Consider the following 144,179-nt stretch of genomic DNA (forward strand, 5'->3'; position numbering starts at 1 on the left):
TTGTGAACAAAATAAATGTAAACAGATTCTGTATAGACTCAAAACAAGCTTAAAACTATAATTTTGATATAATGGTCAGTACTTACATCCATAGCTCTGTCTATGAATTTGAGTGGTTGCATTACTCCAGCCTCATCCCTCAGCTTTTTACCGAAACAGTGGTGGGGGCAACGCTTTGTTATTGTTTCAACAGTGGTTTTGCCCCTTTAAAGGCAAAAGCTTGGGAGACTTGGCTTGATCCTGCCTTGAAAAACATATTCCACAACCCTTTCACCTTAAAAATGACATCCCATTTATTGTGACAATGTAACCAACTCCCCTACTTGACACATGATTTCTTTGTTGGCCATTGCTCAACAACTAATGCTTGTTGGGCATGTTGGCATAAGATGATGCATTAGCATCACCCAGGAGAGGAGCGAGCGTAAGGTTAGCCTTAAAAAAATAACTCCATTCATTTCCATAATAGCAATATTTTGTTATATTTAGTGTAGTTTTCCTAGTCAGACTTTGAACATCAACATCATGCACGTTGTTCAGTACAGAGCACCCTAACCTCACCCATTGATACCAAAGCCAACACACAATCGATGGTCTCTGTTATGACAATAAACATATAACAACTCTTATGCAAAATACTCTGAATGGTCAAAGCCACAGTGTTAATGAGTTTCAATTAGGTTTGCTTTCAGTCCCTCCGAGAGCGGCAATTACGCAAGGCAAATATGATACACACTCAAAATGCATCAACTCGTTGCATCTGAATTAATTAGACTGGTTACATCCTAAACAGAGAGCAATAGGGATGTTTCCCCCCTTTACACATCAACCGTAGGGAGAATGTTTATGTCGAGTCAACCAAGCAGATATAAACACAATTGAACTCCAAATAGGCACACATACACCATACACACTTACTGTGTGTGTGTGTGTGTTTGTTCATTCCTGCGTTTGTGCATACACGTATGCTTAACAGGTTGAGGGAGGTCCGGAAGCAACAGGGGTGGTTTCTCCCAGTAAACTCTGTCTGAGCTGGTTTGTGAATGCACTCGAAGACTCCCTCAATTAATGTCAGCCCATATTTTAATAGGCTGTGGCAGCTCTCACAACAGCTCCCTGACTAAAGTGGACACTGTACTCACCCCTTGCTCGGTTACCCCTCAGTCCCCCCAACCTCCCATAGAGTTTCTCTCTAGGGTACAGGACTTGTTTATGCCACTCGCTCTGCGTGGCATTCTCTGGAGGCGTTGTGTGGGCTCTAGTCAAAATGATTTCATTTTCCCTATTACGCCCACAGCATCTTAATGTCAGCAGGGATGTGCCAGTTACGTAACATGTAGCACACTCACGATGGGATGTTTAAAACATGCAGATGGGCGCCAAATTGGGGATTAGCAAGCAAGAGAACATCAGCCAGAGAAAGGGAGACTGAGTGAGATGGACTATATGCTGTGCTACAGCCCCCTGGCTTTGGGGCACAGGGGCTTATGTTAATTTGATACGGCTCTCGTGAATTTAACATTGATTGGTCCTGCCCCTTCCTCTCCTCAAATTCAGTTCTAACTCAAACCACTCACCAGATAGACGCTGCTAAAATATCAAAGGCGGATAACTGTCTGGACAGAACATCACAGCTTCTCCCTGTGTTGCCTTTCAACTGACCCTGTCTTTCGTTGGGCCTTCGCTTGACTGAACTCCCCTCTCCCAACAGCCCCTACAGGGGCATTTGATAGGGCTAATAAGCAACATAAACAATCGCACGCGCACACATTGTTTTCACCTGATCCCATACTGTGAATAGTTGAAGGGAAAATAAATATTTCTGCCTTAATTAAACATCAAACATTCACCTGACTTAAATCTCTATACTGTACATAGGAAAAAGGCAAATCTGCTTTCATAGATCAAATTTATCATTCAACTATGAAATATAGCTGATGATTTTTATGGTGTGTATGCAAAGGACTGGAGCTTCAAGGAAATTGAAGGCCCACCTAATCACTGTGCCAAAACATTTAATTAGCATTGACTGGGTTACTATGGTGAAAATGGTAATTATTCCACATATGACCACGATTTATAAGATCACATCAATGTTAGGGTGTGGTAGGTTAAGACTAGAGCAAAATGCTGCATTCATTGTGCTCTCATGTAAGTGAATATCTCAAACCTGAAGTATTTGCTGTTCCTGATCAGTCCATATTTCTAACATTATCAATGCTGCTTTCATGAATTCGAAAAGAGTGTTTCTTCCTAATAAACTTAGCAAAAGAAGAAAAATCCCTTTTTCAGGACCCTGTCTTTCAAAGATCATTTGTAAAAATCCAAATAACTTCAGATATTCATTGTAAAGGGTTTGAGCACTGTTTCCCATGCTTGTTCAATGAACCATAAACAATTAATGAACATGCACCTGTGACGGTCGTTAAGACACTAACAGCTTACAGACGGTAGGCAATTAAGGTCACAGTTATGAAAACTTAGGACACGAAAGAGGCCTTTCTACTGACTGAAAAACACCAAAAGAAAGATGCCCAGGGTCCCTGCTCATCTGCGTGGACGTGCCTTAGGCATGCTGCAAGGAGGCATGCGGACTGCAGATGTAGCCAGTGCAATAAATTGCAATGTCTGTTCTGTGAGACGCCTAAGACAGTGCTACAGGGAGACAGGACGGACAGCTGATCATCCTCGCAGTGGCAGACCACGTGTAACAACACCTGCACAGGATCGGTACATCTGAAAATCACTATGATCACTTGGCTACATAGCTGATGCCTGCTGGGCTGTTCATTTAATCACGGTACTCCATTTTGTTTATTTTATATATCTGTCGGCCCCAGCCTCGAACTCGGGCCCTGTGTGTAGTTAACTGACCCTCTCTGCCCATTCAATGCCATTTTACCTGTTGTTGTTGTCTTAGCTGATTAGCTGTTGTTGTCTTACCCGTTGTCTTAGTTAGCTCTCCCAATCAACACCTGTGATTGCTTTATGCCTCGCTTTATGTCTCTCTAATGTCAATATGCCTTGAATACTGTTATTTAGGGTAGTTATCATTGTTTCATTTTACTGCGGAGCCCCAAGTCCCACGCAACATGCCTCGGATACCTCTTTTGTCCTATCTCCCACACATACGGTGACCTCATTTAGCATAACTAGTGCCTCCAGAGATGCAACCTCTCATTGTCACTCAATGCCTAGGTTTACCTCCACTGTACCCGCACCCTACCATACCCCTGTCTGTACATTATGCTTTGAATCTATCCTACCACGCTCAGAAATCTGCTCCTTTTATTCTCTATCCATATCGCACTAGACAACCAGTTTTAATAGCCTTTAGCTGTACCCTCATCCTACTCCTCCTCTGTTCCTCGGGTGATGTAATGGCTAACCCAGGCCCTGTGTCCCCAGGCGCTCTCATTTGTTGACTTCTGTAACCATAAACGCCTTGGTTTCATGCATGTTAACATCAGAAGCCTCCTGCCTAAGTTTGTTTTTCTCACTGCTTTAGCACACTCCGCCAACCCTGATGTCCTTGCCGTGTCTGAATCCTGGCTTAGGAAGGCCACCAAAAATTCTGAGATTTCCATCCCCAACTACAACATTTTCCGTCAAGATAGAACTGCCAAAGGAGGAGGAGTTAGCCTGAAAAGTTCTGTCATACTTTCCAGGTCTATGCCCAAACAGTTCGAGCTTCTAATTTAAAAAATGAATCTCTCCAGAAATAAGTCTCTCACTGTTGCCGCCTGTTATAGACCCCCCTCAGCTCCCAGCTGTGCCCTGGACACCATATGTTAATTGATTTCCCCCATCTTTCTTCAGAGATCATTCTCTTAGGTGACCTAAACTGGGATATGCTTAACACTCCGGCCATCCTACAATCTAAGCTAGATGCCCTCAATTTCACACAAATTATCAAGGAACCCACCAGGTACAACCCTAAATCCGTAAACATGGGCACCCTCATAGATATTATTCTGACCAACTTACCCTCCAAATACATCTCTGCTGTCTTCAATCAGGATCTCAGCGATCACTGCCTCATTGTCTGCATCCGTTATGGGTCCGCGGTCAAACGACCACCCCTCATCACTGTCAAACGCTCCCTAAAACACTTTTGCGAGCAGGCCCAGGTATCCTGGAAGGATATTGACCTCATCCCGTCAGTAGAGGACGCCTGGTTGTTCTATAAAAGTAATTTCCTCACCATCTTAAATAAGCATGCCCCATTCAAAAAATGTAGAACTAACAACAGATATAGCCCTTGGTTCACGCCAGACCTGACTGCCCTCGACCAGCACAAAACCATCCTGTGGCGTACTGCACTAGCATCCAATAGTCCCCGCGATATGCAACTTTTCAGGGAAGTCAGGAACCAATACACACAGTCAGTTAGGAAAGCTAAGGCTAGCTTTTTCAAACAGAAATTGGCATCCTGTAGCACTAATTCCAAAGTCCATGGAGAATAAGAGCACCTCCTCCCAGCTGGCCACTGCACTGAGGCTAGGAAACTGTGTCGCCACCGATAAATCCACGATAATCGAGAATTTCAATTTCTCTATCCTGTTTTAGGTCAGGATCAGCACTTTTATTTTAAGAATGTGAAATCTCAGAATAATAGTAGAGCTAATGATTTATTTCAGCTTTAATGTCTTTCATCACATTCCCAGTGGGTCAGAGGTTTACATACACTCATTTAGTACTTGGTAGCATTGCCTCTAAATTGTTTAACTTGAGTCAAACATTTTGGGTAGCCTTCCACAAGCTTCCCACAATAAGTTGGGTGAATTTTGGCCCATTCCTCCTGACAGAGCTGGTGTAACTGAGTCAGGTTTGTAGGCCTCCTTGCTCGCACATGCCTTTTCAGTTCTGCCCACACATTTTCTATAGGATTGAGGTCAGGGCTTTGTGATGGCCTCTCTAATACCTTGACTTTGTTGTCCTTAAGCCATTTTGCTTTGGAAGCATGTTGGGGTCATTGTCCGTTTGGAAGACCCATTTGCGAAGCAAGCTTTAACTTCCTGACTGATGTCTTGAGATGTTGCTTCAATATATCCACGTAATTTTCCTACCTCATGAAGCCATCTATTTTGTGAAGTGCACCAGTCCCTCATACAGAAAAGCACCACCACAACATGATGCTGCCACCACAACATGATGCTGCCACCACAACATGATGCTGCCACCCCGGTGCTTCACGATTGGGATGGTGTTCTTCGGCTTGCAAGCGTCCCTCCATTTCCTCCAAACGTAACAATGGTCATTATGGCCAAACAGTTCTATTTCTCCAAAAAGTATGATCTTTGTCCCCATGTGCAGTTGCAAACCGTAGTCTGGCTTTTTTATGACAGTTTTGGAGCAGTGGCTTCTTCCTTGCTGAGCGGGCTCTCAGGTTATGTTGATATAGGACTCATTTACTGTGGATATAGATACTTTTGTACCTGTTTCCTCCAGCATCCTCACAAGGTCCTTTGCTGTTGTTCTGGGATTGATTTGCACTTTTCGCACCAAAGTACTTTCATCTCTAGGAGACAGAACACGTCTCCTTCCTGAGCGGTATGTTGGCTGCTTGGTCTCATGGTGTTTATACTTGCGTACTATTGTTTGTACAGATGAACGTGGTACCTTCAATTTGGAAATTGCTCCCAAGGATTAGCCAGGCCTGTGGAGGTATACAATTTAATTTTTCAGAGGTCTTGGTTGATTTCTTTTGATTTTCCCATGATGTCAAGCAAAGAGGCACTGAGTTTGAAGGTAGACCTTGAAATACATCCACAGGTACTCCTCCAATTGACTGAAATTATGTCAATTAGCCTATCAGAATCGTCTAACGCATGACATCATTTTCTGGAATTTTCCAAGCTGTTTAAAGGCACAGTCAACTTAGTGTATGTGTAAGGGTTTTCCTGTGGTGAAGGATAGGCGGACCAAAATGCAACGTGGTGGTTATTCATGTTTTTAATAAAGACATGAACAGACTAAACAAAATAAGAAAAGTGAAAGGACTGTTTAGGTTATCTGGTGCAAACACAGAGACAGGAACAATCACCCACAAACACACAGTGAAACCCAGGCTACCTAAGTATGATTCTCAATCAGAGACAACTAATGACACCTGCCTCTGATTGAGAACCATACTAGGCTGAAACATAGAAATACCCAAATCATAGAAAAACAAACATAGACTGCCCACCCAGCTCACGCCCTGACCATACTAAATAAATACAAAACAACGGAAGGTCTGAACGTGACAGTATGTAAACTTCTGATCCACTGGAATTGTGATACGGTGATTTATAAGTGAAATAATCTGTCTGTGAACAATTGTTGGAAAAATTACTTGTGTCATGCACAAAGTAGATGTCCTAACCAACTTGCCAAAACTATAGTTTGTTAACAAGAAATTTGTGGAGTGGTTGAAAAACGAGTTTTACTGACTCCAGCCTGTGTATATACACTTCCGACTTCAACTGTATATCCATCCTGACCTGCCTTTCTAAAGTCTTCAAAAGCCAATTTAACAAACAGATCACTGACCATTTCGAATCCCACCTTATCCGCTGTGCAATCCGGTTTCCGAGCTGGTCATGGGTTCACCTCAGCCACGCTCAAGGTACTAAACGATATCATCACCGCCATCGATAAAAGACAGTACTGTGCAGCCGTCTTCATCGACCTAGCCAAGGCTTTCAACTCTGTCAATCACAGTATTCTTATCGGCAGACTCAACAGCCTTGGTTTCTCAAGTGACTGCCTCGCCTGGTTCACCAACTACTTCTCAGAGTTCAGTGTGCCAAATTGGAGGGTCTGTTGTCCGGACCTCTGGCAGTCTCTATGGGGGTACCACAAGGTTCAATTCTCGGGCAGACTCTTTGCTCTGTATATATCAATGATGTCGCTCTTGCTGCGGGTGATTCCTTGATCCACCTCTACGCAGACAACACCATTCTGTATACATCTGGCCCTTCTTTGGACACTGTGTTAACAAACCTCCAAACGAGCTTAAATGCAATACAACACTCCCTCCGTGGCCTCCAACTGCTCTTAAACGCTAGTAAAACTAAATGCATGCTCTTCAACTGATCGCTGCCAGCACACGCCTGCACGACTTACAATATGTGGACAACTACAAATACCTAGGTGTCTGGCTAGATTGCAAACTCTCCTTCCAGACTCATATTAAGCATCTCCAATCCAAAAATAAATATAGAATCGGCTTCCTATTTCGCAACATTGCCTCCTTCACTCACGCTGCCAAACGTACTCTCGTAAAACTGACTATCCTACCGATCCTCGACTTCAGCGATGTCATTTACAGAATAGCCTCCAACACTCTACTCATCAATTTGGATGCAGTCTATCACAGTGTCATCCGTTTTGTCACCAAAGCACCCACCACTGCGACATGTATGCTCTCATTAGCTGGCCCTCACTACATATTCGTCACCAGACCCACTGGCTCCAGGTCATCTACAAGTCTTTGCTAGATAAAGCTCTGCCTTATCTCAGCTCACTGGTCACTATAACAACACCCACCCGTAGCACGCGCTCCAGCAGGTATATCTCACTGGTCATCCCCAAAGCCAACACCCCCTTTGGCCGCCTTTCCGTCCAATTCTCTGCTGCCAATGACTGGAACGAATTGCAAAAATCACTGAAGCTGGAAACTTATATCTCCCTCACTAACTTTAAGTATCAGCTATCTGAGCAGCTTATACCGATCGCTTCAGCTGTACAAAGGACAACCGGTAAATAGCCCATCCAACTACCTACCTTATCCCCATATTGTTTTGTTGTTGCTCTTTTGCACACCAGTATTTCTACTTGCCCATCATCATCTGCACATCTATCACTGCAGTGTTAATTTGCTGAATTGTAATTACTTTGCACTATGGCCTATTTATTACCTTACCTCCTTACTCCATTTGCACACATTGTATATAGATTTTTCTATTGTGTTATTGACTGTACGCTTGTTTATCCCACTTGCGTTGTTTATTGTTGCACTGCTTTGCTTTATCTTGGCCAGGTCGCAGTTGTAAATGAGAACTTGTTCTCAACTGGCCTACCTGGTTAAATAAATGTGAAATAAAATAAAAAAAACCTGCGGAACAGGTACAGGATGGCAACAACTGCCTGAGTTACACCAGGAACGCACAATCCCTCCATCAGTGCTGACTGTCCACAATAGGTTGAGAGAGGCTGGACTGAGGGCTTGTTGGCCTGTTGTAAGGAAGGTCCTCACCAGACATCACCAGCAACAACGCCGTCTATGGGCACAAACCCACAGTCGCTGGACCAGACAGTCTTGGCAGAAAGAGCTCTTTACTGACGAGTCACGGTTTTGTCTCACCAGGGGAGATGGTCAGATTCTCTTTTATCATCGAAGGACTGACCGTTACACCGAGGCCTGTACTCTGGAGCGGGATTGATTTGGAGGTGGAGGGTCCGTCATCGTCTGGGGCGGTGTGTCACAGCATCGTCGGCCTGAGCTTGTTGTCATTGCAGGCAATCTCAATGCTGTGCATTACAGGGAAGACATCCTCCTCCCTCAAGTGCTACCCTTCCTGCAGGCTCATCTTGGCATGACCCTCCAGCATGACAATGCCATACTGCTCGTTCTGTGCATGATTTCCTGCAAGACCGGAATCTCACTGTTCTGCCATGGCCAGCGACGAGTCCGGATCTCAATCCCATTGAGCACCTCTGGGACCTGTTGGCTCGGAGGGTGAGGGCTAGGGTCATTCCCCCCAGAAATGTTAGGGAACTTACCCTTGGTGGAAGAGTGGTGTAACAGTAACAGTAAAAACTGGCAAATCTGGTGCAGTCCATGAGGAGATGCACTGCAGTACTTAATGCAGCTGGTGGCCACACCAGATACTGACTATTACTTTTGATTTTGACATGTCTGTGGAACTTGTTCAATTTATGTCTTAGTTGTTGAATCCTGTTATGTTCATACAAATATTTACACGTTAAGTCTGCTGAAAATAAACGCAGTTGACAGTGAGAGGACGTTTCTTTTTTTGCTGAGTTTAGATGAAATTGGCAGGGACAAAAAACAGTGGGTGAAAGTGATTTTTTTAAATGTTATTATTTTTCCCCCGTTTTCTCCACTAATGGTAGTTACAGTCTTGTCCCATCGCTACAACTCCTGTACAGACTTGGGAGAGGCAAATGTTGCGTCCCGCCAAGCCGCAGTGCTTCTTGACACACTGCTCTTTTAACACAGAAGCTAGCCACACCATTGTGTCAGAGGAAACACTGTACAGCTGCCAACCGATGTCAGCGTGCATGCGCCCGGCTGCCACAAGGAGTTGCTAGAGCTCGATGGTACAAGGACATCTTAGCCGGCCAAACCCTCCCCTAACCCGGACAATGCTGGCCCAATTGAGCGCCGATTCTCCCGGTCGTGACCCATCCTGGGATTGCACACGGATCTGTAGTGACGTCCCTAGCACTGCGATGCAATGCCTTAGACCGCTGTGCCACTCGGGAGACCCAGCGCATGGGTACTTCTAAAATAAAACTCCTTGCCCAAAGACATAGAGCTAAAGGTTAGAAATGAGCTATTGACAGAGGGCAATTTTGTCAGATAAACCACCAGTGACAAATGCTGTTGTTGACATAAAATGTTGCTGAAGAGCGCAGGAAACATTCCTTTTTTTGACAAGGCCTGTGGTTCTACTACCCATTGTCAAGCCTTGCCCACTCTGTCCAGCCACTGTGTTGCCCCTGGGGCCTGTTAGAGAGAGCACAGGAGGCTGATGAGACTCCAGATGACCCATGGGGGGATGAGTCAACCGAGAGATGGCCAGGCTTTCTGCGTGTCGCCTGCAGGGAATACAAGTAAGGCCAACGTCTTTAATTTACGATATACTGTAGGCTTAGCATTGTGTGTATTTCTACTTTGTGTTAAGATTTTATCATGTTGAATGATGTAGGCCAAGCTTAAATAATGAGATCAATGAATTCATAGTAAGTGATGTAAGTATTGTAACGAATCATTGTTGTCTCTCATTTAGTTTGCTTCACCACACACAGCGCTGACTCTGTTTTTTTCTCCTCACGCAATCAGGTCACTGGCAGTTCAGTGTCCAGACATCCATACAAGTAGACATTTACCTACTGAGACGCCATGATCTTATTCGGAGCGGCCTGCCCCACTCATATTTTCATACGCCACACGCATTCATACTGAGACATTGCAGTGAAATACACAACAGGCAGAAAGGAGAAATTGACTTGACTTGAGTGTTATATAGTGCTCATTTTCAATGGAATACACACGGATACATTTTGACATACACTGGGCATTTTGTAGGCTTTTCATGTCAATAGTATTGTTTTTGGCTAGTGAATAACCACCACATTCAATTTGATGTACTGTAATTCACATTCCCATCCATTTTCAGGAAAGATGCATGAGTATTCAGTTACCTTGGAGGGAAGAGAAAGATACTATACTGGACAAAATGCTAAAAGCTTTAGTTGTGATCCTGAAACAAAATGGAAACCCCACATTGATATGTACACCATTCCCTTTCACAAAGACTTTCTGTGATAGCTTCTGTTTATTATCATTAGGCCTAATATCTGGGTTAGAATTCAAATCCACACTGTCACAAGTGTTAAAACACGAGTAACTTCAGTACTCCCAACATGAGCTGAAAGGCCTGGTAAACAATTAATGTGGACTAAATAAAGTCCTCTAATTCTAGGCCCTTAAGTCACTTATGAGCTCTGTACAATCTTATTGCCATAATAACATATTGAGGACATAGGGGAAGACTTGTTCGTGACCACAGTGAAGCCATGGTGGTTTCGCTCTGGCTTGCCCTGGCAGGCTTCTCCTATGAGAGGGCACAAGATCTGAGCTATAATGTTCACCCTCACCTTGGAGCCTTAAGCAATAAGGCCAGATGGGGTGTGGTATATGGCCAATATACCACGGCTAAGGGCTGTATCCAGGCACTCAGCGTTGTGTTGTGAATAAGAACAGCCCTTAGCCGTGGTATATTGGCCATACACCACACCCCATCTGGCCTTATTGCTTAATTATCCTATTTTCCCCAAAGTGCACAGTATATGCTGGACTGGTAGTAAGGAAATAAATAGTTTCATATTAAATCATAACAGTATGTGCTGTCTAATATCAGCCTGCAGAAGGTTGGCTTTCTCACTGAGATAAAATGTACATGCTCTCCTACTCAGTTGGGAGGAGAGCATGGTGCTTACAACACCAGGGTTGTGCGTTCAATTCCCATGGAAAAAAGTACAAAAAAATGTCTGTACACACTCTGGATAAAAACATTTGCTAAATTACTAAAATGTAAATGCAGTTTCTCATTTATCAGAATAAATAAACAGCCTTTGTTGCTGGTCATTTCAAATAGTAAATAATTTGCCGATGTGAATGCTTCAACACTGTTTGTGAAATAACACAAGAGTTTGGTGCTCTTCAATGTTTATTTGTGACGGTAATCAACTTCGGCTGAGAATCTTGGTGACCTTTCAGAAAATGTAGCCCTATTTGGGAGCCGGGCCAAAGATAACAATGACTGTGTTTCCCCATATCTACTCTTATTAATACTAACAAATCCATGTGACAACATCATTTTTTGAAGACCATCTGCACTAAATGTGCATTTGAAAAGGGAAGCTGCATAAACACTGCCACATATCGTGTTCTTGGTTAATCTTTGTGTTGCAATTTCAGAAAGATGGCTTGGAAATGGTTCCAAAGATGCATAAATATGACTATTGCTTGGATCGAACTATAAAACAAGTAACAACAAGGATTTAGGTTAATAATAAAAACCATGATTTGGACTTTATTGATCATCAGCAAAATGACACCAGGCCATTTCATAGAAGCCTTGCAATTCTCAGTCGGATGGATGGACAATGGGGTCCTTTATGACAAGCTGGAGACACTAGTCCATTTGTGACACTTCCTTATAGCTGTGCTTTACAACCCTGTGACGCCCTGGAAGTGTAACATTCAAATAAAAATGAAAACCATGCCCTGTTTCTCCTTCATTTACTCCCTTGCTTTCAACTAAACTTATTCCGTGCTTTATGGCTTCTGGTTATATCCCATTTTAGGTATGTTTACGTTTTGTGTCATGGATGGCGAACATATGTTTCAGATCAATTCCACAAAAGCTTCAAAAGCCATCTTTGCGTGCATGAGTCTGGTAGCCACTGTTTGGTTCCATGTCTAGAGACCTCTAGGGCCCATGCCTCAGTTATCGGTATGGAGGCTCAGGCTGGTGAGGGGCGGGCCTATAGAGCTGCTGTAACCGCATCGGTCTGGTTGACCAGCCTCCGGGTAACTGTCCAATGACCCGTAGGTTCACAGGATGCCCATGTCCAGAGAGCGGGGCACTGGGGCTCAGGATTTGGGTCTGGCCCGGCTGGGAGTCCAGTGGAGGTAGACTGGTGTGGGTCAGGGCAGATGGAGAGGTGGTGGAGGAGGATGGCAGGGGGAAGTGGGGAAGCAGGATGGCGGGGGTGAGGCCGTAGCGGAGCTGGAAGACCCGGGGCGGGCCCTGGGCCATGAAGCCGTTGTTCCGCTGGGGTTCCGGCTTCTCATCCCGCATCTTGTCCTCTCGCTCCTCTGGCTTTTTGGGTTTGCTGGAATTCCGTTTGGCTCGGTTGAGCTCCTGGATTTTCTCGGCCTGAGCACGGCGGATGTGGTAGCTCTTCCTGGAGCTTTGGAAGGAGTCCAGAAACCCCTCCAGGGGCACGTTCCCCTCCATGAACTTCTCCAGGAGGTCCTGCAAAGCAGAGGCCCACAAATAAATGGGTATCAGGAGACAGGAATTCAAAACAAAAGGATTCCCAACCCCTGGGAACAGTTCAAACACAGCCCCACATGTAAAAGTAGATTTCACATTAACTTATGTTTTTCCATTAATACAGTGTCCACCACACTTGCACTGGCACAGCCCTAGAATGATTGTAATCAGTCTGTAATCAGTCTGACTGGCAACTGTGCCCCCAGTCATGGGGAGCAGATGGAAGACCCGTCTAGCCCAGTATGGGGGGAGTGAATAATTCATGACAGTCTAGTCTGCACAGCCCACCTCCCCAAACACTCTAACCTCTGTCTGAGCACAGCCAATGGAAATGACTAAATTAACAGGCTACTGGCTACTCACACAAAAAAGGCTTGGGTCATTACTGTGTCTCTTCCATATCGGAGCAGCGCAAATGGTCCCCACAGTACCCCCAATTGCCCTGGACACTGTTTCTTTCTTCACAGTTGCCAGCTGTAGAGGGCTTGACATAATCAACACTATGATATTACCTTCAGCCTCTGGGGCTGAAATCTGGCGTCTTCAACAGGGAGCCGCTAAAGATAGTGTAGCGATACATAAAACCAAATGGTGTTAGTAGGCTGGAACACACAAAAGGACCCACCCTTAATGCCATACGTTAGAGAAATAGATTGTGTGAAATCCATCTAATAAACAAATGGCCTGAGGGTCGTCTATTTTTGAGAGACCCATGTTTTTTCAGTGCTGGCTAAGAGCCATCACTCAACACAGTCCTATTATGATGAGGGTCACCCAATCAATCAGGCTGACTGCTGCCCTAACAACTTTGAGTCATGGAGCCATCAATCGGGGTTGTGTGAGGTGGAGGAAGCACAGTTTATTTAAGTCTTTGTGCTGGACGGCCTTGCATGGATAAATCAAAACCTGAAGGAAGGATTGTGTGTGGGGGGGTAGTCTCTGGAAGCAAGCCTTTCTCTTGATGGGAACGTGCTGTATAGGACTGTAGTCTGTTCACAGTTATGCATTCGGTCACCTACTTAAAGGGTTTGTGAAATTAAGGATTATAAGGACCACTTGCTAATGGATCAAGCTCAATAAATGTGTTGCGCCATGTGTTCCTCGCCAAATAAAAATGTTTTATCACCTAGGACAGTGTCAAGGTTGCACAAATTTTCTGGTAAAAAATAACCTCACTCACAAGGGTAAAAACATACCGATATGTCTCTCTCAAATGTCAATATGCCTTGTATACTGTTGTTCAGGTTAGTTATCATTGTTTTAGTTCACAATGGAGCCCCTAGTTCCACTCTTCATACCCCTGATACCTCCTTTGACCCACCTCCCACACATGCGGTGACCTCACCCATTACAACCAGCATGTCCAGAGATACAACCTCTCTCATCATCACCCAGTGCCTGGGCTTACCTCCGCTGTACCCGCACCCCACCATACCCCTGTCTGCGCATTATGCCCTGAATATATTCTACCATGCCCAGAAACCTGCTCCTCTTATTCTCTGTCCCCAACGCTCTAGGCAACCAGTTTTGATAGCCTTTAGCCGCACCCTCATACTACTCCTTCTCTGTTCCGCGGGTGATGTGGAGGTAAACCCAGGCCCTGCATGTCCCCAGGCACCCTCATTTGTTGACTTCTGTGATCGAAAAAGCCTTGGTTTCATGCATGTCAACATCAGAAGCCTCCTCCCTAAGTTTGTTTTACTCACTGCTTTAGCACACTCTGCTAACCCTGATGTCCTTGCCGTGTCTGAATCCTGGCTCAGGAAGGCCACCAAAAATTCAGAGATTTCCATACCCAACTATAACATCTTCCGTCAAGATAGAACTGCCAAAGGGGGAGGAGTTGCAGTCTACTGCAGAGATAGCCTGCAAAGTAATGTCATACTCTCCAGGTCCATACCCAAACAGTTCGAACTACTAATTTTGAAAATTACTCTCTCCAGAAATAAGTCTCTCACTGTTGCCGCCTGCTACCGACCCCCCTCAGCTCCCAGCTGTGCCCTGGACACCATTTGTGAATTGATCGCCCCCCATCTAGCTTCAGAGTTTGTTCTGTTAGGTGGTAACATCAATAACGCAGCCACACCCCGAGTCCCCGCAGCTGTCACATTCAGAAATCAAAAGATGGTTTATTATTTAGTTTTAAAGCTCTGACAAAGGCCAAGCTAACAAGAAACACTTTTCAATGAGAAAACAAAAAACATACGATGCAATTATCTTGTTAATTTGAAGGAGAACAAAAACTACTTGGCCTGCTATTGAACACCACGCAGAAACATCGCTATTCGGCACCATTTAAGTAGCCCAGTTGTATTGTTTGGCTACTTGAAGAGAACTAGGGACTATTACTCGCAGCCCACCTCTTCCAATGCCGATATGCCAGATGAAGAGCCGAAATTAGCATAACATCCTGGCATTTAAGCATACTCGTTTTTAGAAAATTCACATACTATGCAACATTTTTATTTTCGCATACTGAAAATACGTCATGCGCGATGGCGTTGTTTCCTGCTATTCGTTCATTTCGGTACCGCATCCCCATATCTAATTGATCAGCTGTTGTGAAAGCCAAAAGTATTATGACATCCGTGCATTTTAAAGTATACTAGATTTTCGAAATGTCACATTCTATTAAACTTTATTTTCCCACATACTCAAACGGCCTCCTATTTAGGATGCAAATATGGGTATTCAGACATTGCCATCGTTTTTCCCCTTGGACATCATTGCAATACACGCGCATTGGAGCCAATGTGGAGCCGATAAGCAAATTTGCCTCAGCCAAATGTAGCCAGCCTATACATTTCAGACCGCATTGGGCCCACGTCGTGCCAATGTGGGCATGTTTGCTGGGTAGTGTATAGGTTGTAGTATCGAGCTGAAAGTACACTGAACAAAAATATAAACGCAACATGCAACAATTTAAAAGATTTTACTCAGTTACAGTCATAAGGAAATCAGTCAATTGAAATCAATTCAATCATCTATGGCCTGGGCAGGGTCGCAGCCATGGGTGGGCATAGGCCCCTACACTTGAGAGACAGATCCACCCATTCATTAGTCCCTAATCTATGGATTTCACATGAATGGGAATACAGATATGCATCTATTGATCACAGCTACCTTCTTTTTTTTTTAAAGGTAGGGGCGTGGATCAGAAAACCAGTTAGTATCTGGTGTGACCACCATTTGCCTCATGCAGCGTGACACATCTCCTTCACATAGACTTGATCAGGCTGTTGATTGTGTCCTATGGAATGTTGTCTGACTCCTCTTTCAATGGCTGTGCGAAGTTGCTGAATATTGTTGGAAACTGGAACATGGTGTCATACACGTTGATCCAGAGCATCCCAAACATGTGACATGTCTGGTGAATATGCAGGCCATGGAAGAACAGGGACATTTTTAGCTTCCAGGAATTGTGTACAGATCCTTCCGACATGGGGCCATGCATTATCATGCTGAAACACGAGGTGATGGCGGCAGATGAATGGTATGACAATGGGCCTCAGGATCTCATAACGGTATTTCTGTGCATTCAAATTGCCATCTATAAATTGTGTTCCTTGTCCGTAGCTTATGCCTGCCCATACCATAACCCCACCTCCACCATGGGGCATTCTGTTCACAACCTTGACATCAGCAAACCGCTCACCCACATGATGCCATACACGCTATGCTGTCTGCCATCTGCCCGGTACAGTTGAATCCGGGTTTAATCTGGGAAGAGCACCTTTCTCAAGTGTGCCAGTGGCCATCGAAGGTGGGCATTTGCCCACTGAAGTTGGTTACGACGCCGAACTGCAGTCAGGTCAAGGCCCTGGTGAGGACGACAAGCACGCAGATGAGCTTCCCTAAGACGGTTTATGGACTTGGTCTGCGGTTGTGAGGCCGGTTGGACGTACTGCCAAATTCTCTAAAACGACGTTGGAGGTGGTTTATGGTAGAGAAATTAACATTCAATTCTCTGGCAAGTTCTGGGGAATGTTCCAGCAGTCAGCATGCCAATTGCACGCGCCCTTAAAACTTGAGACATCTGTGGCACTGTGTTGTGTGACAAAACCGCCCATGTTAGAATAGTGCTTTATTGTCCCCAGCACAAGGTGCATCTATGTAATGATCATGCTGTTTAATCAGATTCTTGATATGCCACACCTGTCAAGTGAATAGATTATCTTGGCAAAGGAGAAAAGCTCTCTAACAGGGATGTAAACAACTTAGTGCACAAAATTTGAGAGAAATAAGCTTTTAGTGAATATTTCTGGGATCTGTTATTTTAGCTTGTGAAACATGGGACCAACACTTTACATATTGCATTTATATTTGTCTTAAGTGTAGTTATATTAAATTGAAGCTTTAGGTTACTGAGGTATTTACATTTTTCAGTAAACCGTGACGGTTAACCTGCAGTACGTATTAAAAAGTAGCTGAATATACATATACACATCTATGTAAATGTAGGCACATGCTATAATTCATCAAAGGTAGGCCTATATCTGTAAATCCACTCAACCATGTCAGTGTTTGAGTGTTACATTTCCCAGCACTGTAAACATTATCAATATTCCCTGTCTTCCTTCACGCACAGGTATTTGCGGAATATCACACGTACTAAGATGAAGTGTTAGGGGGGGTTCTGTGCTATGGCTCATGGTAAAGACCCTTGAGCAGGCTGTGTGGAATACAGAGTGCTATTAATGAAATGTGATGTGGACATACAGTATAGGCTAGGCTATGGGGGTTGGGGGAGGCCTTTCATTCTGGAGAGAGACAACTGAGGGCTGTCACATGACTCCTGCTCCATTGTGGCTACCCAGTTTCTCTTGGGATGCATGGGCTGTCGATTGATTTGAACAGTGATTACACTATTGCGCAGTCTAGGTGGACATTTTTGGAAATGGAGCGGATCATCCCCATGTATGGATTTCTGTTAACTGTCTGGTTGTCAATAACATTGTGTGTTTAATGCGCAAATTAACATTTGAAAGAACCTGTTCTTTTGAAATATAAAGGTCTAGGCAAATGCTCTCTTTCAGACTGTAGACATTTCTATTGAAATCGTGACCAGATAGATGTAGTATAGTGCACAGATTTTTTTTTTTTTTTTAATCTCACTTGAAAAAGGCAACCAGTACAGTGTGGATCATAACTCCTGCATTCTTGAATACTCAAGTGTGCATGAGTTTCATGGACTATTCCTAGAACAAGCTTAATCTGTCCGTCTTTACCGGAGTGCAGAATGAACAAAAGTGGCCTGGCTGTTGACTGGCATGGGAGCTTTTCAATTATACTACACTAGTGCTGATAATGCAAAGAACACACTCAGTGGTTTATGCTAAGACTAAACATTAGAGTTCAGGCTTTGGATTTACCTCGGACTGTTCCTCAGCACGCGCCACATCTTCCTGGAGAAGATTCTGTGCTGTCTGGAGGCTGTGCTTCTGTATGTCGGCCTCTGCAAGGACAAAGAAACATAATTTATTCACAGGGAATGACAGTGACAGAGGGAACAGTTAAGAAAAAGAGCCTACCAAAAGAGTGACTTATGACTAGCTCAAGACTGAGGGTGGTTTAGTCACTGAGAAACCAGGAGAGATTAAATCATTTAAAAACAAATAAGCTTTCAGGGAATGAACATTATTTCAAAATCGGACCTCTGAAATGAAAATGGTTGGCCCTGCCTTCAGCAAAATATATTTGACCTAAACCCTCTCTGAATGCTTGAAAAAAAACCAAGTGACCCTCCTTTATACCCCAAAATAATAATTAAAACAAAATGGATTGCAAAGAACATGTCTACCGTTTACCCTCACTTGTTGGACAGACCAGTGCCTTAAATATGCAGTTTTAGAAACTGTACTTCGTACTGTAAGCATTATATGGCAACGCAGGAATTCTGATACACAGGGCTGCAGGCCAGAAGGTTGTGGCTCATGGTAAAGATCCTTGAGCAGGCTGTGTGGAATATAGAGCGTTATTAATGGAATGTGATGTGGACATACAGTATAGGCTAGGCTATGGGGGGTTGGGGGAGGCCTTTCATTCTGGAGAGAGACAACTGAGGGCTGTCACATGACTCCTGCTCCATTGTGGCTCCCCGGTTTTTTATGAGATGCATGGGCTGTCGATTGATTAAATCTGAGACATCATTAGGAATCTGGGAATGGTACTTTGAAAAGTTAGGCCTACCTTAACCCAATGAGAGAAGGTCAAAAGTGATTCCCTAAAAGCTATCTGTGTTTAAACCTCTTCTATTGTACAGAAAGTCAATCAATCACATTTACAGTGGGGCAAAAACGTATTTAGTCAGCCACCAATTGTGCAAGTTCTCCCACTTAAAAAGATGAGAGAGGCCTGTAATTTTCATCATAGGTACACTTCAACTATGACAGACAAAATGAGAAAAAAAATCCAGAAAATCACATTGTAGGATTTTTAATGTGACCGGCGCAACCGGTTTTGGTTCCGTGTAAGGTGTATGTAAACTTCCAACTTCAACTGTATATACTGTACTCTATACCATCTATTGCGTATTGCCTATGCTGTACGGCCACCGCTCATCCATATATTTATATGTACATATTCTTATTAATTCCTTTACACCCGTGTGTATAAGGTAGTTGTTGTGAAATTGTTAGATTACTTGTTAGATTTTACTGCACGGTTGGAACTAGAAGCACAAGCATTACGCTACACTCACATTAACATCTGCTAACCATGTGTATGTGACCAATAAAATTGATCTGGATTTGATTTCATGTACAAAGCAGTACACGTTTTCTGTACTGCACAAAAATCCCCAGTAAATTACCCACCACCCTAATGTATGTATGAATGAGAAAGAAACCGTTTTTGCGGTGAGACAAACAGGAGACGTTGATCAGGAATAGATGACATCCATTGTAACATGACATCGTAGATGGCCTTTGCTGGACTCTGTTGTTGTTTCTGTAACTCCTGGTGCAGTTTCTTTAAGTCATCCACCCACTGCATAATGTCAGTGTCCAAAGGATCCTCAGCTGTCTTTCTCGGGGAGATGGGTCGGGGAGATGGGGTGGAGGTTGATGGAGTTGCATGGCAGAGGGCACAGATGCACCTGGACAGTGGGTTGGGTGTTGGTGAGAAGGGCCTAGGTGTTGGAGAGAGGTGCCGGACAGGTGATGAACCACGCTTGGGGGGATGATGAATCAAGGGGCGATGAACCACCTGTAGATGGGCCCCCATCTCCATCTCTGGACTGTCCAAAACATCACCGCCATCCAACAAGTACAAGCACATGGTGAATACATTAAAATACAATGCAAACAATCTTAAAATATCTCCATGGGCTCCATGGAGTTAAAATTGATTTCTCCTGACCCCTCCTGTCTCAGCCTCCAGTATTTATGCTGCAGTAGTTTATGTGTCGGGGTGCTAGGGTCAGTTTGTTATATCTGGAGTACTTCTCCTGTCCTATCCGGTGTCCTGTGTGAATTTAAGTATGCTCTCTCTAATTCTCTCTTTCTTTCTCTCTCTCGGAGGACCTGAGCCCTAGGACCATGCCTCAGGACTACCTAGCATGATGACTCCTTGCTGTCCCCAGTCCACCTGGCCGTGCTGCTGCTCCAGTTTCAACTGTTCTGCCTGTGATTATTATTATTTGACCATGCTGGTCATTTATTAACATTTGAACATCTTGTTATAATCTCCACCCAGCACTGCCAGAAGAGGACTGGCCACCCCACATAGTCTGGTTCCTCTCTAGGTTTCTTCCTAGGTTTTGGCCTTTCTAGGAAGTTTTTCCTAGCCACCGTGCTTCTACACCTGCATTGCTTGTTGTTTGGGGTTTTAGGCTGAGTTTCTGTACAGCACTTTGAGATATCAGCTGAAGGGCTATATAAATAAATTTGATTTGATAAACATCTCAATCTAATTAACACACACAACACACCGTCTGTTTTCTGATGTTTGAACTTGCCATCATTATTATAACACAAGCATTGAATATTTCCCACTCACAGTTTCCCCCATCCAGAAAAGAGCTGATGTCATATGTTCTAACTAGATCTGCTAAACATAAGATCACAAACACCCACACACATAATGTACAAAAGGACTCGGCTGCATAACGACTATACTGTATCTGGCATATCGGTGTCTGTCTGACGATGTTTCACATGAACACAATCTAGTTGTCTGAGAATCGGTGGGACATACACCACCAGCAGCCCCACTCCTCTTACCAAATTCACTTTTCAGATTGTGAACATACCAGTTCCGAATCTTTCTACATGTTTCTTTGATATCAGTATCGGTGTTCAAATTCTGTGATATCTCCCCCCAGCTGTTGACTTTTGCTGGCTTGTCCGAATATAACCGCATCTAAGGGTTGTAAAGGTTCTCGTATTGCCTCATCAACTCGCACAGACGCTCCTCCAAACTGGACATAGACAAAATTGCACTTAGCAAATCTCAAATTAAAAAGCATAAAAAAGGAAGCTTGCAAGTAGTAGAAGTGAGGTAGCAGACCATCTCTTCTGTGTTTACACCAGAAGGGATACCGGAAAATATATGACGTAGACACAGGGACGGGACTTACATTGCAAAACTAACTTAATACTGCCCCTCAGTATTCGCAAGGAATGATACGTCGGGTCTCAATTTCCAGGTATTACAAGGAACTGCCTCTTTTGTGGTGAAAAACGACACTGCAACACTGCGCTACGTCCCGTTGTCCCGTTTTTAAACATTTAAAAACATTGAGGTTTTCTCAAATGAAGAAAAACCTCTAGCTCTTCTCTCTCAGCCTGTCAACACAAGAAAGAGGCATCCTCATACAGCAAGGCTCCACTACCATTGAATAATGTTTGCAGTGTCATCGGTAGGCCCCGGGGCAGGGGAATAAGGCAAACACAATCTATTAGCTCAACCCAGCTGATGAAAAATGGGGGCTTGTCCCTTGAAGTGTAGCTTTGCTGTTACTATGGAAACGTGTCATCATATTAACGTGCCCTCATTTGTTTACGGCCGCAGGGTAGTAAGTCGCCCAGGCAAGTTGGCCAGCGTAACCGTGGAGCAAAGAAAGGTCACGGTGATGACACTATCTTTCTGCACCACGGAGAGAAGCCCCCACCCTTGTATCTGGACAGATGGAGCTAAAAATGCAGGATATGCAAAGACCAGCCCAACAGCTGTGGCAAACAGGCCTACTATTATTCAACAAATGCATAATAGCTAATTGTACACAGATCTCCTTGTTTGTCCAGCCAATTAGTGGTGTTTTCAGCATAGTTTTAGTTGAACATGTCTCCACAAGATGTTCCCTTTAACATGTCACTTCAGTTGACCTATGATAATGGATTTAGCATGCTAATGATTTATACAGAGCACCACAGGCAGTGTTCACACAAAAACAACAAACCATAGTAAACATTCCAATAACAAGCCCATGACAACTCTACACCTACGCCTCCGTTCATGTCTCCATTGCCTGAACATGAATAATCCAAACCAACATTAAAGCCTCTTCTGGCAAGAGCTGTGTGAACATGTACCTTCAAATACGAACCAGAGAACCATGCATGTGGGAAATGGTGAGGCGTGTCACGTGCATGACCTGTGCTACAGATGTTGGGGTGTAATGGGAGGAGACAGACATCCAAACACTACAGGAGCAGCTGCATGTGACCTACATTGAGGGCAGAAATAATTCAGCAGGCCTGAAGGCTAACTGGCTAACACAATAGCACTAGCGGTAGCGGGTCCACCTCTGGGGAAAATGGGGGGGGGGGACAACACCACCCCATCCTCTGGGAGTGGCGGTTGGCGTGCTGACACCCACAGCAGAGGATTTAGGATTTTGCACATTTGAAAAATAGTATGTAGTACATTCCAAACACTTCCTTGGACTCCTTCAGTAAAACATACAGTATAAAGGTCTGTTCTCCAAGCAAGCCAACAGAAAGAAGACCGATTTTATGATTGAACTGCAGCTGACATTGTCTCTTGTCAATGGCTATTAGATAGCATTACTGCTGACTGGTATGCCTGCAGCACTGCATATAGACACCAATGCAAGGACCAGGCTGTATCACATTTGACTGTAATTGGGGGGCCCATAGTGCGGTGCACAATTTGCCCAGCATCGTCCTGGTTTGACCGGGGTAGGCCGTCATTGTAAATAAGAATGTGTTCTTGCCTAGTTAAATAAAAATAAAAGGACATGTGTCCACAGCAATTAACTTTTTCCAATGGTAGTGTCCTATCAAATTAATATGGGAATTCATATTAAGACGTCTAACGTGGAAGTTCATACTGTTGTATACTGATGCTACGCAAATAGGTCATAGTATCACAGATGGGGTGTCGCAGGGCTTGGTGTATTAGAGCCCTCAAATTAGCCAGTGGGTCAGCAGTAAATTATAACTCTGCAGGACCCTGGCCTGGTTTAGATGCCTACATAGCACAACATGTCTTCTCTCTCAAATTAGGTCAGGATGAAAAAGACAAAGCACGCAAGCTCCTAGACCATTTTATTCAGCGAAATGAAAGCCCTCTCCCCCAGACACACGCACACACTCTTCCTGTCATAACAGTGGGTGTTCTCTTTGGTATGTGGAGATACTGTAAATACTGCGGTCTGATGCTGCTCCTCTTGAATGGGGATGATAAAATGAGCTTGATGGGCTTCACACAAAGAGACACACAGTGATGTTTCCTGAATGTGTCACCCTGTCTCTTTGCAATGTTTCAAGCTTTTTATAACATAAAGGCACTGTGCTGACATCTGCTATGCCTCCCTCTGACAAGTTTGGTAGAGTTCCCAGAAATCTTTTAGGATGTAGATGAGGCGGATAAAATGCATACCTGGGGCCTCATTTATAAACTGTACGTACAGTTGAAGTCAGAAGTTTACATACACCTTAGCCAAATACAAGTGAACTCAGTTTTTCACAATTCCTGACATTTAATCCTAGTAAAAATTCCCTGTCTTAGGTCAGTTAGGATCACCACTTAATTTTAAGAATGAAAAAAAAAAAATAATAATAGAGAGAATGATTTATTTCAGCTTTTATTTCTTTCATCACATTCCCAGTGTGACGATCGTCTGAAGAAGTAGACCAAGGTGCAGCGTGGTAAGTGTTCATGATCTTTAATACTCAGAACACCAAACAAAAACAACAAAAGGAATAACGAACGTCACGTTCTGCCGGCTTCACAGAGCTAACAAAAAACAAGATCCCACCAACAGGCTACCTCAGTATGATTCCCAATCAGAGACAACGATAGACAGCTGCCTCTGATTGGGAACCACACTCTGCCAAAACCAAAGAAATACAAAACATAGAATGCCCACCCCACATCACACCCTGACCTCATCAAATAGAGAAATGAAACGGCTCTCTAAGGTCAGGGCGTGACAGTATCCCCCCTCCCCGCCAAAGGTGCGGACTCCCGGCCGCAAACCTGAATCTATAGGGGAGGCTCCGGTAGGGCATCTATCCTTGGTGGGGGCTCCGGTTCGGGGCGAGGGTCCCCAGTTCCGGTTCCCCCCAACTTGGTGGCACCTCTGATGCGGGGACCCTCGTCGCCGGCCCCGGACTGGGGACCCTTGCCGCAGGCCCCGGACTGGGGACCCTTGCCGCAGGCCCCGGACTGGGGACCATCGCCGCAGGCTCCGGACTGGAGACCGTCGCCGCAGGCTCCGGACTAGTGACCGTCGCCGCAGGCTCCGGACTGGAGACCGTCGCTGCAGGCTCCGGACTAGTGACCGTCGCTGCAGGCTCCGGACTGGAGACCGTCGCTGCAGGCGTCGGACTAGTGACTGTTGCTGCAGGCTCCGGACTGGGGACCATCGCTGGAGGCTCCGGACTAGGGACCGTCGCTGGCGGCTCCGGACTGGAGACCGTCGCTGGAGGCTCCGTGCCATGGATCCTTACTGCAGGCTCTGGGCCATGGATCATCACTGGAGGCTTCGTGCCATGGATCATCACTGGAGGATTCCGTACTGGAGTTCTGGAGCGTAGAGCTGGTTCCAAAGAGTACAATCTTTGTACCCATGTGCAGTTGCAAACCGTAGTCTAGCTTTTTTATGCCGATTTTGGAGCTGTGGCTTCTTCCTTGCCTTTCAGGTTATGTCGATATAGGACTTGTTTTACTGTGGATATAGATACTTTTGGGCCTGTTTCCTCCAGCATCTTCACAAGGTCCTTTGCTTATGTTCTGGAATTTATTTGCACTTTTCGCACCAAAGTACGTTCATCTCTAGGGGACAGAACGCGTCTCCTTCCTGAGCGGTATGGCGGCTCTGTGGTCCCATGGTGTTTATTCTTGCGTACTATTGTTTGTACAGATGAACGTGGTACCTTCAGGTGTTTGGAAAATGCTCCCAAGGATGAACCATACTTGTGGAGGTCTACAATTATTTTCTGAGGTCTTGGCTGATTTCTTTTGATTTTCCCATGATGTCAAGCAAAGAGGCACGATGTTTGAAGGTAGGCCTTGAAATACATCCACAGGTACACCTCCACTTGACTCAAATTATGTCAATTAGCCTATCAGAAGCTTCTAAAGCCATGACATCATTTTCTGGAATTGTACAAGTTGTTTACAGGCACAGTCAACTTAGTGTATGTAAACTTCTGACCCACTAGAATTGTGATACAGTGAATTATAAGTGAAATAATTTGTCTGTAAACAATTGTTGGAAAAATTACTTGTGTCATGCAGAAAGTAGATGTCCTAACCGACTTGCCAAAACTATAGTTTGTTAACAAGAAATTTGTGGAGTGGTTGAAAAACGAGTTTTAATGACTCCAACCTAAGTGTATGTAATCTTCCAACTTCAACTGTATATATATATAATTATCCCAAAAATATATGGGGGATTGGAAATGATGCAGACAATTACATTGATGGAAGCAACAATCTATCCGCTATTGTCACGTTCGTCGTAACGATGAGACCAAGGCGCAGCGTGATTTGAATACATTCTTCTTTATATACGAAGACCACTAAACAAACTAACAAAATGAACGTGATGCTAATAATAACGAGTGCTGACATGCAACTACACAGACAATAACCCACAAAACCAAAATGGAAAATGGCAACCTAAATAGGATACCCAATCAGAGACAACGATAAACTGCTGTCCCTGATTGGGAACCAATTCAGGCCACCATAGACCTACATTTACCTAGACAATATCAGCCGACGCTTGGCATTGCGCATGGTGGAGTGGTGTAAAGCTCACCACCACATCTGCTAACCATGTGTATGTGATCAATAACATTTTATTTTATTTAACCTTTGGACTCAGTGGAAACACGTTCTCTGGAGTGATGATTCACGCAGTCTTTACTGTTTACTGTTTCAGCATCACAATGCCCTGTGCACAAGTGAGGTCCATACAGAAATGGTTTGTCGAGATCATTGTGGAAGAACTTGACTGGCCTTCACAGAGCCCTGACCTCAACGAAACACCTTTAGGATGAATTGGAACACAGACTGCGAGCCAGGCCTAATCACCCAACATCAGTGCCTGACCTCACTAATGCTCTTGTGGTTGAATAGAAGCAAGTCCCCATAGCAATGTTATAACATCTAGTGGAAAGCCTTCCCAGAAGAGTTGAGGCTGTTATAGCAGCAATGGTGGGACCAACTCCATATTAATGCCTATGATTTTGGAATGAGTTGTTTGATGAGCAGGTGTCCACATACATACTTTTGGTAATGTAGTGTGTTACTACTGTAGCTTACTGTAATTGAAATTTGTTTTGACTAGCCTAGACAATGTTTCATAATTCGCAGGGGGAAAAGGTTGGGGGGAAAGTCAAAGCAAAACATTGTTGAATTCAAACGTTCTCTTTCATTAACTGTCACATACCTTTGCCAAATACAGCATCAATTACTGCAAAAAAAAGACAATTCTGACAACACAGTGAATAGACCAGTAGCTTATGCAATATAGTTGACAGTATGTGTAACGGTTTTCTTTAGGTGAAGGAGAGTCGGACCAAAATGCAGCGTTGTGATGATTCATGTTTGTTTAATAAAGGAAAAACTATACATGAATAAACTGCAAAATAATGAAAGGCGAAAACCTAAACAGTCCTTTCTGGTGCAAACACAGAGACAGGAACAATCACCCACAAAAACCCAACACCAAACAGGCTACCTAAATATGGTTCCCAATCAGAGACAATGACTAACACCTGCCTCTGATTGAGAACCATATCAGGCCAGACATAGAAATAGACAAACAAGACATCCAACATAGAATGCCCACCCAGCTCACGTCCTGACCAACACTAAAACAAGGAAAACACACACGAACGATGGTCAGAACGTGACAGTATGCCTATGGGTGGGTTACAGTATTGTTGTGTAATAGGAGCGCAACATCATCAACTTTATCTCAGAGCCTATACCAAAGCAGGATATAGAAACACAACAATCTATTGATGAACAAAATATTGAACAACAATTCGTCCTCTTGCATAGAAGTGTGGGCTGTAGCCTACTTTTAAATTGTTTCCAATATGCAATCAATCTTTCAGAATGCATGGACAGGCACTCACTATAGGCAGCATGCATGTTTAGTTGGAAAAGTTCACAGTAAAATATCTAAATGTTCACCCAAACCTCTGCAGAAATGTGATCAAATATGCCATTGCTCTTTCTTTTACAAACTGCAGTGGTCCAATTCCAATAGTGCCAAATTATACAGAAAATAGACGGTGTTATTGTCACCATAAAAGGTGAATGGAGGGTGTTTTCCAGGCAAAGTTTTAATGCTTGTTCACATGTAACAGATGTCCAGCAAAGACAAGAAGACTGGTCTCGGCACCAGTGTAACTCTTGCGTTATGTTTTTAAAGAAAGGATTGTCCAGCCAGCGATCCCAGTTGATTGGTGTTTATTCTGACGATGGACACAAGGAAGCACATTAGATGTGCAGGAGAACAGTATGTTGATGGCTGTAGATTCTTGATTTGGCAGGTAGCCTAGCGGTTAAGGTGTTGGGCCAAAAACCAAAAGTTTGTTGGTTCAAATCCCAGAGCAGACTCAATGAAAAATGTGCCCTTGAGCAAGGCACTTAACTCTAATTGCACCTGTAAGTCGCTGTGGATAAGAGCGTCTGTTAAATGACTATATATGAAATGTAGTGTGAAAATCATTGTGAATTAGCAGGGAGTTATTGCGGCCATTACAATTAGAGCATGCAAGCTAAATATTCAGTCATGTCAAAGTGGAAGAAAAATTCTAACATTTATTTAAATGTTTTATTTATTTATTATATCTTGATTAGATTAACCCCGAGTGAATACATGTTAGAATCAACATTGGCAGAGATTACAGCTGTGAGTCTTTCTGGGTAACTCTCTAAGAGCTTTCCACACCTGGATTGCGCAACATTTGCCCATTTTATACTTTTTCATGCTCTGTCAATTTGCTTGTTGATCATTGCTAAACTATTTTCAGGTCTTGCCATAGATTTTCAATCAGATTTAAGTCAAAACGTTAACTTAGTCACTCAGTTGGTAACCAACTCCAGTGTAGATTTGGCCTTGTGTTTTAGGTTATTGTCCCGCTGAAAGGTGAATTTATCTCCCAGTGGAAAGCAAACTGAACCAGGTTTTCCAGCCATTAAACTCTGTATCTGTTTTAGTCACCATTGGCCTCATGGTGAAATCCCTGAGCGGTTTCCTTCCTCTCTGATAACTGAGTTAGGAGGGACGCCTGTATCTTTGCAGTGACTGGGTGTATTGATACACCATCCAAAGTGTAATTTCACCATGCTCAAAGGGATATTCAATGTCTGCTTTTTTTTATTTTACCCATCTATCAATAGGTGCCCTTCTTTGCAAGGGATTGGAAAACCTCCCTGGTCTTTGTGGTTGAATCTGTGTTTGAAATTCACTGCTCGACTGAGGGACCTTACAGAAAATTGTATGTGTGGGGTACAGAGATAAGGTAGTCATTCAAAAAGCATGTTAAAAACTATTATTTAACACATAGTCCATGCAACTTATTATGTGAATTGTTAAGCAAATGTTTTACTCCTGAACGTGTTTAGGTTTACCATAACAAATCAGTGGAGACTCCTGTCACGACTACCGCCGAAGTCGGTCCCTCTCCTTGTTCGGGTGGCATTCTGATTTACACCTGATTTACATCCCCTCATTACTCTATGTGTATATTATCCTCTGTTCCCCCATGTCTGTGTGTGGTTTTGTTTGTTCGTTACGTGTGTGACGCTACAGGCTGGTTTTGCACCGGGTTTTTGTTAACCCGTGGTTTTGTTATTTTGTACCATGTTGTGGGCCAGAGTGTTGACGCAGTTGCGTCCGGCTGTTTTCCTCTGCCTGATTAGAGTGTGCCTGTTCACTCATCTCTGCTCTCCTGCACCTGACTTCCTTTGACCAGTTGCGCACACTCTGACAGCTCCTCAGAGGAGGAAGGGGAGGACCATCCTCCTCAGTAAATTTCATATATTTTTTAATAGTGAAACATTTCAAAAGTTATCCTTTATAGATAAAACTATACTAAATATATTCACGTCACCAAATAATTTATTAAAACACATTGTTTTGCAATGAAGGTCTCCAGTAGCCTCAACAGCACTCTGTAGGGTAGCAGCATGGTGTAGCCAGAGGACAGCTAGTTTCCATCCCCCTCTGGGTACACTGACTACAAAACCTAGGAGACTCATGGTTCTCACCCCCTTCCTTAGACTTACACAGTAATTATGACAACTTCTGGAGGATGTCCTCTAACCTATCAGAGTTCTTGCAGCATGAACTGAAATGTTGTCCACCCAATCAAAGAATCAGAGAATGAATCTAGTACTAAAGTACATTTACATTTAATCTAGTACATTTATGCAGTGCATAAAAAGTGGGGAGTAGTTAATAGTTGAACAGTTTTGAACAAATGTATTCGTTTAAAAATGAAAAAGCCAGAGAGAGAGAGCTAGCTATATTTAGTTGTTTTTTTTACTTTCACTTAGCTATGCAGCTAACTAGTTCACCCTACTCAAACACCCAGCTCAAACAGAAAGTGATGCTATGTTTGCTAGGTGGTTATTGTCACACCCTGGTCAAAGTATTTTGTGTTTATCTTTATTTATTTGGTCAGGCCAGGGTGTGGCATGGGTTTTTGTATGTGGTGTGTATGTATGGGGATTGTAGCTAGTGGGGTGTTCTAGCTAAGTCTATGGCTGTCTGAAGTGGTTCTCAATCAGAGGCAGGTGTTTATCGTTGTCTCTGATTGGGAACCATATTTAGGCAGCCATATTCTTTGAATTTGTCGTGGGTGATTGTCCTTAGTGTCATTGTTCTGTGTTAGGTTACACAAGTATAGGCTGTTTCGGTTTTTGTTAAGTTTATTGTTTTGGTAGTGTTTGTGTTTAGTGTGTTACTTCATTAAACATGGATTGCAATAGACACGCCGCATTTTGGTCCGACTCTCCTTCTCATCAAGAATACCGTTACAGAATCACCCACCACAAAGGGACCAAGCAGCGTGTCAACAGGCAGGAACAGCCCAAAGTGGAGTACAGTATGGACTATACTTCTTGGGAGGAGATAGACAGGTGGGCGGTCGACCCAGGGAGAGTGCCGGAGCCCGCCTGGGATTCGATGGAGCAGTGCGCGGAAGGATATAGGAGAATGGAGTTTGCGAAGCAAGCAAGGCGGCGCGGACGGAGGCCCCATAGTCAGCCCCAAAAATTTATTGGGGGGGGGGCTCAGGGAGAGTGTGGCAGAGTCAGGAGCCAGACCTGAGCCAACTCTCCCTGTTTATCGTGAGGAGCCAAGGAGGAGACCAGAGCCGGTGTTGGAGGTGAGCGAAACAGAGACTGTAGGAGTTAATGGGGAAATTGGAGGAGAGAGAAATGAGGGAGTTGCTGTGTTGGTGTTTTAAACATGGAATTCGCCCGACGGAGCGTGTTGGGGATTTGATGGCACCTGGGTCAGCGCTCCATACTCGTCCTGAGGTGCGTGTTAGTCGGCTGGTGAAGATGGTGCCAGTCTCACGTACCAGGCCTCCTGTGCACCTCCCTAGCCTTGCACGTCCTGTGCCAGCACCGCTCTCAAGATCTCCAGTACGCCTTCACGGTCTAACCCATCCTGTGCCACCTCCACACCCCAGCCCTCCGGTAGCAGCTCCCCGCACCAGGCTTCCTGTGCGTGTCCTCGGCCCAGTACCACCAGTGCCAGCACCACGCATCAGGCCTACAGTGCGCCTCGCCTGTCCAGCGCTGTCGGAGCCCTCCTCCTCTCCAGCGCTGTCGGAGTCTCCCGCCTGTTTAGCGCTGTTAGAGCCTTCCTTCTCTACAGCGCTGCCGGAGTCTCCCGCCTGTTCAGAACTGCCAGTTAGCATAGAGCTGCCAGTTAGCATAGAGCTGCCAGTTTGCATGGAGCTGCCAGTCTGCAAGGAGCTGCCAGTCTGCAAGGAGCTGCCAGTCTGCATAGAGCTGCCAGTCTGCAAGGAGCTGCCAGTCTGCAAGGAGCCGCCAGAGCTGCCTGTCTGCAGGATGCCGCCAAAGCTGCCAGTCTGCAAGGAGCCGCCAGAGCTGCCAGTCTGCAAGGAGCCGCCAGAGCTGCCAGTCTGCATGGAGCAGCCAGGGCCGCCAGTCAGCATGGAGCAGCCAGGGCCGCCAGTCAGCATGGAGCAGCCAGGGCCGCCAGTCAGCATGGAGCAGCCAGGGCCGCCAGTCAGCATGGAGCAGCCAGTCAGCATGGAGCAGCCAGTCAGCATGGAGCAGCCAGAGCAGCCAGTCAGCATGGAGCAGCCAGAGCTGCCAGTCAGCATGGAGCAGCCAGTCAGCATGGAGCAGCCAGAGCTGCCAGTCAGCATGGAGCAGCCAGTCAGCATGGAGCAGCCAGAGCTGCCAGTCATCATGGAGCAGCCAGTCAGCATGGAGCAGCCAGAGCTGCCAGTCGACCAGACTCTTCCAGATCTGCCAGTCGACCAGACTCTTCCAGATCTGCCAGTCGACCAGACTCTTCCAGATCTGCCAGTCGACCAGACTCTTCCAGATCTGCCAGTCGACCAGACTCTTCCAGATCTGCCAGTCGACCAGACTCTTCCAGATCTGCCAGTCGACCAGACTCTTCCAGATCTGCCAGTCGACCAGACTCTTCCAGATCTGCCATTCAGCCAGGATCTGCCAGTCAGCCAGGATCTGGTAGATTCATCAACCTGCCTGAGCTTCCTCTCAGTCCCGAGCTGCCCCTCAGTCCCGATCTGCTCCTCAGTCCAGTGGGGTTCTGGGTGAGGACTACTAGGCCATGGTCGGCGGCGAGGGTGGACTATCCAGGGACGCGAGGAGAAGGGACTAAGACATTGATTGAGTGGGGTCCACGTCCCGCGCCGGAGCCGCCACCATGGACAGACGCCCACCCGGACCCTCCCTATTGTTTTGAGGTGCGTTCGGGAGTCCGCACCTTAGGGGGGGGGTTCTGTCACACCCTGGTCAAAGTATTTTGTGTTTATCTTTATTTATTTGGTCAGGCCAGGGTGTGGCATGGGTTTTTGTATGTGGTGTGTATGTATGGGGATTGTAGCTAGTGGGGTGTTCTAGCTAAGTCTATGGCTGTCTGAAGTGGTTCTCAATCAGAGGCAGGTGTTTATCGTTGTCTCTGATTGGGAACCATATTTAGGCAGCCATATTCTTTGAGTTTGTCGTGGGTGATTGTCCTTAGTGTCCTGATGTCATTGTTCTGTGTTAGGTTACACAAGTATAGGCTGTTTCGGTTTTCGTTAAGTTTATTGTTTTGGTAGTGTTTGTGTTTAGTGTGTTACTTAAACATGGATTGCAATAGACACGCCGCATTTTGGTCCGACTCTCCTTCTCATCAAGAATACCGTTACAGTTATGGCCATTCAACACTAGAACTCTTCCAAGTAAAGGTAACATTTTGGTTTTATTAACCTTTCTAGGGCAGGCTAGCGGAACCCCTCGACAACATTCAGGTGAAAAGGCAGCACACAGAATTCAAAAATATTTTTTTGAAATATGTAACTTTAACACACATCACACATTAACAAGTCCAATACAGCAAATGAAAGATAAACATCTTGTTAATCTACCCATCATGTCCAATTTCAAAAATGCTTTACAGCGAAAGCACAACATATGATTTATGTTAGGTCATAGCCAAGTCAAAAAAACACACAGCCATTTTTCCAGCCAAAGATAGGAGTCACAAAAAGCAGAAATATAGATGACTTACAGAAAACGTCTGACCTCTGTCATTGCCAACAAAGGGTATATAACAAAGTATTGAGATAAACTTTTGTTATTGACCAAATACTTATTTTCCACCATAATTTGCAAATAAATTCATAAAAAATCCTACAGTGTGATTTTCTGGATTTTTTTTCTCATTTTGTCTGTCATAGTTGAAGTGTACCTATGATGAAAATTACAGGCCTCTGTCATCTTTTAAAGTGGGAGAACTTGCACAATTGGTGGCTGACTAAATACTATTTTGCCCCACTGTAAATACATATTTCTGAGGTGTCAAGTGGACACATAACCCACCATGTTACACACACGCACAGCAGTTTTACAACAGGTCTGTAACGGAAAACATGCGTAGCCTATGTATGGCATGCGCCAAGTTTATACATCTCAATATACAGTGCTAGCACTCCGGATTGGAGCCGAGTGGCTTCATCTTTACTTTACCACAGTCTGACAATAGCAACACCGTTAGCATCTTCTAGTGCCTTCAGCAGCTAACGATAACTGTTTCCCTACATCAGCAAAAAATAACATGAGAATTCAAAACACAAATCTAGCAAGATTGATTACAACTTCAGGCGAGTTGAAAGGTGAAGGATATTTTCTCTAGATATCTTCCAACAATGTGTGCTTTCACAGCTCACCACTCTATCACATTTGTTGGGCATTTTTATTTTCTCCTTACAGCTCCCCAAATAATTAGACATCGAGCAAATTATTTCACAATCTCTTTATGACAACAATACAGCAGGCTTACACTGTGAGGTAATGGAGGTAAAGCTCCTTACATAGGCCAATGCTAACATGTTTAATTAGGCCAATGCTAACATGTTTAATTAGGCTAATGCTAACATGTTTAATTAGCCCCCCCCCCCCTATGGGAAGAATTTAGTTAAATATGGTTGCGGGCAAAAAAAAATCCTTGTTCAGACCACTGAAGGTCTCCTCATGCTGCAGAGATTACTCTCTCTCTTGTACAATGCTGTGTGTGTGTGTGTGTGTGAAACTATGGGTACACAATTCCCATTGGAATGTGCAATGTTGAGAAACTGTTTTCCATTTGTTACATAACTACTTTATGTATCATTTGTTACACATAAGCGAGGGCTGTCTTTGTCTATCTGGCAGTTGTGGTTTGATTCCCAGGGGGATTGAGTACAAAAGCCTGCAAAGGGCCCCATTCTCCCCCCATGTGGTAAGGTCTGTGTAAGGGGAGTTCAGTAGTCTTAATCCAGCTTTGATAACTACCCCCACCAACACACATACCGAAATGAAACTGACTTAATTACTGACTCCCACCAGTCACAGTGCAATCTCACACCCTAGCACTAAAGTGGCTGGCTTCCAATCAGTCTGAAGCCGTGGGAGTGTAAGCGGCCAATAAAATCCTTGCGCTTCATGGTCACTCAGAGAAGTGGGCTTTGTTTGTCTTGGTGCTTCTTTTCACGTTTGCATGTATAATGACCTGATTTATTGTAATAGTTCCAGATGTATCTCAAGTCACACTGAAAGATATCTGTGGGTGGGAAGAGCCCACGTTGTAGATAGATCAGGGGGGCATACTTTTCTGCAGCAGTCCCATTCTGTGTACATTCAATGTGGGCGGAAGCATCGACCACAGGTTTCTTTCTGTGTGTTCTGAAGAGAGGAGGTGACGTCGGAAACACATGAAAAATAAGATACTCTAAATACATAGATCAGATTTGTTGCCTACTTTCTGTCAGAAGTTAGAGCCCAAACGTGTGCAAACAAAATTCACAACTCAAAGGAAAACAGCTCTGAATTCACCTTCTGGGTATTTTGAATCCCACAAATAAGCATAAGCCTCAGTGCTGACAGTAATTTGAAACGAGGGGGAGAAATATATCTAAACTTGGAAGTCAATACTACTGTTACCCTCTCACCAAGCTCGAATTTGACTCTCACGGCATTACTTAGAATATCTAAACAGCATGGGACATTAGGTGAGAAGGACATCTCCAATAAGAATCCCGATTGTAAACTCGCCAGGGTTGTAAAGGGAGTGACATATATATACAGTGCCTTGCGAAAGTATTCGGCCCCCTTGAACTTTGCGACCTTTTGCCACATTTCAGGCTTCAAACATAAAGATATAAAACTGTATTTTTTTGTGAAGAATCAACAACAAGTGGGACACAATCATGAAGTGGAACGACATTTATTGGATATTTCAAACTTTTTTAACAAATCAAAAACTGAAAAATTGGGCGTGCAAAATTATTCAGCCCCCTTAAGTTAATACTTTGTAGCGCCACCTTTTGCTGCGATTACAGCTGTAAGTCGCTTGGGGTATGTCTCTATCAGTTTTGCACATTGAGAGACTGACATTTTTTCCCATTCCTCCTTGCAAAACAGCTCGAGCTCAGTGAGGTTGGATGGAGAGCATTTGTGAACAGCAGTTTTCAGTTCTTTCCACAGATTCTCGATTGGATTCAGGTCTGGACTTTGACTTGGCCATTCTAACACCTGGATATGTTTATTTTTTAACCATTCCATTGTAGATTTTGCTTTATGTTTTGGATCATTGTCTTGTTGGAAGACAAATCTCCGTCCCAGTCTCAGGTCTTTTGCAGACTCCATCAGGTTTTCTTCCAGAATGGTCCTGTATTTGGCTCCATCCATCTTCCCATCAATTTTAACCATCTTCCCTGTCCCTGCTGAAGAAAAGCAGGCCCAAACCATGATGCTGCCACCACCATGTTTGACAGTGGGGATGGTGTGTTCAGCTGTGTTGCTTTTACGCCAAACATAACGTTTTGCATTGTTGCCAAAAAGTTCAATTTTGGTTTCATCTGACCAGAGCACCTTCTTCCACATGTTTGGTGTGTCTCCCAGGTGGCTTGTGGCAAACTTTAAACGACACTTTTTATGGATATCTTTAAGAAATGGCTTTCTTCTTGCCACTCTTCCATAAAGGCCAGATTTGTGCAATATACAACTGATTGTTGTCCTATGGACAGAGTCTCCCACCTCAGCTGTAGATCTCTGCAGTTCATCCAGAGTGATCATGGGCCTCTTGGCTGCATCTCTGATCAGTCTTCTCCTTGTATGAGCTGAAAGTTTAGAGGGACGGCCAGGTCTTGGTAGATTTGCAGTGGTCTGATACTCCTTCCATTTCAATATTATCGCTTGCACAGTGCTCCTTGGGATGTTTAAAGCTTGGGAAATCTTTTTGTATCCAAATCCGGCTTTAAACTTCTTCACAACAGTATCTCGGACCTGCCTGGTGTGTTCCTTGTTCTTCATGATGCTCTCTGCGCTTTTAACGGACCTCTGAGACTATCACAGTGCAGGTGCATTTATACGGAGACTTGATTACACACAGGTGGATTGTATTTATCATCATTAGTCATTTAGGTCAACATTGGATCATTCAGAGATCCTCACTGAACTTCTGGAGAGAGTTTGCTGCACTGGAAGTAAAGGGGCTGAATAATTTTGCACGCCCAATTTTTCAGTTTTTGATTTGTTAAAAAAGTTTGAAATATCCAATAAATGTTGTTCCACTTCATGATTGTGTCCCACTTGTTGTTGATTCTTCATATATATAAGGACGGTAATCAGGAAGGTGGTGGAGTCTAGGTAAGTCTGATGTCGCGCAGGTGCGAGTAACGATGGTGACTGGTGTGTGCCATAACGAGCAGCCTGGTGACCTAGAGGCCGGAGAGGGAGCTCACGTGACAAGGGTGATGACAATTAGGGTATTAACTTCAGATAGACTGATTATAGATTTATGTTATTATATAAGGATATGATTTCCCATGCATTAAATGACACTGAAACAGTAAATTACTCCACCAATGCAACAGATATAAGGTTCAAGATGTATATTACCACATTTTCAATGTACCACATCAAAAGAAATACAAATAATGAACCACAATGAGTCGTGCACAACCCATGTCCAAATTACTTGTGTAATGTTGGAGCTATAAAAAAAATGACTACACACAAAGTCCCGAAGCACCCCACCGTTGTGGTTACTCACTACTTGTAGACATTTCCTCAGTGAAGTAACTTATAGCAGTTCCGTGCAGGTTTCACAAGATCCACAGCAAGCACAGCTATCAATGCAGACAGTACTCCTTAGCAGCAACAGATATCCCATAGAAACATGAACTCGTTAATCTTCCACAAGCAATTCTCTCCAAGTCTCGCACGTTGCTAGGCTAACCTCGAGCTGTCAAATACCTCCGCGATGAGACGGCACGTCGGTAGCTTCAGTCTCTACTAAGTCTTTCTTAACAAAATAATAACTCTATTATAAAATCAAATCAGTATTTCCCTTCAAAACTCAGTAGATATGCGTTTTGTTATACTTTTATCATCATCTTTTATCGTTTTTCTTCACCAACACTGATAATGTCTCTTTCCCCCAGGCCTCCTGTTAACGAGGTCAACTCTCCCGTTGGCCACAGCTTAACAATCTACCTTATTGGTCCAAATTTTAACTTAAAAGTAAACCAATCTATTCACTTGTACATTAAATAAATATTTATTCCGAAGAAATGCATTAACAACATTACAATTCAGGAGCAATTCGATCACTTTTTAAATCTAATACCAATTAATTAGAACAAATAAACTCTATACCTGGTTTTAACAAGATTATTACATTACTAATTATCAATTGTGGGAACAAGCTGAAAAGAATAGAATGTGAGCTGGTGGTGGGAAGTTGATGTGACAAGTGACAGACAAACAGACAAAGGCTGCAGGTCCACCTGTGACCACAGCAACCTTGACCACATTCCGCACTTGATGTCTTCCATCTCTAAGCAAGCTGCATTACGCAATACACACAATACGTTGAGCCAGAACACAGTGTAACTCTTCTGCGATTTCTTGCCTCAGGAATTCTTCCTTTTTTAAAACCTTTTTCCCTCTCCTCTGGCTAAATGAGAATCAGATGTTTTGTGGAGGAAGGACGGACTCCCAACCATCCTGCTTTGTTGGTGCAGCTGGAGTGTTGGTACAGTATATGTGTGTGGTGACAAGAAGGTGAACATTCCACCCTCCTTCCATCATTGGACAGCTGCTAAGGCTGTAGATGGGGGTAAAAGGGGAGGGACGATTGGCTTCAAAACATGCCTGTTGTACATGAGGGTTCATTTAAATCGGGTGCTTTTGAGATTTCCTCTGTAAATAATATGGATAAATTCGTCAAAACAACAAAATAGGTGTTCGGCAATTTAACTGATTTAAACATCTGTGGATCTGAGCAACACCTGCTTTATCCCCAATTGAGGAAAAAGTAACATATTTCTGAGTTTCACCCATTAGGCTCGAGAAGAGGGGTTTTACGGCTTCCTCTACCAAGCGGCTGCTGCTCTGCTAAAGCATTTAAGAGCTCTAACATACCCCACTGGTGCAGCTCTACTGTCGTCCTGTCAACATCATGCCTCTGCTAAGCAAAGAGAAGGCCCCTTTCCACCCCCAAATCCCCTGACAACTGCTCAGTTTCCTGCTGGCATTGATGTGCCCAATCTTTCCCATGACCATTAGCTGGTGAGTTTGCAAACAGTTACAGCAGCAGAAACCCAGCCTGAGGGGTGGGCCGTCTGTCTTAAGAGGCTTTTCGAAGTAACTATCTACACAGTCATGTGCCATTGTCTTTGAACTACCAGCTAGTGGGAGAGCAGCAGACAAAAGCCTTTCATATACACTACCGGTCAAAAGTTTTTGTTGTTGTTTTTTTAAACTATTTTCTACATTGTAGACTAATAGTGAAGACGTCAAAACTATGAAATGACACATGGAATCATGTAGTAACCCAAAAAGTGTTAAAAAAATCAAAATATATTTTAGATTTGAGATTTGAGATTCTTCAAATAGCCAAGTAGTATTCTAAAACGGACCTGTAGTGTAGATTTGCAGCACCAGCAGCACCACTTGGACTGTACAACAGTTGGGGGGGGGGGGGGGGGTGTTAAAGTCAACAAATAATTCATATCTCCTTGTTTGATTTGAATGCTAGAACACTGGCTGAGGCTGTAGGGAAATGCAGGTTGGGAGTGGGATTGAATGGACGTAGTGTTAGAAGGTGTTGCAATCTCATTTCTATGCTTGTCCTCATATCTACTGCATGACTTGGAGCACCTGGGAGACTTATAGCTAATCTAGACTTTGTTTTGTGATCCCCTAAATTTCCATAATCTAAATAATTCATTCGCAATGCGCTGAGCCCGGGTTGTTGAAGAGCCGAGTGGAGTTCAAACAAAGATTACCATTTAACCCTTTACACTCGTGGGAATTGGTCTATATAGGTGCAACATAAGACAAAAACATTACAAGGGTTTGAATGAGAGGACGAACTGGTGTCTCCAAATGCGCACAGTTCCTAAGCAATGTCAATTCACTTTTATGACTCAAAGAAGAATCTTTTTTTTTGCTTTCCTAGCTGTGCCGTTGAGGAACTAGAGCAAGCACACTTGTAGTCATTTCATTTGGAACACAACCCACCATCACACATTTACTGTTTACATAATCCCAAAAATGGTCCATTATAAATGGCAATCTGGGACAGGTAGGCATGATTTGAAAGCTTGTTCTATTGCCAACATAACTAGCTATGTTATACAATATGATCTTACAGTGTTAGGTTTCACAAGGCAAATCAGAGAAACAGATCGTAATTTTGGTGTGCATAGAATGGAGACATGAGAAGTGTTCCCTCTAAACTGTGTGTGGGCACGCAGCTCCCCGGGACTGCTATGCAGAATAAATATAAGCACAGAGAAACACGAGATTGAACTTCACTCAACTTTCTAGAGTTTTCCCGTCGGTTAACACTATCAACTTTTCCCTTTACTGTGGGAATTGTGATCAAATTAACACAATATTAGCCGCTTTCAATGCAACATACCGAAACAAAATGAACTATGCAAGACTTAGTATACAAAACTAACTATGCAAGAGATTTTGTTGTAGGGAGAAACGCATCCGAGTAGGATTGTATTGCATTGACAGGCATGACTCAGGCCCATACTCTACACAGACCGGTACGCCATAACCAATCAGAGCTACAGCAGGCCTATATACAAATAGACGATTGCCATATATGGATCTGTGCCATTCACGTTGAGCTGGACTGTGTTTACAGCATGAGCGGTCCTGAGTGGATGGGCTTGTTTTGAGATCAAAGTCAGAGCTACATGTAGTGAAGTATGCACAGTTGTGCATTTGTTCATATCCTTTGCTAGTTACTGAGTTATTAACCCAGTTACAGATAAGTTGTAGTCAGCAATGGGTGAGTGATTGCTTCCTACAAAACGTGTGCATTTCATCTTTCAAAAGCAAGTCAGGTAAAGAGCTTTTTTGTCTTAAAGGTGCAGTGTTGTATTTTGAGACTTGAATAAGCTAAGTAGCCAATTGGCAGAGGGTAGCATGATTTGCCTTATTCTCTGTAATAACGGCATGGGAATAATGATGCATTTTATTTTGCAAAGTGGTTTCTTGCATCAAACAACACACCATTTTCAGTCACCTCCTTGTCTGAAGGACAAGTGGTTATAAACAAGTTAACGTCAAGCGCTGCATGGTTTTTTTCAAAGGTCTCATAGAATGTAGAGCTACAATGAACACACATTGGCTGCTACTGTAGGCTGAAGATTGAACAGCTATTTCCATGTTAAAATGATATGGGATGCATTTTCTCCATTGTTTTTGATTGTGGCCCACTCTGATAGTCCTACATTATGATCAAATAGCCATAGTAGCCTACTTAAAACTGTTACTTAAAGCGGGTACAGCCTGTGTCCACAGTAAATGTGTCCCGGAAGTTTTCAGAGCGTTCATGTTTGCGCTCAGCAGACCTGAAATTTGCTCAGTGAAAAACATTTTTGAGGGAACATAGTTCATGAATGCATTCAGGTGAAGTGTGACACGGCAAATTTTCTTCACAATAAACAAACATAGGCTCATTCTGTTCAGAACAACCCAGGGTATGACGCTATGTCATCTTGTAGCTGTACATCAAACATAGTGATCATAAACTTTGACACTGTATATGACATGAGTTTTATGATTTGGAAATGTGAAGTGTACATTTGGACTCACGGGTGTTTGGCTTCCTTTTATGACATCCAAGTGGTATTTTTATTATAATCTTAAATGTCTTGTCTTTCCAAAACTTAATTTACAGCATTTCCCTCACTCAGCCAACCCAAAACATTTCTAAATTTCTCCAATTACTGGGAGGGATGGGGCCAACTTCTTGTCGGGCGCAGTTCTGTCAGTCAAAACCCATACAGTGCTGTGAAGTGCAGAGCCAGAACTCTGGCGTCATGTATAGCATGTTACTGTACAGCCACTATGTTTCAATTTAAGCACTTACAGTATTAGTGCCCAAATCTGCCATTTTCAACTGAGTGTAAAGGGCTACGATAAGACAGCGAGACTGAAGTTCTCTCTCAAGTCTCGGAAGGACTGCCCCAAAAAGGGGCCCCTTTGTCTCTTAGAAAACACGAGGTAAGGCAATGAGGGCCACCGCAGACTAAACCATGCAATTACTCAGCCCGAGGAGGTTAGCGTGATGGCGCTCCTTTGGGTACTGAGGTTTCTGCCTAGTTTACTTTGGCCTTATGGGTAGCTCAGCAAGTTGCATGAACAGTACCATAAGAAAAATTATGTTATTCTGTATTCTGTTTATTTGTTTGTCTGTTTAAATAACATGTTCTTTGATTCAGCGAGTCAAAGATGACCCTGAGATGTGCGAGTCTGTCTGACCGTGAGAATACATTCAGCTTCTTACACTGCCAAGAAGGAAACCAGGAGAAACACAATATTCAGTCATTTTGGCCAAATAGAATAAACATTTTAAAAAACAGCTCCCTTAGCAGAGGAGCGCCCCTGTTAACTGTTTGGGAAACGAAACAGGCTCATGTGGAGCAGGAGTCCTATTTCATACATGCTCCAGTGGTTACTCTTGGCTAGTGTTGAAAGAGAGGTGGAACAGCCAGGTGGGAACCCCTTTGCCTGAGCTCACCCATGGGGACACGATAGTTCTGCAAGACCCCACCTCCACCCCTCACACCCATGAGCGGGACTGGAGGGGAGGGGCATGGACCAGGTCCAGAGTTTGGATCCCAACAGTGCCAGCAGATTTCACCCACCAACCTGTCAAATGTAATAACAATCCACACAAGAGGTCGCAACACTGATCAGCGCGGGCCTCATAAATTAAACAGCCGACATTAGGGCGTTGTTATGGAACAGTGTTTCTCTGTGATGTGTTTCCACAGACACAAAGGCACACACCCTGGGGTTGTTTAGATGTTATTAATAAACCATTGTAGATTTTGCAGCTTACCTCAAAAATAGTCAGCTACAACAGCTCATCAAAATCTCGTTCCCTGGTCTATGATCACTCCGCACACAGACATTATATTTCCATAAATTCTTATCCAGCTGTATTTTTATATTCTTAATCCTGACTCATGGCTGACAGCAATATTCCATGTACAGTGCCTTGCGAAAATATTCGGCCCCCTTGAACTTTGCGACCTTTTGCCACATTTCAGGCTTCAAACATAAAGATTTTTTTTGATTTTTTTTGTGAAGAATCAACAACAAGTGGGACACAATCATGAAGTGGAACGACATTTATTGGATATTTCAAACTTTTTTAACAAATCAAAAACTGAAAAATTGGGCATGCAAAATTATTCAGCCCCCTTAAGTTAATACTTTGTAGCGCCACCTTTTGCTGCGATTACAGCTGTAAGTCGCTTGGGGTATGTCTCTATCAGTTTTGCACATCGAGAGACTGAATTTCTTTCCCATTCCTCCTTGCAAAACAGCTCGAGCTCAGTGAGGTTGGATGGAGAGCATTTGTGAACAGCAGTTTTCAGTTCTTTCCACAGATTCTCGATTGGATTCAGGTCTGGACTTTGACTTGGCCATTCTAACACCTGGATATGTTTATTTTTTAACCATTCCATTGTAGATTTTGCTTTATGTTTTGGATCATTGTCTTGTTGGAAGACAAATCTCCATCCCAGTCTCAGGTCTTTTGCAGACTCCATCAGGTTTTCTTCCAGAATGGTCCTGTATTTGGCTCCATCCATCTTCCCATCAATTTTAACCATCTTCCCTGTCCCTGCTGAAGAAAAGCAGGCCCAAACCATGATGCTGCCACCACCATGTTTGACAGTGGGGATGGTGTGTTCAGCTGTGTTGCTTTTACGCCAAACATGACGTTTTGCATTGTTGCCAAAAAATTACATTTTGGTTTCATCTGACCAGAGCACCTTCTTCCACATGTTTGGTGTGTCTCCCAGGTGGCTTGTGGCAAACTTTAAACGACACTTTTTATGGATATCTTTAAGAAATGGCTTTCTTCTTGCCACTCTTCCATAAAGGCCAGATTTGTGCAATATACAACTGATTGTTGTCCTATGGACAGAGTCTCCCACCTCAGCTGTAGATCTCTGCAGTTCATCCAGAGTGATCATGGGCCTCTTGGCTGCATCTCTGATCAGTCTTCTCTTTGTATGAGCTGAAAGTTTAGAGGGACGGCCAGGTCTTGGTAGATTTGCAGTGGTCTGATACTCCTTCCATTTCAATATTATCGCTTGCACAGTGCTCCTTGGGATGTTTAAAGCTTGGGAAATCTTTTTGTATCCAAATCCGGCTTTAAACTTCTTCACAACAGTATCTCGGACCTGCCTGGTGTGTTCCTTGTTCTTCATGATGCTCTCTGCGCTTTTAACGGACCTCTGAGACTATCACAGTGCAGGTGCATTTATACGGAGACTTGATTACACACAGGTGGATTGTATTTATCATCATTAGTCATTTAGGTCAACATTGGATCATTCAGAGATCCTCACTGAACTTCTGGAGAGAGTTTGCTGCACTGAAAGTAAAGGGGCTGAATAATTTTGCACGCCCAATTTTTCAGAGTTTGATTTGTTAAAAAAGTTTGAAATATCCAATAAATGTTGTTCCACTTCATGATTGTGTTCCACTTGTTGTTGATTCTTCACAAAAAAATACAGTTTTATATCTTTATGTTTGTAGCCTGAAATGTGGCAAAAGGTCGCAAAGTTCAAGGGGGCCTAATACTTTCGCAAGGCACTGTATACCCAGAAACAGAGACAATCTTCCTTTCTCCTCTGCCTCTCTTGGTCACATGTAGACTCACCGAGCCGACTCTGTTTTTCCCAGCAGGCGGTTGCCAGATTGGTCAGATCCCTATATTTCTCAGCCAGCTGGAGTTTGCCGTTGTTGAGGCGGGGTCGCCTGGCGAGGCTCTCCTCGGCCAAGCTCCGGTTGGAGGTCAGCAGAATCTCTCTGTCCACCTGCAGCTCCTGAAACTGGAGACAGGCATGGAGTCAGAACCCTGAGAATGTACAGCTCAGCACACACAAAGAAAAGGTAAATGGATTAACTGAATCAATAGCAGACTGTGATGGTAGGGTGCCATGTTTAAAATATTATTCCAGTAATAGAGGTGTATGTGTATCAACCTACTTATAGCATCTTGATAAATAGGAGTTTAAAGTTGGCATAACAGTTGGAAATGTACATATTTATTTAGCTATTTAAAGATTGATGTTTACAAATCTGCTCAACTGAGCCTTCACAGAATTCATAGTTAAAAAAAAATGTGTCAAGCTACAATAGATATTCAAGGTTAACCTCACTCTGCAGGAAATGCTCTACACACTGAGTTTGAAATGTATTGAGCTGGAAAATGTTTTCTCATAGGGTTTGAGCAGAGAAAACAACAGCAAAGGGGTTAGTCAATGTGGAAAGTATGAAACTGTGAGAAACAGCAGGGTCATTGAGGGCCAAAAACACAGGAAGGAGCAAGGGTGTACTGTATATACATGAATGTTTGATGGTGAGTTACTTAAGAACAAAAACCTGTTCCAAGGTGTGAACTTCAACCAGTAGGTCTATACTAAATATTGAATATATCAAAGGACTTTCCCAGTCAGGGAAATTAATTAATAAAACTGAGGGCATTTGATACTTAATTTCATGTGAAGGTTAAGTCAAGGTGTGTTAAACAAGATCAATAAAAATGTATGTTAAAAAAACAACTTACAGGCCACATTCCCAAACCAATGTGACTTTCCACCTCTGGCAAATAGCGGACTTTGAATTCCTAGTCAAGAGCCTCACTCATGTTACACATGGACCGCATGATACGCTTGTGGCTTTGGCATACACACTGGGAGGATTCAGTTGATGACTTGGCACTAGCGAAGTAACATTTTACTTACTTCACATATCAGCCCTTTAAAGTTGTTCAAAAACCAAACTCAAGACTAAAGTCAGGCTATTGCTCACACTTTCAAGAATCTTCATACCACAGCAAGAAAATGTATACATGTAGAGTCATTAATAGTGACAGTTCCACAGACTAACGCCTCGATCAGACCGACAGCATCATTGCATCAGTACTGCGTAATAAATTCTTCAGTCAAACTTTTCCATGATCTAATCCAACATTTTTGTGGATATATTGTACCAGTCAAAAGTTTTGACACATCTACTCATTCAAGGGTTTTTCTTAATTTTCACTATTTTCTACACTGTAGAATAGTAGTGAAGACATCAAAACTATGAAATAACACATATGGAAGGAATCATGTTGTAATCAAAAAAGTGTTCAACAAATTAAAATATATTCTATATTTGAGATTCTTCAAAGTAGCCACCCTTTGCCTTGATGACAGCTTTGCACACTATTGGCATTCTCTCAACCAGCTTCATGAGGTAGTCACCTGGAATGTATTTCATGCTTTTCCAACAGTCTTGAAGGAGTTCCCACATATGCTGAGCACTTGTTGGCTGCTTTTCCTTCACTCTGCAGTCCAACTCAACCCAAACCATCTCATTTAGGTTGAGGTCGGGTGATTGTGGAGCTCAGGTCATTTGATGCTTGGCAAAATAGCCCTTACACAGCCTGGAGGTGTCATTGTCCTGTTGAAAAACAAATGATAATTCCACTAAGTGCAAACCAGATGGGATGGCGTATCGCTGCAGAATGCTGTGGTAGCGATGCTGGTTAAGTGTACCTTGAATTCTAAATACATCACAGACAGTGCCACCAGCAAAGCACCATCACGCCTCCTCATCCATGCTTCACGGTGGGAACCACACATGCAGAGATCCTCCGTTCCCCTACTGTCTCACCAGGACAAGCCAGTTGGAACCAAAAAACTCAAATTTGGACTCATCAGACCAAAGGACAGATTTCCACCGGTCTAACGTCCATTGCTTGTGGCTCAAGCAAGTCTCTTCTTATTATTGGTGTCTTTAGTAGTGGTTTCTTTGCAGAAATTCGACCATGAAGGCCTGATTCCCGCTGTCTCCTCTGAACAGTTGATGTTGAGATGTGTCTGTGACTTGAACTCTGTGAAGCATTTATTTGGGCTGCAATCTGAGGTGCAGTTAACTCTAATTAACTTATCCTCTGCAGCAGAGGTAACTCTGGGTCTTCCTTTTCTGTGGTGGTCCTCATGAGAGCCAGTTTCATCATAGTGCTGGATGGTTTTTGCGACTGCAAAAATAAATGTTCACAAATTTTCCATATTGACTGACCTACATGACTTAACATAATGATAGACAGTCGTTTCTCTTTGTCACGACTTCCGCCGAAGTCGCTCCTCTCCTTGTTCGGGTGGCGTTCGGTGGTCGACGTCACCGGCTTTCTAGCCATCGCCGCTCCATTTTTCATGTATTCATTTGTATTGTCTTGTTCCCTGCACACCTGGTTTTCCTTCCCCAATCAACCTACATGTATTTATTCCTCTGTTCCCCATCATGTCTTTGTGTAAGATTGTTTGTGTTACGTGTGTATTGTTGACGCGCCAGACTGGCTTGTTTTTTCCATGTTATTTTTTCACGAAGATGTTTATTGTGAAACATAATTCTTGTGACTGTTTTGCGCGTTTTGCACTTTTGCTTAAATAAAGTGTGCGCCTGTTCACAAATCTCTGCTCTCCTGCACCTGACTTCGCTACCAGTATGCACACATCTGACACTCTTTGCTTATTTGAGTTGTTCTTGCCACAATATGGACTTGGTAGTTTACCAAATAGGGCTATCTTCTGTATACCCACCCTACCTTGTCACAACACAACTGATTGTCTCAAACACATGAATTAACTTTTAACAAGGCACAACTGTTAATTGAAATACATTCCACCTCATGAAGCTGGTTGAGAGAATGCCAATAATGTGAAAAACTGTCATCAAGGCAAAGGGTGGCTACTTTGAAGAATATAAAATATATTTTGATTTGTTTAACACTTTTTTTGGTTACTATATGTTTCCATATGTGCTATTTCATAGTTTTGATGTCTTCATTATTATTCTACAATGTAGAAAATAGTAAAAAGAAAGAAAAACCCTGGAATGAGTAGGTGAGTCCAAACATTTGACTAGTAATGTATGTACAACAAAAGTTCAACATTTACCTTTTGCTTCTATTTCTGTCAAGTCTACGCATACAATTTGATGCATAAGTTGGATAAATAGTGCTTGTGTTTGCCTGCAATGCAATGGTGCAAGGCAAACGCAACATTCCATTGGAAATGTATGTACTTCTGGTGAACCAAAACACAATGGCGCTGTCGGTTTGATCGAGGTGAAAGGTTTCAATTAAACAAAAATGTATTTTGCATTTAAGTAAGTGTCAATATATGGGAATAATCCCCAAACTAAAGGACAATTAGAAAATGTATTGCAAAGTATTCCAGCGGTCAGGACTAATGGTGAGTCCAGTGGCATTTTTGCTATGCATCGCTTTAGACCCAATGAGAAAAACACAGTTGCATGATGAAGGGATTCTGTGGCTTGTCATCTGTAGCTCCGTCCATCTTGTTCCTAAAACGACATTGGCATAGCACAGACAGCATGGCAAACCACAAACCCCACTGTTAACTCAAATTATCTGAAGTCAAAAGAGCGTGGAGGCTTTTATTGAGATTTGCTATTCTGCCTGAAGTAAAATTATGATTTTTTTAGCTGCCAATTGCACTGTTTAAAACCTCAGGGATATTGTTAACTCTGGCTGAGCTCACCAAAGTATACCGAGGATAAATGGTTTACTTTGTTAAATGATAATGAGATTTTTGCCTCACTTAATACTCTGCTCATGACCAAAAACAGTTTGGCTCTCCTCATGGGGCATGCCTCCACTTGAAATTAATTTGCTTACAGGAATGTGAGAATGTATGTTCATTGCATCATGAACAAACACACAACAAAGTGGGTCAGTTGAAAGTGCTTTAGACTGAAAAAGAGCCAAGGAGGAAGAGCTTCTCAGTGACATCAGAAAGTGGAGTTAAGTGAGGTAAAATTAATGAGACTGAGAGGGCGTACTGTTGCAGAATGGCCAAAGGGAATTAGGTGGGAGGATTATTATCTACAGCTTGTATTGGCATGTTTCCCAAGTTACTGAGTCACAATCACTGATAGTAATCTTTGTTATTGATGCAGCTGGGTAGCACTGACTTTCCTTGCAGCAGTTTTGAAATGCTCAGTCAATGGCTCCTCAACAGTGGTTTCTTTCGACTTCAGAGTTTACGTATAACCCTCACTTCTCGACTGAAACCACATGAGTTTCTTGCAACAGGAAACCAAAGTGAATGCCACCCCCCTGCCAGAGAAAGTCAGAAACCACTGATCCAATCATAGTGGTCTCCAAGCAAAGGCACATTGTATGCCTCACACCTCCCAAAATGGAGGGAATATAGTCTTCTTCTGATTAAATATTTCCATTCCTGCAAGCTGAAACTGCAGAGCAAGATGCTAGATAAGACTTCTTCTTTAATTGGAGCAAGTTCTATGTACAGGGAATGAGAGAACATTTCAAATTGCCCACCTTATCTGAGAAGAGGGTTGAGTTCAAGACTTCTGGCTCAGGGTGATAATCAATTGCTAATTAAAAGCTTCACTTGGCAGTCAGCCTGAAGAAGGCTGTTTCTAACTTTGGCCAACTACAAAACTATGTCATCACTCCCGGGAATCCAGTTCAGTGGAATGTGTCTGGCTGGACATATCAGGCTTTTTACAAACCTTGCACTGTAATAATCAAAGAAGCTTTGCGGGTCCAAAATACATTTATTTCCCCTTCGATACTTAAACCCCTAATCGTCTCAGACTTCGAGGTTGAAGAATCACTTTGAAAAAAGTATTTCATTTAGCTATGATAGGCTGAAAGGAGAGGGGAGTGTGCAATGTATAAGCAAGGCTTTAATCTGTGTTTTTTAAAATGATTAATCAAATCGAGGAAAAGAACAAAAAGTCATAGGGACTTTTTTATCAAGGGCTATCATTCACAAATGAATGAAGGGGCCTTCTCAGAACTGCGTAGGGCCCAGCCTTCTCCCTCAGCATCATCAGGAGGATTGGGTATGTAAGGACATACAAATGTTTCAGACCACTAACTGACTGACTGTATACACAAATGAGAAGTATGTCTGTGTGTTACAATTACTAAAAATACGCTGTGGAGGATGTACTGTACAACATGATAAATGCATAATCTAATGAAGTAGTGATGGCTTGAAATATGATTTCCACTGATCTCAGTCACAACCAACTGGGCATAGATGTCAGTTAAATGTCTAGTTTTGATTTACATTTGGTTGAGTTGTCAACTAATGTGAATTCAATGTGAAATCAACAAACAAATTGTCCATGTTATTGGATTTAGGTTTAAAGTTGGGTGAACAAAACACAATGCCCTTATATTGTCTTACGTTTTGCAAATCCAATCAGTTTTCCACATTGATTTAATGTCATCACATTGAAAAGACGTGGAAACAACGTTGATTCAACCAGTTTTTGCCCACTAGGAAGCCACAGGGAATAAAAGACTGTGGCTTCAATTGGATCATGGCTCTGGACATCACAGCTGCATATGTGATCTTGTTTTAGACAGCTCTCTGGGATTACCTTGACCATCTGATGCTGAGAGATTAGAATTCAACCCCGAGAAACATCTCATCTGCTGTTTTACTGCCGGTAAGGTGACAATTTTCAAAGCAACCATTGACGGTGGACACTGACATGTTGACATGAAAGTCATCAGGAAAATGTGTGACTTATTCCACAGATGTTACCCAAGATACTGTGCCAACACTTTTCCCTGGAACTGTTTCTTGACCAATCTTTCTTTGTCAGGTCAAGATTTACTTTATGTGGATTATCTAGTGGAGTGATAAATGATTTCAATACCTTTTCATTGACAACTTAATCTGAACAAGTATATGCCCAACAGGCTACATTTTTTGGATTACTTGTTGATTGCTTTTAAGAATATTGTAACTTTAAAATGTGTTAAAATTAAAATATATAAGCATTAAAAAGATTTTTAAACACATTTTGACTTGTGTGTGTTTGCTTTGAGGTTGGATTTCCTTTCTGTGTTACGAATCCTCCAAATGTGGGGTATTTGCTTCTTGCATTCCACTGCTGTATTCATTTTAATTGAGAATTAAATATTTAAAACACTCATTCCATGTAGTAAAATAATAAGAATGTTAACATTTAGTCTAGTTATTCATTGAAGGTTTATGGAGTATATTTTCCATTCCCAAATGCATTCAAACTTTCTAAACTGAGCCCCTCTAGTTTTTGTATCTGGGCCAATATCCTGTCTCTTATGCTTGTCACACCTCTTTGTGCATACTTAATTCTTGTCATCGGAACAGCTTGAAATATCTGCATTGTCACATCACAGCAGGCAAGATGGCAAAGTCTACAGGGTATTAAACTACTTATATGACGCCACACTGTGTGGCCCGCATGCAATTTAGAGAAACCACAAATCTTTGCAGCCCATTTCAAAGTGCTCTAAAGATTCTAGCAGTGTCTAACAGTTCCTGTGATTTTGTTAAAGTGTAATTTAGCTCCAAGTGTTTTTCAAAAGTCTCCCTCAACACTGGGCTACTTCAGTCCCTTCACAAGTGTCTTGCTGTTCATTTCTCTCACACTTGTGGTTTGTATAATGATCATTTGCAAGGCAATCAGAGCCCCATGTTCTGTAGAATCCGGAGCATTTGGCCCAGAGTCAAAATAAGCACGGTGTACACAAAGACACTGCAGCTCCACTGTTCTCCCTTGGATTTCCTGTGACTACAAGGACACTGTACAGCTTATTTCACTCCAAATCCCTGTCATCCATGGCTATTCATAATCACCAGCGTTTTTCCCTAAACAGGAATAGCATCAGACCTTCCATTTCCTACTGTGGCTGCTCCTACCCCTGTTTAGCAAGCGGGAGGTTCAGGAGCCCCTGGGACTGTGGTTGTGATGATGCACTGGTTGTAAAGCAAACCACCAGACAGTATTCACCGGCACTGACAAAAAACACTTGAAGGGCACTTCAGATTTGGAAAGAAGTACAATGTTGTATGAACTTCTCGAGCTGAAAATGTACTGATGTGGCAGTTTCTGTGAAGACACAAAAATATTATTGTTTGACATTTGATATTGGGAAATATATTATACAAACATGATGAATGTGTTATGATTTAATATGCCAGCGTGAGGATACTGGCTCCTTTTCCATCAAGTCTGTACAATCTGCAAGAATTTACCAGCTAGATTTATCTTGGGGGAAAAGGGCTTGAGTGTTGCTCTGCTCCTTCACTGCCATGTGTGGTAAGCTGAGGTGCTCAGCGTCTGAGTGTCTTCAAATGGAGCAGTTACAGTGTCCAGATGACTGTAATTTAATTTTCCCATTTAGTGCTTACTACCCATGTCAAATCCCATGGAGCCAGTAGAGGATAGCAATTATGCCAGTCAGGAGGCTGAGAACATTCTCTAGAGGGAGCTAGCCAGTAGCTAGTGAAAGGTGGGCTATATACACAAGCGTCCATCTTATTGTGCCATTAATGATGCTTTCAGAGCAGTTGCCCTTGGATACCCCAAAGTGTTAATGAATTGGAGCGCTGCTCACCAGTGGATCGTAGGGGCTGTGGAGCCAGCCCCTACAATAAGTTCAACTACCACTAACACATGCTCACATGTCAGCCAACCATGCATATGTGGGCTTTATTAAACTAACAATGGCAACTGCAAGAAAAACAATGGGAGGGGGTCATACCCAGACACCCTACTGATGATTAGTTACACAAACTGTAAATGAGAATTGTGTGTGAATGTCTCAACTAACCTACAGTATCATATTGCCTAGCTTATTACTGGCATGTAACACTTGCATGTAAATGTATGTTCAATCAAATGTCTTGGTCAAGTCGAATGCAGCTGCTACTACAACCATTACTGAAATCCCTAACATGCCTCTAGCGAAGTAATTCTTATCCAGTCCCTTGGGAGCATTCCATGGCCTCTCTCAGTGAGATGCAACCACTTTGGGAACATCTCTCTAATTCATTCGCTGCAGCAGTGAAGCAGGTTTCAAATGTCATGTCTTGATCTGAATTGGACACATGCGCATCCAGTCCCAAATGAATAACGATTTTCTCTCTGTCCAAGAATGAATGCCACACCTGATGAGTTCAAGCAGAGGGCTATGTACCATGAATCACCATTTTTTTTAACTGTTCAAGACAAATAGAACAAGAACAAACTGCCCTCGTAATTTAACATTATATTTAGGAATAGATGTTCTAGTGAGGAATAAGACAGAAAGACAGAATGAGGTGCATTTGCATTTAAATGTGCATGTGTGTGGGACAGAGAGACCGATTACATGTTTTCAAATGAACATTTTAGTGCTTTTATAGCATTTTGAATAGGTTGATCCTGCTGCTCACTGAACATGTCCTGTATGGCAAGCAGGAATTCCCTGTTCAGGTCGATTGGTATGGAAAAACATTCTGTAAAAAACGAATGGAATGTGAACAATGTCAATTGTACATACTATTTACATTCACGTAAACTCTATCGGATTGAAGGAGAACGTGGGGGAAAACATTAAAGGATTTTCCCATTGGAAGCCACGCACAATACTATAGTGTCATAGGAGGATAATAAAGCATGCATTGCCTATAGCATACATGATGTGCCATACGATGAGGCATCAAAGCAATTTTTTCGCGCTTTATAGAAATCAGCAGAGAGCATAATGTTGAGACCTATTTGAGTTTGAATGTAGCCTAATAGTCTGGAAAATGTAATATCAACCACATGTAACTGACATATACATTTAGCAAAACTGTGGTTTTATTCGATAGTTATCACACTGTAGAACCAAATACCTTCTCATTGAGTCGGACGATCTGGTCCATTTTTTCTTCATCTTGTAAAAGCTCCTGCAATTCACTGGTGTTTAGAGCCCTGTACCCATCTGGGATAGAGTTCGTGTCCTTAAAATTGGACATTGTATTCATTCACAAGCAGTTCAGACGAGTTCGTTTGTAAGCCCATTTGGTTCCATGTCGTTCGCAGTGAATAGCACAGCCGCACGCGCGTGTTGTGTTGAAGCAGACCGTGTAGCGAGAACGGAACGTTTCTGTTGGCGGAGACAATACAAGATGCAGGGACACATACTTAACACGTCTGCAGCTAATGTAATGCCACTGACAACCACAGGAAGGCATTGTCGTTTATAAGCAAATGTTATAAACAGTAATAAACCTCTACCACAATTTTGTTTGGCAGTATTTTATAATTGCCTACTGAAGTCCTGTATTTCCCAAATACCCCAAAATGTGTAGTAATAATAATACTAAAAATGCATTGTGTACCTTACATTTGAAAGCATTTTCAATGTATGTAGGCAAGTGTGCAGTTATGCTGTGTGAGTCTGGCAAATGGAATATTGCAACCATTTTCACTTCCTTGTTACATAGCATCATTTTGTAGCAACTATGCTGTTACTATGTATCAACTCTTGAGCTAACTTTCGTTTCAATATCAGTGGTTGTAAAAACTCAAATTCCCATTTGTTTTACATATTCAGCTTGCCTCTGGATCTGATTGGATTATTGAGTTGAATGAATCCTGAAGTTTTCGTTGGTTTTCATTGGTAGGATTCTAAAATCGTAATATTCAGACGACAGGAAAAATGGCTGCGCTTGCTGGAGAGCGATGGTGAAGCGAGCTACCAAATCATTATATTTTTTATAAATTACGAGGAACTCGATTTGGAACCCAAAGCGAATTGCAGAAGAACTGCAAAGAGTCTTACATTTTACCTCAATGGCGACTTATTCTTGTCGGATGACGCAGACAGTGTTTTTTACACGACAAACCTGAGGCAGCTCAATTCAGAGGACAGCTTTGAGACTGTGATATACCAGGTGAGTAACGTTAAATTACTAGCTAGCGTGTTTAAAGGTCGGTTGTTCATCTAGCTAGCTACTTTCTGACAAGTTTTTTTTAAACGAATTATATTAGATATAATAGTCTTTGTAATTACAGTCAGTTGCCACTCCCATTAATTCCTGGCACAATATGCATTCACGTTGGTCTTGTCTGAACCCAATATTTCCTACATATTTTTTCCAGCAGCGGTGGCAAAGTTATCAGAATGCGTTTAGAGTTGCAATTCTACACATTTTGTCATAGAGCTGAGAATTTTTTTTAAAAAGTAACTGTCCGGTGAAAATCTAACTTCATGTTCATGTTCCGTTAACTCCTACCCAAATAATGCTGTTGACTCGTCCTGTACTCGTATTTGTGGCCAAGTCATAAATAGGGAAAAACTACTTAAACTCCTCCTCAAACTATAAAATACTTACCATTTATTCATAATGTATGATGCCCTACTCCCGTGGAGGATGAGCTGGCCAATGAGCAGTCCAAAAGAGGATTTTTTATTTTTTTATTTCACCTTTATTCAACCAGGTAGGCTAGTTGAGAACCAAGTTCTCATTTGCAACTGCGACCTGGCCAAGATAAAGCAAAGCAGTGTGACACAGACAACAACACAGAGTTACACATGGAGTAAACAATAAACAAGCCAATAACACAATAAACTAGTCAATGACACAGTAGAAAAAATAAAGTCTATATACAGTGTGTGCAAAAGACATGAGGAGGTAGGCAATAAATAGGCCATAGGACTCAGATCCCTTGACTATTTCCACATTTTGTTACGTTAAAGCCGTATTCTAAAATGGATAAAATTATTATTGTTAACTTTTTTACCCTCATCAATCTACACAATACCCCATAATACCAAAGCAAAAACTGGTTAAGAATTTTGTGACATTTACACAAGTATTCAGACCCTTTACTTAGTACTTTGTTAAAGCCCCTTTGGCAGTGATTACAGTCTCGAGTCTTGGGTATCACTCTACAAGCGTGGCACACCTATATTTGGGGAGTTTCTCCCATTATTCTCTGCAGAGCCTCTCAAGCGCTGTCAGGTTGGATGGGGAGCGTTTCTGCACATCTATTTGCAGGTCTTCGATAGGGTTCAAGACCGGTCTCTGGCTGGGCGACTCAAGTACATTCAGAGACTTGTCCCGAAGGCACTCCTGCTTTGTCTTGGCTGTGTGCTTAGGATTGTTGTCCTGTTGGAAGGTGAACTTTCACCTCAGTCTGAGGTCCTGAGCACTCTGGAGCAGGTTTTCATCAAGGATCTCTCTGTACTTTGCACCGTTCCTTTCCTCAATCATGACTAGTCTCCCAGTCCCTGGTGTTTGGAAAAACATCCTCACAGCATGATGCTGCCACAACAGTGCTTCACCGTAGGGATGGTGCCAGGTTTCCTCCAGATGTGACACTTGTCATTCAAAGAGTTCCATCTTGGTTTCATCAGACCAGAGTGTCTTGTTTCTCATGGTCTGAGAGTCCTTTAGGTGCCTTTTGGCAAACTCCAAGCGGGCTGTCATGTGCCTTTTAGTGAGGAGTGTTTTCCATCGGGCCACTCTACCATAAAGGCATGATTGGAGTGCTACAGAGAAGGTTGTCCTTCTGGATGGTTCTCCCATCTCCACAGAGGAACTCTGGAGCTCTGTCAGAGTGACCATTGGGTTCTTGGTCACCTCCCTGACCTAAGCCCTGCTCCCCCCAAGGCCCTTCTCCCCCCAAGCTCTAGGAAGAGTCTTGGTGGTTCCAAACTTCTTCCATTTTAAAATTATGGAGGCTGTGTTCTTGGGGACACAGACTTTTTTTGGTACCCTTCCCCAGATCTGTGCCTTGACACAATCCTGTCTTGGAGCTCTAAGGACAATTCCTTTGACATTATGGCTTGGTTTTTGCTCTGTGGGACCTTATTTAGACAGGTGAGTGCCTTTCCAAATAATTTCCATTCAATTGAATTGACCACAGATGGACTCCAATCAACCGGATGCACCTGAGCTCAATTTCGAGTCTCATAGCAAAGGGTCTGAATACTTATGTAAATAAGCTATTTCAGTTTGCAAAAATGTATAAACCTGTTTTCACTTTGTTGTTATTGGGTATTGTGTATAAGTTTATAAAAAAAATAATAATGTTTAATCGGTTTTAGAGTAAGGCTGTAAAGTAACAAAATGTGGAAAAAGTCAAGGGGTCTGAAAACTTTCCAAGTGCACTGTATGTATGGAGATATGCACGTTTTAACATTTTGAACACTCAATTGGTGGAAAGAACAGATGACTCGGTCGACCAAGATTTGTATGAGGCTGGGAAAGCCAGAGTCGGCTTCCAATTAGTTGTGTTGTCTGGCTTGGTCTGATTGAATTCCAATGAATAAAACACGGTGAGGCTTATTCAGTCGACCTTATAAATATATACTGAACAAAAATATAAACACAACATGCAACAATTTCATCGATTTTACTGAATTGCAGTTCATATATGGAAATCAGTCCATTTAAATAAATTAATTAGGCCCTATTCTATGGATTTCAACATGACTGGGCAGGGGCGCAGCCATGGTTGGGCCTGGGAGGGCTTAGGCCCACCCACATGGGAGCCAGGCTCAGCCAATCAGAATTAGTTTTTCCTCACAAAAGGGCTTTATTACAGACATAAATACTCCTCAGTTTCATCAGCTGTCCAGGTGGCTGTTCCCAGATGATCCGGCAGGTGATGAAGCCGGATGTGGAGTCCTGGGCTGGCGTGGTTACACGTGGTCTGCGGTTGTGAGGCCGTTTGGACGTACTGCCAAATTCTCTAAAACGAAGTTGGAGGCGGCTTATGGTAGAGAAATTCACATTCAATTCTCTGGCAACAGCTCTGGTGGACATTCTTGCAGTGAGCATGCCAATTGTACGCTTCCTCAACTTGAGACATCTGTGGCATTGTGTTGTGACAAAACTGCACATTTTAGTGGCATTTTATTGTCCCCAGCACAAGGTGCAACTGTGTAATTATCATGCTGTTTAATCAGTTTCTTGATATGCCACACCTGTCAGGTGGAGGGATTATTAAGGAGAAATGCTCACTAACAGGGATGTAAACAAATTTGTGCACATTTGAGAGAAATACGCCTGTTGTGCAGATGGGAGATTTTAAATGTTGCATTTATATTTTTGTTCAGTATATTATGCTACTGTTTGAGGAAAATGTAATAAAATATCATCCATAATAGGAATCTCATTCCTAGACCCCATTTTTCTGTCTTTCAGTTCAAGTAGCCTCAGTAAGCCCAGTGGGCCCTTACCCATGTTCCCCGCGGCAGAGGATAACTGTGCCGTGCTCTGCCTGCCCTGCGTGCCCAACATCCTGGTCATCGCCACGGAAACGGGCACACTGTATCACTGCGCGGTGCTGGAAGCAGAGGAGGAGGAGACAGGAGTAAGTACTGTACAGACAGTACAACGTTACAGAATATTTAGATAGAAATGTTCTGTGATAAACAGACATGATTGTCTATCCAGTAGAACAGGGAATCGTGTTGGCTCTATTCGTTACATATATCTGTACAATTCTGAACATTTTACCTCACGCTATGTCCATGGAGGAATTTTCTTCTCTGTGTGTGATTGACAGGCAGTGGAGAGGTGGATGCGGGGCTGGGAGGTGGTGCCCTCTCTCTATGTGTTTGAGTGTGTGGAGCTGGAGCTCACCCTCAAACTGGTCGCTGGGGATGATGAGGCGCCTGTGGAGTCTGACTTCACCTGCCCAATCAGACTGAACAGTGGTGAGTGAGTCATGCTGATTGGTTGATATAGTTGAATTCTATAATGGGATCCATTGATGCTTCTCACCAGGTCTCGATGTATCAAAGTCCACACCCCATCATCATGTTTGTCAAATGTACTTTGAATGTGATCTTTTTTCTTCTGTGGTGTTCTTTATGTTTCATTGAAACTTGCTTCATGCCCTATTGCAGACCCCCTGTGCCAGCACAGATACCACTGCAGGCATGAGACAGTGCACAGTGTATGCCTCACTTGGTTCAACAAACTGCACAAGTTCCTCCAGTCTTCATGTCCAGATGGGGTGTCAATTCAATTGCGTTGTTTACCACATAAATCGGAGGTGGTTAGTGCATGTTAGTGCATTAATTTGCCTGATATGCCATAATGCTCTCTCCACAGATGAGGAGGACAAGGATAGTCTTCAGGAGCTGGCTGCTGCACACCGCTGTGTCGTAGAGCACATCCTCTGTACCAGGCCTCTTAGTAGAAGGTAGCACTACAACTATCAAGGCACCAGATATTAATATGACGTCATTGACTAGATTGAGATTCTGCTTGGCACTCCTTAGTCATAAGTACCAACTTGGGACTGTTGTCATAGATTGTCAACGTGGCAGTAAATGTTGTTTTCTCAAAATGTAAAAAACATCTCTCTCTCGCTCTTTGGCCACAGTTTGTCAGCTCCAGTACGGGGCTTCTGGATTGTGTCTTTGGGTGCCACCATAATATGCATTACAAGCACCTATGAGTGTCTACTACTGCCTCTCCTGTACGGTTCCTGTACGGTTCAAAAGACTATTCTTTTTTTATTTCATTATATAGGGGTAGGGTTGCAAAGGGTCGGGAACTTTCCGCTAAATTTCCGGAAGTTTTCCATGGAAAGTTAAGCCTGGATTCTTTTTTTAAATTCATCAAAAAAGTTAGCTTATAACAGTGAACCTTTTTTGTGGGATACACATAAGGCACTTCTAGGTCTTGTGGCATATTTTGGTTAAACTATCCTCAATTCAATGGAATTACAAACCTCTGCATGTACAGTGCATTCTTCCATCACATGTGCAGTGCACTCCTCTATCCCATGTACAGCTGATTCTCAAGATCTTGCACAGTAATGAGATGCTATTGAGCCCACACTACTACACTGTCTGAGCCAAGGACTACATGCTTTCTGGGAAGTTTTGATTACAATACTGGGTGGGGTGAATATATTTTATATGACATACATTATTTTTTGTTAACTAGTAAATCCTAGTAGCCTACAGCAAAGTGTGTTTAATCATTTCTAACTTGTTAACACTTTCTGCTAGTTAGTTTTGCTACCATGTGGGTTTTAGCTTGCCTGAGCCTGCTAACTGAGGAGTGTTAATTCACCTGTTTCCATACATGTTTCATTTAAAAACATGTATCTTACAAAAGAGTTGTTTAATCTAACTGTTTAACTATCTATCTGTACATGGAATTGTATTTGTTGTTTTTTTACTCATTTTTTCCTCATCTTTACAGGAAAATGCCACGGGCACTATGATGTGTGGAGACATTTCAGTGCAGCTAATGTAGAAGGAAAAGCTGTGTACATTTGCAAATACTGTGCCAAATCATATGTGAAGAATGCAACAAAGATGCAGAATCATCTGGCCAAGTGCATAATGTTTTTTCCGTGCTCACAACAAGCAACCTCTGACAAAAGTCCCTCTACTTCTATTCAAGGTGAAAATGATGAATCGGACACCTTATCGATAGCAACAGCTCATGGTCCTCCTGGAATCGGAAGTGTTTTTGACTCAATGGAGGAACGTAGTCAGAGAAATACGGATGAATGTCTTGCTCGAGCTGTGAATGCAGCTGGTTCACCTCTGATGTTCACAGGCAATGTGTATTGGAAGAGATTTCTGAATGTTCTTCACGCAGCATATACCCCTCCAACCAGCATGCTTTATCTACTCATTTGCTGGATGCAGAGTTCAAGTGAAGGTCAAGCAATTCATAGAGAAAGCAGACTGTATTGCAAGCATCTCTGATGGGTGGTCGAATGTTTGTGGGCAAGGAATAATTAACTACATCATCTCCACCCCTCAACCAGTATTCTACAAGAGCACAGACACACCGGTCTCTACATTGCAGATGAGCTGAAGGCAGTCATCAATGACCTTGGACCACAGAAGGTATTTGCACTGGTGACAGACAATGTTGCGAACATGAAGGCTGCTTGATCTAAAGTGGGGGAGTCCTACCCTCACATCACACCCATTGGCTGTGCTGCTCATGCCTTGAATCTGCTCCTCAAGGACATCATGGCACTGAAAACAATGGATATACTCTACAAGAGAGCCAAGGAAATGGTTATGTATGTGAAGGGTCATCAAGTTATAGCAGCAATCTACCTCACCAAGCAAAGTGAAAAGAATAAGAGCACCACAATGAAGCTGCCCAGCAACACCCGTTGGGGTGGTGTTGACATGTTTGACAGTCTCCTGTAGGGGAAGGAGTCTTTCCAAGAAATTACCATATCACAGTCTGCCGATATGGACAGCCCCATCAAGAGGATCCTCCTGGATTATGTATTTTGGGAGAGTGGTAAGCAGCCTGAAACTCCTGAAACCTATAGCAGTAGCCATTGCACAGATTGAGGGAGACAATGCCATCCTGTCTGATGTTCAGACTCTGCTTACAGATGACAGAGAAGAAATCCGAACTGCCCTGCCAACTTCACTGTTGCTCCAAGCAGAGGAAACTGCAGTTCTGAAATGCATCAAAAAAGCGTGAAGACTTCTGCCTGAAGCCCATACATGCCGCAACGTACGTGTTGGACCCCAAGTATGCTGGCAAGAGCATCCTGTCTAGTGTAGAGATCAACAAGGCCTATGGTGTTGTCACTACCATGTCTCGCCACCTTGGCCTGGATGAATGCATGGTTCTTGGCAGTCTGGCGAAGTACACTTCCAAGCAAGGGCTTTGGGATGGAGATGCAATATGGCAGTCGTGCCAACATATCTCATCAGCCACCTGGTGGAAGGGACTTTGTGGATCTGAGGCTCTTTCCCCTGTTGCCTCCATCATCCTCAAAATCTCGCCACATCAGAGCGCAACTTGTCCTTGTTTGGGAGCACACTCACAAAAGCATGCAACAGGTTGACCAAGGGTTGAAAAATTGGTGGCCATCTGGGCAAATTTGAGGCTTTTTGAGCCTGACAACGAGCCATCCTCAACAAGGTTGGAAAGTGACAGTGAAGATGAGGCCTCAGAGTCTGATGTTCAAGGGGTGGACATTGAGGATGTCCAGGGATAAGACATTGAAGCCTGAGAGGAAGATAACCAAAGCTTTTGTTTCTAGACTATAATTTTACTGATGTATGTTAAAAATGTTTTTGGGAGATGCGATGGATCATTCAATATTCCCTTTTGTTGTTCAGTGAAATCATCCCATGTGAAGAGTCAACTCATTTAATTCAAGTTCAATTCATAACTAAAATTTTTTTTTAATTCTATTGGAAGGATTTAATCATTTGCAATTATGTATACTTATGATAAGGTAAAAGGTTTGTTTCTGTCCATATAATATGGTAAATATATCCAATGCAAAAAACATCTACGTTTAAATGGTATTCATGTTCATTTGCATATATTCCCGTTAATTCCCACAGAAAGTTTCCGCCTCTGAATATTCCCCAAAATGTGCAACCCTATATAGGGAGCATTATCAGTCCAAACATTTAAAAAAATATATAGATAGGAAAGTGTGTCACAGGCTGATGGTGCATGTCTATGTGTGTCCTAGGAGTTCCATCCGGCCTTCCTCTCCTCTCCTGCTGTGATCCTACCCAGGGGTAGGCTCAGCTAGCTCTCCTCTGCGTGGATTGCACAATGACTACTTTGAGCAGCACATTTGAAACATCCTAGCCCGAAGCTCCACCAATCCTCTCATGCTGAGGTAACACACTCACCACAGTACATTGAAAACACCCCTGTAGGATGATCTTGGATTTGTACAGATGCTTATTTAGACTCCATAGCAACATGCTTTGGCATCATGCTGAGCCATTTTGACATTTAGTATCCTCCCTTGTGGCTGTTTTTGGAATGACAATTTATTCTCAATGAACTGGCTTGATAACGGTTAGATCACATTTTACAGAATGCCCAGCTTCCACGATAAACAAAAAGACCACTATTATGCTTAGTTTATTGTGTGGACTCAGTCGTGTTGTCCTGTGCTTTTAGAGCAGGGGACAAGGACACATCGTCCCCTCCTCCAGAGTGTCTCCAGCTGCTGAGCAGAGCCACTCAGGTGTTCAGAGAGGAGTACATCCTCAAACAGGATATGGCTCGCGAGGAGATGCAGAGAAGGTCAATGTCACTCATTAACAGATAAATACACACACATTTAATCAACAACACACATGATCACTTGTAGTTGTAGTTCTGATACAGACACACACACACAGGCCGTGTACAAAATCTTTCTTGCTTACTTTTTTACTAAAACTCAATACTGTGTACTAATATTATTACATACTATTTATAACGCACTTTGTGTAAAAACGTTTGCAGTAAGCAACACATATCAACATACTACTCATCCATACTGAGAAGGCGTCATCTAAATTTCAATCGTGTTAGTTCCCCGCCAATCGTACATTTCAGTGTCAAACACTATCAGCTGTGTCAAACACGTGAATGTGAAAAGACTATTCTCTTCCTCAATGTGTTCAGTGAATTCTACTTGATGAAAAGTATGCTGAGTATGACATCCTGTCATTTAAAGCATACAAAACTTTCAAAATGTCACATACAATTAAACATTTCAGGCATACCCAAAAAGCGTACTATTTAGAACTCAAGTATGGGTAATTGGACACGGCCATGGACACGGCCATGTCATGAAGCATGTTGTTGATGGGTTTTTCTTCTTCAGGGTGAAATTGCTGACAGGACAGAGGAACAAGCAGCTTGAGGACCTGGCCTTGTGCAGAGGGGAGAGGTAAATAGAGTTTCCCAATAAACTTAGTGCTTGATGGCCATAGCTATGCACTCCCAAGGCTTACAGCAACTCAGAATTGTGCTATAACAATGAAAGCACTTAAAATAATAATGAAACATTGTATTACTAATGCATTTTTACTTATGCTATGCTTTTTCTATTTACAGGATGAGGTAAAGACAGGGACATGTATTGCATGAAGAATAGGTAGTGGTAGCTGCAGATTTGGAAAAGGCTTCTTACAGTGCGTCTTACAGTGCATCAGATATCAGCATTGGTAGAAATGTGCTCATGTGTATTTGTTATCCTGTTTGCTCCCAGTGTACATATAATATGATTATTCAATGAGGTCACATTCATATGTAATTGAATGTGATGTGACTGATTTGGTTTGACCGGCAGTCTGGGGTTGATAATGCAATTAGAGGCCAAACATAACTCTTTGAATTACAGTGATGGAAGTACTGAGGCTTCATGAGCTTTACCATGCATTTCATATACTTTGGAGCTATTCTTCATCTTGTGTTTCTTTTTCTATCAATAGGAAAAGACTGCGAGAGTCTGCAGAGCGTCTGGCTGATAAGTACGGGGATGCCAAGTATCGCCAGGAGGCCACCATGAACAGGTAGCTAGATACACCCGTCACTCTACGCTCCTCTTTCAAATCTAATCTAATCTTCATGGCTTGTTTCAGAAGTCTACATTTGTTTATACATTTTGTTTTTAAAGCCTTCAAAACAGTCAGACACCCATGCAACATAAGAACTGATTAACTCTCTCTCAAAAAAAGCTATCTGCTTCAGAGCTTCTATTACATCAACTATTCCAGGGTGAAGCAGGTTCTGGGCAGTCTGTGCAGTCAGCTGCCTGTTCTGTCTGACAGTGAGAAAGACATGAAGAAAGAGCTCCAGACTATCAACGACCAGCTGCGTCACCTGGGCAACAGCATCAAACAGGTGAGCTGCCCTCTTGGGGTCTCCGTCATCCTCATGGAGCCTCGTACTGGTTCACAGTAATAACTGGGCTAGTGTCTTATCTTCTCCCAGGTAAATATGAAGAAGGAGTACCAGAAGAAACAGATGGACAAAGGGATGTCTCCAGCCAGGGCTACTGTTGCCCTCAACTTGCACCAGAGGAAGTGTGTCCAGGGGGTTATAAAAGAACAGTGAGTATGAGCAGCTCTTCCCTGGGTGTTATGCCAGCCTGCTGGCTGTATGATACCCATTGACCCGTTGTTTGGATATGGTCCCAAATGTTTTACGTTGTCCCTACTGTTTAATGTTGGTCCTCAGTCTTGTTTAATATGATCTAGCAGTGTTGTTTCCCTCTCTTCCAGGGGAGAGCACATAGGAGAAATTATGAAACAGATCAAGGACATCAAGAACCATTCCAGTTTCTGAGACCGTTAAGGGAGCCATCCTTCATATACAGCTATCCCACTGCTTTCCAAACAACCAAAATAAAAATGGAGCGCTAATTGTGAATACTTAGTCAACACTTGCTAAAATAGTCTGTCTCATGACATGTCAACTCTTGACTCATAAAGCATTGTCAGCCATAATGTCAGATTTTTGGAACCAGTCATTGAAATGGGAAAATGTTGTATACATAAGTCTTCATAAGGTTTTATACACAGACAAATATACATGAATGGTATCTGGAGAATAAAAGTAATGCATGTACAGTACTACCTATTTTTCACATATGTTCATTTTAACTCTGCCTGAACAGTTAGCCCCACATACTTGTCTGGGTGGAGAGCTTTTCTTCAGCTTCGCCTATTTACAGGGCTTTCACCTTGGAGGGGAGTTGGTCTCATGGTTCAAGTGTGACAGCAGTTTTTAATCTCCATACATGTTCTGATGCATTGAGTTTACATCAACTGTAGCAAACTCTACTCATGATCTTTTAAAATTGGGGGTACACAATTAACATATTTTGGGGTATTTTTGCAACAATACCATCGTGGATACCATTGTCTCTGCATTCAGTATGAAGAAAGTTTGAGGTAGTTTCACGAGCCAATGCTAATTAACGTTAGCGCAATGACATTGACAGGAGGTTAGCATGCCAGCTGTTCCTGTTCAGACTGGGGAAGTAGGCAAATGGCTTCTTTGCCAACATCGGGGAAATTAGTCATTGGAGCTGTTTTTTTTCTGGTAGTGGTAATTTTCAGGTTGGAAAAAGTGCTTTGGTTTCGACTTCAACAAAAACCAGAAAGCATGCTGAAAATATTTAATCCCAGCTGAGAAATAACTAAATAAAATCTTGACAGTCCTGGGCAATAAAAGTTGGGAAATTTTTATAAAAAAGGTAATTTCATTTATTGCAAGTAATAATTTTCCATAGCAAACATCTTCAATCCTCGGTTGGAAGAGCTTTCTGAACAAGATGCATTTCCCATTTTATTTTAGTCACTAAGTATCTGGAATTCACAGGCTGTGCTGTCCAGTGTTTTTTTATGGGTTTATGGGCCATTGTGTTTGAGAGACAGTCACACATTCTATAAAGTACAATTTGGTTTATTAGGTATATACAGAAATGTACACAGTACTGTATATACATTTGCAAGAGGCCCTAGCAGAAGAATCAAAGCATGCAAAAATAACTTTTTTGCAAAGCTTCCTCCCACCATTATCAGAATGACTGTTCTGCAGGAAACATTACGCCACAGTGAAATCCTAAATTAAAACGTCTTAACTGAAAGCCACTGTCATTTTTCATTGGAATTTCAGTAACTGTAGGAGCACAAGAAATTTGTTTATGCAAAGCCCAAATAAAGGGGTTGTTTGAGGACCTTAAGACAATTACACACAGCAGCACTATTCAAGGGAAGGGTAGACAAGTTATTCCATAGAAATGATAGAACCAAAAAGCCTTGTTAATGCTGACTGTTACGAATTCAATTTGAAATAGACAGATATTCAACTCCTTCGAAATGAATGGGGTACTGTGAACATGTTGTAGTGACTAGTGATTATCACTATAATGATAGAGCTTTGATACTTAAAATACACATGTATTTGAACCCAGGTCTAAACCGAATTCACAATATTACACAGAATCAATCATTTTACAAGCCATAAACATTCATTTCTTTCAGCACAAGTTCATCTGACTTCCTTACTCATATCCTCTCAAAACATAGCAAGATTCTGATAAACTCAAGACATTTACAGATTTATCCAATTGATACAGATGTAGTACATGCAAGTCAAAGATTCAATGATCTCAATGTATCCTTAAAAATCACATTGTCGAATTATGTTCAGTGTTAAGGAAACATTTTCTATAAGGATGATTGTTTTACAACAGTTAAAAGCAATAAATCATGCGGTCATGTCTAAACATTTTCCATAGAGCAACCCTAAGTGCTGTAAGCACCGCGGTCACCTCAGCTAATGAATGAAAACGCATTTTACCCACCACACACAATTAAATCCACAAACTGTTAAGTCCATCACTACCACCATTTAAAATCCTTGCCTAGAGGTTCATTCCTTTAGAGAAATTAAAAGGCAAATACTTCACAGTGCATTACGTGTTTCTAAAAGGCTGTATTAAGTAGATTATTCAAATGTGGAAAGTTTCTCCCCAAAGCCAACCATTCTCTTTCGTGTGAACTGCCTGATGGGATTGCTTGAGTGACAAACCATATTGAAAATGTGTGTTATTATATTGGTGAACTTTTCTGATGCTAGAGACCTCTATTTTGTACAGCTCTTGCTATTAGTAATGATCATAGCCTCCATTGCCAAAACCATATTCATTCTTATTCAATTATTCCATCTCCTAGTGCCCACTTAGGGTTCAGTGATTATCTGTCAGGATGATTTGACAGTTCTGTCCAAGAAAAAGGGACATGAAACCAACATGGATCTAATTTAACAGGAAGAGTACTCAACCAGTTCCATGGAAACCTAGTAAAACATGACCGTCAGATTTCACATTATTCATCATTTCCAATGAGACATGACACCTACACTTAAGGCTCAAATTAACCATTTTTATATTAATATCAAATCATTTCTGGGTAACAATAAGGTATCTTACTATAACAGATTTCCATTCAAATTGGTAAAAATGACTTTTTAGGAAAAACTCAAGCAAAAATTGTTAGGACTGTCTGGCAGTGGTCTGAGTGGGGAGGGGAAAACTGAATACCAGCTGTAATTGACAGAGGTTTGCAACTCTTTGTCTATCTACAGAAAGCCATAACCCCCGCCCATGCAAACCTGCTGATTAGAAGGTCCTGTGTAGATTGTATTTTCAAACAGCAACTATCAGGAAATAACACTTTTCACAGTGTCAGTTTCATCAGCTGTTGTACAATATGACAAAAACAGGGTAGAAATCACATTTGACAGCACTGGGCCTTTAAGCAACTTCGGAATGTGCTCAAGAAGTTGTGCCAGAAACTCCATGACACTAGGGACAGAGTTGATGAATCAGGTAGTGTTCAATGTGGACATACTTTACAAATGACATATCCTGGTCAAAGCCCCCTCATTTCAAAATAGTATTTGTGGTGCAGCCAGAAACAAAACTATACGAGTGAAATATGAAATACATAGGAAAAAGTAGAGACAAGAGTGCATTTTCTCAGCAAGAGAGGGACAAAAGTCAGAGAAACTTTTCATCAATGAGTTACCATTAACATTCAGGCATGACACTGAAAATCTAATCAAAGGAACTATTGTCAACGGTGATCCCAGACCATGAAATCCACCCTTCAGAAGAATTAGTCAATTAGTTAGTTCTATAGATTATCCATTCAATTGAGATAGTCACCTGGAATGCCTTTCAATTAACAGGTGTGCCTTCAGATGTACAACTGACTAGGTATCCCCCTTTCCCTTGTTAGAAGTTCATTTGTAGAATGTCTTTCTTTCCTTAATGTGTTTGAGCCAATCAGTTGTGTTGTGACAAGGTAGGGGTGGTATACAGAAGATGGTCTTTTTCCAAATAGGGCTAAGTCCATATTATGGCAAGAACAGCTCAAATAAGCAAAGAGAAATGACAGTCCATTATTACTTTAAGACATGAAGGTCAGTCAATCGGAAAATTGAAGTCTTCACTATTATTCTACAATGTAGAAAAATAGTAAAAATACAGAAAAACCCTTGCATGGAGAGAGAAAAGGAGATTAACAGTAAACATAAGGGGGCAAGACTAAGTAAGAAACTAAGTGGGAGCGAGAACATTTTATTAACCACTTGCAGAAATTGTATGGATCCATTTGTTCCCTTTACCTGAAAGAGAAGTTGTAGATGAAAGTGACTTAGAAGAAGACTACAAACTCCTCCTTTGGTTGGGCTAATATGGCCAGTCCAATGTCTACAGTAGAACCACAGGAAAGATACAAGAATTGCCACTCTGCAGGAAACAGTCATTTAGTTATTTACAACCTCTTAGTAGTAGTGTTCACCTTCACTCCTGCCTTGTGTGCTTCAAATCCTATACAGAAAAGGCCCTTTCTCCTGTAATGATAGATATCCTCCATCTTGGATTTAGACTTCATTTAAAAACACCCACACCCCTCTTATCCCTCCGGATCCCTTCGATTGGGTGGTAGAAGTGGGGGAGTGGCCTGGAAAGGTGGGAGAATGTCATTAGGCCAGTGAGATAGAGGGAAATGAGGGGCAGGAGGGAGAATGGAGTTTCAGCCAAGGGTATCATGTCTCTGGGAGCTGGCTGATGTCAGTCAAGTTGGTGTTGTTGAGGATGGCTCGGATACGGTCTAAAGAGTCAGCCTGTCTGATCCGCTCCAACTGGACCTGAGGGGGAAGAGTGAATTATTTATATTGAATTCACTAGATCTAGAAATACACATACAGCCATGTAGATGACGCACATCAGATACAGTAAAATAAGTCACTATCAAATAGTGTAATGAGCACTGATGAGGTGCTGTATATGGTTTCCATGGTAAGAGGTATACTATAAGAGTTGGAGTAATGTTGCCATAGTAACACCACTATCATGCGGACTCACCTATCAAGTGTAAGGTCAGACTATAGAAATAGAAGGAATTCACTCTATTTCTATGGGTCAGACAAGGTACAGATCCATTTGTCAAAGAGAAAGGTATGGCTAAGATCTACATCACAAATGTTGATTGAATACTATTATGCATTTTACAAGCAAGTAAGTGTTCCTCCAATTCTAGGGGAAGGCATGCATTGCCTACCAATAGATAGAGGCACGGTCATACATAACCTAGGACACATATTTTGGAGGCGCATTTTCTATGAATGTTAAACACCGCAAGCTGACGAGTAACCACCGTTTGTGATCTCAGAGAGCCTAGTGGCCATGGTAACCCAGCAGCAGTACTGTCCATACCTGGAGTGTCTGGGAGAGCTTGACAAAGTCCCTCTGCACCTGCTCACTAACATCCAGCTCCGTCTGCAACCGCAGGGCTTTGTCCTTCTCATCCAATGCCTGAGCCTCCAGGGCCGTCTGTCACCACACACAGCACACTGAGTATCACTACTCCCACTCGATGCTGAGACTTATCACAGATAGTTGAGAAAGAAACAGCAGCAGTGGCCAGTTGTAACATACAGGCCAGTGGAGTCTGCTGTGGGGAGGATGACTAATAATTGCTGGAACAGAGCCAATGGAATGGCATTAAACACACGGAAACGTGTTTGTGTATTTAATACCATTCCACCTATTCCACTCCATTACCACAAGCCCGTCCTCCCCAATTAAAGTGCCACCAACCTCCTGTGATATGTCTGAGCAGTGAATGACCTCTGACCTTGGTTGTGGTGAGCTCTCTGAGCTGCTCCTCCAGACTGCTCTTCAGACCCTGGACACTCGCTAATGTCTTCCTCTTTTCTGCCAGGCTGCTCTCCAGCTGGGAAATGAGCACATCACAGTTATTATCAACTACTGGCATAAACAGTCTACTACCAAACTCAAAGTCCTGATTTCACAGTCTGATGTTGTTGGGACAATGTGTTGATAATGAAGGGGGCTGTGCCTTACTGGTAGGTTGTCTTTCTCACTCAAACACCCACACACACAGAGTGTCACCTCCTTCCATTACAACTGTTTGATTTACAAATCCAAACGAGAGGTCTCAAACCCCCATGGGGGGAAAAAAACAATCAATGTGTCAGCTCTTGATAAGAGCGGAATATGGAATTATAACAGCCTTCTGCCCAGACCAGTGGGACTCAGCTCTCGCTGTTTCACGTGATCTGTGCGTCAGCTAGGCTACAGACAGACTACAATGCAGAGCAAAACAATGAGGTTAAGCCAATGGTCTCCTACCCTGGTCCTGATAGAAAGTTAGATGCACAGGCCTTTGTTCCAGCTCAGTACTCAAACACCCAATTCAATAATCAACTAAACATCAAGACCTTGGTTAATTCAGGTGTGTACGTGCGAGGCTTGAGCAAAAGCCTGCACCCACTGTAGCTCTCCGGAACAATGGTTGGTGAAAACTGATAACCTCATTAATTTACAACAGCTTTCAAATAACACATTGGTGATGGTAAATAAATCATTCACACCTACATTTGTACAAATGTACAAACTACTACTAATCTAACAAGCCAGTGGTTTTAGGCCTTAGCTGGGATTACATTATTGAAGGCAGCCACTCAAGACAATCTGACTTCACATTCAGAGTCGTGACTCATGCAGTCTCCCTACAGTTCATGTACCTGTTCTTTCTCAGCTTTCACTCGCTCCAGCTCAGTTTTCAGACTGGATAATGACGCTGGGGAAAAGAAAAAAAACAGATACATAAAGTGTCATTATGATGGTAATCAGAACATCAACCCAAGACATGCGTTCTAGAATTCTAACGCAGGTCCTGGAAAATGAGTTGTCAATTCATGAATAATGCATTAGTGCTGTGTGGCTAGTCTTAAAGGGGGCGAATCTCCTCTGCCAAGGAGAGTGGTGTGTGAGGTGTGTGTGTTACTAAGCACGCAAACAAAATACTCCTCCATGCTATTAGACTGACACACAGAGCAATCAAGTGTTCATAACTTGGGCCAGAATTCAACAACTTTTCCGCACTTTAAGCAGTGTGTTTGATTAACATTTCTGAAGACAAAGAAACAAAAAAGAAAGCTATGATGCTATGCCATATTAATGGTATTACATGGTTAGTCATAACCATTCACTTCAGTTAGCATGGTTATGACTGGACTATGCTAGCATATAACAGGTGCTAATCCTCTCAATCCCATACCAATCTGGCATGCCACATTTTCAAAAACCTTACTGCAGTGAGTGAGTTTCCGTGTCATACGGTCATTAATCCAACATGTACAGCATTAACACACAAACAGCCTAAAGAAGATTCGTCAGTGTGTTTCGTAATTTCCAAGATGTCTGAACAGTCACCAACCAAGAAAAAAGGAAAGGAGAAAAATGTTGAGGGTACAGGGGAAATCTTCAGAGAACGAGGGTATTGGATGAAATTCAAAGGAAAAGACAGGCAATTTCATGGTGGAGAAGCTGAGTTCAGTTGCGCTGATGGGTTCAGTATGTGACCGTGAAGCTGAACACTTGCTCAGCACATGTTTTATCCCTTAACTCTACTGTAATTTGTACCGCTGAAACTACTGTAAGCCATACAAGTTTGAGCTGACGGCTAAGCATCATATTTAGCATCCCTGGCTCTTATTAAATGCAACTCAAGATTCTTTATTGCTCACATTCACTCTACACCAGCAGTTCATCAACAGGTATCCAGATAGCTCAACTCAGAGCCATAGATAAACATCTACACCTGCCCAGGACATACAGATGAAATGTAAACTTTCGGTAAATCTGGTACATTAATCAATAGATATCTTGATTAATGAGCATGAGGATTATAGCACAACAAAGTGAGTGTCTCACACAGTGGGTGTGAGACACTGTAGCTTGTAGGGCTCTCCAGGTCACGTGAAATTTTGTGCAGGATTGGTGATGATCTGGGGGTGCTTCAGCAAGGCTGGAATCAGGCAGATTTGTCTTTGTGAAGGATGCATGAATCAAGCCACGTATAAGATTATCCTGAAAGAAAACCTGCTTCCTTCTGCTCTGACAATGTTCCCCAACTCTGAGGATTGTTTTTTTGAGCAGGACAATGCTCCATGCCACACAGCCAAAACAATCTAGGTGTGGATGGAAGACCACCAGATCAAGACCCTGTCATGGTCAGCCCAATCTCCAGACCTGAACCCCATTGAAAACCTCTGGAATGTGATCATGAGGAAGATGGATGGTCACGAGCCATCAAACAAATGTTTTTTTTGTGCCAGGGGTGGCATAAAGTCAGCCAACATCAATGTGAAAGACTGGTGGAGATTGTGCCAAGACGCATGAAAACCGCGATTGGAATAACCCAGAGTTTTGCCAAATATTGATTTCTGAACACTGTTAAAACATTAGAATTGATGTTTAAAAATGAATATGAACTTTATTTTCTTCACAATATTAACAATATTTTTATTTAGAATTTGGGAGAAATGTCAGTAGTTTGTAGAATAAAACTATAATTAACATTTTTACCCAAACACATACCATAAATTGTAAAACCAGAAAAACAAATAATTTTGCAGTGGTCTCTTAATCTTTCCCAGAGCTGTATGTCAAATATCCATCTATGGTTCTTCTCTATCTATCCTTGTGTGTCAAGCCTAAGGAATGAGAAGGTGAGCCTCACCTATCTCCTCCTTGCAGCCATCTATCTCCAGCTGTAGTGTGTCCTCCAGGTTCTCTTTGAGGCACTGCTCTGCCTGGAGCTGCTCCTTCAGGAACAGGATCTCCGCCTTCAGCTTCTCTTCCAGGTGGTCTGCAGCCGTGCGCACCACAACTATGTCCTCCCGCAACTGCAGCACCAGGGATTGTAGTTCCTAGAGGGGAGCAGAAATAGTTGCACGTACCAATTTAAGTGAGTCACAATGGGTATATGAATGGTGAAAGAAGTACCTGATGAACATGTAAATAGCTCGATGGTGTGAACCAGACGGCCGTCTGCTTCTGGGGACCGTGCACTTGGAGATGTGTATGGTGACTTACTCATACATTTCAGACCAAGTTGTTCCATCCCTTTCATACTTGTTACTACCAGTTCTTCCAAGATGTAATTGTTTTCTTCATTTACTCCTATTTCAATCCCTCATTTAAAAAAAATTAAATGTAATTGAATACTGAGATATGAGTTTATATGGAAGGAAAAGACGCCAATAACCATTATGGTGGTTACGAGAGTTTAGATACTGCATTTTCATCAAGTTTTGGTTTCACTCTAAAGACTTGTTCATGTTAAAGCAGTCAACAAGTACACTATAGAATCATTAACACCCTGAAGGGCCCTAGTATGTTCTCCCTGCCAGTTCATTAACCAGTCAGTGAAATAGTACGTGGTCAAGGTGATGGTTTCAGTTTTGAATGACAGATTCTGTGCAGGTCTGCTAACATTACTAGATCTTTACAATTCCAGGTGTTTTGTTTTTTTACAACATTAACATGACATAACACTCCTATCATTTGTGCAGAATCTATGTATTTGGAACACAAAGTCTTAGAAAATGACTTGACTAAATCTAGGAATAAAATACATATCACATTATCCTATCCCCCTTGGATTTAAATGTGGAATATTACTGATGTTTTCATCTTTGTCAATGCCATGTAAGCACAGGGGGAAAAAATGAAGAGCCTGGATGGTCCTTGCAATGAACTCTTGTTTATTATTCAGATGTCAAGAGACATTCTTCTGTAAATCTATGAATTAGTGTGAAAATAAGAAGAGGGCTGTCCTTTAGACTATTGAGATGCGCCCGAGAGCAATTCTCAAAACGGTGGCTGTGAATGATTGTCTCGTACTTGCACCATGGTGGGTAGTTTGAAGTCCTCCTGCTGCTGGAGAGATAAGTGGAGTCGGTGTTTGCCTGTTAGGCTGTCGTTGTCCCTCTGCAGTCTGCTCAGTTCCTCCGCAACCTGCTCCCTGGACTGCATCAGCACAGCCTGATTTTGGCAAAAACAGCACTCAAGTCAAATCATGTGGCATCATCCTGTTTCCTCCTGGTGTTTCAATGTACTGTCAAATGGAACTGCGGGACACAGACTGAAGGAAAGAGACCACAAGTGTGATTAGAGGTCAAACGTCTATCAGGCAGAACATTCCATCACATTTCCACTAGCTCTCTCTTCAGCAAGATAAACATCCTTCTTAATTACAGTAAGAAGCTGGTTGAATCACCAAATCAAAAAAGGCACACGCAGCGATGGCATGTTCAAATGCTTTTGCTGCTAACTTTATTTACACAGGCCTTCTGGCACAGACTGACACTATTGAGACACCGGTGGCCCAAACAGAGGCTGTATTGAGAGGCTGTAGCAGAAAAGTGCTGCTCACCATCTGTTCCTGTGTGTTCCTCTTGGCCTGACTGAAGGCCTCTTGTAGTGTTTTAAGCAGTGACTCGGACTCCTGGACTCTGTGCATGAGAGCAGCGACCTGGGAAAAAGCAAGAAATCCACATGCTCCAGAGGATAACTGAACATACAATCCACAGAAAAAGAATGACGTATCCTGATTTATCCACATTCCAACCGTAAGCATTGTATAGTCGTGGCCAAAAGTTGAGAATGACACAAATATTAATTAAGTATGCTGCCTCAGTTTGTATGATGGCAATTTGCATATACTCCAGAATGTTATGAAGAGTAATCAGATGAATTGCAATGTCCCTCTTTGCCATGCAAATGAACTGAATCCCCCCCCAAAAACATTTCCACTGCATTTCAGCCCTGCCACAAAACGACCAGCTGACATCATGTCAGTGATTCTCTCAACACAGGTGCGAGTGCTGACGAGGACAAGGCTGGAGAGCACTCTGTCATGCCGATTGACTTTGAATAACAGACTGAAAGCTTCAAAAGGAGGGTGGTGCATGGAATCATTGTGCTTCCTCTGTCAAACATGGTTACATGCAAGGAAACACATGCAGTCATAATTGCTTTGCACAAAAAGGGCTTCACAGGCAAGGAAATTGCTGCCAGTAAGATTGCACCTAAATCTACCATTTATCGGATCATCAAGAACTTCAAGGAGAACAGTTCAAATTATGTGAAGAAGGCTTCAGGGCACCCAAGAAAGTCCAGCAAGTGCCAGGACTGTCTCCTAAAGTTGATTCAGCTGCGGGATCGGGTCACCACCAGTACAGAGCTTGCTCAGGAATGGCAGCAGGCAGGTGTGAGTGCATCTGCATGCACAGTGAGGCGAAGACTTTTGGAGGACAGCCTGGTGTCAAGAAGGGCAGCAAAGAAGCCACTTCTCTCCAGGAAAAACATCAGGGACAGACTGATATTCTGCAAAAGGGATAGGGGTAAAGTAATTTTCTCTGATGAATCCCCTTTCCAATTGTTTGGGGCATCCGGAAAAAAGCTTGTCTGGAGAAGACAAAGTGTGCGCTACCATCAGTCCTGATGTGCGCTACCATCAGCTACCATCAGTCCGGGGGGACAAAAAAAACACACAAATTCTGACAAACTCCAAACATTGATTATGCAAGAATGGGCTGCCATCATATGGCCCAGAAGTTAATTTACAGCATGCCAGGGAGGATTGCAGAGGTCTTGAAAAAGAAGGGTCAACACTGGAAATATTGACTCTTTGCATCAACTTCAATAAAAGCCTTTGACACTTCTGAAATTATTGTAATTATACTTCAGTATTCCATAGTAACATCTGACAAAAATATCTAAAGACACTGAAGCAGCAAACTTTGTGGAAATTAATATTTGTGTCATTCTCAAATTTTGGCCACAACTGTGCATTCTTTGAAGATTAGAAATAACTCCTCAAACAACAAAAGAGCATAAAGATTACCTGACGCTTTACTATCCTTGACACTTTTTGGATTCTGAAGTGTGTTAATGTGTGGAAGGAGGACAGACTTCTTATTTTTTTCCCCCCTCTTTCTCCCCAATTTCGTGGTACCCAATTGTTTAGTAGCTACTATCTTGTCTCATCGCTACAACTCCTGTACGGGCTCGTGAGAGACGAAGGTCGAGAGTCATGCGTCCTCCGATACACAACCCAACCGCACTGCTTCTTAACACAGCACCATCCAACCCGGAAGCCAGCCGCACCAATGTATCGGAGGAAACACCGTGCACCTGGCAACCTTGGTTAGCACGCACTTCGCCCGGCCCGCCACAGGAGTCGCTGGTGCGCGATGAGACAAGGATTTCCCTACCGGCCTAACCCTCCCTAACCCGGGCGACGCTAGGCGAATTGTGCGTCACCCCACGGACCTCCCGGTCGCGGCGGGTTACGACAGAGCCTGGGCGCGAACCCAGAGTCTCTGGTGGTACAGCTGGCGCTGAAGGAGGACAGACCTTTGCAGTGGTTTCCTCGTTGCCCTGTTTTACAGAGTCCTCCAACTCCTGTTTTTCACTCATGGTTCTCTCTAGCTGGTCGTTGGCCTGCCGCAGCATCACCTGGAGCTTCTTTACCTGAGAGACCAAAGAGACGGAGACAAATTCATGAGAAAGATTGGCACCAGCTAACTTGCACTTTTTCTTTCCCCCCATTAATTTAGGTTTCTTGTGGTCAGATTTCTTCTAATGCATGTAGCTTAGTGGGAGCCAAACATATGACAAGGAATACAGAAATACTAAATATCACTAAAGATGACTTTGATCTTGGGAGGAACTTTCCCTTTAAGTATCCTTGACATAGGTGTATACATCACAGAAAGTTAAGCTGTAATAGTGTCACAGGGAATGAGAGAGAGGGCGTTACCTGATCGCGTGTCTCTGCCTCCTGGCCCTGGATGACCTGCAGCTGTTTTTCGTAGTTAGAGCACATGTCACACCGCCGTCCCAACTTCCTTCCTGCGTTCTTCACCTAGTGACAGACAGCCAAGAATGAAGTTAGGAGGAATACCACATGGTAAATACAAAATATTTATATGGAAACCCCAGGCTGTCCATGTGTGCAGACTAAACTTTACACAATTCATAGCAGTGTAAAGAATGTTTACTTTATTTCAACACCTACGCTACATTGTATTTTCCTAATAGTAACAAATACAGTACTTAGTACTAAATTATACTTATTGGTGCTTTTGAACCAAAGTGGTTAAGGGACGTATAGCGGACAATATTGTACTGCAAAACAAAGCCCAACCAAAACATCAAACAATTTAAATGAACCAAAACACTGCATGAAACTGTCTGACCTCTTGCTGAAGCAGGTTCCACTCCTGGTCACTGACCAGGCGGTAGCCTGACGGGGTCAGGAAGGTGGTGTCGTGTGCGTGGGAGATGCTGGACATCAGCGAGGCCGTCTCCTCCTGCTCCGGCGTCATGGCCTTTATAGCCTTCTCCTGGTCCTGGATCATAACAAATCATTATTTAAAACTGCATTTAAAAAGATCAATCGTTTTACAGACACAATACATGAAAGTCTAATAAAAAGTTGATTTAAGACCTTGGTGAGCAGGAAGTGGCCGGCCGTCAGCTGGATGGAGCTGACCGATAGCGTGTCCCCAAAGCCCAACAAGCCCTCAGGGGCCCCGCAGTCCGCCCCCACCAGGGGTCCGAAGTCGGACTCATCTAGGTGGCTGGCCGACTTGGCCTTATGGTTGTAGCCTCCCAGGCCCTGGAGACCAGGAGAGGAACCCAGGCTGTCTGTGGACTGGACCCTCCGAAGGCCGTCTTTGTAGAGGTCCATAGGGCCCCCTGCCACCAGGTCAGAGTCTAAGGAGTGCATGGAGCCGTGGGCACTGTGGGGCTGGAGGAGAGAAGAGGGAGGGATAGAATGGTTGTAATGATCAGAAGTAGATGAGTAGCACTTCAGGCTGCGTTCACAGTCAGCCCATTCAGATCTTTTGCCAATTATTTACATATCCCATTCCCATCGGATCTTTTCCCTAATGTGTAAACAGCTAAAAAAACACATGGAACTTTTATATTTTGACTTCCCATTTATACCACCTCCACATGTGGATCTGAATCCTGATAGAAACCCAATCCTCCATATGCGACCTGTCTGATATATATTTTTCATGTCGTGACGTTACCATGACAACCAGTGACAGGAAATAAGCATCAGTGTGAATGTGCAAATCTAGTATGGGTCACATGTAAAACAGTGTGGGTCAGAAAAGAAAAATTGATATAGAAAGAAAATCAGATTTGGGTTCTTAGGGTGGCTGTATAAACACAGCCTCAGAGACTCAGAATGACAGAAAGCAAAAGAAAGAAAATGGGTGGGGATGTGCTTTTGTTGTGAGTGCGATGTCAAAACTAGAAATGCGAGGTACATTGTCAGAAAATAGTGCTTTGAACAAAATCACATGCTTTAGACCAATTTCTGGAATACTTATGTTAGTGTCATTAAAGAAATTCTCCAAGATATTTAAGGAGATGGCATTTTAGACCACAATTGACCATGCTTGTTACAGCGGATTAGGTGGAGAGGTTACCTTAAACATTCAACGAGACCCAAAGTCATTGTAAAGATGTGGAGTTAATGTCCAGATTTTATGGACTTCATATTCAATATGAACTGAAGAGATAATGTTTTAAAGAGAGAAGATCACATGTGTCTGAGGCATGTGCTCTCTGTAAGGTGTTGGTGACATCATATCCATACCTCTTCAATACTGAGCCCAAGGAATGAGTCTTCTAAAGGTTCGGTTTCTGTCCTGTCTTCCTCGTTCTGCTCCTTGGCCTGGCTGATCCTTTCCTTCTCATCCTCCTCCTGAGGGAAACAACGTCAATAAATGGACTACACTTTGACAGGGTATTTACGCCATTTTAACTGACTGGCATTCCCATAAGAGCACATGCACACACAATATCACGTCAAATTGTCTGTCATTACACTGTCAGTATTTACTCTATTCCTCATATATTGTCTGATTCAATCTTGCACGGCCAGACACACCCCAGGCCACTAACCCCCCCCACACCCCTTCTGACTCCAGGTGTGCGTACCTGGTCCCTCTTCTTAATCTCTTCCACCTGCCGGAGCTGCTCAGAAGAGAGCACGTTCTCGATCCTCTGCATGTCCCTCATCAGCAGCCTCTGTGACTCCAGGAACTGGTCGTTGGCCCGCTGCCAAGTGTGCTTCAGCTGGTTGTGCTGCTGCCGCTCCAGCTCCAAGAGGTGACACACTGACCATGGAAGAAAAAAACATGACAGACAGATATATATAGCGAGAGATAGAGATAGCGGGGGAAAAAAAGGACAATACTGTGCTGTACTTCTGTATTGAAATGTCTTACATCTCTTATCCTTATGTTTGACAGTATAAGAAAATTTGAAAGATGAATACACAATGCAGAGAGAGGACAAGAGGTCATTAGAGTACAAGAGACAGAGGATTAAAAGTCAATGGCGTACTAAAGATGAATGGAAAGTGTTTTTTCTGTAATAGGGGATGAATGGGAGGAATTTGTCTATACAGTGAGCCTGAAATAGGATACTTGTATTTGGCCATTGGCCCAGTTTTATTGCAAGGAATTCTAATTGGTCAACCACAGGCTAGGGCTGGGTTATAAAACTACATGCTTTCCCTTTGTTCTGTGGGGAGAATCACTGGAGAGCATCACTGAGGACAGGGGAGAATGACCATCTACTTCCAAACATGATTTGTCCTACTTGAATAAACCTATTTTCCTCCCCTTGATTTGCTTTGGGGTCTGTGTTATTAAAAGAATAACATCAACTGCTAACAGCTTGCTTAAAAAAAAAAAGCTTTACGAGTGTGTCACCTTCATGGAGCTCTTTTCGTAGTTTCTCTGCGTCCTCCTGAAGGACTGACTTCTGAGTGTTGAGCACCGCCACGTACATCTCCAGGTCTGTGCGGCAGGATTTCTCTGCTTCCAGGACATGATTGAGCTCCTTTACCTACAGAACAAAAACAAGTCATTTATCAGTAACTCAAATGACATATTTTCCACTGTATCACTTCAGACAGTTTTGCCTAGATTATTTGTCTATAAATGTCATAAATAATGATCCTAAATTCATGGTCCTCTGCAAATGGTCTAAATTAGGGGTCAGCAAAAGGCGGCCTGTGTGCCAAAACCGGCCCGCAAGGGATATTTTTATTATTTTAGTTTTGGGCAAAAAATAAATAAAAAAATAACCAGGAATTCAGCAAAAAATGTGTTTAATTTAGGAAATCTGTTCCCTAGAGACACATGTGATCATGTCTCATTGTAATTTTCAAATACAAATCTCTTTTTAGGCTTAGTTGTGGTCAATTTGCAGTGTACAAATTATAATTAGGTTCCGGCCCCCTGACCATCCACTCCGTCAAATCGACCCACGGCTGAATCTAGCCTACCGTCGTCTAGATATAACCCATACTGCAATTGACATCTTGGATGGATAAGATTGTTTTGTTAATAAAATAAGCATGGAGATCTTGTCTGTGTTGTAAAAGTCTGTTTTCCTTTCCAGACACTTTTGACTAACCTTTGAGGCCTCCAGCTCCTTCACCCTGTCCTCTGCCACAGTCAGTTTGACTTTCAGAGCTGCTATCTCCTGCTCCATAGGCATTACCACTGACCGTAGCTTCTCTGCATCTTCCTGGGCCTGGGGGGAAACACATTCAAATCGAGTCACATTCCAATTCTCTTCAAGGCTTCTCTATGGAGATTTTCTGTTTTTATTAAATTGATTGAATTGCAATGGAATTGACCCCAACACTGATGAAAGGATTAATGTACTTTGATGACACCCCCCAGTGTGAAACCAGCCAACCTTCTTCATGTCGTTCTCCAGGTTCTCCTCCTCCTGGCCGCCCTCAGAGAGGCGGTGTCTCAGCTCGCCCATCTCCCTCTCCACCACCTCCCTGTACTGGTTCCATTGGGCACGCTCCTGCTCAAGGCGCTGGTGGAACTGCACCTCATACTCACGCACTGTGTCTGAGGGGGGAGGGGAGATATAACACAGTACCAGTCAATGTGCTCATAACTGATCCTCAGTGTAAAGAGTAGCAGTGGATTTTCAAATCAGGCTCATTACTAGATACCTACTCAACTCAATTTAACAAACTTTATTTGCTGACAATTTTTTATTCTATGTTAATTTCTGCGTATCAAGCTAAGATGCTACTTCTGTAACAGAAGCATGGCAATGACATGGGATCAAAATGACTGCCTTTCATGCAGGCCTAGTCTAGAGGAAATGTTACATGGGTTATTTACAGCTACTGGAATCCTTCCAACAGAGTCACCAACTAGATACTGAATGGCAAAATTAGGGCCAGAGGAGGCAATGTAGAGTTAGCCTAGCTACAGTACCTTTCATGATGGCCTGTAGGGAGGCCACCTCCTCCTGCCACTGTCCCTTGACCTGGTCAATGGCCTCCTGCTTGGTGCTCTCTGACACAGTGGCCACCGCCTTGATGTTCTCCATGTCAGCTTGGGCCTGTTCCAGCTGGGCCTGTACACGACTCAGCTCCGACTGGGCCCCCTCCAAAGACGTTGCCTGGCACTTCAGTTCCTCTGGGAGGAAAGAGAGGAACGGTGAGGAAAATATAGGAGGTAACCCATGATAAGGTTGGATATGTTCCAGGAGACCAGGGTCCATATTCATGAAGCTAACTACACAAGTTTACCATTAGCAACATGGCATAATGCGGACAGCGGATTGAACAGTCACCTTCTTTGGACAGGTAGAGCTCTTTGAACTTGGCCCGTTTCTGGTTGAACTCAGACTCCAGTTGCTGTTTGCGCTTGACAAACTCAGCTCTCTCCTGCTCCAGGGCTGCCACTCGCTGCTGGAGCACCGCTAAGGGAAATTACAAAACAAGAACACTAAAGAAACTTCCAGGAAGAAAAAAAAAGGTATTTGTCTACACACTGCAATACAACCAGCCCGAAAGCAGTGATTTCATTTATTTAAAGGGAAAATTCAAAAGGCACTAGCACATCTGAGCTATCTTTGTTGCAGGTGCATGGTAACAGTTGAATAAGATAAGAAAAAAGAAGAAACCTGCACTGTTCTTGATAGTATCACTGCTCTTTAATAAGCTTTACGGATCGGCCTCAAGGCCTTCGTCAGAGCTTTTGCGAGGGGCAATCCATAACTACATTTTTGGTATTGCCAAGGCAGGACTCAGTGGGAGGGTCACTTGGTCTTCACTTCAACAATAATCCCTGTTGGTGTTGTTTATAATACAATAAATGGAGGTCTAACTGGTGGACAGATTATTATTTCACCAGGTTGGCCAGTTGAGAAAAAGTTCTCATTTACAACTGCGACCTGGCCAAGATAAACAAACAGAGTTATACATGGATTAAACAAACGTACAGTCAATAACACAATAGAAAAGTCTATATACAGTGTGTGCAAATGAAGTAAGATTAGGGAGGTAAGGCAATAAATAGGCCATAGTGGCAAAATAATTACAATTTCGCAAATAAACACGAGTGATAGATGTGCATTAATCTTCTGCACAAGTAGAGATGCAAAGGAGCAAAAATATATATTTAAATAAAAATAAATAAAAATATGGGAATGAGGTAGTTGGATGGGCTATTTACAGATGGGCTATGTACAGGTTCAATGATCTGTAAGCTGCTCTGATAACTGATGCTTAAAGTTAGTGAGGGAGATATAACTTTAGCTTCCGTGATTTTTGCAATTCGTTCCAGTCACTGGCAGCAGAAAACTTGAAGGAAAGGCAGCCAAAGGAGGAATTATCTTTTGGGGTGGACCAGTGAAATGTACAGTTGAAGACGGAAGTTTGCATACACCTTAGCCAAATACATTTAAACTCAGTTTTTCACAATTCCTGACATTTAATCCTTGTAAAAATTCCCTGTCTTAGGTCAGTTAGGATCACCACTTTATTTTAAGAATGTGAAATGTCAGAATAATAGTAGAGCTGAAATAAATCACTATTTTATGTCTTTCATCACATTCCCAGTGGGTCAGAAGTTTACATACACTCAATTAGTATTCGGTAGCATTGCCTTTAAATTGTTTAACTTGGGTCAAACATACTTTGGTAGCCTTCCACATGCTTCCCACAGTAAGTTGGTGAATTTTGGCCCATTCCTCCTGACAGAGCTGGTGTAACTGAGGCAGGATTGTAGGCCGCCTTGCTCGCACACGCTTTTTCAGTTCTGCCCACAAATGTTCTATAGGATTGAGGTCAGGGCTTTGTGATGGCCACTAATACCTTGACCTTGTTGTCCTTAAGCCATTTTGCCACAACTTTGGAAGTATGCTTGGGGTCATTGTCCAGTTGGAAGACCCATTTGGACCAAGCTTTAACTTCCTGACTGATGTCCTGAGATGTTGCTTCAATATATCCAAATAATTTCTGCCTCATGATGCCATCTATTTTGTGAAGTGCACCAGTCCCTCCTGCAGCAAAGCACCCCCACAACATGCAAAGCCCCCCCGGCCTTTCAGGTTGTGTCGATATAGGACTCGTTTTACTGTGAATATAGATACTTTTGTACCTGTTTCCTCCAGCATCTTCACAAGGTCCTTTGCTGTTGTTCTGGGATTGATTTGCACTTTTTGCACCAAAGTACTTTCATCTCTAGGAGGCAGAACGCGTCTCTTTCCTGAGTGGTATGACAGCTGTGTGGTCCCATGGTGTTTATACTTGTGTTCAATTGTTCAACACAGATGAACATGGTACCTTCAAGCGTTTGGAAATTGCTCCCAAGGATTTACACCTCCAATTGACTCAAATGATGTCAATTAGCTTAACAGAAGCTTCTAAAGCCATGATATCATTTAATGGAATTTTTCAAGCTGTTTAAAAGGCACAGTCAACTTACTGTATATAAACTTCTGACCAAGTAAAATTGTGATACAGTGAATTATAAGTGAAATAATCTGTCTGTAAACAATTGTAGGAAAAATTACTTTCATGCACAAAGTAGGTGTCCTAACAGACTTGCCAAAACTATAGTTTGTTAACAATATATCTGTGGAGTGGTTTAAAAACTAGTTTTAAATGACTCCAACATAAGTGTATGTAAACTTCAGACTTCAACTGTACCTGCTGGAGCGTGTGCTACGGGTGGGTGCCGCTATGGTGACCAGTGAGCTGACATAAGGCGGGGCTTTACCTTATAGATGACCTGGAGCCAGTGGGTTTGGTGACAAATATGAAGCGAGGGCCAGCCAACGAGAGTATACAGGTCGCAATGGTGGGTGGTATATGGGGCTTTGGTGACAAAACGGATGGCACTGTGATAGCCTCCAACACGCTACTCAGCAAATTGGATGCAGTCTATTTTGTAAATGATATCGCCGAAGTCAAGGATCAGTAGGATAGTCAGTTTTACGAGGGTATGTTTAGCAGCATGAGTGAAGGATGCTTTGTTTCGAAATAGGAAGCCGATTCTAGATTTCATTTTGGATTGGAGATGCTTAATGAGTCTGGAAGGAGAGTTTACAGTCTAACCAGACACCTAGGTATTTGTAGTTGTTCACATATTCTTAGTCAGAAACGTCCAGAGTAGTGATGCTAGGCGGGCGGGCAGGTGGGGCAGCGATCGGTTGAAGAGCATTTAGCATTAAAGAGCAGTTGGAGGCCACTGAAGGATAGTTGTATGGCATTGAAGCTCGTCTGAGGTTTGTTCACACAGTGTCCAAAGAAGGGCCAGAAGTATACAGAATGGTGTCGTCTGCGTAAAGGTGGATCAGAGAATCACCAGCCGCAAGAGCGACATCATTGATGTACACAGAGAAAAGAGTATTTGAACCCTGTGGCACCCCCATAGAGACTGCCAGAGGTCCGGACAACAGGCCCTCCGATTTGACACAGTAGTTGGTGAACCAGGTGAGGTAGTCATTAGAGAAACCAAGGCTTTTGAGTCTGCCGATGCGGTGATTGACAGAGTCGAAAACCTTGGCCAGGCCGATGAATACGGCTGCACAGTATAGTATTTTGTCAATGGCAATTATGATATTGTTTAGGACCTTGAGCGTGGCTGAGGTGCACCCATGACCAGCTCAGAAACAAATCAATCTAATTGATAGCCAATCCAAAAGGACAATACCTATGCCGTACAAAATACCAAGCAGCATTCTGGGGCTAGAATCAAATGAGTATTTAATGACTGTATTAGCATAGTGACTGTGTTAGCAAGATGTTTGACCAGAAAGACATGCTCAAATGAACTAAACAAAGACTTTGACATAGGCCTGATCATCAACAAACTCCAGGGGATGTCCAAGTTGGTAAAATATTCAACTTCATTACATATAAAACAGCATGAGTTGCCTGATATCCCTTGTGTCCAACATAATGGTTATATAAATGGCACAGTAATATAAATTTACTTTTTAGAGTCAATCTCCAGCTCAAAAAGTACACTAGTTGCCAGTTCCAGTCTTTGATTTTGGGTTTTTTGGCCTACTCTGGGAATATCTCTCCACTAGCTTTAGGCTACATAGTGTACAGCTTTTCCCATTCAAATAAAAATGTATGTCACATGCACCGAATACAACGGGTGTAGACTTTACATTGAAATTCTTGCTATGAGGCAGAGTTAATAAGACAAATAGAAACACAAGAGGAATAAAATAGACAAGAATTAAGCTATATGCAGGGAGTACCAGTACCATAACAATGTGCTGGGGTACTTGAGGTAGCTATGTACATAATGGCAGGGTCAAGTGACAAGGCATCAGGATAGATAATAGTAAAATTAAAATAAAGAATAGCGTAGCAGCATAGGATGAGTGTGAATGTGTCTGCATGTGTGTATGCGTGTGTGTGTCTGTACAGTAGTGTATGTAAATGTGTATAAACAGAATATAGTCTTGTGAGTGCATAGAATCAGTGCAAGATAAGGTCAATGCAGATTGTCCAGGTAATTAACTATTTAGCAGTCTTATGGCCTAGGGTAGAAGCTATCTCGGAGCCTGTTGGTTCGAAAGCCGATGCTCCAGTACCGTTTGCCGGACGATAGCAGAGAGAACAGTCTATGGCATGGGCGGCTGAAGTCTTTGGCAATTTTTCAGGCCTTCCTGACACCGCCTGATATAGAGGTCCTGGATGGCACGGAGCTCTGCCCCAGTGATGTACTGGGCCATCCGCATAACCATCTGTAGCGCTTTGCGGTCTATAGAGGCGCATTTGCCATACTAAGCGGTAAAATCATCAGATCAGTGTTGCCTTTTGCAAAGCCTGTCTTTAGTCAATTAAATGTGTTATTGCACTCATTTAGCACCTGGTGAATGTAGCCTCAATAATAATAGTATTATATATAGATAGCACTTTTCATTAGAGGTAGAATCTCAAAGTCGCTATAAACACACACTAAACCAAAAACATTGTGCTAAACTGAGGACGGATATGGAGCACCTCTACTTTGGACAACTCCTAACAAGTCAGAGGCCATTAAAATGAACAGAGGTGTGAAAATGTCAGCTTGTGCATATTGCAGAGCATGACATATTTCAGAGTGGGATGACATCAGTAACATTACAACCATTGACACAACTCATTATCTCCATTGTAAGATCTGGTGTAGATAGTTCGACAAAATCTGCAAGAATCCTGTAAATTGAATTCAGTCATAGGCTGAATTTATCAATACATTTTGGCCAACGATGTATCTGCGTGGCTACTACTAGCAAATTAGCTAGGGTCTGAAACTCAAAATTGGTCCATGTCCCCTGCTAGCTCTCGAAAACCCTTCTCCATGTACATTCGCCCGCATTTGGCTCCATGTTAACTACAAATTCAGACGAGGTCTCTTAACATGTATAATAGTCGATCCTCAAACCGTTTTTTAAAACATATGCCCCTTATCTTTCATATCTGCGAGAAATATTTAAAATTTAAAAAGTAAAAAACACTTACTGTAGCCGTTTTGCACAGATCAACAAGTTGTGTGTGCCTCCAGTTGATGGAAACACACTTCCTCCCCAGTTTCTTCCATAATCAAACGTTGTTAAAGGAAAATTCCATCCGAAAACTATATTTTGGTATTTGTTTCGTTAGTCTATTGTTGACATAGGAACACTAACCCTAACAAAAAGGTGTGAGATAATTTAACCTTTTGTGTTTTTTGACAATTATTTCTCACTGCGTTTCCAAAAACTTACCGCAAGCGATGTGCGTTAACGTTAAAAAGCAAGCGTCGGGCTCTAATGAAAACTCCCCCGGGCAATAGGAGCTATAGCAGTTAGATCTATGAATGGGATAGTCCCCTGTTAGTTAGAGTAGACAAAAGCTATGCAGCTAACTACATTTAGCAAACAAGGGGATGGAAAACTAACGTTAACTAAATGTTACAATATTCATGTTTAAATAAACACTGTTCGAAAACGTTTGATACTTGTACAAATGTGACTGCCAGCATTATCCCTTTCCAGTTTCCACTGCGTCGATCGTCTCGCCTACTGTCAATGGCTTCAAAACAACAATGACAGGTATAGTGGTAGCTAACTTAGCTAGTTAGGTAACATCAACACCGTTCGACTAGCTAGCTAACGCCAAGATGGGTGTATTTATTTCCCAACAACGTATGGAAATCAAGTTTTGGGCCTGTGTAGCTCGCTATAATATATCCAGCAGTGAGAACATTGAAATAATGTCCAGGGAGAGGGAGTGACACGTCGGGTGATGGTGCTTGCTGAGCCCGATTATTCACAGGCCGTTTAATTATCTGTATTAAATCGAGACTATACCACATAAAGACTATCAAAAAAGAACAAATCTTTACCGTCATGCTGGGGCTGCCGGGCGGATCCCGAGGCCTGGTCGGCCATGGTTTCCAGGGGATGGAATTGCAATAACCGGCGCGGTGTTGGAGGAAAGCTAGCTAGCTAGGCGTGTCCAAGAAAACAGCCTGCTTGAAAGTGCTTGCTACATGGAAGACAACGTCATTGGGGGAAACAGCACACTACGCATGTGTGAACACTACCACATAAATATCGGGGGTTTCCACTAGTTACCGCAGTCACAAATGGCTATATCCCAGATTATCCATTATATTGACAATATACTCTAGTGGCCGCTCTAACAACGAAAATGCATTCATTCAAAAATGGAAGGCAGTCGGTAGGAGGCAAGATCAAGTGGGATCATGAGGGCAGATACGCGTGTGAACAACACACACACACACACACACACACAATGGGTTCCACTAGTTACCATAGCCACAAAATTGACATTTAGCTATAGTAAAAATTCCCGAAAACAAAAATGTACTTTAAAAAAATTCAAGATTAGGGTTAGGCATAAGGTTAACCGTGTGGTTAGGTTTAAAATCACATTTTAAGAAGATACAATGTAGAAATAGGCGGGGTTTATGACTTTCTCAATTTTGCTAGGATGTCACGTGTCCTACTCGTATCAGTACACTCTTAACAATCAAACCCTTACGAAACTTCTATTTTATCAAATAAACCATATATTGAAGACCGAATGCATTTGACACCCCTGGCATAGAGCTTCCTATTGGCTGCTTCTGATCATTTCCAAGTGGGGAAACTATTTTTCCGCATTCATATCATGTCGGAGTGATCGGAGGAACGTCTTGCCTACTTCAGAGGAACGATTTGGGCATTCACATGCTCAAAGCTTGGAAGGAACAAAATAACCATTCTCACCATTGACCACTGTGTTTGTTGCCATTTTTAGTGGTGCATGATGTCAAAGTTCAGCATGTGGGAAAGATCGGGGTCAAGAGATCATTCCCAATTTTCCTAGTCATAATTTCAGATTGGAGGGGCGTTCACATGCATTTTTCCCAGTAGGAAGGTCGTATTTACGAGTTGCCAAATTGACGTCAATGCGACATTTCTACAACGAGTCTGAGTTGTTTTGAACGCACCACCAGTCGAGAGATCACATCCTAGATGTCGTGATGCCATTCAGTATGTGGTGCTTTCACCCAAGACAATATTACTTTGACTCAAACTACTTGTTGAACTATCCATACAAACTAGCTAACAAATTAGATAATATTATTCTCCCTCACCCATCCTCACACTCTGCATGGTCTCAACAGTTCAATAGGGTCTATAAAAGTATCTGAACCAGTGGAGCGGAATGATGGGTGGGGGAAGTAGCTGGGAGTTCCTTAAATATGATTGAGAGGAAATGAGTAGGCTGCAGATCTCAGAAATGCATTATGCCACCATAAGAGTTTCCCTATCTTCTGTACACAGCTTAGAAGTGAGAATATCATTGACCCACACAACCCTAGCTTTCAGCTGTTCGACTTTCCTTGTAAGGTAAGGCATATGCTATCATTTTGAGTGTATTCTATTGTCATAAGAACAAGAAAATGCTTATTTTGTATTCAAAATATTTTATTCTAGCATACTAAAAAACTGTGCTGACCATAGAACATTATTGTAAAATAAATACAATAGGTGATATTGTTATTATTTGATTAAAGTGTTGATAAAATAACTGAAATTACATAAGAATACACTACAGACGCAAGCTGAGGTTTATTTTGTATGATAATTACTGTTGGTGATGGTAGTTTATAATAAGATAATAAAGGACTAATTTATCATGTATGCTGAGATCTACTGTTAAAGTATAATAAATACATACAAATTTAACAATAGCCTACTCTGCAACATATTTGTATTGTGTATAAAAAATGATATTGTTGAAAGTTATTTAGACACATTGTTCTATAAAATAATATGCAGCTGTGAAAGGATGTTGTCTGATAAACTGAGGTAATTTACATCAAGCTCTGGTCACAGAGATAAGTGTGAATTAGTGCCATTTACCAGCTGTGTCTGTGGCAAACACGGTTAATGAGACATTTTAAAACTTAACATTCATTATAGTTAAAATGTCAATTTGTATTATATGTAAATTATTTGTCAATTATATAATTAAGCATTAAGGCCCGAGGATTGTGTATATGGCCAATATACCACGACTAGGACTGTTCTTAGGCACGACGCAAAAGGGTTTTGTAATGATCATGTAAAGCTCCGGGTGTCGTGGGTGTGGAGTCAGACGCAGGAAACAGAGATTGCAATACTGTGCTCTTTAATGCACTCACGCAACACAAGGTGTTCCAAAACCAAATGCCCCAAACACGGGGACGAAAACAGTACAACAGAAACACGACCGGGAACAAACACGTTCCTATAGTACATAACCGAAGGTCACAATGATTAATCGCGCACAAAGAACCAGGCGGGCCGGCTGTCTAATAAAGCCCAATTTACGACTCCCTAACAGGTGCTAACAATAAACATATAAGGAGGGGGAGGAAAAAACAATCAGTGGTAGCTAATCGGCCGGCGACGACGATCGCCGAGCGCCACCCGACCGGGAAAGGGAAGCCACCCTCGGTCTGACTCGTGACAGATCAATTAGCCTTTTAAAATGATAACATTTTAAACACACTTGGATTGGCTAACAACGTGCAATTGGAACACAGGAGTGATGGTTGCTGATAATGGGCCTCTGTACGCCTATGTAGATATTCCATAAAAAAATATGCCGTTTTAAGTTACAATAGTCATTTACAACATTAACAATGTCTACACTGTATTTCTGATCAATTTGTTGTTATTATAATGGACAAAAAAAAGCTATTCTTTCAAAAACAGGGACATTTCTAAGTGACCTCAAACTTTTTAACGGTAGTGTATATGTAAGGGTGCCCAGGATTGAGTTTGACAGTCAAAAAAGCTGAAGAATCAGAGATGTCACAACAATATATTATGTAAAAATCTAATCACTTTTTGCCTTACACCTTTGATGTAGTACAATTGTCTGCTCATATACAGTGCAGTCTAAAATAACCACATGACCTGGTCAGCTCAGAAAAGGGGAAGTGACATGCCATGGAGATTCAGAACAAAACTTAAATGTTCAAAGTCCTCATGTTTCCAATAAAGCACTGAAAGCACTGAATTGAAAAGTTGAAATGCAGAACAATGTTGATTTACTTTCCTTGCAAAATATTTCAAGTAGCCATTTCTGTGGAATTCATGAGGTCCTCAAATTCATCTGAAGTTCATAATCAGTTACTTACATGTATATTTTGGCACTTTTGTTTGCAGTGGACTAGATCACCAATGGCACTTTTACGAGAGTTCTTGCTGTGGGTGGTTCTTGGAATGATTTTTGTATCCTTGGTAATAGGCCTCATCTTTGTCTTTATCAACAAGTGTATCTCCAAGAAAGGTATGTTTTTTCAATGATGCTATTACACTGAACAAAAATATAAATGCAACATGTAAAGTGTTGGTCCCATCTTTCATGAGCTGAAATTAAAGATCCCAGAAATGTTCCATACAAACAAAATGTTTATTTCTCTCAAATTTTGTGCACACATTTGTTTACATCCCTGTTAGTGAGCATTTCTCCTTTGCCAAGATAATCCATCCACCTGACAGGTGTGGCATATCAATAAGCTGATTAAACAGCATGCTCATTACCCAGGTGCACCTTGTGCTGTGGGCAATAAAAGGCTACTTTAAAATGTGCAGTTTTGTCACACAACACAATGCCACCACAGATGTCTCAAGTTGAGGGGAGCGCAATTGGCATGCTGACGACAGGAATGTCCACTAGAGCTGTTACCAATAATTTAATGTTAATTTGACTACAATAAGCCTCCTCCAACGTCATTTTAGAAAATGTGTCAGTACGTCCAAACGGCCTCACAACCGCAGACCACGTGTAACCACACCAGCCCAGGACCTCCACACCTGGCTTCTTCACCTGCATGATTGTCTGAGACCAGCCACCCGGACAGCTGATGAAATTGTGGGTTTGCACAATTATTCTTTAAACATTATTTTTTAGCCCTTTTTCTCCCCAATTTCGTGAGATCCAATTGTTTTAGTAACTACTATCTTGTCTCATCGCTACAACTCCCGTACGGGCTCGGGAGAGACGAAGGTTGAAAGTCATGCGTCCTCCGATACACAACCCAACTAAGCCGCACTGCTTCTTAACACAGCGCTTATCCAACTTGGAAGCCAGCCGCTCCAATGTGTCGGAGGAAACACCGTGCACCTGGCAACCTTGGTTAGCGCGCACTGTGCCCGACCCGCCACAGGAGTCGCTGGTGCGCGATGCCCTACCGACCAAGCCCTCCCTAACCCGGACGACGCTAGGCCAATTGTGCGTCACCCCACGGGCCTCCCGGTCGCGGCCGGTTACGACAGAGCCTGGGCGCGAACCCAGAGTCTCTGATGGCACAGCTGGCGCGTCAGTACAGCGCCCATAACCACTGCGCCACCCGGGAGGCCGGGTTTGCACAAATTAAGAATTTCTGACTGTCAGACTGTCAGAAACCCTCTCAGGGAAGCTCATCTGCGCGCTTGTCATCCTCTTCAGGGTCTTGACCTGACTGCAGTTCGGTGTTGTAACCAACTACAGTGGGCAAATGCTCACCTTCGATGGCCATGGATGAATCCCTGTTTCAGCTGTACCAGGCAGATGGCAGACAGCGTGTCTGGCATCATGTGGGTGAGGAGTTTGCTGATGTCAACTTTGTGAACAAAGTGACCCATGGTGGGAGTGGGGTTATGGTATGGGCAGGCATAAGCTACGGACAACGAACACAACTGCATTTTATCGATGACAATTTGAATGCACAGAGATATCGTGATAAGACCCATTGTCATGCCACTCATCCACCCCCATCAACTCATGTTTCAGCATGATAATGCACAGCCCCATGTAGCAAGGATCTGTACACAATTCCTGGAAGCTGAAAATGTCCAAGTTCTTCTATGGACTGCATACTCACTAGACATGTCACTAATTGAGCATGTTTGGGATGCTCTGGATTGACACGCACAACTGCGTGTTCCAGTTTACGCCAATATCCAGCAACTTCGCACATCCATTGAAGAGGAGTGGGACAACATTCCACAGGCCACAATCAACAGCCTGATCAACTCTATGTGAAGGAGATGTGTCATGCTGCTTGAGGCAAATGGTGGTCACACCAGATACTGACTGGTTTTCTGATCCATGCCGCTACCTTTTCTTTAAGGTATCTGTGACCAACATATGCATACCAGTATTCCCCGTCATGTGAAAGCCATAGATTAGGGCCTAATCAATTTATTGCAATCGACTGATTTCCTTACATGAACTGTAACTCGTAAAAATCTTGAAATTGTTGCATGTTGGGTTTATATTTTTGTTCAGTGTACATTACTAAAAGCACTATTGTTAGAATTCCAGGTCCATTTTCATCACTACTTATATGAACAGTCTATTTAAAAGTCTGTGCATTGTCTCAACAACTATCATATTTTTTACAGCTGCTGAACAATACAATACAAATAGGCCAAGTCACACAATCCCTGAGTCTTATGCCCAGTAAGTCTCTTGCACTATTCCGTTTTCAGCTGATGAAAATGTAACCTACATTTTATTGCCATTATATAGAGATTGGTTTTGTTGTTCATTAACACAATTAAAACCATACCTTTGGTCTTCCATTCCTCTCAAACCTTTAAATCAATATAGGGCCAGTTGTTTTAGGAATTCTCAGTAGTCCGGAGGAGGGAGAGGGTGCTTGTCAAAAGCATTTTCCAAGGTGGACACCTAATTTCTCACGTTTCTCCCAATGCTTTCTCCCTTATCCAGGAGCAGCAAATATCATCCCAAAGATCTGGAGAATGATTTGCCTCCTTTACCACCCAGGACACAGTTTCTCACATCCTACCCCGGTAAGCATCAGGTTTCATGGGATGAGCATTGAAATGCAATCATGAGCACACAATGGGAGTAATATTATACAAGGATAAAGCTGTTGTGTTATAACATTCACAAAAGGAACCTTTAAACACCTTTTGGGTGTTCAATGTCAGCTTCAATGGTTAATGTGTGTGTCTGCTTTCCAGAGATCGAAAGCTATGAGAACCTTGCAGAGCTACCCTACAATGTGAAAGTAGATAACGAGGCCCCTCCTCCGCCGTACCATCACACAGAGACAGAGGTGTGTCAGGACGTGTGTCATGACAGCATTTCAGAGGACTATGATGACATCGGAGCAGACTGTCAGAGTGAGGAGGACTATGATGATGTGGGATAAGGCCAGAGGCAACAGAGACTATACTAGACACTGTTGATATGAACTATCTTTTTCAAAGTCTGTGCACATTGTCTCAACTATCATCTTTTTACAGCTGCTGAAAAATACAATACAAATTTGCCAAGTCACACAATGCCTGAGTATTATGCCCAGTAAGTGTCTTGCACTATTCAGTTGATGTAACTTAACATTTCAATGGATATTTATAGAGTGATTTTGTTTACTCATCATTCATTAACACAAAACCACCATTTTGGTCCTGTATTCCCCTCAAACCTTTTAATCAACAATATAGGGCCATTTGTTTTAGGGATTTTCAGTAGTCCGGGGACGTGAAAGGGGGCTTGTCAAAAGCATTTTCCAAGGTGGACACCTCATTTATTGGGTTTCTCCCTTATCCAGGAGCAGCAAATATCATCCCAAAGATCTGAAGGATGATTTGACTTCTTTACCACCCAGGACACAGTTTCTCACATCTTACCCCGGTAAGCATCAGGTTTCATGGGATGAGCATTGAAATGCAATCATGAGCACACAATGGGAGTAATATTACACAAGGATAAAGCTGTTGTGTATAACATTCACAATAGGAACCTTTAAGCCCACAGTAAGAAAACATATTTTGGGCAGCTTCAACTGTCAATGTGTCTTTGCTTTCCAGAGATCAAAAACTGTGAGAACCTTGCAGAGCTACCCTACAATGTGAAAGTAGATAACGAGGCCCCTCCTCCGCCGTACCATCACACAGAGACAGAGGTGTGTCAGGACGTGTGTCATGACAGCATTTCAGAGGACTATGATGACATCGGACCAGACTGTCAGAGTGAGGAGGACTATGATGATGTGGGATAAGGCCAGAGGCAACAGAGCCTATTTTAAAGACACTGTGGTGGCACATAATGTATACTCCTGCTAGACCAAAATAGATGTTCTGTACAACTATCCTCATCTGATACAGCTTTAATGTTTACTAATTTATTTGGTAATGCTTTACTTCAGTCCTCTGCCAACTGGTATAGCTGCCTGGTATTTACCAAGAAGATCTCATTACATTGTGTACTTTCTTACAACCAAGAATTCAACACAATTTAGTTGTGTTTCAGGGTATACTTTGTAATTGAAACTCTTATTGTGCTGTAGTTAGAAGGTATAGAAAAAAAGAGAAGCTGTGTAGTTTCAATATGAATATTGACCATTGTGTACATTTTATACTCTATATTTTAGGTTCTGACAGTTGAACTATGCTCGAGGGATTTACAAGTTATATTCTTTAAGAATCAATTAGAATATAAAGTCCAAAATGGGTGTACCAATTGCAGATTGCCCCTTTGAACTGAAGTGTTCTGAAACCTTCCATACACTGCAATGTCTTCTACCAGAGGAGGGTAAGCAATGTATGCAGTTTGATTTGTTTGCAGTTACAGTAATAATTGTTTCTACAGTTGCAGTAATAATTGTTTCTACAGTTGCAATAAACTAAATGTGTGCTTTTATTCAATATGTAAATTATGCAAGAGTTCACATTGTTGATGCCTAGTGCAGCCAAGCACTCTTTTGGGACTGAAATCACATTAATGAAATAAATCAAATATGGAACGCCTTACAAAAACTGACAAAGAAAATATATCCAGCGATATATGCCACACGTTAATTATATATATTTATTGAAGTAAAATGGGAAAAAAAACTCCAGATCTGAATTAATTCAGATTTTTGCCTCCGTTTCCCATATTGACAATATTCCCCCAGAGATAAAGCCAAACATCAACACAGCCAAAGGTTCCCCATCAAAAGTCCCTTGCTGTTGTTACGTCCTCATGTGGTCTTAAAGTGACAGTCTGGCTTATAGAATAGTTTGAGGGAGATGTAAGCCACACACCAATCTCAGAAAAACTCTGGTTGGATACTGGCGTTCTCCATTCAGAACTAGAGAAATAAGTCAAGAAAAAAAGACCAAGTTTGTCCCTCTGTCTCGCTAAGGGAATGTCCATAATAAAGTGATCCTGTGGTGGGGGGCTAGGTTAACCCCCGAGGCGCTGTCCCTCTCCCCATGCAAACCCCCCTGGACGCTCCTCGGGAAGGGGGTTGTAGTTGGCATCTTCTTCTGGAGTGTCAAACAGCATCTTACTGTGGTAGAGACAAAATAACAGAGACAGGTTATATATACACACAAACCAAAACGAGGTACAATATGCTTAAGATACTTTTAATAATACAGTACCTTCAGAAAGTATTCACACCCCTGGACTTTTTCCAAATTTTATTGCATAACAAAGTGACATTAATGGCTTGAATTGTAAACAGCATGGGTGGTGGTACTTGGATTATTATTTTTTACATGATAGTACTTTAAAAAAAAGTGTCAATATTTCAAGAAAAGTAAATAACATTTGGTGAATAGTGGCAATATTTTGAGAATAAACAAAATACATTGAGAATAAAGTTGTTTATATTTCCAGATTAATGTATGGGATTTAAGTGCATGTCTCCTTGTTGTTGTGCGCGCCACCTCTGAAATGCCAAGTTAGATGATACATTACTTTAAAATTGCCTTTAGTTGGATGGAAATCTGGAGACTATCGGGTAGGAGGGGAAGCTTAAGTACTAAAACAGGTGTTGATAACGTGGCAGCGTGGTAAACTAGCACAGCTTGTTCCATGAATTAATCACACAAAAAATGATTAGCTGATAACGACAAAACAAACATTATGGATAATATAGAGAATCTGGAACTATTTATTGATCAGAATTTTGATTTGCTCGAAAAAAGAAAACAGATACATCAAAGAGAACAAGGGAAGACCATTCCTCGAGTTTTGTGAGCGAAACCGGAAGGAAGCCGCAGTCTAAAATTCTAAATTTAACTTTGGAGGGGATGTTTTTATAACAGTCTCCAGAAGATAGAGCATTACTTACAAGCATGAGCGAGCAGTTAAACTGGATCTATTGCCTGGGGTACTGGGGGAGGTTGAGGCCTCAAAAACAGGAATGGATTACAGGAATAAAATGGGAGAAATACGAGTTGAAAATAAGATATTGAAAACTACCGTGGGCTCCCTTAAAGACACTTCAGAGAGGCTACGGTATGATGATAAAACAATGAAAGCTGAATTACTATATCTAACATGTATAATTATGAAAAATGTTATAAAGGGGAATAAAAGGAGAACAAAAACTATCAGTCAACAGAGGGAAAAAGTCAAGGTGTTCATGAAACGTAATCTCAAGATGTCAGACGAACATGTGGAAACAATTGATTTTCAAAGAGCTCACCGTTTCGGTGGCAGAGCAGAGGGATGGCCCCGTCCGATCGTAGTTATGCTAACCCACTACAAAATGAAAATTGCCTTGTTACAACAGGGTAGGGAATTGAACACCCCATTCTCTATTAATGAACAATTTCCTCATGAAATAGTGGAGAGACGACGTGCCCTGTACCCCACTTTCAAAAGGCTCCGAGCAGAGTAACAGAACGTTCATCTAGTGGCTAATAAATTATATGTAAACAACCAAATGTTCAAGGACTCGAAGATTACAACGTGGCGGTGAGTGATAGCTACCTCCTGTTGAAGTAGTCCCCAATATATGGCTGCTGCATTGCTGACGCCATTTCCGGTCACAAATGGCAGACTTGTTTACGTGTTGCTGTGTGTTTAGTTGCCAACCTTACTTTGCTACCTGACAACTTTACGGTTTTTACTTTTTAATTACCGTTTATATTTTTGGTTTTTCCCCCTCACGCAATTTTTTTTCATTCAACTTTCTCACTCCGGACGCTTTATCTGGACATGGTTCGTCAGGACCTCCAACAGCCGAAGCTAAGTAGTAACATTAACATGATGCCTTCTAATTGCAGTCGCTGTACTCACAATATACAGGAGAACGATCGCCTACGGCGAAGATAGCTGTGTTGCAAGCCCAGCTTCAGACGCAATCGTTAGGCAGTGTAGGAAAGGCTGTAACAGTGTCTGTGCCACCAGTAAGTACAGATAGTAACGTTAGTATAAATCCACTCGCATGGTCCCCGCAGCCGGACAACTTTCTCATGGTTTGTGGAGGGAAATGCTGTAGGAATGCTCAACCGGTTTTCCCCATTAAGCAGCGAGTCGGAGTCTGAGGCCGAGCCTTCTCGTCTCTACTCCTCCCGTTACGGGGTCTGAGACGCCGAAGCTTCCCACCATTAGCTCTGACAAATTGAAAACCCTAGTCATTGGCGACGCCATTACCCGCAGTATTAGACTTAAAACGAGTCATCCAGCGAACACACTGTTTACCAGGGGGCAGGGCTACCAACGTTAAGGCTAATCTGAAGATGGTGCTGGCTAAAGCTAAAACTGGCGAGTGTAGAGAGATATTGTTGTCCACGTCGGCACCAACGATGTTAGGATGAAACAGTCAGAGGTCGCCAAGCGCAGCATAGCTTCAGCGTGTAAATCAGCTAGAAAGATGTGTCGGCATCGAGTAATTGTCTCTGGCCCCCTCCCAGTTAGGGGGAGTGATGAGCTCTACAGCAGAGTCTCAAATCAATTGCTGGTTGAAAACCGTTTTCTGCCCCTCCCAAAAGATAGAATTTGTAGATAATTGGCCCTCTTTCTGGGACTCACCCACAAACCGGACCAAGCCTGGTCTGCTGAGGAGTAACGGACTCCATCCTAGCTGGAGGGGTGCTCTCATCTTATCTACCAACATAGACAGGGCTCTAGCTCCACAATGAAATAGAATGCAGGCCAGGCAGCAGGCTGTTAGCCAGCCTGCCAGCTTAGTGGAGTTTGCCACTAGCACAGTCAGTGTAGTCAGCTCAGCTATCCCCATTGAGACCGTGTCAGTGCCTCGACCTGGGTTGGGCAAAACTAAACATGGCGGTGTTCGCCTTAGCAATCTCACTAGGATAAAGACCTCCATTCATGTCAATATTGAAAGAGATTGTGATACCTCACATCTCAAAATAGGGCTACTTAATGTTAGATCCCTTACTTCAAAGGCAATAATAGTCAATGAACTAATCAATGATCATAATCTTGATGTGATTGGCCTGACTGAAACATGGCTTAAGCCTAATGAATTTACTGTGTTAAATGAGGCCTCACCTCCTGGTTACACTAGTGACCATATCCCCCGTGCATCCTGCAAAGGCAGAGGTATTTACGATAGCAAATTTCAATTTAAAAAAAAAAAAAAAAGACGTTTTCGTTTTTTGAGCTTCTAGTCATGAAATCTATGTAGCCTACTCAATCACTTTTTATAGCTACTGTTTACAGGCCTCCTGGGCCATATACAGCGTTCCTCATTGAGTTCCCTGAATTCTTAAATCGGACCTTGTAGTCATAGCAGATAATATTCTAATTTTTGGTGACTAATATTCACATGGAAAAGTCCACAGACCCACTCCAAAAGTATTTCGGAGCCATCATCGACTCAGTGGGTTTTGTCCAACATGTCTCTGGACCTACTCACTGTCATACTCTGGACCTAGTTTTGTCTCATGGAATAAATGTTGTGGATCTTAATGTTTTTCCTCATAATCCTGGACTCTCGGACCACCATTTTATTACGTTTGCAATAGCAACAAATAATCTGCTCAGACCCCGACCAATGAGCATCAAAAGTCGTGCTATAAATTCACAGACAACAAAGATTCCTTGATGCCCTTCCAGACTCCCAATGCCTACCCAAGGACATCAGAGGACAAAAATCAATTAACCACCTAACTGAAGAACTCAATTTAACCTTGCGCAATAACCTAGATGCAGTTGCACCCCTAAAAACATTTCTCATAAGAAATTAGCTCCCTGGTATAAAGAAAAAAACCAGAGCTCTGCAGCAAGCTCCAGAAAATTGGAACGGAAATGGCACCACACCAAACTGGAAGTCTTCCAACTAGCTTGGAAAGACACTGCACGGTACTATCGAAGAGCCCTTACTGCTACTCCATCATCATATTTTCCAACTTAATTGAGGAAAATAAGAACAATCCGAAATTTATTTTGATACTGTCGCAAGGCTAACTAAAAAGCAGCATTCCCCAAGTGAGGATGGCTTTCACTTCAGCAGTAATAAATTCATTAACTTCTTTGAGGAAAAGATCATGTTTATTAGAAAGCAAATTACGGACTCCTCTTTAAATCTGCGTATTCCATCAAAGCTCAGTTGTCCCGAGTATGCACAACTCTGCCAGGACCTAGGATCAAGAGAGACACTCAAGTGTTTTAGGATTATATCTCTTGACACAATGATAAAAATAATCATGGCCTCTAAACCGTCAAGCTGCATACTGGAACCTATTCCAACTAAACTACTGAAAGAGCTGCTTCCTGTGCTTGGCCCTCCTATGTTGAACATTATAAACGGCTCTCTATTCACCGGATGTGTACTAAAAGTGGCAGTAATAAAGCCTCTCTTGAAAAAGCCAAACCTTGACCCAGAAAATGTAAAAAACTATCGGCCTATATCGAATCTTCCATTCCTCTCAATTTTAGAAAAGGCTGTTGCGAAGCAACTCACTGTCTTCCTTAAGACAAACAATTTATACGCTAAATGCTTCAGTCTCGTTTTAGACCCCATCATAGCACTGAGACTGCACTTGTGAAGATGGTAAATTACCTTTTATTGGCATCAGACCAAGGCTCTGCATCTGTCCTCGTGCTCCTAGACCTTAGTGCTGCTTTTGATACCATCGATCACCACATTATTTTGGAGAGATTGGAAACCCAAATTGGTCTACACGGACAAGTTCTGGCCTGGTTTAGAGCTTATCTGTCGGAAAGATATCCGTTTGCCTCTGTGTATGGTTTGTCCTCTGATCAACTGTAAATTTCGGTGTTCCTCAAGGTTCCGTTTTAGGACCACTATTGTTTTCACTATATATTTTACCTCTTGGGGATGTCATTCAAAAACATAATGTTAACTTCCACTGCTTTGCGGATGACACACAGCTGTACATTTCAATGAAACATGGTGAAGCCCCAAAATTGCCCTCGCTAGAAGCCTGTGTTTCAGACATAAGGAAGTGGATGGCTGCAAACGTTCTACTTTTAAACTCGGACAAAACATTGATGCTAGTTCTAGGTCCCAAGAAACAAAGAGATCTTCTGTTGAATCTGACAATTAAGCTTAATGGTCGTCTCAAATAAAACTGAAGGACCTCGGTGTTACTCTGGACCCTGGTCTCTTTTGACGAACATATCAAGACTGTTTCAAGGACCGCTTTTTTCCATCTATGTAACAAAAATCAGAAACTTTCTGTCCAAAAATGATGCAGAAAAATGAATCCATGCTTTTGTCACTTCTGGGTTAGACTACTGCAATGCTCTACTTTCCGGCTACCCGGATAAAGCACTAAATAAACTTCAGTTAGTGCTAAATACAGCTGCTAGAATCCTGACTAGAACCAAAATATTTGATCATATTACTCCAGTGCTAGCCTCCCTACACTGGCTTCCTGTCAAGGCAAGGGCTGATCTCAAGGTTTTACTGCTAACCTACAAAGCATTACATGGGCTTGCTCCTACCTATCTCTCTGATTTGGTCCTGCCGTACATACCTACACGTACGCTACGGTCACAAGACGCAGGGCTCCTAATTGTCCCTAGAATTGCTGGAGGCAGGGCTTTCTCCTATAGAGCTCCATTTTTATGGAATGGTCTGCCTACCAATGTGAGAGACGCAAACTTGGTCTCAACCTTTAAGTCTTTACTCAAGACGCATCTCTTCAGTGGGTCATATGATTGAGTGTAGTCTGGCCCAGGAGTGTGAAGGTGAACGGAAAGGCTCTGGAGCAACGAACCGCCCTTGCTGCCTCCGCCTGGCCGGTTCCCCTATTTCCACTGGGATTTTCTGCCTCTAACCCCATTACAGGGGCTGAGTCACTGGCTTGCTGGTGCTCTTTCATGCCGTCCCTAGGAGGGGTGCGTCACTTGAGTGGGTTGAGTCATTGATGTGATCTTCCTGTTTGGGTTGGCGCCCCCCCTTGTGTTGTGCTGTGGCGGAGATCTTTGTGGGCTATACTCGGCCTTGTCTCAGGATGGTAAGTTGGTGGTTGAAGATATCCCTCTAGTGGTGTGGGGGCTGTGCTTTGGCAAAGTGGGTGGGGTAATCCTTCCTGTTTGGCCCTGTCCGGGGGTATCATCGGATGGGGCCACAGTGTCTCCTGACCCCTCCCATCTCAGCCTCCAGTATTTATGCTGCAGTAGTTTGTGTAGGGGGGGCTAGGGTCAGTTTGTTATATATGGAGTACTTCTCCTGTCTTATCCAGTGTCCTGTGTGAATTTAAGTATGCCCTCTCTAATTCTCTCTTTCTCGGAGGACCGGAGCCCTAGGAGCATGCCTCAGGACTACCTGGCATGATGACTCCTTGCTGTCCCCAGTCCACCTGGCCGTGCTGCTGCTCCAGTTTCAACTGTTCTGTCTGCGGCTATGGAATCCTGACCTGTTCACCGGACGTGCTACCTGTCCCAGACCTATTATTTGACCATGCTGGTCATTTATGAATATTTCAACATCTTGGCCATGTTCTGTTATAATATCCACCTGGCACAGCCAGAAGAGGACTGGCCACCCCTCATAGCCTGGTTCCTCTCTAGGTTTCTTCCTAGGTTTTGGCCTTTCTGGGGAGTTTTTCCTAGCCACCGTGCTTCAACACCTGCATTACTTGCTATTTGGGGTTTTAGGCTGGGTTTCTGTACAGTATTTTGAGATATCAGCTGATGTACGAAGGGCTATATAAATATATATGTGCACCGCACTACAAATATGGATCCATTTGTTTTTTACAAAAACATTGTTTTGTACTTATTTTTTTGTTGCATTAACAACTTTTACATTTTATATTCATGTCGTTAGACTTATGGTAGAGGTTAGACTTATGGTAATGCAGAATGGGTATGATGAACGTATACTTTTTAGGCAATATGGAAGTTTGGACTATATGGACGTAATATCATGTTTTGATTTAGGGGAAGGAAAAGATAGGTACGGCTGACCTTTTTTTTTTTGAGTTTTTTTTAGTTTAATATGATATAGCCTAATTGTAGAGGTCGGGTATATTATGACTTAAAAGCTGTTCAAATGCAGCCCTTGTTCGCCGATGTGAATCGGAACGATTACCTTTTAAGATAAAACTTAATAGATTTATGGGGCTAGGATAAACAATTATATAATTAAATACCTGCCTAGGTTCTCTATTGGAACAGGCCTATATGATCCTAAAATAATTGGTGTTATTAACCTTTTACATTTAAAAAAATTCATCTCAATATAAAAAATGTAAAAGGATGATTATTCTTCCGATACACACCGGAAAATGGATGGATTAGGCGTTGTCACAGGGTTGGCTAGTGTGTCGCAGGCTGGTTGACACTGGGAGAAAGTGATTAAAATTTACGGAAGCACTTCTCTAAGCGAGAGAAAGGTATATTATAAGCTATTTATGCTACCTTTTAAATTCTTGATCCTAATGATATAGGCCTAGGTGTAAAACAGCCGAGGTGATGGCGCAACGACCCTGGAAATGCATGGGTGGAAAGAGAGTTGGTTTGTGTGATCACGCTCTCCGTAGCCGATGTGTGTAAAACACTCCACACTGCCCTTTCCCACCTGGACAAAAGGAACACCTATGTGAGAGAATGCTGTTCATTGACTACAGCTCAACGTTGAACAACATAGTATCCTCAAAGCTCATCACTAAGCTAAGGATCCTGGGACTAAACACCTCCCTCTGCAACTGGATCCTGGACTCCGGACGGGCCGCCATCAGGTGGTAAGGGTAGGCAACAACACATCTACGCTGATCCTCAACACTGGGGCCCCCTCAGGGGTGTGTGCTTAGTCCCCTCCTGTACTCCTTGTTCACCCACGACTGCGTGGCCAAGCACGACTCCAACACCATCATTAAGTTTGCTTACGACAACAGTGGTAGGCCTGATCACCAACAAATTGAGACAGCCTACAGGGAGGTCGTCAGAGACCTGGCAGTGTGGTGCCGGGACAACAACCCCTCCCTCAATGTGAGCAAGACAAAGGGAACTGATTGTGGACTACAGGAAAAGGTGGGCCAAACAGGCCCCCATTAACATCGTCGGAGCTGTAGTGGAGTGGGTTGAGAGGTCAGTTCCTTGGTGTCCACATCACCAAACTATCATGGTCCAAACACACCAAGACAGTCGTGAAGAGGGCACGACCACACCTTTTCCACCCTCAGGAGATTTGGCATGGGTCCCCAGATCCTCAAAAGGTTCTACACCTAGCAGCACCATCAAGAGCATGGTTGCAGCACCGCCTGGTATGGCAACTGCTCGGCAAGGCGCTACAGAGGGTAGTGCATACAGCCCAGTACATCACTGGGGCCAAGAGTCCTACAATCCAGGATAGAGGTCGACTGATTAATCAGGGCCGATTTCAACTTTTCATAACAATCGGAAATCTGTATTTTTGGACACAGATTAAAAAAAAATGTTAAACACGTTTATTTAATCTTTATTTAACTAGGCAAATCAGTTAAGAACACATTCTTATTTTCAATGACGGCCTAGGAACGGTGGGTTAACTGCCTTGTAAGCTCGGGGGATTCAATCTTGCAACCTTACAGTTAACTAGTCCAATGCTCTAACCACCTGATTACATTGCACTCCACGAGGAGACTGCCTGTTATGCGAATGCACTAAGCCAAGGTAAGTTGCTAGCTAGCATTAAACGTATCTTGTAAAAAACAAACTACACATGGTTGATGATATTACTAGTTAATCTAGCGTGTCCTGCGTTGCATATAATCGATGTGGTGCGTATCGTTGCTCCAATGTGTACCTAATCATAAACATCATTGCCTTTCTTAAAATCAATACACAGTAGTATATATTTTTAAACCTGCATAGCATATTTAGCTAAAAGAAATCCAGGTTAGCAGGCAATATTAACCAGGAGAAATTGTGTCACTTCTCTTGCGTTCATTTCACGCAGAGTCAGTGTACATGCAACAGTTTGGGACGCCTAATTTGCCAGAATTTTACGTAATTATGACATAACATTGAAGGTTGTGCAATGTAACAGGAATATTTAGACTTATGGATGCCACCTGTTAGATAAAATATGGAACGGTTCCGTATTTCACTGAAAGAATAAACGTTTTGTTTTCGAGATTATAGTTTCTGGATCCTACCATATTAATGACCTAAAGCTCGTATTTCTGTGTGTTATGTTATAATTAAGACTATGATTTGATAGAGCAATCTGACTGAGCGATGGTAGGCACCAGCAGGCTCGTAAGCATTCATTGAAACAGCACTTTTGTGCGTTTGCTAGTAGCTGTTTTTGACTTAAAGCCTATCAACTCCCGAGATTAGGCTTGTGTAACCAATGTGAAATGGCTAGCTAGTTAGCGGGGTGCGCACTAATAGCGTTTCAAACGTCACTCGCTCTGAGACTTGGAGTAGTTGTTCCCCTTGCTCTGCATGGGTAACGCTGCTTCGAGGTAGGCTGTTGTTGATGTGTTCCTGGTTCGAGCCCAGGTAGGACCGAGGAGAGGGACGGAATCTATACTGTTACACTGGCAATACTAAAGTGCCTATAAGAACATCCAATAGTCAAAGGTATATGAAATAAACAGTAGAGACAAATAGTCCTATAATTCCTATAATAACTACAACCTAAAACTTCTTACCTTGGAATATTGAAGTCTCATGTTAAAAAGGAACCACCAGCTTTCATATGTTCTCATGTTCTGAACAAGGAACTGAAACGTTAGCTTTCTTACATGGCACATATTGCACTTCTACTTTCTTCTCCCACACTTTGTTTTTGCATTATTTAAACCAAATTGCTTTTTTGGTCCTCCAATAATCGGTATCGGCGTTGAAAAATCATAATCGGTCGACCTCTAATCCAGGACCTATATACTAGGCAGTGTCAGAGGAAGGCCCAAAAGTTGTCAAAGACTCCAGTTTCCCAAGTCATAGGCAGTTCTCTATGCTATCGCATGGCAAGTGGTACCAGAGCGCCAAGTCTAGGACCAAAAGGCTCCTCAACAGCTTCTACCCCCAAGCCATATGACTGCTGAACAATTAATCTAATGGCCACCTGGAATATTTACATTGACATGCCCTCCCTCCCTTTGATTTTGATAATGTATGCATAGTCACTTTACTCCTACCTATATGTACAAAATAACTTGACTAACCTGTACCCCCTCACATTGATTCGGTACCAGTACCCCCTGTATATAGCCTCGTTATTGTGTTACTTTATTTGGTAAATATTTTCTTAACTCTTTCTTGAACTGCATTGTTGGTTAAGGGCTGGTAAGTAAGCATTTCACAGTAAGGTCTACACCCGTTCTATTCGGAACATGTGACAAATACCATTTTATTTGATGTGTTGGGTACAGATGGGGTACTCATTTACAAATCATGGTAAACACCATTATTGCACACGGTGAGTCCATGCAACTTGTGACTTAAGCACATTTTCACTCCTAAACTTAGTCGTATGAAAAAGTTTGGGCACCCCTGAGGCTGCATAATAATTTACTCTGTCGTCACAGAAAATGACCAGTGGCATGCCATTCATTTTCTAATAAAAGCCGAGTTCTGGGGTATTGTCCAGACAAAGATTTTTAGTGTAGCAATATTAAGTTGTATGAAATTAAAATCAGATGTGAAAAATAGGCTATGCAAAAATGTGGGCACCCTTGTCATTCTGTTGATTTGAATACCTGTAACTACTTAGCACTGATTAATTGGAACACATAATTGGTTTGGTGAGCTCATTAAGCCTTGAACTTCATAGACAAGTGCATCCAATCACGAGAAAAGGTATTTAAGGTGGCCAATTGCAAGTTGTTCTCTTTGACTCTCCTCTGAAGGGTGGCAACATGGGGGCCTCAAAACAACTCTCAAATGACCTGAAAACAAATAGTCCAACATTACAGTTTAGAGGAAGGCTACAAAAAGCTATCGCAGAGATTTAAGCTGTCAGTGTCCACTGTGAGGAAATGGAAGACCACAGGCACAGTTCTTGTTAAGGCCAGAAGTGGCAGGCCAAGTAAAATATCGGAGGCAAAGGCGAAGGATGACAGCCAGCCCACAGTCAAACAGCCCACAGACCACCTCCAAAGACCGACAACATCATCTTGCTGCAGATGGTGTCACTGTGCATCGTTCAACAATTCAGCGCACTTTGCACAAGGAGAAGCTGTATGGGAGAGGGATGCGGAAGAAGCCTTTTCTGCACACACGCCACAAACAGTCGCTTGAGGTATGCAAATGCACATTTGGACAAGCCAGCTTCATTTTGGAATAAGGTGCTGTGGACTGATGAAACAAAGATTGAGTTATTTGGTCATAACAAAGAACGTTATGCATGGTGGCAAAATAACACAGCGTTCCAAGAAAAACACTTGCTACCCACAGTAAAATTTGGTGGTGGTTCCATCATGCTGTGGGGCTGTGGCCAGTGCCAGTACTGGGAATCTTGTTAAAGTTGAGGGTCGCATGGATTCCACTCAATATCAGCAGATTCTTGGGAATAATGTTGAAGAATCAGTCACAAAGTTGAAGTTACGCCGGGGCTGGACATTTCAACAAGACAACGAACCAAAACACTGCTCAAAAATCTACCCGGTCATTTATGCAGAGGAACAAGTACAATGTTCTGGAATGGCCATCCCAGTCCCCAGATCTGAATATCATTGAGAATCTGTGGGATGAATTGAAGCGGGCTGTCCATGCTCGGCAACCATCAAACCGAACTCAACTGGAGATGTTTTGTAAGGAGGAATGGTCCAAAATACCTTCATCCAGACACTCATTAGAGGCTATGGGAAGTGTCTAGAGGCTGTTATATTAGCAAAAGGAGGCTCTACTAAATATGTGATTTTTCTATTGGGGTGCCCAATTTATGCACCGATCTAATTTTGTTTTGATGCATATTGCACTTTCTGTTAATCCAATAAACCTCATTTCACTACTGAAATATTACTGTGTCCATCAGTTATTTGATAGATCAAAATGAAATTGCTGATCCAAACACCCAATTATTTATAAATGGAAATCATGGAAATTGTCAGGGGTGCCCAAACTGTTTCATACAACTGTATTTAGTCTTGCCATAACAAAAGGGTTGAATACTTGAGTCAAGACATTTCAGCTTTTCATTTTTTATTAATTTGTGAACATTTCTAAAAACATAATGTCACAATCTCAATTTCATCCATTTTAAATTCAGGCTGTGACAAAATGTGGACACAAATCAAGTGGTCTCCCTTGACTTTTTCCACACAAAAAAAAAAGTTTCTTATTCTCAAATATATTAAATACATAAATTTACACAAAATACCACAATTATGAAGTTTAGACATGTTTTCTAATTTATCCAAAATAAACAGCTGAAATGTCTTGATTCAATAAATATTCAACCCTTATGGCAAGCCTAAACAGGGGTAAAATGTTGCTTAACAAGTCACATAAGTTGCATAAGTGTTCAGACCCTTTGCTATGAGATTCGAAATTGAGCCGAGGTGCATCCCGTTTCCAATGATCATCCTTGAGATGTTTCTACAACTTGGAGTCCACCTGTGGTAAATTCAATTGATTGGACATGATTTGGAAAGGCACTCACCTGTCTATACAAAAAGATCCCACAGTTGACAGTGCATCTCAGAGCAAAAACCAAGCCACGAGGTCGAAGGAATAGTCCGTAGAGCTCAGACAGGATTGTGTCGAGGCACAGATCTGGGAAAGGGTACCAAAAAATGTCTGCAGCATTGAAGGTCCCCAAGAACACAGTGGCCTCCATCATTCTGAAATGGAAGACGTTTGGAACCACCAAGACTCGTCCTAGAGTTGGCCGCCCGGCCAAACTGAGCAATCGGTGGAGAAGGGCCCTGGTCAGGAAGGTGACCAAGAACCCAATGGTCACTCTGACAGAGTTCCAGAGTTCCTCTGTGGAGATCAGAGAAGCTCCCAGAAGGACAATCATCTCTGCAGCACTCCACCAATCAGGCCTTTATGGTAGAGCGGTCTGACAGAAGACACTCCTAAGTAAAAGGCATATGACATCCCATTTGGAGTTTGCCAAAAGGCACCTAAAGGACTCTCAGACCATGAGAAACAAGATTCTCTGGTCTGATGAAGCCAAGCGTCACGTCTGGAGGAAATCTGGCACCATCCCTACGGTGAAACAGTCAGGACAGAGCAAATTACAGTAAAAGCCTTGAAGTCCTGAGCACTCTGGGGCAGGTTCTCAGAATGGGATGAAGGTTCACCTTCCAACAGGACAAGCAGAAGTGGCTTCGGGAGAAGTCTGAATGTCATGGAGTGGCCCAGCCAGAGCCCGGACTTGAACCCGATCGAACATCTCTGGAGAGACCCGAAAATAGCTGTGCAGAGTCGCTCCACATCCAACCTGAGAGAGCTTGAGAAGATCTGCAGAGAAGAATGGGAGACACTCCACAAATACAGGTGTGCCAAGCTTGTAGTGTCATACCCAAAGAGACTCAAAGCTGTAATCACTGTCAAAGACGCTTCAACAAAGTACTGCGTAAAGGGTCTGAATACTTACGTAAATGTGATATTTCAGTTTCTAAAAACCTGTTTTTGCTTTGTCATTTTAGGGTATTGTGTGTAGATTGATGAGGAAGTAAAACAGTTTAATCAATTTCAGAATAAGGCTGTAACATAAAATATGGAAAACGTCAAGGGGTCTGAATACTTTCCAAATGCACTGTATGTTGCTTATTAGGGCTGGGAATTGCAATGGACCTCACGATATGATATTATCACGATACTTAGGTGCCAATACAATTTGTATCACGATTCTATACTGTGATTTTGTTGTGTTTTGAAATTCCAAACATTTTGCTCACCATGTCTGCTGCAGAGAGAGCATGAGAAATTAGTTTTGATCAGTCATGGAAATAAAAGGGCTGAAAACATGTTGGCTCACTATTTAAAAATAAGATTTATTACAAATCAATACTTGGAGTGAAAGTATCAATACTTCATTGTCCAATCGTCCAAAATAATCATCCAAATAATATTGCGACATGTACCTATCAATTTTTTCCCCCCATCGCTATTGCTGATCTGATAAATGAATGGTATATTTCTACTTTTAGCTATTGATGTGCCTTTCCTTTTCTAGAATCATCATACCAATTTTTATGGCCTTTTCCAAGGACAGCTTACCTTAAGACCATGCCAAAACATTGGTTATTATCAAATCAAATGTATTTATATAGCCCTTCGTACATCAGCTGATATCTCAAAGTGCTGTACAGAAACCCAGCCTAAAACCCCAAACAGCAAGCAATGCAGGTGTAGAAGCATTGTTAATGTTGGCAATATCCATTTAAGAATAACTATTGCTTACTCTAACATGCCCCCTGTCTCTCCAGCAACATTACCATCTCTCAGCAGACTCATGGCCTAAACACTGCAGTTTCAAACGTAAGACAATAATACATTCATTCCTGGACTGTACTAGAACCATATCAGACTTATAAATGGCCAAACTTACAGAAAAAAAGGAGTCTTGAGCCATCTGCCACCACCTGGCTGGTTTGGGAATACATCCTCAAGAAAGAAGTAGACATGACCCACAGCGATACCTTAGGGAAGGGAGTACATTGACCAGTTAATTCACTAGGGATGTGACTACATCAGTATCGCGATATTCTTTCCATGGCAAAAATGAAAAGACAAAGCAAATCCAACTCTTTGGTGCTTTAAAAAACTGATGTATGTAAAATAGTGTGCTATAGCTTGGGAAATAAATAAATGTGACTGAATGACAACATTAGGGCTGTTTTCCTGAAGGAGTGAAATCCACTGTGTGTTTTTTTTCCTTGCCACGATACTTACGAGTATCGCAATACTGGTATCGTACCGGTCCCACTCCTCAATGGTCAATAAGGCAATGCCCTTTTGGATCTTAAAGCCATTAATAACGTTGATGCATTACAGAAATGATTCATGGTGGTTAGGGTAACTGGTACCTAGTAAATCCACAATGATGGAGTTCCCCAGCAGCAGAGAGAACCCCATGAGCACCCACGGGAGAAAGGGCGCCTGAAAGTTCAGCAGACCAAAGAAGTTCATGCGAACATTGGGGTTGCGCCTGCTCCACACGTACACCAGCATGATGGTGAAGGCTTGGCCCAAGAACACCAGACTCACAAAGGTGCCAAATATCTATAAACTTACTGAGAAAAAAAAAGTTATTGGTGGATTGAATTGGCATACAGTGGGTGTTTTGCAGTCCATAAACAGTCAGAATTATTTTAGTTGATTTTCTCTTTACTTAGGTTGTTGCTATTAACTGCAGCCAACCAGTTAATGATAATTATGACAACTAGCCTAAACACAGCTGAAAAGAAATCAGCGGGCAAGGTGTGACTGTTTCTCAAGAGCTTCTCATAAGGGCACCTGTAGATATTTAATGTACACACATACAGCATTGTACAACAGTAGGCCCAAGTAAGAGCTCAATCAGAAGCTTGCGAAGAATGTGACAAATAAATGAAGTCTGTGGTATTGAACATGTCTTGACTCCTGCAGTATCAACTAAGACCATGACAGTAACAGAACAAGGATACAGTCATCAAAAGGCCACCAAAGAGGAACATAAAGACAAAGTCAGCGGTGCGGCCCCTGAAAGAGCCCTCCTCCAGCATACGACAGTATCGGTACCTGGAAGCCAACAGTTAAGGAAATCTGGCAAGTGCAAAGCAAACACAACCTATAAATTAGACAGATGCATCATGATTACAAATTGATGAAACATGGCTAGTCTTGTTCAAGACAAGCATTTTATGAGTAGCATAGTGTTTCCAATCAAAGGGGAAGAAAAAAAATATGCAAACATCAATTTCACAAGTAAACTCAGAGCAAGACATGTGCAGCGGAAAAAGGATACAAAAAAATCATATTGAAAAGGAAGTTGAAGCCAACTGGACCGAAAAATAAAAAGTTGGTTATGAGTCTCCATACCTACAAGACAGAACAGAGAAATCAGTCAACCTTGCATCTCATAGTTCAAAAAACATAATAACTGCTACATTTACACAAAAGGCCTAAAATTAAAAAAACTCTAAACAACAAAAAAAAAACATACCTGATACAGTAGCTAAACAGCAGATGATTGCATGTACTCACCTGATAATTCCTTAGTATCAAATCAGGATTGAAGTATAGTTGGAAAGGTGTGATGAGTTCTAATTGCTGAGGGTGGGAGCAAAGAAAACATCAATCAGTAGTTCACCTGGTCTGATTATACACCTCGTCTGAAAATTCAAAGTAAAGTCAACCATGAACCACCAATCTTGGAATTATTGACATTCCTTTTAATAGCAGTTAATAAACTGCAACTTTATGGTTAGCATGCTGAGGTTAACTAAGGTCAAAAGTAGCTACCAGTTTGTACGCCTGATGTGATAACCATGTTTCCTGGTGTTACAGGAAAGCCCTATACAAAAACTGCCATAGATTTTTCTACTAACCCGTAGTCGCCGATAAATGTTTTACTGAATCTAGAACTAAGAAAGTATCTTAGAAAAGTCTCAAGTTGTAGGTGGCTCTACAAAAACTCAAAGATATTAAATCCAAGTTTCAGAGTGAGGAGTTCCCTCATCATTTTAGCTGCCAGTAGATGACAGCGCACCACACAGTGCGTCCAAAACAAATATCTACACACATTCAAGAGGCATCTCTCAAAACATGGATTTAATATCTCTTGAGGTTTCAGATTTTTGTAGACCCACCTGCACACTGACATTTCTAAGACACTTTTTTTTCGAGGAATTGTGAATAAAGAAAGTCAATTGCCAAGAACAAGGTAGTTGAAAAATCTATGGTGGCGTTTTGTATAGTAGGGCCCTATAGAATCTGTTGCAGAGAACGCGGACAGAATCACGGAATCCAAACATTAAAACGGAATTCAACAATATATATTTTTAATTGCTATTGAATTTAGTAGGAAATCAATTACACGTATTGAACTTTTTAAAAAATGCATTAACTTGCCCAAATTAATCATAAGACAAGAACAAAGTGTCATTGTTTAAGGGCATGTAGTAAGCATTTCACGGTAAGGTATACTCATGTTGAATTCGGCTTGTGACAAATAAAAGTTGATTTGATATGCATCAGTGATTCGTATTTTCGGCACAGGAATGCCCTTGTCTGTGTGTGTGGTGCGCGCGTACTGCATGTCTACACTTCGTGTAGCTGTTCGCGATTATGCTTATGACAACCTTCTGGTAGAGATGGAAAGGCTTTCCCAAAAACCTTCAATAAATGCTAACTACAAAGTAGCCTATGCCTACCTGGTAGAATGATATGCATACTTCGCACTTACAATAGCCAGCAAATTCCAACTCGTTACGTTTGTTTACTTTTTTAAATGTATTTTTATTTGACCTTTATTTAACCAGGCAAGTCAGTTAAGAACAAATTCTTATTTTCAATGACGGCCTAGGAACAGTGGGTTAACTGCCTGTTCAGGGGCAGAACGACAGATCGACAGATTTGTACCTTGTCAGCTCGGGGCTACTGAGCTGCACTGGGGTCAGAACGCCGTCATGGTTAAATTAATACGCCACGGAGGAGGCGGAAAACGTACCTCGATGCAGCAATGGGATATGCCTCGGTACTCCAAATTTGACCTTTATCCAAACTGATACATTGAGAAGATTGAAATACTGCTAGTGTATCTGGAAAAATGCCCTTCTCATCCTCATGCCAGCTAGCAGTAGACACCGCAGCCATTTTGGAATGGCAGTGTAAGCCAATCAATTGTCTTAATTGTTGTTCAATTAAACGTTTTCAAACCCATATCTTGCGCCGGCTCCACAGTGTCTTAATCTAACCATGATGGCGCTTCGACCCCAGTGCAGCGTATAGACCTTTCATGTAACGCACAATTAAGACATATCTGGCGTACAAAATGGTAGTTAGGTAGAAAATAACGGATTTTTATGCCACTGAAATCGTTGGGCGGGCCAAAAAATTTAAAATAACAATATCATTTTTTAACAATTATGTTAAGGCATTGGAGATGGAAAAACGCTTTCAGTGTTAACTTAAAACCAGCTATAAAAGTATGTAGAAAAGATAATGGACGTTCAGTGCATTCAGAAATATTCAGAACCCTTCCCCACAGTCATGTTACAAGCCTTATTCTAAAATGAATTAAATAAAAAATCCTCAATCTACACACAATACCCCATAAAGACAAATTGAAATTGAGCTCAGGTATCTCATTTCCATTGATCCTTGAGAGGTTTTTAAAACTTGATTGGAGTCCACCTGTGGTAAATTGAATTGATTGGACATGATTTGGAAAGACACTCACCTGTCTATACAAAAAGGTCCCACAGTTGACAGTACATCTCAGAGCAAAAACCAAGCCATGAGGTTGAAGGAATTTCCCGTAGAGTTCAGACAGGATTGTGTCGAGGCACAGATCTGGGAAAGGGGACCAAAAAATGTCTGCAGCATTGAAGGTCCCCAAGAACACAGTGGCCTCCATCGTTCTGAAATGGAAGAAGTTTGGAACCACCAAGACTCGTCCTAGAGTTGGCCTCCCGGCCAAACTGAGCAATCGGGGGAGAAGGGCCCTGGTCAGGGAGGTGACCAAGAACCCAATGGTCACTCTGAAAGAGCTCCAGAGTTCCTCTGTGGAGATGGGAGAATCTTCCAGAAGGACAATCTTCTCTGCAGCACTCCACAAAATCAGGCCTTTATGGTAGAGTGGCCCGACGGAAGCCACTCCTCTGTAAAAAGGCACGACAGCCCTCTTGGAGGACTCTCAGACCAGGAGAATGAATGAAACTGATTAAACCAAGACTGAACTCAGTGGCCTGAATACCAAGCTGGAGGAAACCTGGCACTATCCCTACAGTGAAGCATGGTGGTGGCAGCATCATGCTGTGGGGATGTTTTTCAGCGGCAGGAACTGGGAGACTAGTCAGGATCAAGGAAAAGATGAACGGAACAAAGTACAGAGATCCTTGATGAAAACCTGCTCCAGAGCGCTCAGGACCTCAGACTGGAGCGACGGTTCATCTTCCAACAGGACAACAACCATAAGCACACAGCCAAGACAACGCAGGAGTGCCTTCAGGACCAGTCTCTGAATGTTCTTGACTGGCCCAGCCAGAGCTCGGACTTGAACCCGATCAAACATCTCTGGAGAGACCTGAAAACCGCTGTGCAGCGACGCTTCCCTTCCAACCTTAAGAGGATCTGCAGAAAAGAGTGGGGGAAACTCCCCAAATACAGGTGTGCCAAGCTTGTAACGTCATACCCAAGAAGACTCAAGGCTGTTATATGAGGGAAAACTATTTGATCCCCTGCTGATTTTGTACGTTTGCCCACTGACAAAGAAATCCGTCTATAATTTTATCCGTCTATAATTTTAATGGTAGGTTTATTTGAAGGGGGTCAAATACTTATTTCCCTCATTAAAATGCAAATCAATTTATAACATTTTTGACATGCTTTTGTTATTCTTTCTCACTGTTCAAATAAACCTACCATTAAAATTATAGACTGATCATTTCTTTGTCAGTGGGCAAACGTACAAAATCAGCAGGGGATCAAATACTTTTTTCCCCTCACTGTGTATGTGTGTGTTTATATATTTTTACCCATTTTCATTTTTAATAGTTCCCGACTGCACTGTAGTCCAGTCACTTTTTCAGTGTGTTAAATTGTCCTTTTTTTGCAGGTCATCAAATGTATTTTTACTCACATTTCACGATCTGACAATGGTAGGCAACTGTAGGCTTTCAATTAGAATTTACTTTTTTTTGTTCATGGTTTTAGGTCAATCGGGCTCCCAAGTGGTGCAGCGGTCTAAGGCAGTGCATCTCAGTGCATCAGTCGGGACTCTTGTCCCTGGTTCGAATCCAGACTGTATCACATCTGGCTGTGACTGGGAGTCCCATAGGGTGGCACACAATTGGCCCAGCGTCGTCCGGGATTGGTCGGGACAGGCTGTCATTGTAAATAAGAATTTGTTCTTAACCGACTTTCCTAGTTAAATAAAAATAACAAATTCTAAGATTTACTGAACTAAGCCGTTTGGGAGCAAAATGAAGGTTTCATTTATGTGAACAGAGCCAAATGATCCGCCTCACAGAGAAGACAGAATGTTCATCACTAGAAGCAAGTTGTCGGGTCGGGATAACAGTCTGGTGGGTTGACAGAAATACTTTCACAAAAACCTTCAATTGAATGTTAACTGCAAAGTAGGCTTACCTGGCATTAGTCTATGATGAGAAAGTATATCATTTGTATATATTATTTGCAAACTTTGCCATGAAATGAGCAGAAGCAGTACTAGACTGGCACATTTGAAAGCACACAAGATGTGCAATTAAAGAGTAATTACACTCAAATGAAAATGTGCTCATTTTATTTGACCCCCCTCATTGTTTCATTATGAACAATTCTAATTTTGAGAGTGAAGCCCCCCTCAAATCTAAAAACAGATCAAATAAAACTAAGATAACAATTTGGGAAAATATAACAGAATGGGGGAAAACAATTACAGATTTTATATGGCCCCCATTATAGTTGTTTCATTAACCATTATTTTACCAGGTATATTGACAAACAGTGCACTCCTTTCTCTTGTACACTAAAGACATGAAGAGTTGCAGGGGAGTGAAGAGAACAATATGCCTTTTGAAAGATAGAAAATAAATGAGTAGCTCACGACGTGTTTAATTTTTTTAAAGTATAATTAATGCTAGAAAAAGGTTGCAGACCTGTGCTAGTTACTGACCCTTGCAAATTTGATCAATTCTATCAAGTTCGGTGACAGCCTAACTACAGTCCAAACAAGAACGTTAATTTGGCGACACTAACACAGCTGTCTACAGTAGCTAATTGACGTACACTGTTGGGATGTAATCATTAGTCCAAGCAGGTATCAAACGTTTAATTTGGCAACGAAAACTAAAGTTTCTATTGGACAAATCCAGGTAGGTCCCTCCCCGTTTGGTTCCTAGTGTTTTGCCAACGAGACGGCGTTAGCTACCAGCTAACCTTAGCAGACTGACATCCACGGCCAAGCTCTTACCACATCTACATTGCCAACAAGAACGTGTTTCAGATTAAATTAAAATATCTTACCACAGCAGCGGTAGTCAGGACACAGGCAGTTGTGTATGCCCGAGTCACAAAAGGAATCTGTAAATATTCCTGTTGAACAGTCTGATAAGCCATTTTGGCACAACTGAACGCTTCCGGCACTTTCTTGACACGTCATCACAGGGTGTGATAAAGGGGAGTTTCTGTTATCTGTCATTGGTTTGTTTATTTTGTTTGAGCGAACCACAAACCTGTCAATCATATGGTAGAACAAACAATGGCAATATTTGATTGGTCCGCGTATGTCTCTACAGCGAATAGGATGAAGGGGGAGTGAGATTTTGTATACATAAGACCGCCTTTTCTTTCATGTATTTTCATCCATGAAGAAGTTCGTTGTTGTCTTTTTCAACACCTTTTCTGTTTCTTTCTCTGTTTCCTTTCGTTATATTTCATCGCCACACCCACAAGGTGGGCTTTCACCCTCTCCTTATTTTTCCTCACTTCTACCATTCTCTCTGCTGTTTTTGCTCTGAGTGGCTCTTTTACTTTGTTCTTATCCAACATCTCTCCATCTTTCTTTCCTCTCCTTTTTCTCCTGCTTTGCCCTGTCTCTCTGGGCACTTCTAGTTTCCATACCTTTACATTGATGGATCACCCCCCCCCCCCCCCCCCCCCATCAATCTACACACAATACCCCATAATGACAAAGCAAAAATAGTTTAAATAAATAAATAATGATAACAATAAAAAAAATTACATTTAGGTAAATATTCAGACCCTTTACTCAGTACTCTGTTGAAGCACCTTTGGCAGTGATTACAGCCTCAAGTCTTCTTAGGTATGACACTACAAGCTTGGCACACCTGTATTTGGAGTGTTTCTCCCATTCTTCTCTGTTGATCCTCTAATGCTCTGTCAGGTTGGATGTGGAGCATCGCTGCACAGCTATTTTAAAGTTCTCTCCAGAGATGTTTGATCGGGTTCAAGTCTGGGCTCTGGCTGGGCCACTCAAGGACATTCAGAGACTTGTCCCGAAGCAACTCCTGCATTGTCTTGGCTGTGTGCTTAGAGTTGTTGTCCTGTTGGAAGGTGAACCATCGCCCCAGTCTGAGGTCCTGAGCGCTCTGGAGCAGGTTTTCATAAAAGATCTCTCTGTACTTCGCTCCGTTCCTCTTTCCCTCGATCCTGACTAGTCTCCCTGCCGTGAAAAAACATCCCCACAGCATGATGCTGCCACCACCATGCTTCACCGTAGGGATGGTGCCACGTTTCCTCCAGACGTGACACTTGGCATTCAGGCCAAAGAGTTCCATCTTGGTTTCATCAGACGAGAGAATCTTGTTTCTCATGGTCTGAGAGCCCTTTAGATGCTTTTTGTCAAACTCCAAGCAGGCTGTCATGTGTCTTTTACTGAGGAGTGGCTTCCATGAAGGCTTGATCGGTGGAGTGCTGCATAGATGGTTGTCCTTCTGGAAGGTTCTCCCATCTCCACAGAGTTACTCTGGAGCTCTGTCAGACTGACCATCGGGTTCTTGGTCACCTGCCTGACCAAGGCCCTTCTCCCTCGATTGCTCAGTTTGGCCGGACAGCCGCCTCTAGGAAGAGTCTTGGTGGTTCCAAACTTCTTCCATTTAAGATTGATGAAGACCACTGTGTTCTTGGGTATCTTCAATGCTGCAGACATTCTTTTTCTTTTTTAAAATTTCACCTTTATTTAACCAGGTAGGCTAGTTGAGAACAAGTTCTCATTTACAACTGTGACCTGGCCAAGACAAAGCATAGCAGTGTGAACAGACAACAACACAGAGTTACACATGGAGTAAACAATAAACAAGTCAATAACACAGTAGAAAAAAAAGAAAAAAGAGTCTAAATACATTGTGTGCAAAAGGCATGAGGAGGGAGGCGAATAATTACAATTTTGCAGATTAACACTGGAGTGATAAATGATCAGATGGTCATGTGCAGGTAGAGATACTGGTGTGCAAAAGAGCAGAAAAGTAAATAAATAAAAACAGTATGGGGATGAGGTAGGTAAATTGGGTGGGCTATTTACCGATGGACTATGTACAGCTGCAGCGATCGGTTAGCTGCTCAGATAGCAGATGTTTGAAGTTGGTGAGGGAGATAAAAGTCTCCAACTTCAGCAATTTTTGCAATTTGTTCCAGTCACAGGCAGCAGAGGACTGGAACGAAAGGCGGCCAAATGAGGTGTTGGCTTTAGGGATGATCAGTGAGATACACCTGCTGGAGAGCGTGCTACGGGTGAGTGTTGCCATCGTGACCAGTGAACTGAGATAAGGCGGAGCTTTACCTAGCATGGACTTGTAGATGACCTGGAGCCAGTGGGTCTGGCGACGAATATGTAGCGAGGGCCAGCCGACGAGCATACAGGTCACAGTGGTGGGTGGTATAAGGTGCTTTAGTAACAAAACTGATGGCACTGTGATAAACTGCATCCAGTTTATTGAGTAGAGTATTGGAAGCTATTTTGTAGATGACATCGCCGAAGTCGAGGATCGGTAGGATAGTCAGTTTTACTAGGGTAAGTTTGGCGGCGTGAGTGAAGGAGGCTTTGTTGCGGAATAGAACACCCGACTCTAGATTTGATTTTAGATTGGAGATGTTTGATATGAGTCTGGAAGGAGAGTTTACAGTCTAGCCAGACACCTAGGTACTTATAGAGAATTGAACCCTGTGGCACCCCCATAGAGACTGCCAGAGGACCGGACAACATGCCCTCCGATTTGACACACTGAACTCTGCCTGCAAAGTAGTTGGTGAACCAGGCAAGGCAGTCATTAGAAAAACAGAGGCTACTGAGTCTGCCGATAAGAATATGGTGATTGACAGAGTCGAAAGCCTTGGCCAGGTCGATGAAGACTGCTGCACAGTCTTTTATCGATGGCGGTTATGATATCTTTTAGTACCTTGAGCGTGGCTGAGGTGCACCCGTGACCGGCTCGGAAACCAGGTTGCACAGCGGAGAAGGTACGGTGGGATTCGATGGTCAGTGATCTGTTTGTTGACTTGGCTTTCGAAGACCTTAGATAGGCAGGGCACGATGGATATAGGTCTGTAACAGTTTGGGTCCAGGGTGTCTCCCCCTTTGAAGAGGGGGATGACTGCGGCAGCTTTCCAATCCTTGGGGATCTCAGACGATATGAAAGAGAGGTTGAACAGGCTGGTAATAGGGGTTGCGACAATGGTCCCCTTCCCCCAATCTTTGCCTCAATACAATCCTGTCTCAAAGCTCTACAGACAATTCCTTCAACCTCATGGCTTGGTTTTTGCGCTAACATGCACTGTCAACTGTAGGACCTTATATTGACAGCTGTGTGCCTTTCCAAATCATGTCCAATCAATTGAATTTACCACACGTGGACTCCAATCAAGTGGTACACTAAAAATTAGGGGTTTATCAAGTTTTTTTTAATATCCTCAAAGTTCTTCAAAGAACCTTAGGGTTCTTGGCACTGAAAATGACCCCTAAAAGGTTCTTCCAAGAACACTATAGGTTCATCAAGAAACCTCCTTAGTTGGTGGGGGTTCTGGCAGGAACCTAACTGCCCAACTGAAATATTTGGATTTGAATAAGGAAAGAACAGCAGGTGCAATCACTCCTCAATTTAAGGTAAGGTTTGTCCCTTGAATGATCTAAATTGATATTGTTTTATTATGATACCATCTATCTTTTATAATTTTGCAAATCTTTCTAAAATGGACACAATTCAATGGATTTCAATCACCAAAGAGGCTATAAGAATGTGTTGAAGTCTAGCTGTATAGGGTGCAGATGACTGAACTGCTCACATTTGTGTCTGTGTCTGCAGGTATACAGACAAGGAGGCATACAAGAGGTATGTCAATTGGTATTGGCATGTTATGCAGATCACATTTACCATTCTCCTCCCTTACCTATTCAATGAATATCCCATAGGCCTCTATATTATGGACAAGGTATTATCAAAACCGTTTTGTGTTTCACATTCACCACAAAAACCAAGGTATGAATACTGTTGTGTGCATGCTTTATTAATCATCAGTTATAATTACTATTTTTTGGATCCACAGACTTCAGCTGCCCTACACCTCTGATGAATATAACAGGAAACCTGTTCGATCACCATGCACTGCAAAATAATTCTGGCTATGGATACGGAGAACATCAACACATTAACATCAACACACCAGATGATACAGTATACCCATGCGTTGGACTTGGTGTTCTGTTGGGAGTTTACCTCATATTTGAATTATTTTATTCTGCTTTGCCACCTAAATGATAATAAACACTAAGAACTAAAATATTGTGTTATTGTTATGCGTTTTATTATTCATAATAATAATAATAATAACAAAAACGAACCCCAAAAGGTTATTCGAGGATCCATTCAACTGAGCTCTTTGAAGAACCCTTTTGAGGGGTTATTCAAAGAATGTAGGGGTTCCCCCACAGTTTTAATTTGAAGGACACCTAAAGGATACTCCAGGAACCTTTTCTTTTTGGAGTGTAGAAACATCAAGGATGATTAATGCAAACAGGATGCACCTGAGCTCAATGTTGAGTCTCATAGCAAAGGGTCTGAATACTTATGTAAATAAGGTATTTCTGTTTTCGCTTTGTCATTGTAGGGTATTGTGCGTAGAATGGATTAAATTAAACATTTTCCAAATCATTTTAGAATTAAGCTGTAACGTAACAAAATGTGGAAAAGGGGAAGGAGTCTGAATACTTTCCGAATGCACTTTATGTTAGACAATGATCTGAGATATTATTATTACCCCCAGGCTATCTGGTATAATCTAGTTAATACTAGTGAGTAGGCCTACATTTCTAAGTGATACAGAAACACTTTTAGCTACATATTATTTTCTGACTCGCCTGTTGGTTGTATACATGCAGATGTCAAGAGTTTAAAAAAAGTACACACTTAAGAAATTATGCTGTAGTTTTATAATGTGTATGGTCCAGGTCAGAGCCATGTATTTTCTAAATATATGACTATGGTCCAGGCTAGTGGTTCTTTCTTTGGTTCTTCATTCTGTAGTTCTAGCCTTTTTGTTGCATTGTAATGAGATTAGAAATGTGGCCTACTGGTCTAAAATCACAGAATTCTGGAGATTTTAGAATAATACAAAATTCTTAATAATAATAATATCTATTTAGCTTTAATAGCGCTTTTCATTACAGATAATCTCAAAATGCATAAAAAGCAAAACAAACAACAAATGTATATTGAAATGGAGATTGAATGTTTCTGTTTGGCTTTGGGTGAAAGGGTGGGAGTTGAGGCAGTTTGATTTGGACTTTAATTGTGTTATGTCTAGACAAAAGTCATACCTAGCCTTCTATTTAGAAAATCTAGCTATAGGTACTTATTAGTTCAATTTTTGTCTTTATAGCTGCCTATAGATGTGGTCTCAATTCTCAGATATAAATCTTACATTTGCAGCCAAAGAAATGTGGTCTATTTGAAATGTATTTAAAAAAAGACATTTGTTAGTAATTCAATGTTTTTTTGTGTGCGAAAATGGTCATATGGTTTGTTGTTGGGCTTCTTGGGTCTCCAGTCTCCACAGTGGTCCTTGTGCCTTGTGATCCAAAGCCTGGTTCAACCACAGATTTCTTAGTTTAACCCAGAGGTTCAAACACTTTATGTGCGCCTCCAGATCTGTAGGCGGCGATACTGTGCGTACAACATTTTGTAGTGCCAGTTGACAACCACCGACAGATTGCAGTGGGCCTCAAAATAATCCAGAATAATGCTTTGAACTTTGGAGTTGGGCTGTGGCAGTCACGAAATTCCGTCAGCCAGTGATTGTCAAGCAAATAACTGTCGGTCTCACGGTAATTTATGTTAATTAACATAAACACATTTAGCATCTCCTACCCTTCTCCTTGTTCTGAACACCTTCAAAACAAAGGTAATGTGGTTTGGTAAGAAGAATGCTCCTCTCCCCACAGATGTGATTACTACCTCTGAGGGTTTAGAGCTTGAGGTAGTCACCTCATACAAGTACTTGATAGTATGTCTAGGCGGTACACTGTCCTTCTCTCAGCACACACCAAAGCTGCAGGCTAAAGTTAAATCTAGACTTGGGTTCCTGTATCGTAATCGCTCCTCTTTCACCCCAGCTGCCAAACTAACCCTGATTCAGATGACCATCCTACCCATGCTAGATTACGGAGACATCATTTATAGATCGGCAGGTAAGGGTGCTCTCGAGCGGCTAGATGTTCTTTACCATTCGGCCATCAGATTTAACACCAATGCTCCTTATAGGACACATCACTGTACTCTATACTCCTCTGTAAACTGGTCATCTCTGTATACCCGTCGCAAGACCCACTGGTTGATGCTTATTTATAAAACCCTCTTAGGCCTCACTCCCCCCTATCTGAGATATCTACTGCAGCCCTCATCCTCCACATACAACACCCGTTCTGCCAGTCACATTCTGTTAAAGGTCCCAAAAGCACACACATCCCTGGGTTGCTCGTCTTTTCAGTTCGCTGCAGCCTTAGCTGGAATTTAGACTGCTTAGACTGGAACGAGCTGCAACAAACACTCAAACTGGACAGTTTTATCTCAATCTCTTCATTCAAAGACTCAATCATGGACAGTCTTACTGACAGTTGTGGCTGCTGTGCGTGATGTATTGTTGTCTCTACCTTAATGCCCTTTGTGCTGTTGTCTATGCCCAATAATGTTTGTACCGTGTTTTGTGCTTCTACCATGTTGTGTTGCTACCATGTTGTTGTCATGTTGTGATGCTACCATGCTGTGTTGTCATGTGTTGCAGCCTTGCTATGTTGTTGTCTTAGGTCACTTTTTATGTAGTGTTATGTTGTCTCTCTTGTCGTAATGTGTCCTATATATATATTATTTCTTTTTGCCTTTTGGTAGGTCATCATTGTAATAAGAATTTGTTCTTAACTGACTTGCCTAGTTAAATAAAGGTTAAATAGAAATGTTATAAGTAAATAGCATCTCCTGGCTTCCACACATAGCCTACAAGCCACTGATGCAGACCTTTGGAACATCTACATTTAAAAAAGTCAAATCCATGTAATATAGCCTACACCTTCACAGTAAATCCATTATTTATTTTAGACAGGTCTAAAGAAACATGATATGAAGAAAATGTAGTCTATTTCAGAAGAACAGAATATCATACTTTTGTCCTTATGTTAGGTCCTGATCTGGCTGTGCCAAATGGCTGTGGGCCAACTAGTTCATTTAGCAGACAAGATTTGCTTAGAATTCCATGGCATTACTTTATATTATTTTATAGTATGAAGAATACAATTGAATAAAGCTGAATAAAACAGAAAGGATATTTTCTCCAAAGATTTGAGGGAGTGCGCACATGAGGCTATTCTGTGTTGAGCGCTTAACAAAGAAATACGTACTCCTATGTACTCAATTTAGAGTTATTAATGTAACTTTAGTTGTTCTACAAATGTAAGGCTGCATGATGTGACTCTAATGATGATTTGAAAAAAGTTCCTTGAAAGGCATGAGCTCTGCTTTGATTTTTTTGCACCGAATGAATACACTTTATCAGTCCCTCATTCACAATTTGACATGCACTTAATAATGCCTCAACTTTCACAGCTGCATTCCCTTTGTGTAGCCATAATGCACCCTAAAAAAAATCCATGCCATCATGTGATCGGGTCTTTCTTACAGACTACAAGTGAAGACAGACACATCGGGGATGCAACTGCACTTATCCAATTCCAAGGTGCATATTGAAGATATTGGAAGCACTGTCCATATTTACTTTTCATCAGCCGACAAGATGAGTAGGTCTAACGAACAGCAAAAACACAAACCTATGTCAATATACTATCCCAAATAGTACAAAAGTTGGCCTATTCTGTGTGAGAAATAAATATTCCAAACATAGTCTGAGACAGTTGTGGGATGCGATAGATCTCAAATTAACTAAAACGTATTCAATGTGGCTGATGCAACAGATCAGAACTTTTAGCTTTGAATGTTGATAAACTATTAGGCTATTTCTTCACACTATAAGCACAGCAATGTGCACATGGCAGTAGGCTATAAGCACAAATGTTCAGTTAGCAGGAAAACACCATTATTAAAAATGACCGCAAATGTGATTATGCATGTAATGCTTTTATTATAAAAGTGCATTTTTATGATGAAATTATCTTCCCAAACTTGAAACTCACACGCTGCTCATGTATGCCAGTTACGCTCTACACCCCTTGTAAAGTGGATTAATGTGCAAAATTTTAAGAAGTTATTTGGCCACTTTAGTTCTGATACAAACCTTATCAAAACATATATGCCTATGGGCTAGGCTACATGAGGTGTGCCACTATTTGAAAAAGTCGCAAAAAAGGGCATTGTTTCTTATGCTGGGCATCATTTACAAATGATAATATATAATTCCCAAGTGATAGGCTAATATTGTCACCCATCAGACTGTTTTGGATTTAATCTTGTCTTTACATATACTAAATAATATATGTGTGATTTAGAATGAACCATTATCATGCACTCATCTCAAAACAAGGGCAGCGGGAAATAATACACGTCATCTATGCACTTAAATAGCAAATGGAGGACGCTTTTCCCATGGTTCATTTTCATGCCAGCCAGGTACACTACACTCCTGTTGTAAAGATAAGCAATGTGCTTAATATTAAGAAAGTTGAGAGAGGGGAGGAACAGACTTCGGTGGAAGTCGTGACAGTACCCCCCCCCTTGACGCGTGGCTCCAGCAGCGCACCGACACCGGCCTCGGGGACGACCAGGATAGATGGTGGAACTCCCGCAGCATTGAGGGGTCCAACACGTTCTCCAGCGGAACCCAGCATCTCTCCTTCGGACGCCTCGAATCGAGTACAGATCGAACGAAGTACGCCGGAGCCCCTTCGATGACCAGAGGGGGCGGAGGAACGTGCCACACCTCAGACATCTGGAGCGGCCAGCCACCACTGGCCTGAGGAGAAACACATGGAACGAGGGGTTAATACAGGCAGGTTTCGGGTGCAAACACCGGGGCATCACTGCGGTGACGGTCTGCATTGGCTTTCTGTAGCAGCACGGCGCGCTGAAGGTGAACATGAGCGGCGTCCCATGTCTCCTCCATGCGTCGGAATCAGTCGTCCACCGCAGGAGCCTTGGTCTGACTCTGATGCCAAGGAGCCAGAACTAGCTGATACCCCAGTACGCACTGGAAGGGGGAGAGGTTAGTGGAGGAGTGGCGGAGCGAGTTCTGGGCTATCTCTGCCCAGGGCACGAACGCCGCCCACTCCCCCGGCCGGTCCTGGCAATAAGACCTCAGAAACCTACCCACATCCTGGTTAACTCTCTCCACCTGCCCGTTACTCTCGGGGTGAAAACCTGAGGGGACCACGATCAGACACTATGTCCTCAGGCACCCCGTAGTGCCGGAAGACGTGTGTAAACAAGGCCTCCACAGTCTGTAGGGCCGTAGGGAGACCGGGCAGAGGGAGGAGACGGCAAGACTTAGAAAAACGGTCCACAATGACTAGGATCGTGGTGTTACCCTGTGAGGGAGGACGATCAGTAAGGAAATCCACCGACAGGTGCGACCACGGCCGCTGTGGAACAGGTAAGGGGTGTAGGGGCAGGTGCCTAGGAGCCTTACACTGGGCGCACACCGAGCAGGAGGAAATATAAACCTCACGTCCTTAGCCAAAGTGGGCCACCAGTACTTCCCACTCAGACAGCGCACCGTCCGACCGATGCCTGGATGACCAGAGGAGGGTTACGTGTGGGCCCAAGAGATCAGCCGGTAATGGACAGCAGACGGAACGTACAGACACCCAACGGGACACTGCAGTGAAGCGGGCTCTGCACGTAGCGCCTGCTCAACGTCCGCATCCAGCTCCCACACTACCGGCGCCACCAGGCAGGAGGCCGGGAGTATGGCAGTGGGATCCATGGGCCACTCCTCTGTGTCATACAGCCGGGACAGTGTGTCGGCCTTAGCGTTCTAGGAACCTGGTCTGTAAGAAAGGGTGAAAACAAAACGGGTGAAAAACATGGCCCACTTTGCCTGGTGAGGGTTCAGTCTCCTCGCCGCCCGGATGTACTCCAGATTGCGATGGTCAGTCCAGATGAGAAAAGGGTGTTTAGCCCCATCAAGCCAATGTCTCCACGCCTTCAAAGCCTTGATGATAGCCAACAGCTCCCGGTACCCCACGTCATAGTTTTGCTCCACCGGGTTGAGCTTCCTCGAGAAGAAGGCACAGGGGAGGAGCTTTGGTGGCGTACCCGAGCGCTTAGAGAGCACGGCTCCTATCCCAGCCTCGGACGCGTCCACCTCCACTATGAACGCCAAAGAGGGAACCGGATGGGCCAGCACGGGAGCTGAGGTAAACAGAGCCCTCAGGTAACAAAAAGACCTGTCCGCCTCAGCCGACCACTGCAAACGTACCGGTCCCCCCTTCAGCAGTGAGGTAATGGGAGCCACTACCTGAACAAAACCCCGGATAAACCTCCGTTAGTAATTGGCAAGCCCTAGAAACAGCTGCACCTCCTTTACCGTGATGGGAGTCGGCCAATTATTCACGGCTGAAATGCGGTCACTCTCCATCTCCACCCCTGAGGTGGAAATGCGGTACCCTAGGAAGGAGACGGACTGTTGGAAGAACCTTGACGTACAGGTCATGCTCCAACAGACGACCAAGCACCCTGCGCACCAGGGACACATGCTCGGCCCGTGTAGCGGAGTATATCAGAATGTCATCAATATACACCACTACACCCTGCCCGTGCAGGTCACTGAAAATCTTGTCTACAAAGGCTTGGAAGACTGATGGAGCATTCATCAACCCGTACGGCATGACAAGGTACTCATAATGCCCTGAGATAGTACTAAAAGCCGTCTTCCACTCGTCTCCCTCCTGGATCCTGGATTCTCTCCTTGTGATCCCCCTGTGTCACCATGCCCAGGGGAGCGGTGGCCTCCCTAATCAACCCTGACCTTAATGTTCGACTGTCTAAGGCATGAACGGGGAAGGGCACAGCCACGGGAACAATGGGGATCTCTAAACTATGGGCGAACGATCTGTCTATAAAATTCCCAGCCACGCCTGAATCGACGAGCGCCTTATGCTGGGAATGCGGGGAAAATTCAGGAAAAGTGACATACAAAAACACGTGTGCAACAGAGGGCCCACTGAGAATGGTGCCGGCTCACCTGGGGTGACACCAGAGTGCCCTGCCTGCTGCCTCCATCGCCAGAGGAACCAACCCGGCACCGACCGGCAGTGTGACCTCTGCGGCCACAGATGGTGCACGAGACGGAACCTCCTCCGGTCTCCCTGCGCACAGAACCTCCCAGCTCCATGGGCTTTGGAGCGGTGGTGCTGGGGGAGGGAATCGTCAGACCCCGCTCTGGACGTCCAGCAGGTTATCCAACCGAAGGAACAGGTCCACCCGCTGGTCGAAGGTGAGGGTGGTGTCCCTGCAGGCCAACTCCCGATGGACATCCTCGCGCAAACTGCAGCGATAGTGGTCGATCAGGGCCCTGTCGCTCCATCCTGCGCCGGCGGCCAGGGTTCGTAAGTCCATGGCGAACTCCTGGACGCTCCTCGTCCCCTGCCTCAGATGGTAGAGACGTTCACCCGCTGCTCTACCCTCGGGCAGGTGGTCGAAGACTGCCCGGTAACGGCGGGTGAAATCCTTGAAATGGTCCAGCGCCGCGTCTCCTTCTCCACTCACGGTGTTGGCCCACTTCATGGATTTCCTTGAGAGGCACGAGACAAGGGCGGACACCCTCTCATGGCCCGAAGGAGCCGGGTGGACGGATGCCAGGTAGAGATCTAGCTGCAATAGGAAAACCTGGCAGCGTGCAGGCATCCCATTGTACTCCTGGGGAAGGGCGTAACAAATCCCACTGGGACCGGGTGAAGTGAAGGTGAGTAGTGGAGGCCCTGGTTGTGCTGGTGGAGGCGCTGGAGGAACTTCCTGTCTCTCCCAGAGGTCCATGGTTTGGACGACGTGGTACATGGCGGCGCCGAGATGGTGGATCATTGCAGCTTGCTCCTGGATGCGCTCCTCGACCCTTATACCAGGGGCACCTGCTCCTGCTGACTCCATCTAGAGGTGTGGAATTCTGTAAAGGGGTACGTAACTGGTGGCAGGGAAGTCAGATGTGAACTAGGTAATAGCCGAAGCAGTTTAATTGCAAAACCAACGACATAAAGAAATAACCAACATGGGTACAAAAACCCGACATGCACCATTAAACATGTGCACAAGCACTTACAACAAACAATTCCACACAAAGACATGGGGGGAACAGAAGATTAAATACACAACAATTAATGGGGGAAATGAAAACAAAGTGTGTAGGAAAACAAGACAAAACAAATGGAAAATGAAAAGTGAATCGACAATGGCTAGAAGACCGGTGACGCCGACCGCCGAACGCCGCCCGAACAAGGAGAGGAACCGACTTCGGTGGAAGTCGTGACACATGAAGTGTTTGATTAGATTTTCGATTACATTTGTATTGATGTCAGAGTGATTAGAGAAACTAGAGTGCTGAGTATCAGGCAAGTTTGGTAGGCTACTAATGACAATCAGCAGCTTCAGAGCTTGGAGAAGCCTAATTACGGTAACTAAATGGTCACGTGGAATTTGACTGCCTTCATGACTCGTGACCGTCGGTGTGGTGGTAATACGGTCACAGCAACAGCCCTACTTCGGAACAGAACGCCCGTCAAAGGAGTCGTCTCAGGGGTGGCGATGGATGTTCAGGTTGAATACCTGAAGATAATTCCTCGTGTGGTTGGTACTCGGTGTCTGACACGCTGGGTGAATGGAGAAAAATAAGAAAGTCTGTCAGTCCTGTTATATTTTGGCAATGAACAGCTAGCTGTGCATGTGAAGCTTGGTTATGTAAAACACACTGTAAGAACTTTTTCCAAACTACGGCAGTGTAAAAATTGTTACGGATTTGGACATGTTTCAAGTGTGTACAAATGGACAAAGAAACTGAAGAACGGTGTGTAGAATGACAATGGTGTTGCAATTGTGGTGGGGAACATGATCCCGAGTTCCTGGAGTGTCCTGTAATGGTGAAGAATATAAAGGTGGCAAAAGTTAGAGGTCAATCGAATCTTCTATGCCGAGGCTATTAAAAGAGTTGAGAAAACAAGTGACCCTTTTGAAGATATGGTAGTGGATGCACCACAGCCAGTAGTAAATGTTTGCTGCAAGTCAAAAGATTAGAGGTAGATTTTGTGGCATTCATTGACACAGTTATAAACTGTACGGCTCAAATGTCAAAGAACTTAAAGAAACTGGAAATTATTGTGGCTGAGGCAGAAAAGTTTTTGGGACTTCAGTAGGTGGCAACATGCACACTAAATTGTGTGAAAGCCAATATACCATAGAAGAAGAAAACGACCACTGACAAAAAGAGCTTGTATGTTCTTTTGAGTTTTGATGTTTAGTCTTTGCCTGACAAAGTGATGTTAGGATATATAAGTTATCCTGTACGAATACATTACGATGTTACAGGTGTCAAGCTTACGGACATGTGGCAACAGTGTGTAGCAGGGTGGTTCCTATGTGTGAGAAGTGTGCAGAAGGGCATGAGACAAAGGAATGTGCAGCACTGGGGAAAGTAGTGGTATGTGTTAATTGTATGGGTGCCCATGGGGCTGGGGATCAGAAATGTCCCGTGCGAAAGAGGCAGGTTGAGGTTTTCAGGGTTAGAGTAGTGCAGAAGTTGTCATATGCTGAGGCAGTGAAGAAAGTAGAGGAAGATGGGTCAAGGAGAAGGGATCCTGAGAGGAGTGGTGTGAGTAGTAGATCTGTACCAGTACAGAGGGATAAACCAACAAGTGATGTATGTTTCAGTAAGATTGTATTTTTGGCATTTATAGCAAGGCTTATCACCAGTACTGCAGGGATGGAACATAAGTCGCAGAAAATAAAGGTATTTGGGTGTGCGAGATTTGACGTCAGAAGAGTTACAAGGTGTGTTAAGTGGTGGTGTCCCATACTTTCAGGCTGTTGGCCTGAAGTAGGACTAAATATATTTAAATAGTGGAGTATGTTGAATTCTTTTGAGTGTAGTGTATATACAGTGCCTTGCGAAAGTATTCGGCCCCCTTGAACTTTGCGACCTTTTGCCACATTTCAGGCTTCAAACATAAAGATATAAAACTGTATTTTTTTGTGAAGAATCAACAACAAGTGGGACACAATCATGAAGTGGAACGACATTTATTTGATATTTCAAACTTTTTTAACAAATCAAAAACTGAAAAATTGGGCGTGCAAAATTATTCAGCCCCTTTACTTTCAGTGCAGCAAACTCTCTCCAGAAGTTCAGTGAGGATCTCTGAATGATCCAATGTTGACCTAAATGACTAATGATGATAAATACAATCCACCTGTGTGTAATCAAGTCTCCGTATAAATGCACCTGCACTGTGATAGTCTCAGAGGTCCGTTAAAAGCGCAGAGAGCATCATGAAGAACAAGGAACACACCAGGCACCGAGATACTGTTGTGAAGAAGTTTAAAGCCGGATTTGGATACAAAAAGATTTCCCAAGCTTTAAACATCCCAAGGAGCACTGTGCAAGCGATAATATTGAAATGGAAGGAGTATCAGACCACTGCAAATCTACCAAGACCTGGCCGTCCCTCTAAACTTTCAGCTCATACAAGGAGAAGACTGATCAGAGATGCAGCCAAGAGGCCCATGATCACTCTGGATGAACTGCAGAGATCTACAGCTGAGATGGGAGACTCTGTCCATAGGACAACAATCAGTTGTATATTGCACAAATCTGGCCTTTATGGAAGAGTGGCAAGAAGAAAGCCATTTCTTAAAGATATCCATAAAAAGTGTTGTTTAAAGTTTGCCACAAGCCACCTGGGAGACACACCAAACATGTGGAAGAAGGTGCTCTGGTCAGATGAAACCAAAATTGAACTTTTTGGCAACAATGCAAAACGTTATGTTTGGCGTAAAAGCAACACAGCTCATCAGCCTGAACACACCATCCCCACTGTCAAACATGGTGGTGGCAGCATCATGGTTTGGGCCTGCTTTTCTTCAGCAGGGACAGGGAAGATGGTTAAAATTGATGGGAAGATGGATGGAGCCAAATACAGGACCATTCTGGAAGAAAACCTGATGGAGTCTGCAAAAGACCTGAGACTGGGACGGAGATTTGTCTTCCAACAAGACAATGATCCAAAACATAAAGCAAAATCTACAATGGAATGGTTCAAAAATAAACATATCCAGGTGTTAGAATGGCCAAGTCAAAGTCCAGACCTGAATCCAATCGAGAATCTGTGGAAAGAACTGAAAACTGCTGTTCACAAATGCTCTCCATCCAACCTCACTGAGCTCGAGCTGTTTTGCAAGGAGGAATGGGAAAAAAATTCAGTCTCTCGATGTGCAAAACTAATAGAGACATACCCCAAGCGACTTACAGCTGTAATCGCAGCAAAAGGTGGGGCTACAAAGTATTAACTTAAGGGGGCTGAATAATTTTGCACGCCCAATTTTTCAGTTTTTGATTTGTTAAAAAAGTTTGAAATATCCAATAAATGTCGTTCCACTTCATGATTGTGTCCCACTTGTTGTTGATTCTTCACAAAAAAATACAGTTTTATATCTTTATGTTTGAAGCCTGAAATGTGGCAAAAGGTCGCAAAGTTCAAGGGGGCCGAATACTTTCGCAAGGCACTGTATATATACAGTTGAAGTTGGTAGGTTTACACACACCTTAACCAAATACATTTAAACTCAGTTTTTCACAATTCCTAACATTTAATCCTAGTAAAAATTCCCTGTCTTAGGTCAGTTAAGATCACCACTTTATTTTAAGAAAGTGAAATGTCAGATTAATAGTAGAGAGAAGGATTTATTTCAGCTATTATTTCTTTCATTACATTCCCAGTGGGTCAGAAGTTTACATACTGTAACGGATCTCGTCCTCCTCTGAGGAGGAGTAGCGAGAAGGATCGTGCTAAGTGTCCATAATGTTTAATAAAAACAACAGAACACTGGAACAAAACAAAATAACGTGCATCAACGAAACAGTCCCGTGTGGCGACAAACACTGACACGGAAGACAAACACCCACAACCCAGGCTACCTAAGTATGATTCTCAATCAGGGACAACAATTGACAGCTGCCTCTGATTGAGAACCATACTAGGCTGAACTCAAAAACCAACATAGAAAAACAAACATAAACTTCCCACCCAACTCACGACCTGACCATACTAAAACAAAGAATAAAATAACAGAACTATGGTCAGAACGTGACACATACACTCAATTAGTATTTGGTAGCATTGCCTTTAAATTGTCTAACTTGGGTCAAACATTTTGGAAAGCCTTCCACACGCTTCCCACAATAAGTTGGTGAATTCTGCCCCATTCCCCCTGACAGAGCTGGTGTAACTGAGGCAGGTTTGTAGGAATCCTTACTCGCACACGCCTTTTCAGTTCTGCCCACACATTTTCTTTAGGATTGAGGTCAGGGCTTTGATGGCCACTCCAATACCTTGACCTTGTTGTCATTCAGCCATTTTCTGTGGAAGTATGCTTGGGGTCATTGTCCATTAGGAAGACCCATTTGCAACCAAGCTTTAACTTCCTGAAACGTTTGACCCAAGTTAAACAATTTAAAGGCAATGCTACCAAATACTAATTGAGTGTATTTAAACTTCTGACCCACTGGGAACGTGATGAAAGAAATAAAAGCTGAAATAAATCATTCTCTCTACTATTATTCTGACATTTCACATTATTAAAATAAAGTGGTGATCCTAACTGACCTAAGACAGGGAAGTTTTACTAGGATTAATGTCAGGAATTGTGAAAAACTGAGTTCAAATGTATTTGGCTAAGGTGTATGTAAACTTCCGACTTCAACTGTATATACAGTATATACACACACACACACACACACACACACACACATACATACATACACACATACATACATACATACATACATACATACATACATACATACATAGACACACACACACAGACACACACACACATAAAAAAATAAATCAAAGTAATACTCCAGTCTAGTAGGTGGCAATAATACAACATTTATTGGAATCCAAACAGCATTGAAGAAGACGACCATTTTTAAAAAATATATAAATAAGACAAAAATAAGAGAAAAAGAGCACAGGAAATTTGGAAATGGCGGAGTACAGAATATTTGAGGGTAAGTAGCAAAGTTATAACACAATTATTCATTGTTTACAAAGAGAAATTCCAGTATATGTATAAACTCGTTTATTTGAAATATTTGTATAAATCGTTGCCTATCCATTAACGCTAATAATATGTGTTTCTCATTTTGGGTGAATTTTTACGGGTAGGCTACACTAACATCCTGAGCACATTTCCAATGTGGTCCTTGAAGGAATAGACAGACAGCAGTATTAACCAATATACATACAGAGTAGAGCTATCCGAATGTAAACAGAATATTCTGCCTTTTTTCTAGAGGAAGCAATGTCTCCCTTCTCCCTCAAGCTGTACGAGGCACAGTTCTTTGGCTTCACCCCTCAGACCTGCATGGTGAGGGTATACAGCGCCTTTCAGGACTTCCTGAACTAATTACTGCTTGTTGTAGAAGCGGTGTTCATGAGAAAACTAAGCGGGACTGAGCCCAATGGAGAGCAACTATGTTCAAGGGCAAGAGAATGCTCCCAAAAGTTGCAGATATTCCTTTAGGAACGCTTCAAACGTCTGACTTGTCTCATGGAAACTGTTTTAGTCAACAATGTCCTCTCAGTCCCGCCTAATGTGTTGTTACCTGATGACCAGCCACACAAAAAGTACTTTCAACGTTTAGAGGAGGTTCTTAATCTGGAGTCTTCCCTGGCGGAGCTGCATCTGGTGTACCAGGCAGAGGTGTGTGGCAGGCAGGCCTTGCTGGCTGAACTGGAGGAGCAAAGAGAAGTCCAAGAGCAGCTGGATGGAATCCTGAGGTGGAGTGTAGAACTACAGGCAGCTTGGATGCAGGAGGGAATGGCCAGCTTCCACGACAGCTTCCATGTGATGATGTAATCAGTCAAGAAAATGCAGGCTGTCATTGGAGAGGTCAATAAGAAAAGCACTGGATGAGGACTCGTCAGTGGGATGGACCCACATGGTGTAAAATACTTAGTGGTTGTTTGAGAAGGGTGGGTCACAGGTGTAATTACATTCTGACTTGGAATAGCTCCCCCTGTTCAACATAAGATACAAATAGAATTCTATGCCTTTGGATGTATGAACAATTATACAATTCGTCAGACCCAAGTATTATCGGCAAGAATGTGAGCACTTTTTAAACAAAAAAAATCATCTTTGTTTTGATGTATTTCCTTTTTGATGGCTTTCTATACATTGTAAATATATTATCCACAACATTTGAATAGTAACAGAGACTCAAGCTGTTAGTATTTTTTGAATCTCCCAGTCTTAATGAGGAAGTTCACCCATTTTTACATGGGGCCTTATTTTCACTCTTTCTGTGCTTGTAGTTGTAAAAAAAAAAAAAAAAACACGCTTTGTAAGTCATCACTTGCCATAGACTACGTTGCGTTATGAAACACTTAACTAACTAATTTCAGAATCTTATTCTGGATAATGTCTGTAAAATGTTGTGAAAAACATTCCTTTGTCCTATAAATCCATATTTGCATTGTTTTGTTGTAAACCGCATCATTCAAACATGCATTTATACTACAGTGGGAGAAAAAAAGAAAATACAATTGTGCAGGGACATCATCCATAATGAGATTCTGATGTAATAGGAGTTGGCTTGAAGTGTTATGGAGCATTTTATAACAAATTGTAGACAGATTTATATAGTGCATTGTAGTCAATGGCAAGTCATGACCCATGAAATTGTGACAAACAATTTTCTCTGAAACAAAATATCAAAAAACTGTTTGGGGGATCAACTACAAGCTCACAAAGAGTGAAAATAACATGTTTAAATGGGTGAACTTCCCCTTTAACCCTGGATCTATGAAAAGCATTTTTTTGGAGCCATAGTCACCACAAGGGGGAACCATTGCTTTGTTATTTCATCTCAAAAATCAATTGACCAAGCAGTGCGTTTGTACGGTGTGAATGATTTGGATTCTTTGTTCCGTAATATCTTTTAGGCACTATCATTATAAACATTTAACACTTGCCTAATTTTGAATGAATAAAGGTGTGATTGTGCAATTGCATCTGATAAAATGTAAATAATTTCCCTTGCCAATCATGGTCTGTCTGTCAGATACAGTCTGTGATTGTCTGTGAGGACTGTGATGTTTAATGCTGTATGATGTTGACTGACTGATAAGCAGCTCATTTGACAGTAGGCTGCTCTGACACCGTGGTCTCAGTGGGAGATCCTGCAGTGATTAGACTGTTGTGTGATGTCCATGGCTGGAACCCCAGACTACCTCTTCACAAGGGTCCTTCCTGTTAATGGATACCGGGAATGTATTTATGTTTAATAAAAATACATTAAATTGAATGTTGACCTATATTTTACCAGCAGATCATTTAAATAAGTGTAAAGATTTTCTCCCAAACAAGGGACATGTTTGTAAGAACAGGGTTTTTCTGCTCCCAAAGGTTTTTTTTTTTTTTTTTTTTTTCCTACTGTTTTTAGCCTGTTGTGGTGGATCTAGTCAGGTAATCTCAAAGTAGCATAACATGTCTGTGAAGCCAGGTTCAAACCTTTTCATGCTCATAATTAAACCTGAGACATGTATGTCCCGATTCCTTTTTTACTTTCTGGAGCTTGGGAGTACTATTACAAATCTTGGTATACTCTGCCTTTCTTTTCACAAGTAGAAGCATACCATTTTTGTGGTTTATGATGGAAAAAGGCACAACATTTTGTCAATGCAATAGATGGAAGCACAATAGAAATTGACATTTTATGAGAGAGCACAAATGATTGGTACTGTCTGAAAAAATGAATTCCATTCCATTTTGCTTAATTCACATAGCACTATTGTGAATGTTATGGCACAATACTGTATACTGTACAGTAGTTTTGCTCCCTAAAAAAGTGACATTCTTGGATGTAGTGCTGCTGGAGGGCTAGCACTGTGAGCCTGAGCATAATAAAAGGGATGAGGAGCGCAGTGAGGGGTCGGAGTGGGGAGGGGGGACTGGGTTAGCAGCCTCAACCGCTCTGTCTCTTTCATCTGTCTCTCGCTCTCATTAAAGCCAAAGCAGCGGGGGCTGCCCAAATGAGCCCAAGGATGCAGGGATGGAGCCTCCCATCAGGAGGGTGGAATAGGAAGACTGGACAGGCTGTCTCCCGTAAGCCCCTTTTCCCTCTCTTTGCTTATTCCTCAATCCACTTTCCCAATCCCTCTTCTCCTCCCCCCAATCCACCTCTCTCCTTACCCTGCCACTGGGATCACTCTGGGGCTCAACTCCACTGATAAATAACTCTTATCTCTCTCTCCACCTTCTCACTCAGCCAGGACACATTCCTGACAGGGCTGTAGAGTAGCAGCTATCCATGAATGGGCCTGAAATAGTGTTTCTGTCAGATAGAGAGCCAGTGAGTGATGCAGGAGGGCAGCATTAATTAGGTTCAATCTGGGATGAGGTGATTAAGAAGGGTGAGGGGGAAGAGACCGACCCCATTAGTTTAGTGATAGAATGAGAGAGCTCTTTCTCCATATATGGGGGATACAGAGAGAATGCTGATGTGAGTATATGCAGGTTTGCTATGTGTGGTTATGCACAGGTAGGTCAGTGAAAAGAGATTCACTCTTTAGGGGTGAAATTTTAACATCCCAATCTATATTGCCACTCAGCTACGATTGGTCTTGAAAATCATTATATGCAAGGAAGGTAGTATGATCAATACTTTGGGTCTAGTCAGGTTTCTCTAAGGCTGGTGGGTAGTATGCTGAAGTAGCTACTGATATTAAGGCTTTATGTGCAGTTAAATTGCATAATATTGTAAATACAGATGTGTTAATGTAACTAGAAGATGTGATTCGGAGATCAAATAAATGTCACAGCTGTACAAAGGAGAAGACCAAGGTGCAGTGTGATGAGCGTACATTTTCTTTATTTGAATCAAAATGACGCCAAACTTAACACTACAAAACCAAACCGTGAAGCTCAAAAGCAAAGTGCTCTAAACAGAGTCAACCTCCCACAAATACAAGTGGTAAAAAAGGGCACCTAAGTATGGTTCCCAATCAGAGTCAACGATAGACAGCTGTCCCTGATTGAGAACCATACCCAGCCAAACACAAAGAAATAGAAAACATAGAACACAAAACATAGACTGCCCACCCCAACTCACGCCCTCACCAAACCAAAATAGAGACATAAAAAGGATCTCTAAGGTCAGGGCGTGGCAATAAAGGGGAAGAATTTGACCTCAATAGCATTTTAAACAATGTAGAATTGTGATTACAGGAGGAACGTCATGTGGATTATGCAAACATTACATTTCTTAGGTGGTACCAGTTCTGTTATGATCTTGTCCGTTTCCATTGTGTTTCCATCTATTGGTAAGTCCTTTAGAAAATTCTACACCTGCATTGCTTGCTGTTTGGGGTTTTAGGCTGGGTTTCTGTACAGCACTTTGAGATATCAGCTGATGTACGAAGGGCTATATAAATACATTTGATTTGATTTTGATTTGATTTGATGTTGAGATTAAATCAGAAGTGTGGGAGTGATGGTCGATAGAAGGGGTTGGCCATATGTGGACGATCAATAGGGCTTGTGGAAAGTTCTCCTTGGGCTAAACCTACATGGACAGATTATGCAGCCAATCAACAGAAAGTAGCTGATCAATTATGCGTACATATTCCACTTTGTAGATGGTTAAACAAAACAGGCTAAATTGTGATCCTTTCATGGTCATATGTCCTTACATGCAGATCAATAAGATTGAGATTTTCATTGAGCGTTGCTACTTTTTTAGCAACTTCTTTCCTCATTGAGAAACTTACAATTTTATAAGTTTATATTTATATAAATGTATATAAAAATATATATTCTGTCCTATTCTTATATGAACATAAAAGGCACATCTCTCTCTCGGAAGACCTGAGCCCTAGGACCATGCCCCAGGAATACCTGACATGATGACTCCTTGCTGTCCCCAGTCCACCTGACCGTGCTGCTGCTCCAGTTTCAACTGTTCTGCCTTATTATTATTCGACCATGCTGGTCATTTATGAACATTTGAACATCTTGGCCATGTTCTGTTATAATCTCCACCCGGCACAGCCAGAAGAGGACTGGCCACCCCACATAGCCTGGTTCCTCTCTACGTTTCTTCCTAGGTTTTGGCCTTTCTAGGGAGTTTTTCCTAGCCACCGTGCTTCTACACCTGCATTGCTTGCTGTTTGGGGTTTTAGGCTGGGTTTCTGTACAGCACTTTGAGATATCAGCTGATGTACGAAGGGCTATATAAATAAATTTGATTTGATAAAAACAAGTCAGTACGCTTGCGACCTGCAGAACATGAAGTAAAAAGAGATTTAATCTTTATTCAGCATGGCACTTGGGGAACAACCCTGGCAAGAGTTCCCCACAATGATTACAAGTTCAGGTTTTCAGTGGTTTCCACTACATGCATGGTCCTATAGCAACCAGAAAATTCAGGCAGCAGAAACTATGCTTGTTATCCACCTTAGGTTATTTTAGTTTATTACAGACACTCAAACTGCATTCTGAAGTAGCCAAGTGTAGCATGCTCTAATCAGCTATGTGCCATTTTTGGTGGAGTTGAAACAAACATTTGTTATAAGATCCCCGAACTGAAATGAAGAATACCATAGTTTTAATGTATTCTCAAGTGTCACGAATCTCGCCGAAGATGGTGCCTCTTCCTGTTCGGGCGGCGCTCGGCGGTCGTCGTCGCCGGCCTATTAGCTGCCATCGATTCCCTTTCCGTTTGTTTCTGTTTATTGGGTAATTGGGTACACCTGTTTTGAGTTAGTGTTTGTGTGTAGGCTATTTAAGGGCACTAGGCCCGCTGGGTATTTGTGCTGGCTTGTTTTCTGTTATCTGGTGTGTGAGTGTAAAGAGTATTTTTTCCGGACAGTTTAGTCCGTTTTATTTTGGGACGGGTTGTTTCATGCGCCCTGGTGTTTTGCGCGTCGTCGCTCCACAGTCTATGGAATAAAATATCCACGAACTGAATTACCTGCTCTCTGCGCTTGACTCCTCCACTCACCATTGTAGAAGTTGTAACATAAAGAAATCACATATACAGTGCATTCAGAAAGTATTCCGACCCCGTGACTTTTTCCACATTTTGTTACGTTACATCCTTATTCTAAAATTGATTAAATCGTTTTTCCATCAATCTACACACACACACACACACACACTACCCCATAATGACAAAGCAAAAACATGTTTAGATTTTTTTTTCAAGTTTATTACAATTATAAAAACCGGAAATATCACATTTACATAAGTATTCAGACCCTTAACTCAGTACTTTGTTGAAGCACCTTTGGCAGTGATTACAGCCTCGAGTCTTCTTGGGTATGATGGTACAAGCTTGGTACACCTGTATTTAGGGAGTTTCTCCCATTCTTCTCTGCAGATCCTCTCAAGCTCTGTCAGGTTGGATGTGGAGCGTCGCTGCACAGCTATTTTCAAGTCTCTCCAGAGATGTTCGATCGGGTTCATGTCCGGGCTCTGGCTGGGTCACTCAAAGACATTCAGAAACATTTCCCGAAGCCACTCCTGCGTTGTCTTTGCTGTGTACATAGGGTCGTTGTCCTGTTGGAAGGTGAACCTTTGCCACAGTCTGAGGTCCTACGTGCTCTGGAGCAGGTTTTCATCGAGGATCTCAGATCTCTTTACTCAGTTAATCTTTACCTTGATCCTGACTAGTCTCCCAGTCCCTACCGCTGAAAAACATCCCCACAGCATCATCCTACCACCACCATGCTTCACCGTAGGGGTGGTGCCAGATTTCCTCCAGACGTGATGCTTGGCATTCAGGCCAAAGAGTTCAATCTTGGTTTCATTAGACTAGAGAATCTTGTTTGTCATGGTCTGAGAGTCCTTTAGGTGCCTTTTGGCAAACTCCAAGTGGGCTTTTGCCTTTTACTGCCTTTTACTGAGGGTGGCCACTTTACCATAAAGGCCTGATTGGTGGAGTGCAGCAGAGAAGGTTGTCCTTCTGGAAGGTTCTCCCATCTCCACAGAGGTACTCTGGAGCTTTGTTAGAGTTGCCATCGGGTTCTTGGTCACCTCCCTGACCAAGGCCCTTCTCCCCCAATTGCTCAGTTTGGTCGGGCAGCCTGCTCTAGTAAGAGTCTTGGTGGCTCCACCTTCAATGCTGCAGACATTTTTTGGTACCCTTCCCCAGATCTGTGCCTCGACACAATCCTGTCTCGGAGCTCTATGGACAATTTCTTCGACCTCATGCCTTGGTTTTTGCTCTGATATGCACTGTCAACTGTGATACCTTTTATATAGACAGATGTGTGCCTTTCAAAACCATCTTCAATCAATTGGATTTACTATTTTAGGTTGTAACGTAACAAAATGTGGAAAAAAGAAGGGGTCTGAATATTTTCCGAATGTACTAAATGCCTACAACTACAGAACTGTATTGGGAATTTCTGTTGGCCGCAAAACTCATTTATTAAATCCAGTGCTCCTTATGTTCTTTTCCTGTGCATCCCATTGCAAAGTAGCTAAAAAGTAGTAAGTAGTTGAAAAGTTGCTAAAATGCTAAAGTTGTCCATGATATGATTCAAACTTGCAACCATCTGTCTTATGTAACCATACCAAATGTAACATATAATACTCATTTCAGATTATCCAGATTTAAGTTTACTATGTTACGTCTAGTCTATGAGACCAGGCTGTCCCTCCCAACAGCCTCCCAGCCTTTGTTCATCAGAGGCCTTTGTTAATCCGCAGCTGCCATTTGAGGACAGACTGTCATTGGATTGGCGTGACCCTGGGATGCTCTCCAGGGTGCTAAAAGGCCATTGCTTTCCTACTGCTGCACCTAATGGAACAAGGCTACTGGTTAACCTTTAACCTCATATACTGTAAACAAGACATCATCGTTCTCATAACATTACTATTTGTTTTTACTGGCCTGTTATTGAGCTTGAGTTTGTAATTACGCTGATGTTCTAGTTGGATGATCTGGGTTTTCTGCTTTTGAAGCAATAGAGACTGCTAGGACAGTAGAGACAAGATGGTCTCTGTCTACCATTATACTGTATGTCCAGTTTACATCTTAGGGAGAATTGTGTTGATGCATTAGATTCATTATCCAATTTGATTTGTCTCTCAAACGTCTCTGTTGAAAGACATTAATCCAGACTCTTATAAGAAATCCAGGCAAGCTAAATGCATTCTATGCTTGCTTTGAGGCAAGCACCACTGAACCATGCATGAGAGCACCAGCTGTTCCAGACAACTGTGTGATCTTGTTCTCCGTAGCCAACGTAAGTAAGACCTTTAAACAAGTCAACATTCACAAGGCCACGGTGCCAGATGGTATAACAAAACACGTACTCGGAGCATGCGCTGCTCAGCTGGCAAGTGGCTTCACTGACATTTTCAACCACTCACTGACCCTGTCTGTTATACCTACATGTTTCAAGCAGTCCACCAAAAGTCCCTATGCCCAAGAACGCCAAGGTAACCTGTCTAAATGACTATCGCTCTGCAGCACTCACATCTGTAGCTTTGAAAGGCTGGTCATATCACATCAATACCATTGTACCAGACACCCTGGAACCACTCCAATTCGCATACCGCCCCAACAGATCCACAGATGACACATCTCTATTGCAATCCACATTTCGCTCTCCCACCTGTATAAGAGGAACATCTACAGTGCCTTCAGAAAGTATTCACACCCCTTGACCTTTTCCAAACGTTGTCTTACAGCCTGAATTTAAAATTGATTAAATTGTCATTTTGTTTAACTGGCCTACACATAATACCTCATAATGTCAAAGTGGAATTATGTTATTAGATTTTTTTAAACAAAATAATTACAAATGAAAAGCTGAAATGTCTTGAGTCAATAAGTATTCAACCCTTTTGTTATGGCAAGCTTGAATAAGTTCAGGGGTAAAAATGCGCTTAAGTCACTAAATTGAATAGACTCAGTCTTTGGAATAATGGTGTTTAACATGATTTTTGAATGGACAACCTTGTCTCTGTAGCACACACATACAGATAATTGTAAGGTCCCTCCATCGGAGCTGTAGTGGAGCGGGTCGAGAGCTTGAAGTTCCTCGGTGTCCACATCACTAAGGAATTAACATAATCCACACTCACCAACACAGTCGTGAAGAAGGCACAACAATGCCTCTTCCCCCTCAGGAGGCTATAAAGATTTGGCATGGGCCCTCAGATCCTCTAAAAGGTCTACAGTTGCAGCGTTGAGAGCATCTTCACTGGCTGCATCACAGCTTGGTATGGCAACTGCTTGGCATCTGATCGCAAGGCGCATCACTGGGGCCGAGCTCCCTGCAATCCAGGACCTCTATACCGAGAAAGGCCAGAGGAATGCCCTAAAAGTTGTCAGACTCCAGCCACCCAAGTCATAAACTGTTCTCTCTGCTACCGTATGGCTAGCGCTCTGGAACCAACAGGACCCTAAACAGCTTCTACCCCCAAGCCATAAGACTGCTAAATAATTAACCAAAAAGCTTCCCAGACTATCTGCATTCACCCCCCTTTGCACTAACTCTTTTGACTCATCACATACATTGCTGCTACTGCTTATTATCTACAGTACAGTTGAGTCGGATGTTTACATACACCTTAGCCAAATACATTTGAACTCAGTTTTTCACAATTACTAACATTTAATCCTAGTAAAAATACCCTGTCTTAGGTCAGTTAGGATCACCACTTTATTTTAAGAATGTAAATGTCAGAATAATAGTAGAGAGAACGATTTATTTCAGCTTTTATTTCTTTCATCACATTCCCAGTGGGTCAGAAGTTTACATACACTCCATTAGTATT

General features: G+C 42.6%; 4 protein-coding genes and 2 pseudogenes across 7 annotated transcripts; 3 read left to right on the plus strand and 3 right to left on the minus strand.

Annotated features, from left to right (window-relative positions):
- Window positions 1–11,794: 11,794 nt before the first annotated feature.
- On the minus strand, window positions 11,795–53,565 carry LOC110533567 (VPS37D subunit of ESCRT-I). The gene is made up of 4 exons (XM_021617907.2): window positions 53,249–53,565; window positions 44,203–44,374; window positions 18,173–18,255; window positions 11,795–12,779 (listed from the first exon to the last, which is right to left on the minus strand). The coding sequence occupies exons 1-4, from the start codon at window positions 53,378–53,380 to the stop codon at window positions 12,249–12,251; spliced, it is 918 nt and encodes a 305-aa protein (XP_021473582.2). The 5' UTR covers window positions 53,381–53,565; the 3' UTR covers window positions 11,795–12,248.
- A 3,906-nt stretch (window positions 53,566–57,471) lies between these two features.
- LOC110534876 lies at window positions 57,472–65,747 on the plus strand (annotated as a pseudogene).
- Window positions 65,554–88,122, minus strand: LOC110533566 (rab GTPase-binding effector protein 1). Of its 2 annotated transcripts, XM_021617905.2 has the most exons (19): window positions 87,740–88,108; window positions 81,696–81,824; window positions 81,335–81,538; window positions 80,793–80,956; window positions 80,505–80,624; window positions 79,796–79,931; window positions 79,017–79,195; window positions 78,673–78,780; window positions 77,506–77,808; window positions 77,255–77,407; window positions 76,816–76,920; window positions 76,410–76,526; window positions 74,425–74,523; window positions 73,893–74,033; window positions 72,727–72,916; window positions 70,727–70,782; window positions 69,814–69,912; window positions 69,393–69,509; window positions 65,554–68,824 (listed from the first exon to the last, which is right to left on the minus strand). In XM_021617905.2, exons 1-19 carry the CDS (start codon window positions 87,783–87,785, stop codon window positions 68,723–68,725), a joined length of 2,568 nt encoding a protein of 855 aa, XP_021473580.1. In that variant the 5' UTR covers window positions 87,786–88,108; the 3' UTR covers window positions 65,554–68,722. The 2 variants fall into 2 exon arrangements, with proteins under 2 accessions (XP_021473580.1, XP_021473581.1); XM_021617906.2 differs by lacking the exons at window positions 65,554–68,824; window positions 69,393–69,509; window positions 69,814–69,912; window positions 70,727–70,782; window positions 72,727–72,916 and having other exon boundaries at window positions 74,000–74,133; window positions 87,740–88,122.
- LOC110533568 lies at window positions 81,784–96,190 on the plus strand. Of its 3 annotated transcripts, XM_021617909.2 has the most exons (9): window positions 81,784–81,880; window positions 89,190–89,255; window positions 91,065–91,188; window positions 93,288–93,345; window positions 93,616–93,698; window positions 93,873–94,034; window positions 94,158–94,215; window positions 94,466–94,548; window positions 94,725–96,190. In XM_021617909.2, exons 3-9 carry the CDS (start codon window positions 91,080–91,082, stop codon window positions 94,913–94,915), a joined length of 744 nt encoding a protein of 247 aa, XP_021473584.2. In that variant the 5' UTR covers window positions 81,784–81,880; window positions 89,190–89,255; window positions 91,065–91,079; the 3' UTR covers window positions 94,916–96,190. The 3 variants fall into 3 exon arrangements, with proteins under 3 accessions (XP_021473584.2, XP_021473585.2, XP_021473583.2); XM_021617910.2 differs by lacking the exon at window positions 89,190–89,255 and having other exon boundaries at window positions 81,793–81,880; XM_021617908.2 differs by lacking the exon at window positions 81,784–81,880 and having other exon boundaries at window positions 88,857–89,250.
- LOC110533569 (derlin-2) lies at window positions 95,690–117,349 on the minus strand. Its single transcript, XM_021617911.2, has 7 exons — window positions 117,190–117,349; window positions 112,204–112,269; window positions 111,965–112,038; window positions 111,645–111,738; window positions 111,045–111,240; window positions 110,567–110,657; window positions 95,690–96,190 (listed from the first exon to the last, which is right to left on the minus strand). Exons 1-7 carry the CDS (start codon window positions 117,280–117,282, stop codon window positions 96,085–96,087), a joined length of 720 nt encoding a protein of 239 aa, XP_021473586.1. The 5' UTR covers window positions 117,283–117,349; the 3' UTR covers window positions 95,690–96,084.
- A 17,017-nt stretch (window positions 117,350–134,366) lies between these two features.
- LOC110534877 lies at window positions 134,367–135,333 on the plus strand (annotated as a pseudogene).
- Window positions 135,334–144,179: the final 8,846 nt, after the last annotated feature.

The sequence above is a fragment of the Oncorhynchus mykiss genome, chromosome 10 (assembly GCF_013265735.2).
Source record: "Oncorhynchus mykiss isolate Arlee chromosome 10, USDA_OmykA_1.1, whole genome shotgun sequence".
NCBI classification, from domain to species: Eukaryota; Metazoa; Chordata; class Actinopteri; order Salmoniformes; family Salmonidae; genus Oncorhynchus; species Oncorhynchus mykiss.

What these genes read in the sequence shown, in the direction of transcription:
- LOC110533567 (XM_021617907.2), bottom strand. Translation starts at nt 53,380, where the DNA reads ATGAATACAATGTCCAATTTTAAGGACACGAACTCTATCCCAGATGGG. An exon ending in GGAAAAACAGAGTCGGCTCG is followed by an intron (nt 18,256 to 44,202) that starts GTGAGTCTACAT and finishes TTGTCCTTGCAG; the next exon opens with AGGCCGACATACAGAAGCAC. An exon ending in GTGCTGAGGAACAGTCCGAG is followed by an intron (nt 12,780 to 18,172) that starts GTAAATCCAAAG and finishes TCTGCTTTGCAG; the next exon opens with GACCTCCTGGAGAAGTTCAT.
- LOC110533566 (XM_021617905.2), bottom strand. Translation starts at nt 87,785, where the DNA reads ATGGCCGACCAGGCCTCGGGATCCGCCCGGCAGCCCCAGCATGACG. An exon ending in ACGAAAAGAGCTCCATGAAG is followed by an intron (nt 79,196 to 79,795) that starts GTGACACACTCG and finishes TTCCATGGTCAG; the next exon opens with TGTGTCACCTCTTGGAGCTG. An exon ending in AGGCAGAGACACGCGATCAG is followed by an intron (nt 76,527 to 76,815) that starts GTAACGCCCTCT and finishes TTGGTCTCTCAG; the next exon opens with GTAAAGAAGCTCCAGGTGAT.
- LOC110533568 (XM_021617908.2), top strand. Translation starts at nt 89,122, where the DNA reads ATGAGTAGGCTGCAGATCTCAGAAATGCATTATGCCACCATAAGAGTT. An exon ending in CATCGGAGCAGACTGTCAGA is followed by an intron (nt 94,035 to 94,157) that starts GTGAGGAGGACT and finishes ATCTTTTTACAG; the next exon opens with CTGCTGAAAAATACAATACA. An exon ending in ATGCCTGAGTATTATGCCCA is followed by an intron (nt 94,216 to 94,465) that starts GTAAGTGTCTTG and finishes TCCCTTATCCAG; the next exon opens with GAGCAGCAAATATCATCCCA.
- LOC110533569 (XM_021617911.2), bottom strand. Translation starts at nt 117,282, where the DNA reads ATGGCTTATCAGACTGTTCAACAGGAATATTTACAGATTCCTTTTGTG. An exon ending in TGATACTAAGGAATTATCAG is followed by an intron (nt 112,039 to 112,203) that starts GTGAGTACATGC and finishes TCTGTCTTGTAG; the next exon opens with GTATGGAGACTCATAACCAA. An exon ending in CATCATTGTGGATTTACTAG is followed by an intron (nt 110,658 to 111,044) that starts GTACCAGTTACC and finishes CCCTTCCCTAAG; the next exon opens with GTATCGCTGTGGGTCATGTC.